General features: G+C 43.8%; 1 protein-coding gene and 1 long non-coding RNA gene across 2 annotated transcripts; one reads left to right on the top strand and one right to left on the bottom strand.

Annotated features, from left to right (window-relative positions):
• Positions 1-27,040: 27,040 nt before the first annotated feature.
• LOC134171616 (uncharacterized) lies at positions 27,041-82,418 on the bottom strand. The gene is made up of 3 exons (XR_009967689.1): positions 82,378-82,418; positions 30,193-30,255; positions 27,041-27,498 (listed from the first exon to the last, which is right to left on the bottom strand). It is a non-coding gene; the product is annotated as an uncharacterized LOC134171616 (long non-coding RNA).
• Positions 82,419-83,271: 853 nt separating this feature from the next.
• GPR139 (G protein-coupled receptor 139) lies at positions 83,272-98,819 on the top strand. The gene is made up of 2 exons (XM_062634626.1): positions 83,272-83,463; positions 96,835-98,819. The coding sequence occupies exons 1-2, from the start codon at positions 83,343-83,345 to the stop codon at positions 97,767-97,769; spliced, it is 1,056 nt and encodes a 351-aa protein (XP_062490610.1). The 5' UTR covers positions 83,272-83,342; the 3' UTR covers positions 97,770-98,819.
• Positions 98,820-144,179: the final 45,360 nt, after the last annotated feature.

The raw sequence follows: 144,179 nt of genomic DNA on the forward strand, positions 1-144,179 counted from the left end.
CTTTCAATCTTATGGGATCTCAGCAGAAACCTTTTAGAGGACAACATGAAAGACTTGTGTTCTGGGCATGTTACTCCTCCAGCAGATACCAGTTTTCTACATATACTACACCATACTTGAGCAGAAAATGACACAATCTCTCATCTACATCGTGTTGTACCAATCTTTCCCTCCCCTGTTCTTCTAGTGTCACAAAAAATACAAAGGGAAGAGTAGAGTGGAAGGTGAAGATGATCTGTGAAATGAAGGCATACCATGGGACTAGTGGGAGAGCAAGCCACCGCCTAAATGAGAGACTCCCAAAGAAGAAAACCTAAAAATACTAAGTAGGACAGGTCAAGACTTCATGAAAAGAGAAGCATATAAGCATAAAGAACAGAAGAAGAAAGAACTGATTTTGTAAGAGGGGAGAAACTTTACTGCTGATTACTCCTGCCTCCAGTCCTAAATACACAGCCACATCATCCTTAATACACCTCACACAGAGAAGATCAACTATCAGTGCAAGTCTCCCCAGCCCATTTCCAATAAAAGCCTTTAGATTCCACTATGAAATCATTTGGGTTTGATTTACAAAGCCTCTACTTTGGAGAAGCAGTTTTATTGAATCTCAGAAAAGTGCCAGGCAGTGGAGAACATTCCAGTTAAACCTAAAGTGAAAACCAATATGATATAAAACCAGTTTCCTCGAATTCTTCTGATTATGAAGTTTCCAGTAAGACTCTGCAGTATGCACTGTGGATATGTTACACCAGGCTGTGCCGGGTTATTTTTCCAAGTACATCAGTTACCATGTTGCCAGGAAAAAGACCAAGTAACAGATGAGAGATTAGGACATCCCATGATGTCACTCACCTCGTCTCAGGCTGTGACAGGTAAAATGTACACTTCAGGAGCTGGAGAACAGCCCTCATTCACATTCTAGGAGACACCAACAAGTGAGTTTTAGTTAGAAGTAGTGTAATTATCCACTTTTGAACAGATAAGTATCAGTGTTTCTAATTAAAGATAGGTAACTGTACAGAACTGTGTAATTACATGTGATTACCTCTGCATCAAAATAAGACATTGCACACACTTCCTTGTTTGTGTTGCACAGCCATGTAGGTTCAGAGAACACAAAAAATTTTTCATCTTTAGCCAGCTAGACCAAAAGCAGAGGTACAGACCTACTGACAAACCTGCAAAACTGGCTGCACTCAGGGAACTAGCACACATACGTTCATTTGGGTGATATAAATATTATCTACAAGGAGAATTTGCCAGGCTGGTTGCCATCAAGCATTTTCTAGTAGAAAGAACTACAGCCTCTACAAAGATCACCAGCTACGTAACTGAAGCTTGGGCCAAGCCTATTTCAATGAATTTACTGGGCATCACTTTGAGGAATAGAGCCTATGGGAACTGGCAGTGCAGGCATTTCATCTTAACCCCCTTCACAATATTTTCTACAGTCTCAAGCCAGTCTGCTTTCTGAGACAAACCCTTCACCTGACACCCTTTAGCTTGGCCAGGTGGCCCACCATGACCCGAGAGAAACTGCAAGCAATAACCTTCTTAAACAACCCCAAATTTCAGAGGCATAAATGAAAGCAGCTATGCCAGGGAATGATCTGTGTAACCTTAGGCAGGGAATTACTTATGAGAACCAGAGCTGCCCTTTCCAATCCACAATTTGTTCTTCATTCACTTGACTATCCTGTCCTCAGGGCTAATCACTTTGGTGGTTTTATACCCAGAATGAACCCTTGTGTGCTTATGGCTGTTCCTTCAGTTTCTACGTAATTCTTCTCCTTGCTTCAGCATAGAGACAGAAAAAGACAACAACTGCTTCAAGACAGTCATGCAGCAAGATAATAGTGAGCAGTGATGAAGGAATGTGGATGGGAGGTGTTACTATGGCAACAGGGGAACAGAGAGCTTTCCAGGTTTGGGAGACCAAGAGAATTTTATCATCACATTTTGGTTCTCCTCTGAGCTCTGAGCAGCCCTTGTGACTTTGGGATGGGGTATAAGAGCTAAAACAGCACTTGGCCCCAGTGAGCTGTTACATTATGGCAAAGTGTAAATGAGAAAGAATAGCTGAGCAAATAACAAAGAAATTCAAACTGGTGTTCAGGTCAGTGTCTTCAGCCTGAATTGCTGCTACCAAATTTTACAGTGGATCCATAAATCTGTTATGTTTCAGAATAACTTACAAAAATCTCATTCCTGTCTTTTTCTGAATCAAAATATTTAATAGCACATTCCCAAGCACCAGCTATGTTTGCCAAATGTATGTCATGTAGGCACTGTACAGTCAGTATTTCCTGAATACTGAACTGACTCCAAGAAGTAAAAGTAATACATGAGTTATTACAAGAGTAATACATGACAACAGCCATGGAAGAATCACCTTAAAAGCAAAGAATAGAACAGATCTGTGACTAATTAAGTGCATCTATTGATGGTCCTATAACAGTATTAACTTTGCCCCTTTGGTTGGCATAGGTTTTTCAGATGAACAGTATAGCATGGGGAATGTGCAGACACACAATTATGGCACACAGCATAGCTGGAGTACAATATACCCACTATCTTTAACAGACCTAACAGTGATTACATCTATTACTCACATCAGCTATCATTTACATTGTGTTGTCCCTAAGTGCCCAGCATAAGCACAGAGAAAGCCAAACTCAAACCCCCTTTTCTCCTCTAAAGTTACCAGAAGATCAAACATAGTAACTGGCCAGCTGATGTGGCTACACTATTAAAAGGGAGCACCAATTTTCATTTAAATGTACAATAAAATAGCAAAAAGGCTTCAATGCTTTTCTGAGTTAAGATGAAAAACTAACTGTGAGGGCAAGTGTATGTGTGTGCTTAAATATAAAGAAGCAGTTAGCCTAAAGGGTGAACCACATGAACTCTGCAAGTTGGCAGAAGATTTAGAGAGAGGCAAAACTCCCAATTTACAGAGCTCACCTCCTGCGGCATACAGTCTATGGCAGTTATAATTTCTGAAAGAGACTGTGGGAGTGCTATTAGACCAAAGTGTTATTTGGAGAAAAGAAACAAAAAGCAAGAAAATATATTTGAATATGTAGGTCTGCTGATGGTAGATGTCTCTGCTGATCAATACAAATACATTTTGGAGGAAATCATGTTAATTTTAATGCCAAAGTAAAGGCTGATAGTAGCAGCAAGAAGATGCAACTTTTTCGCTTTCTGAGTGGCATGATACTGTTGACAGTGTTACATGGGATAATCTCTCCCCCTGCATCTTTGGGAGCTTGACACAATCTCACACTGGTTTTGGAGTAGATAAATTCACCTGGTGAGCCATGAAGACTTTCATTGAGGTCACAGCTGGTTATGTAGAACGTCGTGGTGCAGCTGCAGTCACTTGCACTTTCCAGTTTGTTTCTGACTCCCTCTGCAACCAGACCTCAGTAGCACACATCACTTTGAAAATAAAAGACAACCTAGAAGCAGGAGGCTCATGGTATCAACCCACCACCAGTAGTGCTCAGTGAGGCATGCAGGCTGCTGGTTGCATCAGATATCCACAGATACAGCTATGCTATTCCATCCCTAACATGGCCTGCCACAACTCACCTAGTGCAGGAAAAAAAACAATCCCTCCAAACTTGTAGCCAAAGAATACTCCTTCCAAGCCATTCATACTCCATCCCCTGTGATGTCACACTCAGTATAACAGAGCTCAGGGAAGAAGGAAGAGGGAACATACGTTTGGAGCAATGGTGTTTTGTTTTTCCAAGTCACTGCTATGCATGATGGAGCTCTGCTTTCCTGGAAATGCTAAACTGCCCAACTATGGGAAGTGGTGAATGGATTCCTTGTTTAGTTTTGCTTGTGTGCATGGTTTGTGCTTTACCTATTAAACTGTCTGTATCTCAATCCACAAGTTTTCTCACTTTTCTGATTTCTCACCCGACCCACTGGGGGATAGTAAGCATGTGGCTGAGTGGGGTTTAGTTGCTGCCTGAGTTTAAACCACAACAGCTGCTCTCAACTGTGCAAAGCCTGTGATGGAGTCTCTGCAGGTCTTTGGAGTAAAGTCGATAGATACAAGTGTCCTATTAACATGACATACTCAGACAAGTTCTGTTATCAGAGGCACACATTACATTCTCAGGCACTTTATACATCTCATTTCCCGTATCTGGCCTTCGATATATTCTACTTGCTGGTAAACATGTAATAACAGCCAGGGGAATGGCCACTGTCAAATATCCAGGAAAAGAATATGATGTTTCCTGAGAGGACAGAGCATCCACTGAGATGGGGGGAATCTGGAACAACAGGTTTGTCTCAGATGATACGGAGAAACTCCTATGTGAGCATAGATGTGCCTCTGGGAAAATGAGAAGGTACAAGTGGAGTAGCTTTAGGCTGTACAGATGTGATCATCAGCTTTGTATCTCCCACTTAAACCCCAGAGAGCTGTTTTCTGGCTGTGTATTAACTCCCAGGGAGACTGAAATTATGTGGTTGGAACTGTTACAAGTAACCTTATCAGAAATAACTCTCATACCCAAAATGATTACTTTCTTAAACAAGCTAAGGACTCTTCTTACCTCCCTGTAACACCTCAAACGGTAATCCTGCAATTTAACAGATTACAGTGCTTGCTGAAGAGTCTGTTTTCACTTCGAAAATGGTCCCTGACAGTTTCTGAACTCTCATTAAGAGCATGTGTATATTCACAGTTGGGTGGGTACCTCCTAAACTGGCAGGTTAATACACCATCAGACTTTTCTACACCAAGATTTCACTTTTCCTTATTCAAACCTCAATCCCAAAAGGGATTTTCTATTACCAGCCTTGTAACAGTGGTCTGGACCAAAATAACTTGGTGACTGCAGCCAGATGGTCTGGTGGGAGGACTGCAATCACATACTCAGCAGTTCCTGTGGAGCGAGGCCTTCACTTACACATGGCAATCACAGGAGGGAAAGTTACTTTGCTGTCTAAATGTATGCACTTGAGGTAGGATACAGATGAGGTAACACTGGCTGAGATCAATAACAAAACAAAACACTATGGATTAGTGTTGGTCAGTGGCAGTATTAGCATTGGTTTATCTATACCTCTATTACACACATAGGGCACAGCTACACCCCAAACCAAGTGCAGTGCAGAGAGCTCTGAACAAGTAGCTGTTACCAGAAGGCCAAAACCAGAAGCCAAGTAGCAGCATTAGCAAGGTGCTGGGCCTGGAATCATTAAGCCCTGCTGACTGCAGCTGATTTTAACCAAACCAGTGCAAGGGGACATGGCACCAAATTCTACCCTGACTCCATGTTTCAAGCCACTGTAAGTTAGTCTGGTTTGCAAGGTGGATGGCACTGATGGATCACCTCCTAACTTCTCCAAGCCAGACTACCTGGCAGCACTGCAGTGGTTACCATGCTTCCCCGGATGTGAGAACTGTTCCTGCCAAAGGCTTCCCTGCACCAAGACCATGCTGAGAATTAATGTTTGCTAGACTTTATTATTACAACAGCTCATGTCTTCAGGGCACAGCACTGGATTATTACTGCTGGTATGGTCTTCCTCCCATTTAGGATCACTGGACCAAAGATGCCCTTGTAATATCTGCCACAGAATCTGCCCTGCAACAGTCCTCAGCACAGCAAAATGGGGAAGCAGTCCCTTTGCAGTTTGGAAAATGTCCAAGAGGCAAACATGTAGGGAGCCCTGGGGACTATGAGGTGTTGCGGTGGCAAAATGCAAGCAGAATGAAGTTTTAGCTGAGAGATACTGCTAAAGGCAAGGAAGCAGCAAAGAGGTTCAGAAAGCACTTTCTGGAGACCGGTTAGCAGGACAAAGAGGATGGACAAATGGATCAAAGTGGTGAAAAGTTCACCAGCTCTAGTTTTGAATCTGAACTCTGTTCCTAAATTCTATCCGTGTGGCAATCATGCACACTGACCACAAGGCATCAGGAGACTCTATAATCCAGGTGGCAACCTGATCAAGCCATTGCCTAAAGGGGAGGTAGTCCCTGGATGCTTCAATACCTCTTCATCTGGGATGAAAAAGAAAGCAGAACTGTTTCTTTTACAGCCAGGCTACCACTGAGCCACATTTCCAAGCAAAAGTAGTGATGTTGAATAGATTCCTTGAACACCTCACTAGCTGTTCCATATGCTACCATGACAGCAAATCAAAGTGAAAATATAAACTATAGTTGCCTTTCGTGCAACTATCACCCTCTGTCTTGCTACAGAAAAAGAAACAAGCACTAGCATTTCTATTTGGGGGAAAAATACAACAAAGTGAAAGGAACCAAACGAACAGCTACAGGCAAACTTTGCCGTACATTCTTCAAGTCTTTTGGGTCTTAGAAAATACCTTACACAAAGCAGAACAACAATTTGTGAATTCCTGCATTTTCTTTCAATTTGTCCTAAAATACTATCAATCACACCTCGGCAGACACACACACTGCTACAGCTCCACCTTACCACAGTGATCAACTCCATGCTGAGGCAACAGAGGTGATCAAATGTTTTGCTTTTGCAGTGCTTTGGAAAATCCTGTAGGTCTACCAGGAAAAGAAAATTCCAAGCTCGAGGTCCCTCAAACCATAAGCAAGCAGTAGAAACGGCTCACTCTAAGCTGTTCACAGCAAATGCTGCAGCAACATTTTCAGGGCTGCAGAACAGAAGTTTGGGCTGAGCAACTGAACCGCACTATGGTCCAGAGTCCAGCTTGTTTGGTTAACACACAGGTCAGGCCAGCTGAGAGATGTGCTTTCTGTCTCATGCCCTTTAACTCAATGATATTCTGGGAACACTAAGCCTCAGGAAAAAAAGCAGAAATTATTCAGTTTAAGAGTGTGATGGCCAGTCTTTGCTGGCCCATTGGCAGTCGTACTGAGCCAGTAACTGATACAAACTGCTGCTGCTTATAACATGCTTTCTCTACTTTCTAACCTAGGCAGTATCATCACAGCAACCTCCAAGAGTCAACAAGGCTGTGGCTGACAATAGGGGGCTGGGACAACAGTTGAGTGGGAGCGGAAAGGAGGACGGGCTACATTTGGTGCAAGCCTATTGACATGTCTTCTCCTTGTGGGCTGATCACACAACAAAAATACACATATAAATTGGTTTGATTCATATCCAGGACTCAAGAGCAGAAAGGTTAAAGTTAATATTTGCTCTGGACCACAGCTGCACCCTGTTACTGATACAGAACACATTTACAGGGTAAATTTAAGTAGTTCTTTTTTACAACACTAAGTTCAGGAGAAGGATCATCTGTAAAGGGGTCAGCCAGGGACAGAGTATTTTTCATGAAGCAGTTATGGAAAATAACTGCAGCTTGGGAGGAAGAAAGCCTCCAGAAGCGTGAAACTATATTCCAGTTCCTACTGCCTTTCCTGCTTCGGTCCCAAGGCACACCATGCAGGCTGGCAGTCCTTCCCCTTTCCACCATTAAATAAGCCTCCAGGTAAGCAGACACAACAGTGCAACAGAGCAGCACACTGTCAGAATTGATTCCTCCCAGCCTTCAAGCTGACTTCTTGACTTTGCTTTATTCAGTTAATGCCTATGACTATTACAGCACAGTTACTACATGTATTCTCTTTTGATCTAAACTTCTCTACATAATGGTGAATTTAGGCTACGTAATGGGAGAAGAAAAAAAGAACAACAGTAAATAATTTTTTTCTTACAGAAGACTGTTTGCAGGAGAAAATAGCTGGTAAATTGCTGCTATTTTGCTGTTTTGTTTGAATAATTTTCTGTAGGAGAATTTTAAATGCCTTGTGCATCAGGAAGGGGCAGCTGCTCCTTCTTCCAGATGGGTATTATGGTACGAGGCATTGATGTAATTTGGAAGATGGACTATTGACTGTTGTGAAATGATGCTGAAAATGATGCAATCAATTTAATTCTCTAATGGCCTAAGGAAAGGAGGGGAAACTTTCTGGGCATTGTTTGACCTGCCTTATGAGAGGCTGAAAATCCTGTTCTGAGTAATCAGAAGATGGATCTCATTTTATACAACTTTTTTCATTCAGTAGCTGAATGAGGAAGAACTGAATCTCAATTTATAATTCTAGTTCCTTCCACTATTACTCAAAATGAATGAAGATGACAATTTCCATTCTAAAACTCAAAAAGCTTCAAGCCTTTAGATGACCTTCAAGAGAACTGCAGGATAGTCTAACTACAGTCATCAAAACTTTGTTGGTTCAGCTGGATCTTGCAGAATTGTGCTGGTTTAGCAAATAATTTGTGGCAATTAATTAGTTTGAACTTTTTAAAAAATAAAAAAATAAAACCAGAGATGACTATATCATAGAATGAAGGGAGACTCTGGTTCAGTTCCCTGTTCTGGCCAAGTCAGGATTATCTGGGATAAGAAATTACCTAAGCACATGAACTCCTATGTGCCAGTCAGAGCACATGGATCTTGGCGTCCCACACAAAACTGGACTTTCATCCTGGAAATTAAGTGACAGCAATTCCACATTCATATAAAAATAGAGTTCACATTGCTCCACAGCAGAATTAATGTGTTCCAAATCCTGAAAAACTGCTGAAATTGGAGTTGCTGCCCTTTCAGCAATAAAATACTGACATCAAAAGAGAGGGAAATTGTCACTTCCTCTTGATCAATACACAATACAGGGTGCTTCAGAGAGTGTGTGTACTAGAGAAACAATCACTTCTGTTGCATCATTCTGTTCAGCAGAAGCTGAAGATCATGTTCCTCCTTTTTTTTTTAAAAAAAAAAGTAATTTTTTAAACAGGGAAGCTATGAAAAGAGTTTTCTAACACCTGGTGAATTGAGGTTCCAGGGACACATTCAATATAGGTATCAAAATAGCTATCATCTAAACAAACCAGCACTAAGTTCAGAGTGTTGTCTGATGCTCTACATCTGAAGAGCTCCTGTGCAGCTGCAACAGGAGCTCCTGAACGAAACCCTGGGCACTATGACTGGATGGCCATTTACTGTATCATGAATTATCCCTTTGTGACAGTCTTTGGACCTTAGACACATTAACATGAGCTGCTCTCAATCACAGCCATGTTCAGGGAGCAATTCTAATCCAGATTTGTTTGCCTGCATTAGCTTGGTGCTGTCTACAAAGGACAGGTTGGCTATAAAGTTTTGGGACTAGGATTCATGAATTCTGTTTTTAACTCTCAGCTCCACTACATGTTTCCTGAGCAGGTCAATTAATTTCAATAGCACTTGCACCTACTCCAAACATACACTAACTGCTTAAACTGTAAGTTACCCAAGAGCAGGACCACCTAAATACTGAGTAACCTGTAACAGCTGGTAGAGAGTAGAGAACAACTCACAGCTGGACTCCAGTGCAATTCTGCATTACAAACATGAAGATACCAAGCAAGCTGCTCCCAGTCTGCACACTCTGGGCATTTCTCCCACTGTTTCACTAGCAGTCACAGGCTGAACATGCAATGAGATGCTCTGAACTAAAAGTCAAGCTTGAAGCTTCAGAAACCTGATTTTTGCATGAGGACATGCAGGGGAAGCATCCTGGACCTGATGCAACCTTGCTAGTTTAGCCTGCCTCCCCTGTATCCATCACATTCTCCCTCTATAATGAGCCTTCAGGATAAACAGTGCCTCAACATTTTTGATTAAATGCTTTTCAAGCTCTTAAAAGTCCCTAGCAAGCAAGTTAGTTTGGTCTGTGATACTGCATTATACAACAAGTATGATTGATTCAAACAAACCTTTTCCCCTTCCATTCCACAGCTATTTCCACTAGTATTTTGATTCTGGCAAGAAGTATGACATTATTGATTTACTCTGCAAAGCCTGGTCTGGAGCCTCATCTGCAAAGGCATTATTCTTTATTGCTTCAATAATTTCACTGAGTGCAGAGAACTCCATTGTATTTATTTTACTTAGCATTTAGTGATTCTTTAAATTTTTTATGTGCTCTGAAGCTGAGCATCAGCCATTAGCAGAAATGCACTGGAAGGTAACCAGAAATTCAGATTTCTCCATAGACATGGGACTACTACTCTTGCTGATTCAAAGTACCCCACAGACGTTTTGCTTGGTCTGGGACACTGACAGCAGACTGCATTTATGCAAGATTTGAAGTGATTATGAGGAACAGGCAAGGAAGGGAAATTTATTCTGAACTCAGGACAACATCAACTTCCATGCTCACATAGCTCCTGGTCAGCAGAAGCAAAAGCAGCATTTGATGCCTGTGGCAGGCCCACAGCAGATCCTAGCAATGGGCTTCAAAGCACCTCTATTTTACCTCTTTTCCTTCCAAAGTCCTCTGTTTATGGTGTTGGATGTACAGTAAATTCCAGGCCGCTGAAAGATCCAGGGGTGCCTTGAGTGTATGTTTCTGGCAGATTTCCTACTGTGGATCTGCCCATGAAGCCTGTGAACATGTGGGGACTCTGAGTACAGACTCTGCATTTTGACACAATATGGAATTTGGTTGTCTGCTGTCCCCTTTGATCTCCACATCAAGGCAGAAGTCAAGACTGCAGCTAATGCAGTGATAATGAAGGGTGCCAAAAGGGTGCCACTTGTTTCCTCACACAGAGCTTAGGGTAACCCTTTATAAACCCTACATGACTGGAGTATCTTCTGCTTTTTGAGAGGTGAACTGTAAACCCAATGGGACTGGAAAATGGGTGCTGGGAAAAGGGGCATCTATAAAGCCAGGCTAAGAGGTATTCATCCTAAGAGCCACTTCCACATGGAGGAGATAACGGACTGACATTGGGCTCAGACACATGCTGGAGGCTTGAAGTAAAGACAGTACTGTATCCTACTCAAATAAAGGGAAGCCCAAGAACACATAAGTACGGCATGGTGTGACTTGAAGGAGCTTTGGTCCAGCGGTTTTGTAACAGGCCAAGATTTACCAGGAGAACCACTGATCACTCCATATTTTCATTATTGCTATTTCTTTGTGTATCTGCTACATGATTTAACCCAGCTTGCAGGCTCAGGACCAAAACTATTACACTAACACAGAACACCTCCCACTCTGATTAGAGATTTGAATGAGCTGTGATCTTCACATTAAGTAACATTTTAAAGTTTCCAGGATACTGCAACAGATGGAGTTATTTAGCAGCCTGAAAAGGTCACATCTATTCTGCCTCACACCAGTGTTTACAGAGCACAGTTGGCATCAAAAGCAATAGGTCATGTATTTTCATGCTATAAATTTTGGGGGCACAGACATTAGAAAAAGGAATGTGTTTGCAAAATAACAAAACTGTGAATGGAGCAAGCGGACAGCAAATGCACCCTCTGTCATGTAACAGTGCCCATTCACTGGCCCTAAGAGGAATACTGAACATTTTCCACAGCTGAGGAATCAGACTCAAGACTTGAATACTGAGCGGAGAGCGAATCCCTAAACTAAGATTTAATTATACACAACATGTGCCCAGAAGCCATTCTGCATCTCAACCTTTGCTTTACAGCCAAAGAAATTAGCAGGTTTGTGTGAGGTGCCAGGCAAGTTCATAAAACTGAAACCCCAAAGCTTCTCTTTGTCAAGCTGCCAACTTGTCTGGTTTGGGTAGCAAAGGGTGTTTAAAAACACACACACACAAAAAAAAAGAGGACAAGAAGACAGTGTTATACCCCAAGATATTGCACTGTGATGCTTTAAAGATCTATGGTCTTACAGCAGATTGTGTGGTAATTTTCCCATGCAGAAGATAAATATCTTTAGAGGTTATGTTTAGAGGAAGGAGAACACTATAGAATGTGCAATGCTGCATGCATATACTGAAACTCAATATATAAAACCTTTTCACATACTTTCTCTCCCTCTGAGCATCTGGATGATCTGATGCAAAACAGCTGACTCATTCCCACCACCACTACCCTGCACTGTATTTCCACACAGGGTAGAGGTAGAACATCATCCCAGCGACAAACCTGACTCACTTCAAGAAGTGCTTCACGATCCACCTCCTTCCCTACTTCAAAAGCAGGAGATCTGTTTTTAGAGCAATGGAAATTCCATCCCAAATCATCAAATAAGCAACTCTCCCATGAAGGCACACAGACCTGATCCTGCCTGAACGCACAGAGCCTGGATTGCCAGTGTAACTATGGTCCTACAGCACAGCTCCGGCGCATCACTCACAGCAAGCACATACACAGGCTGTTGAAAGGTTCAGAGTAAAGCCAGATTAAAACACTAAGTTCTGGTTTTGTGTAAGTGAAAACTGGGTTAGCTCCACTGAAATCAGCAGAACACTAGTGAAGAATTAGGCTCAAAATTAAGTTTGTCATGTTTTTAAAGACTGTCCCAATGGTTTTAAACCTATTTCTTTGACTCTGCATGTATTGACCTTATTTAAGAGACTTTTCAGTAGTTCTATTCTGCACATCTGTTCAATGCAACAACAGGGCAATTACAAGAGCAATCTCCAAAGATACTTGTAGTATTTAGGACTGACAGATTCTCGCAGGTGACAGCTGTTCTGCCACACTGCCGAGTCCACAGCAATCTTTGTTTCCCACGCAGAACAGCTCCAGGAAAACAGTACACAAGCTACAAGTCACTGTAGTGAAGTGGAGACTTTGTCAATGGGTAAAACATCCCACAGTCCTGCCAGGGCACAGAGGAGGCTCACCTCACTTCCAGCACTGCAAGCTCTGTGGCACTGTCCTGATCACATGCCAGCAGCCCATGCTTTCTGGACATAGAAAGCATGCCCTTTCTTCCAGACACATTTACCACATACAGCATCTTTCCAGACACCACTGGGAGAAATAGAGAGCAGAGGGGTAAAGCGAGAGGACATTATTTTTGTCTTGTTTCTAATGTTATGGATTTAGCCTAAGCCTTTACTTAAAGGGGCACACTCCTGCTGATTTGAGGAAAATTGGAGACAGTTTAAATACTGTTTTTATTTTTTCTTTAAATTAACACCCACATTTCTTTTCCATTATTTAATGCAAACCTTGCTGATAACAGCTGGATGCTAACTGCCATCCTGCAGGTCATCAGCCAGCACTGAAATAAGTGAAAAACATTGCTTGCACAACTGCAGTAGCTGGCACTGATAAGACCACACCAACAAATTGGGATGTGCTCTGGATCACAGCTGCTCTTCAATGTTCCATTAATGTCTGCACTGCTTTAAACCCTCTCTCTTCTGATTTTAATCCTTAGGACAGTCAATGTCATTATGATAAGTGATTTCCCTGTCTCCAACCCTGCTTGTACTGTACTGAATTATGAACTTTAAGAAACATCTTTCCAACTGACTCATCAAACCCTTCTTTGCTGAGGGAGCTCAGGCTTTTAATTTTGTATCAGAAACAGGTGAAGTCCTGAGCCTGTTGTGAATAAACTAAGTTTACTGAAATTTTCTAAGTGGCTCTTCTCTAAGAAGTCACTAAAGCAAATAAATTTCTCTGTTACGTAAAGAGGTATACTTCCTATGAAATACTAATCATTTCCTGCTTTCATTATTCCAGTATCAAAAGTATGCTGTAAGTAAGCTTTCTGATCTAACAGACCAGTCTGAAGGTCTACATGAAGCTCAGATATAATGCTCCCATATCCAATGTAATATTTACCACTACTTGCAAGTGTTATTCACAGGTTATTTGACTTTGGATTTGTGAGTCAAAGGGATGTATCTGCTTGTTGCTTGCAATGTCCAACCCCTGTGAAAAGACTGGAATATACAGAGTGAAGTTAGGTGGTTACTTTGCTCCCTCTTTGCTGTTATTTTCCTAATGGCATTTCCCCCCATCCTAAACAGTACCAGCTGTAGGCAGCAACCTGTCAAACTCATTTCTAGAGGCCTCAGAACTGCTGGTTACAGACAGTCAACTTCATTTGTTGACTGCTAAGTCCTGTAAAAAAAGAACAGATCCACAGCTACAGCAGCATCTCTTCAAAATATGACTGCCAATACAGTGGCTTTAAAAGCTCTTGCCTCACTATTTTAAAAGGTCCAGAATATATACTTTAAATGCCCCAGAATATATATTTTTCTTGCTATATCAAACTGCTTTTAAAAAGGAAAAGAAAGTGAAATTAATTATTAGTGAGGAATTAGATAGGGGACCTATTCTACAAGGACACAGAAAATCACTGCACAACACTGGAGAACAGCCACTCTCCTCTCTCACACCAGCAAGTCAGTTGACTGAAACCATCATTTATTATTGCATTTGCATCATCTGAACTGAAGCAGTGTATTAATGTGCTTTTTCAAATAAGAAATGGTGGAGATCTGTTTAGCACTTTAATAAAAAGATGAGGCATGTGTTGACTTCTGAATTCAGTACGCAGGTAGCATTGAGTATTTCCCCTGCTCTGCAGCAGGAGGGCCTCCTCTCTGTCCCCTGCCAAATGTCTTCTCTGGAAGTTGCTCATTTCTCATAGAAGCTCATTACCTTTAATAAGACAGGAACAATGTTATTAGACTACAGTGAGCAGATTCATCACCCTCTTTGCTAGCCTGTGTTCCCCACAGCCTGTCCTCATTTGGCTGTTTTTCCCCCAGCAAAGGACAGCAAATCAAGTCCAGAAAGACAGCAGCCCTTGGATATTTGAGTTATTTTTTTGATGCTTAAATGACTATTTTCAAGGGGGCCAGCTTTCACAAGCTCAGTTCATTCCCACTACACTTGTGCTTTTATTCACAAGCATAGCACAAGCTCCTTTTGCATTTTATCTGACTTCATGTGTCATTTAGTTGGAAAGAGGTGCCAAGTGTTACATTTTCCATGGCTAAATATTTTATAAACTCTGTATTTCACCTAGCCAGGACACACTGACCAATCCAAAACAGAACCTCATTCTTCTGAAAGTCTCTGTTAAGAAAACGGGAAGAAAACAGGAGACCTCAAAACTACACTAATGTAGCACCAGTCACCGTGAGTGCAAAGTGCTTTGGAGGCTCTGACAGCCCTTTCGTTCTGACTTCAAAATTAAGGGCATCTGAGCCCTCAGTCAAAACTCTTCACAGTCACCTATTATAAACTGATCTTGGAGGAGTAGCAGCTAGGACACAGCTATGCTGGATGAAGAATCTGGCCCCAGGAATACAGTGAGATACCCCAGGATGTTTCCTGTATTAATCTCCTTCAGTAAATTTGCCTCATGGTTTGAGGCAATTGAGACATTTTTTTAATCTGATGTCAAAACAGAAGAGATTAACATGTTTTCTGTCAACAGTTTCTGTGTTTACTGCATATCCAATTCCTTGCTAGATGTGGGTAGTGTTATACCCAAACTACCAATGTCTGACTCTGTCTGGATTTAGAAGGAACATAAATCTGGTGACCAATAGCAGATCCATTCTGCTTGAAAAATCTGATTTTATTTTCAGAGATTAGTGCTGATTCACAAAGTAACTGAATTTTAAAGAGCACATTTTCAGATGTTTCAATCTTACGAGTGTTTTTAAATTCAAGAGCTTCATCCGCACTGCAAAAACATTCAGAGAATAAATACAAAAAAGGGAATATGAATTAATCAGGGCTTGGTTCCTGACAGAAGCTGAGCATCTGCTGAGCACACAGATCAAGTTTCCACTGGGAAATAAATAAAAATCAAATTCTAAATTAAATAATTCTGTGTTACAAGCACTCAGAACCATTCAGGACTCAGCATTTGTGAACTAACATAAAGATAATACTAAAGATGTTCAGAGCTAACTGCTGTAAGCAGCTTTTTCACAGGAGTCTTAACATCAGTAAAGCATAAGCATTAAGGAGCCTGGGACTACACCACAGAAAGCAGGAGCTGCCTATTTGCAGTAACCTGCATCATGCCCAGTTTTGACAAAGGACTGGGGCTATTTTACAGTATTCCCTTCCATAAATAGGTCAAAGTATGATAATTACTATTAAATGCAGCTGGCTTTGTTACAGAATTCTTCCTGGTCAACACACAAATTAAATTTTTGAGATCAAGTTATCCCAAGTAACAATTCTCAGTGATTTAGCTCTGTGATTCATTAGACTCCTTCTATGTTGAGTATGAAATTTTTGCTGCTGCTTGAGACTTTCCTGTCATCTCTCCTCTTCACAGTTTATAACAACAAATCCCTTGCAAAGTCATCTCTGTGCTTTATGCTGTGTGTTAAGGACACCCTCCCACCTGGGCCACTCAAGTCATTAAGGGGAATCTGACAGTGCACATATTCTCTTCCCCTCTCTTGCCTCTACAGAAGTATCTTAACATGCCTTATAGAAGATGGTACTACAAACCCATGTATGAATGGGGCTGAGAAGATCATTTAAGAAAGCAGTCTCTCACTACAGGTGATTCATTGCTAATTAGACCTTTAGGGCAATATATTATTTTATACCTACATACTGCTTTAGGATGCCACTGTTGCCAACTGATCCTTTCACCTTCCCTGTTTTCTTTCAAGAGAAAATCTCTCAACTAAGCAGCAGCCTGTTGATAACCTTTTAGCATATTCCAAGATATGATCAGAAAATAAAACCAACAGGGAAATAAGCACCATTACTAATTCATAATTGAAAAGAATGACCAGCCTAAAACTAAATCTCTCACATGGCTCAGACAGTACAGGAGCATAATTAGTAGCAAAATGCAACATTATTACAGCATTAATGCAGAGCATTGTATGGGAATACCAAAATCCCTGGAATGATTTAAAAGCCAGCTGACTTGACTGTAAATCACCACTCAGTTACTGGGTCTGCATATATGAACTGTGCTGAAAACTGGAGAGTGGTAAAACTCCAACATCCCTTTCATCATCGCCTCTCCCCTTCCATCTCTCCCTCTTCCAAATATGAATTTTCATTAAGTTTCTGGCAAAATTCATGCCCTTTTCCATCTAAACGAACTATTCTCTTCTAGCCTGCACTAACTCTGGTATGAGAATTGCCTTCTTGCTTTTTCACTGCCTTTAATACTATACAAGACTGATCAATTATTTTAAAACAGACTAATTTACAACTAGAATACAACAAAGATGGTGCACACCATCTTGCCAAAAAGAGAGGCTAACAGTAAAGGTGATCAGTTAACACAGGCAGGGACAGACCCATGATTTAGAGTAATTTTTATTACCCTTCCTTCCTTAATCAACCATTACTATTGATTAAGATGTAAAATGGATCCAAGGGCGCCAATCTGGTCAGAAGTTGGATCAAGTCACTGTTTTGTGAAGGTTAGAAAAATCTCACCTGAGCCACAAATGAAGATAAAGTACCAAAATGTCAGCCAGGCTGGGATAGCCTGTTCTTTTCAGAATTAAGTAACTGCAGGCTTCAATGAATTTTTAAGTGACTAAATTGGGCCCACTTCGATACAGTTCTGCCTTTCTAGTCTGCACTGCTGTACTTAGCTGTTCCTCCTCCTACTTTGGAGGAGTTTTATGACCTTCTGGAAATAGCTATCTGCAAAGTTGGTGCTTGCAAAAAAGCACCTAAAATTCTCGAAGGTCATCTCTGAAAAAGTATGTAAAAGAGAAAAAGTCTTACACAACAAACCTCTTCCTACTCTATACCAAATTATTTCCATATCCTCTTTATCCTGCCTAAAGGAAAACTTCATTTCAGAGGGTCATTAGTTCTCAAGAGCAGGAAGGATGCTCTTGGACTTACACAGGAGTTGCAGACTTAACAAGCTAGTGATGGCATGTTAGACCTGGTGTCCATGATCATCTGTTAAAAGGAATCTGAGGCTGGCAGCAATGGAACAGTAATGACTGGAGCACTGCAGCCAGGTTTTGATTTCCATTGCTACCTGACATCTCCCCACTTGTCAAGATCAGCTTCTTTAGGTAAAAGAAAAAACTACTTTGTCCCACTAATTGACAAGCTCTGTGCTAGTCTTTTGCTCTCTGTACAGGATATTCCCTGCCTATCACAGCTAAAATTGTTTTATCATTTGTCTGTTTCAGGAGCATAATTAGCATGGGGCAGGGATCAAATTTTCTTTTATTGTGCAGATGAAGTATTTTCTCAACATGAGATAACTGGCTGTATTAGTTACCAAGATACAACACCCCGAGAGGTTACTAACTACAAGCCAAAGCAAAACATCACTTCTCAGAAGCCAGGTTTGCCAGAAGTGACATCTATTGCAACGGTTTGCACAGGCACTTGCAATCAGTGAATGATGTTCTGCACACATACAAGCTTATATGAAATCAGGACCTAAATAACTTCAGAAACACAGGCTGTAGCATCCCCTATACTACTGAGGTATCACACAATGCCGAACACATTTTAAGATGCTCTTATTTTCTACCAGCATTCTATGAAAATACATGCACTCTTCATAAAATGAGAGCACAGCAGAACCTTGGGTTTACTCAGAAGTTTAGTGGCATTGCAGTATATTCCCAAATCCATGATCCCACCACATCAAACATACCACACTTCAGATTGGCATTTAATATTTGTAGCCTCCAGGAATAACAAATGAAACTAATGAAGTTTAATAATTCAAGAGGCCCTGGCATGCCTGACTGCTACAGAAAGGCTCATTATCTTTCTCCTCTTCCAAAGCTCTTCCTCCCCCCAATTTTTTTTCCTGAAAACTTCATAAAATGTAAATACATCAAAGAAACATTTGGTTCATGTGTGTTGGCACAGAGTAACTTTCAATGACGATCTACTTCAGTCTTCAGTGGACTGTTTAAAAGCATGAGTATTTTTAGAAAATTATTGTTCTCTTCTTTCCCCACATTTCCCAGTCAGGGCTATTATCAAAACACAAGTATAAATTAATTATTTAAACCTGTACTAGTATCTTAAACTGACAGAAAAACAATTCAGCAGTTAAGAGAACATAAACTTGAAAAAGTTTTATCAGAAGCACTAGACTCAAGAGGGTAAGTACACATGTGTAGTTTGCCCTGGATGCAAGCTATTTAGTGTGAAGTGCTCCAGACTGGCAGGTACCAGGCAGGAAGCAACATGCAGCTGTTTCTACCTATGAAAGAATGTACATCCAAATTAAAAAATGTAATATTTCCAGCTTCACCTATTCATTTTCTTCCAAAATCTATTTTGAATCAACACTCTTGCCAAGGTGAAGAGTTAAAGAAAATACTCTTTAAGAGATGATTAATTTCCTTTACAGTACAGTGAAAAAATCGTTAGAGCTAGAGGTTGACTTAAATTACTTTGCTAACCAATAAAGAGAGCAGGTTTTTAATTAGGTCTCCCAAAGCTCATTCTTCCTTCATTATTTATAATTCTTCTTTTGCACAGTGTAATTACTACCACTAACGTAAGTATATCATAAAGAAACACCTACACACACACACACACATAGGTATACAGGTGAGAACATCATGTCATGTTTCCTCCTCCTGCACAGGCATTTTTACCTAACAGTAACTATGCAAAGAGACTTTGCACATGGAAACATCAGCTTTGCTCTTCTTCAGATCTCTCTTTTCCTGCGACATCTACAAGATACATTTAACAGACAGGCTGCTAGGGCACCCAGCGTAACCATTACCACAGCATTTCTTTCCATTGCCTATTGCCATTTGGCATTTATGCTTTGACTGGAAGCTCTTACAGGCAAGGCTGTTTTCTCTTGTACAGGGCCTTGCTCACTGGGCCCTGACCAGCAGTGACAGATTCTCAGCAGCATCATTAAAACCACAATTTTTTGTTTGTAAAATATGTATGTTTGCTTGATAAAATAACACTGAACGAGGCTGGCTCCCATTTTCATGTTTGAAATTACTAGAGATGGTAGGTTTCACATACATATAGTGTGGGATGTGCAAAGAGCTAGATAAAGGCTGTGAATTATTTACATATTTACTATTATTCATTTCAAATGAGTCGCCTTTGCTCACCAAGTCCCATGTCTGCTTATTTACTATGAGCATCAGGGAGACTGTATTAAGCCAACAAACATCAACCCAAGGAACATGTCAGACTTGCGTCTCACAGAGGACCAGATGTATGGCAGCACTGAGGAGCAAGCTGGGGGAAACAGTGCTGCGACATGCAAGAGAGGTACCTAAGCCAAGCAGCTCTTCTTGAATTTCAAGCTATCATTCTTTGCAGGTGGAGATGGCTACTGAATACAGGAAAGTAGAATATAAGCCTACACACCACTAAAACAAATTTACTTCCCATGCTAAAAGGCCTGTTTGCCAAGTATTCAAGTGTTGAACCACTGCTTATCAAAAACCTGCAAAGGCTCTGCACTTTCCACAGTATTTGTTTTTGTTAAGAGTTTTTTGGACAGACTTTGTTGTTTTATGCATTTCACCTCCCTGTAGTTCTGTTGTGCAGGTTTATTCCTTCTTCCTGTGCCCAGAGAGAGAGCATTTAAGGGCAGTAATTACATAGGCACAGCACATCCTCCTTCTATTGTATACTGTGCTTTTTCAAAGTTTAATAAGCCTCTTAAAAAAAAATGAGCATTCCTGTTCAGTTGCATCTGAGTGTAATGAAGTTGGGTTTATTTTTCTCTTTTTTTCCCCAAGAGTTGAATTAATTCACACTAGTACCCTGCCTATGCAGATATACTGCTGCCTCTATCTATGCACAGGGAATAAAAAACAACAGTTCACAGCATCATTCATTCATGCTGTAGCAGTCCTAAAAGCCTGACACTGAGCAAGCATTGCCTTTGTATCTAAACAGATCAAGCCTTTGTATCCAAACAGATCAAGCAGAGCATCTCCAGCTAGTGAGCTCACATTCTCACAAGAAAGTTTTTAGTTTGGGTTTTTAATCTTTGGTTTGGGGAAAAAGTTTACTAGGCTCAGGAATGACTTCCCTCCATGTACTCTGCATGCACAAATCAAAAAAAACTGATACCAGGCCATGGAAAAAAATAAATCGTGGGGGAAGAAGAAACAAAACCACATTTGCTTTTTGCCTTAAAGTACGTATAAAGAGGGAGTAGAAGGCAGGCAGGCTATCTGAGCAGCTTATAAACATATGGTACAACAGCTTCCCAGTGGGAACACATAGGTTCAGTTTTCTGCTCAGATACGCTGGCATGCAAGGTCCCTCCTGCAGGAAGGACACTGACAAGGGCCATTTCTTTGCAGCGTGGATGCAGAGGAGCAATTCAGGATTATCAGCCCCACAAAACAGGCATCTTCATAGCTACAGTGAAAAATATACCTAGAGGCTTTTCTGACACATACCCACCACAGATCCAGGGACCCACACAACATTCTTATGGCTCTGGCTATCTACACCTGAAGTAAAGGCCTCTGGGACCACAGGTACAGGCATCAATTAGTACGGACCGGTGCCTACATTGATGCAGAGGCCTCCCTTTTGTTCAGATCAGCATATTTAGATTAACTGGGGGTAAAACTGGACAACAGAGAGGTCAGACTGTGAGGTGGCCAGCAGCAGGACAGACACACTGTTTCCAGGAAATGCAGGGAATTGCTAGAGATCTTGACTCACTCAAGAGAGCTTTCTCCCCATGGGGTTTGTAAGATTTATCCTAATTCCCAAATGATTCTTGTTAACAATCTGGTTACTTGCCTTCTGTCAAAGTCTGATATAAGGTTTCACTGCCTGAAGTGGGTCAGATCTTTATGCAGAAGGTTTTATGTTTCTACAGGGAATTACTCAGCAGAAGTTTGGATTCTCAACAGAATTACAGTACACTCAGATTTTCCCCTCACTAATTCTGTAGCAGGAGCCCTGATCCTTATTTTGGCAGCCTGCCTCATCTGACTAGTAGCTCCTCACACATTTGAATTTTGCATTCCTAGAAATCTCATGTTTAAGTCTTCAAAATATGCCATCTCTTCAGAACGTATCTATTTATAAGACAGCAACAAGAGCCTTCTCTACTTAACCCTGATATGTTAGAGCATAAACTGCTACAGATACTTAACAATCAGACCTTGTAGGCACACTTCAAAAGAACAGTCAAAGAAACAGTTAATACAATTGTATGATGCACTGAGATACTTCCTAGCTTACTTTGCTCATGAAGAGCCCTGATACAGAGCTTGTGATGACCAGCAAATCTTTTCTTCCTGACTGAGCAGAGGTAACTAATACAGAAACCTGCACATGTACACACACAGCTTAAAGGAGGAAAGACCTACTTGCACTATTGAGATCCACAGACATCCAATGCACGGTATGTTCCTGCCTACGAGCGTTCAGTCATGTGCTTGCAGCTCCTGGCAATGCTTGTAATCACCCTTAGTTGATTTGCATGTCACATTTTAAGCACTAGAGATGAGCGCAGAAGTGGCCTCCAGGATGGAATCCTTTTGAAAACACTGTATATCATGGCAGTGGGGATAGATGAAGCAGTTCTCTGACAATACAACAGCAAGAAGAAAGTTCCCTCCAGTAGTTCTACTGCTTCTATTCCATAGATCAAGTACCAATTTGAACAATAACTTCACTTAATCCAATACAGTTGCACTGGGAGGAAGAATTATGCTACCGTGTCTATAAAAAGGCCTGTTACCTGCTTGTTGCAAAACCAGGTGCCTTTTAAAAATATATATTGCTGAATTCAGATTTGGCAAGAGTAAAATTGATATTCTCATCCAGCCACCATCAATGGGACAGATTCCAGTAGTGTTACTGATATGTTTTTGATAGTCTATTACTTCAGCAGGGCTATTGTTTGGAGCATGTACTGCTCAGTATAAGTAAGGTTATCCAAAACCTAAACCCTGTATTAGTTATTCACCTACTAAATTTTGTAAATGGCCATCCTTAAAACTGCCAAAAGTATACGCAAAAGTAAATATCTATGAAGAGTTATAAGTGTAATGCTGCCAAGCACTGGCATACAGGCTTCATTTCCTATTCAGGATTTAACATTTGTAATATCTGCTTAACTTTAAACACATGCTTAAGTCTCAACAAAATCAGTAAGCATCAAATGCCATACCTTGAATAGATGCTTCTGTCCAGCAAGTCCCTTGGATCAGAGCTCTAACATTTACCAAAACAAGTTAATTCTTATCGACTCACCAGAAAAAAAAAATAAAAATTAATCCCTTCAATACTTTTTCATGCAAATTTTAATTACTTTTTCAATGTCAAACCTTTAATTAGGCCATTGCTAGGAAGCAGGGTGCACAGGCCATTAGCAATGCAGTCACAGAACAAAACCCTATTAAGAAAATAACACTTTCACTTCAGTAGACTCAGAAATATTCCAATGCAGTTAATCTGACCCTCAATATTCTAAATAAAAACAAGCAGATACAGTAACAGCACTGAGTTCTGGATGCCCTCGATGACTGTTCATCAGAGCTGTAATTTCTACATTTATGCTACAGTAAAATTGTACAGAAATGCCAAAGAGAGAGTCTAAGATTACTGCAAAGAAGATAGAATATTATTTCATTTTTGCTATTGTTATGAAATTTCTGTCAGAAGAAGCACTTTCTTCATTTGCCTCCACTGCAAGGAAACAAACTTTTCTCCATTTTGACACTAGCAGAACCATGAACCTGCAGTACTGAAACACTGAACAAGCAGATGAACCACTTCAACAATCGCTTACTTGAATTACCAAGTTGATAGGCAATGAACTGGACTTTTCCAATGCACACAGTAGTTTGTAGTACCCAGAAATAACTCTAATCAGTATTATAAGCAGTGCTGTACTCTTGGGTATTGGGAAATGCTATCCTCTTACCTGTTTCTTCAGACACACTTGTGCTGTCTGCAGGGTTCAAGTTGACTGAAGAGAATTCAAGCAATAAACACCATCATAAGGGTATAGCAAAGCAAAAAAGATGGAAAGGAGAACAATGATTAAAAGAGGAAAAATATCATTACATTCAAGTTATAAAAGGCTGAACAGAAAACAGATTTTACAATAAGTGGAAAAGCAAGAAAGTTATAGCTAGAGATTAAAAAAGTGCAGTGCCTAGACCTTGACGATTCAGAGAGTTTACTTGAAAAGCCTGAATTGCAACAGAAGCTCCTCCATTTGTATCAGTAATGGAACAATAACCAAGCCTCTGGGCAAAATATGAGAGCAAGGCACATCAGAGCTGAAGTGCAAGACATGAAAATTTTGTGCTCAAATGTTTTTATTTGAGAAGGTTATTGTAAACAGTTTTATTTTAGGAACTGTCCTCTGAGAAGCTACTACACAGAAATGCACACAAAAGAAAGCAAGATGCTCCTCTCTATTTGAACTTCGCTTTAAGAGAAAAAATGATGTGTGCTATTTATAAAGAGTCAGAGAGCCAACAGCTCTTACAGCGTACTTTAAAAAATCCAAAATAAACAACTGATGCTCCTACAAAACTTATGAAGAGCTGCAGAGTCTCTCACTGTAAAGTTTTCAGTACAAGCCATGAGAGTTCATTTTGGCTTTACACTTTCAAAAATACAGATTAGTTCAATTCCAGTTTTAATACCCATGGTCAAACAAGTCTGTGAATCTCATGCACAAGAATTAACAGTCTCCATGCATCTTCTATCTCTTCAATCAGCAATAAAATGCACCTTAATTGTTTTGGATATTAATAATACTATTTAAAATGGCAGTGTCAAAATTATCAAGTGGCAGAAGTGCAGACGCTAGACAACAGGGTGCAGTGAATTTTCTGGGCAACGAGTATTGACAATTTTAGGAATATTAAATTCCACAAGCATCAGTGCTCTGCTGTGACTTTGAGGCTAGCTGGAGCAATGAACCAGCTCATGCTAAAGATGACAATACAGAACGTTAATCCAAGTTCATCTTAGCTGTTTATGCAACTCCAGTGCAGAAGTTGCTCATGCTCAGCTCTGATATCTGGGAATCATCCTGAACCTACAGCACTAACAGAAGATAAACTCTATTTATTTAACAACCATTTTAACTTCACAAAACGCATTTCTAGAGTCCCACTCCCCTCTGATTTCCACCTGAGAGCAACTCACCTAATGAGGTACTGGAATGGACAGTGTGAGCTAAGGCATAGGCCCAGGGACATGCTTGCTCTAACGTAGCAGCTGTATGTTTCTCCTCTTGCCTTCAACAGGTTATTTGACCATGCTGAAACGCACCACAGTAAAAACAGTGTTTGTAGATTTATCTTTCCCACCACAGTATTTAATAATTCTTTTTTCCTACCATAAAGGCCTGTAAAAATTTTCCACCAGCCACTTCCCCCTTCCCCTCAGATGCTTTAACTCAGCTTCTTGGTTTAGTCCAGGGAAGTCCAGAAAATAAATAAGGAGCTGAACAACATCACCCCCAAACATTAACATGCTGAAAAATCACATTAGACTAAGGAAAAGCTTCAGACTCCTTCCTTCTGAATGGGCACTGGAAGCAGTGGGCACAGGCCAGTGGGCACAATCCAGTTCACCCCACCAGCACTGCAGCTGCCACCACAGCCGCCATGCAGGGCTATGTGGTGGGGGAGAGCCACGATGGCAGGGCTGCCCCCCCCTCAAATATCCCATGGGCATCATGGTGAAAATCTCACTGCTGGCAGGAACCCTCTGCGGAGCACGTGCCAGAGGAAGCTTGCTAATGTGTTGCACAAACAGCACTCAAGCTTTTCCTCTCATGTGAGATAAACAGCCACAGGAAAACAACCTGCGCAGAATGCAACCTGAGGGGCAGCTCACGCTCACAGCACATGCCTTTTGTAAAGTACACAGCGGCACTGCTGATGCTCACAGGTGCGAGCACGGCTGCCCTACCTCCACCCCGCCAAGCCCTCAGCACAGCAGCTGGAGCAGGCTGCCCCCTCCACACGAGGCCTCAGCAGAAGCCCAGCTGCCCTCAAGTACCACAACCCCGCCGTGGCCACCACAAATCGCACTCCTCAGCCCGCGCCTTTCTGGCCACGTTCTCCCCGGCATGCCCCATGCCCAGAGGGGCCCCATCAGCCCACCCCACCCCTCTTCGCCGGCAGGGTCGGGTGCAGCAGCTGAGGTGATGTCGGCTGGGGTGATGGCCTTTGGCCGGGCGAGCCGCCATTCGGTGCCCGGCTGAGGCAGGTGGCAGGGAAGGGTCGCCTTTAGCCATTACCATCGATTGCAGGTCCTGTCTTCGCTCTGCGTTTTCTTCACATCCCCCTTTCAGTCCTTAATAGGCTCTGTTGTCCTCTTAAGACATTTCCCTTAGCCTGTTGGCACCCTTCTGGTTCTAAGAAACCCAGGAAAAGTAGCAAGCTGAAGGGAGTTAAAAGCAAGCAAAGAGCCCAGTCGTGCTGTCCTAAAGGCTAAATAAAGAAAAACAGCCTGACACATAGCAAAATATACTGATGCATAGCAATTTCCTCCTAACTCCAGAGTTCCGGCTACCTTCCTGTGTTCCTGACTTTAAACGAGTCCTCAAGCACCACTAGTGACGGCCCTGACCCTTACCTGTTATTGAACAAACAGCCCTCATCCCCAGACCAGACCAAAAAGTAAGCATAAACAGGTATATGTTGATCTAAACTGCAGGCCCCAATGTACTCATTATTTTCTCAACAAGGATAAGAAGATTCCAGTAGCTACAGCTTCCCTTGGAGAGGTCTCCTCTGTCTACTTACCTGCTGCTTACGGAATAGCACTCTGCAGAGGGTTTGCTGACCCCAAATATTAACCGAGATTTAATGACACCATCAAGCTAACCTTGCTGGTGTCCTGGGGGGATGATGGTGTTCTGCCCTTGACAGTTCTCCTCACAGAAACGTCTCAGTTGCTCTATAAGAGACAGCAATAAATTCAGTGACATACTCAGAATGTACAGATCCTGAACCAAGTGTAATTTCACTGACATGCATGAAGTTACACCAGAACTGATTCACCCCAGTAAGTTAAGACTTCTGCTGTCTGCATCCTCATTGCCCATGAAAAGCATGCGCACCGTCAGCCCACAAGGACAGAGTCATTGCTTGCTCAAACTCAAGCCCCAGAATGGGCTCCCATGGTCCCAAGCTCACCTGGTCCCTCGGGAGGTTGTAAATGCTGTGTTGAGGGGCTCACTGCACCACAATGGTATGTCCAGATAGGCTAGGCAAAGCCTCCATCCTGCCACAGGAAGGCAGCGAACACATTTCCACTGTTCCTGAATACAAGCTGTGAAAAAGTAGCCTCTGGATTGGATCTGGGGGCTCTCATGTCACATAAAGTAGGAATTAGTGACCCAAAGGACCCAAGTTGTTTTGGTGGGAACACTTCTGAAAATGACCGATTTTTTTATTTTTTTTTTTTTTAGGAGGAAGGAGACTGACTTTCCAAAAGCTCTTTTCTCGTTGGTGCTAAGGCAGTGTGCCCTTGGCTTCTTGTGATCATGGGACATTCAGCAGTAAGCACTCTCTGAGTTTCATTGATATTTTCAAGGGTAGGAGAGAACTTCACTCTGTTCGAGTACCACTCTGCCAAAGATTAAAAGCTTATGAGGGTGCCAATTATATAACCTGACTGAGATGCCTTGTCAGTGAAGAGCTTTGCAGGATGCATTCTGGCTTCACAGGATGGAAATTCAGCTTTTATTCAAGTAGTCTGATTTGGTGATTTTACTGTTTAATCCATGTAGCTGCTGTGATCAGTCAGAAGCAGTAACTGAAAGGGAAGCTGCTCAAATTAATTCTACCACGATTTTACTGTGTTGATGCTCCTGTATCTCTTGGGTAGCATGCCAGAAAGACCATTTCAAGACAAGACTTGATGCATGCTGCACTGGAGACAACATATGCTTACACTGTGTGACAGAGCCCAAAGCTGAGATGTTGGACAGGACCCAAGTAGGTTCCCACAGTGCAGTGGGCACTTCAGATCTGGCCTGGAAGTTGCATAGCCACATTCATGCTGAATTATATGCAGATCAGTAAAACCTGTCTCCTAGCTTATTACTGTAGGCCCTGTACCGAGTCATATACAACCATACTGTAAGCTGACTGTGTCAGTTTAAGAGACCATTTCTTCTCTTGCTGACCCGTGGATACATGGACTGTATTAGACTGCCTTAGGTTGCCAGGCCTTTGGGACAGGGACAGTCCTTTGCTTACAGGTCTGGGTGATACCTTCCATCTTGTGGTCTCACTCTTGAACAGTGAGTTGCAAAGTGCTCCTGCAGTAACAACAGCTCCTCCTTCTGTAGCAGGAGGACAGAGCAATAAAACTGCTGCTTTTATAGGAACAGAGAAAAACTATCAGCAAAATGTATCTGAAGGAAAACCAATGCTGAGCTTATTAGCCAAGTTGCATACAAGCTTAAAAATATATCACTCTAAACCTGGAAATTTATGTTCAAAGCCACAAATTCAGAGTTAATTTATTATACAGCAGATTTCCAGCTCCACTGAGCTTAATGGGATTTGTTATTCTGTTAAATGGGCTTTTCCCTCAGAGCACCTTGTTTCATTAGACCATTTAACAGAGCTTTTCGTGAATAAGGTGTGTAAACACAACACAGCCACACCAGCTGGCCCTTTGTTTTGCACACTGAAGTGCTAATTCCTCTTACTGGCTGTGAGTGCACATGTACTGCACTCCATGCATGAGCGTATGCATGTACTATGGTCATGGAGGCAAGGGAAGGTGGTGGGATTTCTCTTACCTGAAAGCCAAAGAGGAACTGCAGGGAATTTCACAGATCCCTGAGAGAAGGCTTTGACTTGCTAACGGTCTCCAGTATGTTTAGAGCTCAAATTTGGAACTACCTTCCTTGCACTAACAGAGTCAACAACAGGTTCTACAAGAGCCAGTTAGCACTTTGGGACTTGACAATGTATACAGAACTGTCTGTAATTAATAACACTTAGATCTGTAGCAGGACTATGTGGACCTGACAAAATCAAGGCCTCAAGACTCCCTCTGTTTCCTGTAAAGTGTCTAAAACGTAAGCGTCAACACAGAAAAAGAAAACACAACGAAGGCAAAAGATCAAGCTCCCATTTCCTGCGAGTGAAACCACAGCATGGAAGCAGCACATGACCCTGGCAACAAACCCAGGAGTGAACCCAAGCCCTGCTTTTTCATTCAGCACCTGAATAAAACTCCTGTTCTGATGGTCCCACCCCAGTGTGCCCAAATTACATGCTGGCCTTCTCAATGTCTGTCTCTCTGATGAGAAAAGAGATCCTTCTATTCCAGGGCTAATCAGAATGTTAATTTTCTATCTACTTCAATTTTTCAAAATGAGAGTTCTTTGCCATTCTGACCAGCAAGTTGACAGTAAATGCTATAACCCTTAGTCAAGCAATACATCCATTAAGGAAACATTTTGCACCTTTTTTGCTACAGTCTTATACTGCACAACTGACTGACCTCCACATCATTACAATCATTTAATTTTCAGATACAATATTATGATGTTTACCAAGGAAAACTTCAAAGCAATTTCAGCAGCTATTAGGCATTGTCAGTGAAACTCCATTTATGGTGAAGAACAGAATAAACCCCACAAAAATGTCAAGGAAAACAAGAAAGTCAATGTCTCAATTCCTGACAATAACAACAAATCTAGTGTGAAATGGCATGAGTTTTCCCCGGATATCCATTTTGTAACTTGTACAGAATAGACATCTTGTTGAAAATAAAATTAATGTACAGAGCAAGGACTGCACAAATTAATAAAAGCTGTGGCACTTGAAATGGTTTCTTTCTCTGTCGCTTTCATTTGTGTATGTATTCATGACTGTGTGTAAATCTAAATATATTCCCAAGCCTGAGGGCAATGTTGATTCAGAAAGGCAGAACACAAATTAAAGAGTCAATGAGCTGTTGAAATAAATGACAAAACTCTCTTGACTTCAGCAGAGACAGAATTTTGCCCCAGATGTTTGGGCCAAACTTAACAGCCAGAAGGCAGTAAATTTGATCTCTGAAATCCAGTGAATAGAAGGAGGAAAATGGTCTCCAGATTGTTCATCTGGTCTGTAAAAGTTTCCTGAAAATGTATCAGACAATGCTCAAACTTGCTTTCCTACCCCCACCTTGTCGTACATCTGGTGACACCTCTTTCTCCACTACCTCAGGGATGGTGCAAGCTCCTTAAGTAGATGTGTCAATCTAGAGTTAGGTGGAGTAATTGCAAAGCTTCATGTGACATAGGCCAGATCAGAATTTACCTTCAAGATGTGACAAATGACCCCATGCTTACTTTGTGTTAAGAGCATGCAGTGGGAGGACTAGTGCAGACGAGCTCATGTGGTATATACATCCATCCATGGCACCATGTATTGTGCTATATACACAAGGCTATACTGGTTACGACTACTCCATCCTTGAATTTTCTCATCTTCTCACACTTACCCTTACAGCTGCCATCCTGAGATACAGAGAGGAAGCATGGTCTCACATTTCCAGATGGAGGCACTGAAAAAAACGGAGACCATAATTCAACCTTTTTAATGTATTAAAACTGGTTTCAGAGCCTGTGTTAGAGAGAACATAAATGTCATGAAGTGTGCAATGAAGCCTGCCAAGATATCTGTTGATCTCCCTTGGTGGCCCACCAACGCCTGCATGACAATGGTGTCCTTGCAGTTTATTTCACTCTAGCTGCTCTGGACCATGCACTGAAGAGCAATCTGGACGTCACTGTCAGCTCCCTCAGAGACCAAGAACCCTGGACAATTTCACTGACGTTGCCTGCGCATGTTGTTAAAGGACTGTGGAAGATGTCCTCGGAGGTCTCAGGCACTGCCCTGACTCTCAGGTTTTGACCACCCCAAGCAACCTAACCACAGACTGACCAGGGAGGGAGGCTGTGAGGCTGCGCAGGAACAGCCATTCTCTTGAACCTGGCTATGGGTTCCTGAAGCAACCTGGAGGATGGGGACAGCATGGCATCAGCTCCTCAGAAACCCTAAATGCCCTTGCATTTCTGGATTTGCACCCACTGCCGGTGATCCAGTGGTCCCTGGGCAAGCTTGTCTACTGCACCCAGACCAAGGGGCTGGCTGACTGCATTGGGAAAATGAGGTGCAGCAGGACAGGCACTGGTTCCAGCAGGTTGCCTGATCCTACAAATGAACCTTCTTTTTATTGGCATGAGCACAGATCTTCTCTCTTCTTGTTATGGTGATACAAAGCAGCACTAATACCCAACAACTACCAGACAGGTAGAATTTAACACCATCATTATAATAACAACAGTCTTCAAGCAGAGTGGAAGTCACAGCAGAAGAAAGCACCAGCTTAAGGTGGAATGATGCATGCCTGGGACAACCCCTACTGCTCTCATTTTTGTGGTATTTATGTTTCATTACCTAGTAGTTCAGAGTGCCTCTGGGAGTAAATCCCTCCTGGATGAATCCCAAGGTCACTTCCACAGCTGCAGGTTGGAGAAATGCACTGAAGCCTGGCCAGCTGATAATCTTTTGCCTTGCTTATGCCAACTGAATCCTTTCTTTTCTTGGACAAACTTATCTGGGAGCTAGCTAGACTGCAGGCCTCTGTTAAATAATGATGATTATGTTCTTTTTGCTCAATGCTGACAAAGAATTATAGCTCCTCATTTAGAGCTCATTTCAAAACCATGAGATTCTGTAATTGAAAGTGGCTGAAGCTAATTTGATAACCCAGTTCTGAAGACAGCCGACTAACTACTTTCCCTTTGTCCTTTCAGCAGTAATGGCCTTGTCAGGAAAGTCTTCTGTGCTACTTTTAAGAGGGCAGTTATGATGGAGGTTGAAAACTATTGTTCCGTGACAGGCTGCAATTTCAACATTGCCTTCAAGTTCCCAGCAAGGCCAGGGGCATGGCAGGAGGTTCAAATGCCTTCCAGCCGCAACTGCTGTCTAAAATACCCAAGTGCTCACTCTCTTGAGGCTCTGGCTATTGCACTCACCAAGGTGCAGAGCTCTGACCAGGAGAGCATCTGACACTTCCCCAATTGATGAGGATATTTGTTGGATTCCCCCAGGACGGGACAGAGAAAGGTGTTTCTGTGCCCATATAATGCCTGGCAGCTGCCACACTCTATGTCACACTGGACAGAGTGGTCACACTGGACCACTGACTAAATCCCACATCAGGACACCCTGAAGGCTCCTCCTCACTTAGTGCTGCGATTAGCTGCTGTAGTGGGAGGCTACTGGTTAGATACAGCAAATCCCCTTCTTGTGCTTAAGCCGTGCATTAAATTTCTACAGCACAGACAGGAAGGAGAGGAGCTCTGTTTACCCCAGTGGACAGCCTAGAGCAGGGACACATGCCCACACACTGCTGACTTCACTGGCAAAATACCTTCAGTAAGGAACACATGCCAGCAGGATTCCCTGGCAATGCTTGCTGCCCTGAGAAAGGTCAAAGCAGCCTAAACAGGCAATACAACAAAAGATGGAAGAGAAAGCCTAAATGCAATGTCTGCCTAGTGCTCTTATCTGCCAAACTGCTGTCTCTGCTTTGCTCTTGTGATTAACAGCCCTGATCCCTGAACACATTTACCCCGCTACAAGCAGCAGTGCAAGAAGCCCCTTTTACTCTGATTCTTGTCTGTAGCCTGTTCGCATCTCGCATCTGCATCTCCGAGTGCAGTGGGCTCAGGAGATGAGTCTCCTTATGCCTCCTTTGCAGTGATCACCGAGGGAAACCTGCCCATTGCAGGATGTGCATCTTTGGTATCTAAGTAAATATTTCCAGGTGTACTGTGGATTCTGGGCCTTCCCCCTGGTAAACGGAGGAAATGTAAATTACACAGCAAACATTTCTCTTGCCATAGCCTAGAGCTGTGCTCAGAACTGCTCTAGCTGTTGTAGTAATTAGCATAAGCAAATTGCTAAATTGTGTGCTGTGATAAAATGATGGATTACAGCATGGAAGAAATCATTAACACATTGATTAGCAGCACATGCCTTCAAAATCACTATCTAAGCAAATTCTGAGGATTGTAGGGGCTTTGTAAATGTTACAAGCACTGCCTTCCATAAGCAAGAATCAGGAAATGCTAATGTATAAATTGCCAAAGTACCACCATCAAATTCTAACTATTAAAGTTGGTTCTCAAATGGTTTCTAATATTTACTGCAGGCTGTTCACATGGGGCTCCTGTTCTGTGTCTCCCAGTACTCAGAGGGAAATGGCTGTAACAGTGTCTGTCCAAGGCAGCATCTGACACTGGGAGCTTCTCCAGGTTTCCTGGTGCATGTCCCCCTGTATCTCTGCCTCTGCTGCATGTATTTTAAGCATTGCACAGCAGTGGATGGTGCAATGGTGTGGTCATACCACACAATGTATACCTCCTAGCAGAGCAAAAAGATATTTATGTACAGCATGATAATACCATTGTAATTTTTTTGCAGAATAGTTTTGTTTTGAATGTAGTGGGAATCTCATTTTCTTCTGTTTTATTAAAGGAAATGTTTCCCTACACTTGCATATTGAAAGAAAAAAGTCTGTGTGGTTCACTGGCAGCATCTGCTGCTAGGTATTCCCTTATGGTGGCTTTAATAATCAAAATCAGCCTGTTATTGCCAGAGCTAATAGAAGTAGCTCTGGCAATAACTTCTTATTCAGCACAAGTACTCTGCAGTTTATAAAATTACTCATTTGAATGGGTTTCCTTTTATTAGGATTAGCAGGCCCCTCTACGCCTCCCCCACCTCTTATTTCAAATGAAACACACATATTGAATTTTAATACATCACTGTTACAAAAACGTGTGTGTCAATAATGGCTAGCTGCTGTGCAACAGGAATACAGGACCCGCCCCCCCCATAGCTCTGTGTCAGCACATATACCTAATCCCAGAGGATTCCCAAATTCATTCTCAGCAGAACATAAAATCAATACAAGGCTGTGATTTCACTTATTGACTTGGGTACTGCCACGGTAGGGAAGATTATACCTGTAGGTGCTTACTGCCAGAAAGTATGAACACTCACAGCCACCGATGGTGGAGAGGATAAATCCATGTGCAGGGACACCAGAGGCTCTGTCTGGGTTGCAGAAATGCTCAGCTCAGTCCCTCCCTGCCTTTAACCATACTCAGAACTCAACTGGTGCAGCTCAGAGAACAACCCCACCTGAAAGAGATCTGGTTATCACAGCTTGGACCTCCAGAGGTCCCCATTTGCTCCAGTGCATCCCCCTGCCTGTGTCTTCTGGCATTTCCAGCACTTCTCTCTCTATGTATGCAGAACGCTCCTGCACCTTCTTGCGTTTTTCCTTTATTTCTGACACCATTCTGCCTTCTAAAATGTGTTGATCTCTCCTATCAGCCATTTGCCCAGTAGGACCAGAGGTTTAGCTATTCTGATTTTACAGATCCCACAGCACACAGGTCATTAAACCTGTTTTGGGTCCTACAGTGGACTGGATGGGAAAAGATAGTATCTGAGAAATGTTTGCATTTGTTTTGCCAGAGGTAAATATCAGGGATTCCCTCTGTTTCACTGTGAGATTAAATTATGGACATGGAAATTAGTGACCAGTGATTTCATGGCCTGCATCCGTAAACGAAAGAGAGTTTCACTAAGAAGGTAATTTATTTCACTTAATTAAACCCACTGATTTGCAGTCTGGATCCATTCAATAAAATGCCTTTTAAATAAATAAAAGAATACCTTTTGAAATGGAAAGATTTGCAGATATGATCTTCAGTTCCTGCTGCAAGGCAGTTCTTGGAAATCAGAGGCAAAGCACTCTTCTCCAAGGAGAGTCCATTTTATGAGTGCTTCGTGGCTTACTGAACTGCTTACTGCTTCTCTCCCAAGATCTACCATCTAATCGGAATGCCTTTTTTAATTTTTTTTACTAATTAGGCAATTTTATACATAGTTCTAAAAGCACCTCTCAGGACAGCATTAATTTTAATAGCATCTTAAAATGACGAATTCAAGATATGCCACTAAGTGAATATATGTAGTTAATAGATTTTCTTCTTGCTGCACTTGCTTGGCACTGCATTTGTCACAGCAGTGTCCTGTTTTGGCACCATTCTCATCCATTCCTCGTCCACTGATTTTTATAATCACAACATATCATTCACTAGCAGGATAATTTCTGCATTACCATACAGGCAATGTCACATACTTAACAAACTCTTCATAAACATTTACATCAGGAGCTGTCTGTGTTAGACATCAAATGTTCTCTTCTGGAGGAGTCTGCAGTTTCACCTACTGCTATGGTAAATCATCTCCCAGAAACAGCCTCAGAAATATCCTGCACAAATTTAAGTGTCATAACTTCCACAAACAGCCTTCACATAACCAGACATAGAAAACTGTCCGGATTCTTCATCAGCCATAAGGAATCTGCAGGCTGCAGACAATGCTGATGAATACAGCAGCCAGCCCCTCCACTAGATTGCACCTCTCAGACCAGCCAGACTAATGGTCTAATAGCATGAGTCCCTGTTTTCCTATTTTTAGTAGGATATTCCCATTTTCGTCCTTCTTCAGGGAGTCTGAAGACACTTGACATTGTTTGTGGCTGTTTGAAGAATACACGCTGTTTCACAGTAACACAAAGCAGCACAGTACTTCCTAAATTTGTCTTCCATCCCCTTTGAATTTGGAAAGCTGGTTTGTTAAGCCTAGACTTTTGAGTACTTATTCAAATGAAGCTTGCACGTAAAAGCTATGCAAGAGCAGAAATGAAGCTTGCTGCCATTAGTCCCAGAAGAACACAGACACTGAAAATCTGAACCCAGGGAGGATAGCTATATTTTCCCAGTTAAATTTGAGTGATTTCACTTGAGTACTTACACACTTTTTTTGTACTTCATGATAGCAGTAGCCACAAAGAGCACAACACTGCAGAGTTAAAACTACTTGCTGTGCTCTTCAGCACACTGAAACTATTTGATTGTCAGCTAAACCACAACACTTGTGTTCCTTCTAGAACCATCTAAAATTTGATTAATTGAAGAAGAGGAAACAAAACCACTGGTAAGTCCTTTACAGCACACAAAGCAATTGCTTCAGTGTTTTATTTCAACTTGTCTCCCTGGAGCCTAGTAATAAAGACTACAACTGAAGACCTGCTATCCAGCTGGGGCCAGGAGTAGATACGAACAAGGATGGAGGCTTCAAAAGGGCTTGTATTTTCTGGCCTATCTTCTCACTGTTGATAGAACATAGGGCAGTGGCACGGAACAAAGAGGAAGAGCAAAGCTGATTTGGCAGGTCTGGGAATAAGCCCTCAGGAGGGCCAGCTGAGAGAAGCTGTCCTAGGGACCCTTGGAGAAACCAGAATGGAGGACCTCATGTACGGAAAGACAACATCTCTGTAGCTTTCAGGAGAGGAGGAAGACAACAGCTGGCATGGATGCAGGAAATGGGAGGCATGCAAAGCTGTAAGGCTCGCACTGCACACAGGTTTCCCCTTCCCTGGCTGTTTGCATCACTTCCCAGCCAGCCCCTGACAGCAGCTACCTACCAGGTAGCTTACGCCTACAGCAGAGAGAAGGATTTCAGGACACGGCATCCTCCTTACTCAAAATGCCATAAAATTGTGGTGCATTAAACGTTATAGCTGATGAAACCCTTGTTCCACTGAAAGCAATTCCAAAACTACCTCTGACTTCAATGGAGCAAGTATTTTTCCCATCCCACTCTCCCTCTGAGCAGTTCTGTTTCCTGTTATCACTCATTCTATTTTTATGAAGCTCTTCCAAACATTTGCAGAGGAAGTTAACTGATTTCATATCTTCTGGTTTTAACACTTCTGTAAAAGAATTGTATTCTTTGACCTAAAAGGAATCTCTGTCAATATACATTTCAGGTTTTCCATCTCGGACAGTTCATTTTTGAAAGAATCAATAAAGGTCATACTATGTAAAAATGCACAGCCTGAGCAGAATGCAGAAAAGACCACAGAACTGCTCAGTGTTTCCACAGTGATGCATCTATTTCTTTTTTATCAGCAGATGGTACGGCTGACATCTGCAAAAGCAAAGGGCACAGCTGGGTTACAGCTCAGGTTGTGGAAAGCAACAACATCTACTATGTGTCACCTGTCTGGACTACATAATTCATCCTTCTCTGAGAACAAAGTGCTTCCCCTATGAATAGAAAATGACCGTGTTTCCTATTTATGACAAAAGTGATGCCTCGACCCTTGTGGGGACAGAAGAGCAAGGAAGGACCTGTAGCATTAACAAACAGGTATGATATTTATAACAAAAAGCAAAGCTACCAACTTTCAAGGTGCTTTATACGTTCTGGAATTGAAACCCATTTTATGGAAAAAGTTAACTTAAAAGCAATAATAAGCATTTTGACAAAAAAAGCCAAGACTTTTTGCTGTGGGAATGCATTTGTTTCAGTACTGCATCATTTGTTAATGCAATGGCAATGTTTGCATTGAGGATGCTGAATGATGTGGCCTTGGAGTGGCTGGAGCACCATAGTGGCAGTGAGGGCTGGGGGAAAGGGATGCCCACATGCCACATGTCCAGGTGGCACCAACAACGTGCTCCCCCTGCTCTCTGTCCCCAGCTGGCTGCAGGTACTGATAGTCATTTCAAACAGAGAGGGAAACAGCTTTCAGTCCTGGGAAAAGAGTTAGTAAGCAAACCCAAAGAAGGTTTCAGGAAGTTTCCAGCCACTCTGCAGAAACTGGTGAATTTTAGATAGCACTAATTGTGTTTTTTTTCTGGCTTTACTGTCCAGCACTGCTAAAATGAGCTTTTTAAAGTTCTGTTGTGATTCAGTCCGTGCCAAGTGCTTCCCAGTCTGGATTCCACCTCAGGTATTCTACTTCTGTGCATTACTTGAATATACTGACCCAATATACAATATTACAGATAAGGGATGTCTGTGGAGAAGGATGTTACTGAATGCAGAACAAACAGTTGCTGCTGTCAGATGCCCCAGTTCTGTGCATTCAGAGCAGCTGATAATTCAATTTGATGTTTCCCTGGAAGCAGGCAGAGGGCATGCACTTTCAGAGGAATAGATGGCATGACTGCAAAAGCACCCCAAAGTTCAGTCCCACCCTCTTATTTGTACTGTATTAAAGATACTCTGAATGTGTGCTTTCTGTCAGGGACTTTTCTGCATGCTGGTGATAATGTTGCCTTGTTCAGAGGGGTCAGCAAGAACAGTACAGAGTATTTTCCAATTAAATGGTCAGAATTACTTAGCTGAGTCCTTTTATTTAAAAAATAAAAGGGTTGTTTAATATCTCAGCAAAACAAGATCTCTTTGGCTTGATTCAGTCTTGCATCTAAAAGCAAAAAGGGCAAAAGTGCGAATGGCATCCTGTCCTTGGAGTGGGGAAAAACCCCAAAAGTGCTGTCACACCTTCCTTCACTCCTCTTAACTCAGATTTTAACTCCTGATGTTATAGTTCAGCACTGAGGTGCTCATGCCTTGAGCATGCTTGAGTTTCCATCTGATGTATGGCATTCTCTCAGCACTATAGCACTTCACAGCTTGATGTAAAACTGTAGGAGTGTTCACAGTCTTCCAGAGGGCCCAGAAATTTGTACAAAGTAGCACTGAGATTAGATATAAGCAATAAGCTATAAATAACTCACACTAAGGCACTCCAATCACTGCCTTGTTATCATTTTATATATAGCTAATATTAGTAACTATCAAAAGGGTAATACTATACTATTAGACAATTTATCTCTATCCCCTAAATCAGAGAGGCAGTTGATACCCAGCTCATGGATGCGACTGATTAGCAGAAATGACAAGGAACCATAAAACAGGACTTTCATGCATAACTCATGCCTGGGGCTGTCCTTGGCCTCTAGAAATTGGGAAGGCTCTCCCCATTCTTACTTGTCAAAGCAAGACCCCTGCGATTACTGCAGTGAAACCTGGGCTGGGGACACCCTGGGCACCTTTCTCAGGCAATCAAGCCATTGGTCTATAATCTCAAAAGAATATAGGATCTTTGTTAGAATGACACTGTAATTACCACAGGGAGTATCTCAGAACTGAAAAGGAAATACATGTATTTTAGCAGCCCAGTGACTTTGGAGCCAGTGCTGTCTCCAGGAGGAAGGGCTCCAGGACTGTGTCCTCTGGAGTTACAGAGTAAGACCCTGAATTCCCCAGGCACAGATCAGTGTGTGACTGACACTGCAAGGCATTTGAGGAACTGCAGAGTAGTCTCTAGCTGTTCTTCCTGTTTTCTCTGTTGGACAGAGAAACTTTTCCAAAGCAACTGAGACTGTACAGTAGATGGATGATGGCTTACAGGGTTGGGTAAGAGCAGGAAGCAATAAACTGGCTGGCTGGATTAATACTATCATTAAATAATAGCAATATGTATTTCAGAGCCTCATTTTGCAGGGCTTCCAGACCTCTCATTTTTTGCTCTTGATTCACTCTCTCCTTTTAACAAGCCTGTATCTTACCTTGTGCTACCCTGTCTGACATTCTTGAACACTCCTCTTCCTGCTGGTTAGGGATGAAGAATAATGGACAACTAAGTGTAACTATCCAGTGTGATGCTATCAGATGCAGCATGGATTTAGCAATAAGCATTATGTGCTATCAGCATTCATTGTGTTTGAAAGGCAGGTCCTGCCTTTGAGCACTCCTTGTGTGCACTTCAAGAAGCTTGTGAGCAGAGCTACAGGAAGAAGACATGGGAGACTTCACCTTACATTGACACTTCAGTAGGAGAACAGTTACCTGCTAGGATAAGATGGCTGCTTCATTGAGAGGGACCCCCTCTCCCTTGTTCTGAAGGCATGAAGGCACTCCTGCTTGGCTGGGACATAGCGGCTCCTGGGCTTCAGCCACTGCATATTGCAGTGTGGAGGGGAGCAGGGCCAGTCAAAAGCACCTTCGGGGACTGCAGCAGGAGCTTCCCTCAACCTCCACCTCACCTGGGCGGGATGCAGGATTGGGCTCCTGTGTTTGGGGAATGCTGTGAATTAAAGGCCATTTTTCAGCTGAAATCAGTGGGAGCTGTGATAGTGGCTCCTGGCCTCTGTCTTTCCCTAAAGCAGACCCATCCTGAGGAGAAAAATGTGCAGCAGCACACTCAGGTATTTGCCTTCTGGACAGATTTAACTGGACTTTGCAGTGCCCATCATCCTCCCTCCTCAGCTCCTGGTGAAAGGCAGGGCAGTGCTCCTGACTCTGACAGCCACATAATCATAATAAATGCATTTGCTGGTAGAAATCAAACCACAACAGGTGTCCTTCAGAGCCCTCAATGACTGTTAAAGGAATTTACATTTGTGAATAAACAGCAGTCGAAATTATTTGTCTGACAGCTTCTCATTATTAAAATTCAGGCCCCGCTTAATCCTGCCCACGTCAGTGGGACCCAAGATGACCTGCTAAGTGCAGTCACAACAGTTAATGTTACTTAAGGGAAGTTTTAATGGAAGCAGCCTATTTAAAAAAAAATAAGAGTATAAAAATAATTTGGAGCTGTCTTTGTGGCTGTGGAAGTCAATGACAAAGTCCCCTGGCTTTCAGTGAAGCAACGAAGCAGAACTTTTAGACACTGTCTACAAATGCCCTATGCAACATCAGAGTTTTGGGGACTTACACCAGGAGGAAGTTTGGTCCTATGCAGTGAGATGTGCTCCACCAAACAGTGCCCAAACAGAAGCTGCACTTCCACTAGGAGGAAATTCCTAATCTGCTAGACAGCCTTCCTGTCACCTTGACAGTCCTTTTTTCCCCTCTGCCAGTGGCCATATGTACCTCTAATGTGCTTTTAAAGCTTAATACTCTTGGAAACTTTCTCCCTAGTGCTGTAGTTAAATTACCAGATTTGTGGTGTAAGATAGCCCACAATGCCAAAATTTCAAGCGAGACCTTAAATGCAAATCCTGGTCACTTAGAAGAGAGCCTGTACCACATATGCTCAATGAGGCTTACTATGAGGAATATTAAGTAAGATGAGGAAGGTTTTATGATGACCAGCTTTCCTTTTCTTCCCATTTCATAGGTAAAACAATGCATTTGCAACAGATTTGTCAAACGTAAAAGTATTGATTTTTGAAGAAGCTTGCCCACAGGTGGAAAGTAAGTCAAAGTTAAAATCAACAGGGATAACTCAGGACTTCTCCAGCTATATAAATATTACAATAACAGAACCTTTAACACACAAAAATCCTGTACATCAGATGACAAAAGCAGTTTAAACTTACTTTTCACTTAAATTTTAAAAGGCAAGGTAAAACATCAATCATCTGCCACTCTAGATTTTGAACAGTATGATATTTCACCAGAGTACCAAGAGTCCTACCAATGCCCAGTAGCCTCACAGGGTGGCACTCAGCCACTGATGTAGCAACACAGGACACACAGCTACTTGGGGGAGATACTCTTGTCCCAGTAGCACAGAGAAACACCAGACTGAGAAACATCATAACCTGTCTGTGGCCACCTCCAAACACTTTCCACCTGCCTGTAAGCCACTTGCCCAAACTCCAGAGTCACATCCCGCACAGACAGACACATCTGAAGAGCTTGGAAAGTGTTAGTGCCCAAGACTAAGCCTTCCTGATGGTTTCTCACCTAGTGTTGTTCACTACTGTGGTTTGGTGACAGGATAACTCTGTTCTGGGCCTTCAATCACATCTTTGGTACTCCTGGACCCATATTACACCTTTTCCCATCTTGCTTTCCTTTTCTTGTTTGTCAGTGATTCCAGCAAGGGTCTAGCATACCTCCTTATTTGATTAAGTTGCTCTGCGCTTCTGATTATTTTATCTCTGTGATGTCTGGCTGAGTTAGGCTGGAGGTAATAAAGAGCATGATTTTCCAGGGAAGAGCAGACATGGCTGCTGCTCTGACCTAACCCCATGTTTCCTGGAGATTGAAATGTCTCCTTGTCTCAGATCACTAAACAAAGATAGCTCTACCTCTCAGGCACCTTACTGTACCTGTATGAATTAAGTGATTATTTTGTTATTTATGAAATTCTGCTAGTGACCTAAAGAAACACTCTGGGTTGTTGCGAATATCCCATGACTGACCACAGAAAGGGAATGGGCAGGTGATCAGCCTTGTAGCTGGTGTGAGAGTTCTGGTGTGGCACATATTCCTGGGAAGAAAAAGGACAAAAGTTAATCTTCCAAGTTTCTGCCTGTCTTACCAGCAACCTTACATTCAGCCAGAACTTGCTTGTGAGAGAAGGTTGGCAGCTCTTCTGTTCCCGCTGGGTCTGAGAAAAGATTGTTTTAAATACTTATGATGCGCTTTCAGACCATACATTTTTTGCAGCAGTTACACTATTCCTGAGAAGTTGCTCAAATGAGACTTTTCAATTGCTTATGTGGGAGGAAGTATTTGGCAACCGGACAAAGAAAAACAGATTCTTTTAGGACATGCTTTATCCCCAAAGTGCAATTGTTTTGTCACACATTTCTTTCACTTTCTCAAGGTTGAAAAGTTTTGGCAGCAATAACTGTAGAGCTTGCAAAAGACATGGTTTCAGCACAGCGTGTCAGATGAACCTAATGAGACAGATCCTTGGCGGCTGTAAGTGGGTACAGCTCCACTGACAACAGTACAGCAAAACTCATTTACACCTGCAGAAGATAAGCCCCAATATGTTTTAAACTTGGAGGTTACAATTACTCTGAATACAGCTTAATGGCTCATGCCTTTACTCTCTTTCAATACTGTGTACAATGCCATTCCATGAACTGTGGTAATGGGATATTACACCATTATAACAGTTTTGGTTGGCTTCTTCTTTCTCCTCATCTTTTTATTGGAAATATCCATGCAATTGCCTGTAAACTGATTTCTTTTTACAGCTCTTGATGTAAAATGACTTTTTAATGGTATTTTTGTTCCATCTGCTCCTGATGATGATCAGGCCTGAGAACAGTAAACTTTCTCCAGTACACTTTCTTGACTCGAGGCTGATAATGGTCCTGATGCTCAAAGGACTGGACATATGCAAAAGTTGGGACCGTCAGCCTGATCTGTATAAGTGTGAGCATATTATTATGAATGCAAAAAATCGTATGTTCTCACCTGCATGCAAACTGTCCTTTCTTAAGGGGCACAGGATATTTCCCTCTGTAGTAAATGAGGCTTTACAGCCTGTGTCACACTGCGTGTGAGATCATGTGACTATTAGTTCATATTGACCTGACAGGTAAGAGTCTAAATATTTTGCTTAATGTACTCAGCATTCACGCCCAGGAGCAATCACACATGTTTAGGAATTTCCCACGCAGGCAAATACCGAATCTGCCAGCGCAGCTTTGTGCTCACTTCTACTTCTAAAGATGTACACAAACAGTTGCAAACAATCCTAAAGTGACAGGCACCAACAGCATATGCAGAGGCTTTACACCCACAACAAGATCTGGAGACGTGCTGTTAAGGGTTCAGTCAGACTGTATAACTCCCTGGTAATATACACCTTTGAAAAGTGGACTCCGTGGCCTATTCTGTTTACCTGGAAAGTCAGGTCTCCCATTTCCTTAGTAGAAGGTAATAATCAGGTCCTGAGTGTTAAGCAGAATTCAGAATTCCTATTTTTCATATTTATTAAGATTTCCCAGTGTGTGGGCTCTCTAAAGAGTCATTAACGGATGTGTTCTTTACACAAAATTCAATTTAACTAATTTCTTTATAAGCTTCTCCATACAGAGCTTCCCAAAATGTTTACCAGTGCAATAAACCATTACAGGGACTGTTTCAAGTCATTTGCCTCCAGCCAAAATAGACATTTTGGGACATTTTGATTTCTGCTGTCTAATAAATGAAGTGCTACAATTCTAAACTTAATATCTGGCACCACCATTATTTTTCCTTGCTTTACATCCTTCCTAAAGGATGACATCCAAAGATAAATTGTTGTAATATTTTCTGCACATGGGGAAACATCTATTTTTTCCTCCAGGTTTGTCTTTCAAGACGACTTACTCTAGGTTGCCTTTTCCTGTTTTCCCATGTTTAGTTTATAAAAGCTTGACCCCAATTAGAGGCTAATTCACTGAAGCTGAGAAATGTTCTGCAGTAAATGAGAAGTGTGGATTTTTGGACAGAATCCCACTGACTGTGAATGGACCTTGTCCTTGAAGAGCTTTAATAGGCTTGACATTTCTTATTTTATTTAAAACACTGATGCTTTTAAATACAATTCATAGTTTTTCTTGTATTTGTAATTCTAAATGCAATCGTGAAAATGTCTTATACTATAAACACTCCCCACCATCACCAAGAATATTTTCATTGATGCAATCGAGGACCATACCAGCTCATTTCAGACTGGACACTTCGGCAGCTCATCATTTTATTACAATTGACTTAAGTTTACGGTCTCCAACTGCTAAGCCTGCAGGATGTAGCAAAAGTCCCCGTAGTCTCTGACACTGAGTCCATCCTGTGGGACACAGATGCTAACACCTGTCACACATTCTCATGCCTCCTTCAGAAAGGATTCCAGTGTTTATCATTCATCCCTCACCTCGCTCCAGCCTTTAGTTGCCATTACCAGCACCAACACTGCCACTGTTAAAAGACATTTCAGCTGGAATCACCAGCCACTGCCAGTGCCAAGACACGTAAAAGCTCTTTGACCTTAAACCCTTAAACAAGGGTCAGAGAAATAGACTGTAAAAAAGTAGGGTTTATTTTTTCCTCCACTTTTTTTTTAATGAAGGCCACTATGACGCGCTGGGGCTGGAGCAGCTCTGCTATGGAGACAGGCTGAGACAGCTGGACTTGTTCAACCTGGAGAAGAGAAGGCTCTGGGGAGACCTTAGACCTTCCAGTGCCTAAAGGGACTGACAAGAAATCTGGAGAGAGTCAGGACAAGGGGGAATGACTTTAACCTGACAGAGGGGATATTTAGATTAGCTACTAGGAAAAAGTTCTTCACTATGGAACAGGTTGCTCAGATGAGCTGTGGCTGCCTCATCCCTGGAAGGGTTCAAGGCCAGGCTGGATGGGGTCTTGAGCAACCTGGTCTAGTGAAGGTGTCCCTGCCCATGGCAGGGGGGCTGGAACTGGGTGGTCTTTAAGGTGCCTTCCAACTCAGACCAATCTATGATTCTGTGATTCATTTAATGATACTATCATCTCAGTCTTGCCATCTTAAACACCAACAAAAATGAACGCCTCATCTCAGACATGGTTCCCGTGTCTCTCTATGAAGACCTATTGTTATGGAGCTGTTTAACCATTCTAGCTGCATTCATTCATTCATCACGTATTATGTCACTTATCTCTTGGGTTCTTGAAGCATTACACTTTTAAGACTCATATTGCACAAGTTGTAAATACATTTGATAGCAGTTTCCCTGCTACTGAAAGTAAAAGTAAGAATTTGGAAATGGAAAAACACTAAGCCCAAGCACACTTATAAATATCATACTATACCAGTGATACCCTGGATAACAAATAAATGCAAAAGTTAACCAAGTTTCAATGTGTGCTCACTCAGTACATACAATTTAAGAGTCTCCCTTCACAGGGAATGCCATATTTCAAAGCATTAGTTAAATAAAGTTAGAATATTTTATATCTTTAAAACCTAATTTATATCTAGTGCAGTCCATTTCCATCATCCTTCACTGAATGTTCCCATGCAAAGATTCAAGATTGCTATGCTCAGAACAGCAAAAGCATCCTGGTTACCCAGGATCCCAGCCTGAGGGGAGGTTATGTCAGGCCTTCTGCAGTCCCAATAGTTTGCAAAATAGTTCGCAAGAGTATGCAAATCCAGCTTCCTGATCCATTGCCTCCAGCAGTGCCATCTTCAGGTTTAAACACATTTTTATAATTTGACAAGGGCTGCATTAACCTAAGAAACCTTTCTGAATCTGCTGTGATTCTTGCTCCAGAATTCTCTTGGATATCCAATACTTCTATCAGACATTATATAGACATTCTAAAGGAGGGAGGGGATGTCTAGCTATACCTTAGTCCTTTCCTAGAATCTATAAGATGCCTTCACTGCCATTTAGCTCAAGCCTAAGCCTGCTCTCAAACCTAGAGTCACTTACCAGCCACACTTCATATACCAGCATGCACTGAGACGCAAACTCAGCCTGAGCTCTCTGGAGGGATCAGTCTCACCAGCTTTGGCATCTCTGCATAGGCTCAAGCACTCTTGTAACCTAGGAGCAGGCACAGAGTTGTGTATGCTTCATCTCAGTCTCAGTTCTTCCTATGCCTAGACATAAAGGCAAAGTGAGAACGGAAAGCACATAAGCTGTTGGGCTTGGCACACCTGAGTCTGCCTGAACACCCGCTGCCCACTTAAGGTTTTCAAGAGGTCACAACAGAATCCCAAGTGCTATCTCATTCTTGGCACCGCTCCCCTCACAGCCTCTCACCTATGTACATTCCATGTTTTCCAAGCACTGAAATTCTTATGGTCATCCAAACTCTCACACCTCTGACCAGCTCACCTGAGCCAGGACTTCTTGCGTTTTAACATTTCAATAACCACCTAGTCATGGGATGTGTCTGCTACCTGAAGATAATTTTAACACCTCTTTTTGTGACAATCCCTCCACAGAGGCAGTGATCATCACTTCAGCCACTGTTCCCAAGACAGACCCAAATTGCCCGAAGAGGTAATTTCAGGTCATTTACCTGAAATTCCCTAGTGAGTCAGGAGCAGATCTGGCACCTGAAACTAGAGCTGCCAAGTCCTCCTGCCCTGCTGTGACACCCCCCGAATGTTGCTTGCTCTTTCATTGCTGTTACTGTGATACAAAGACTCTCAAATCTGGTTTGCTCTCCAAAATGAAATACTGGTGCAACTCTGACCCCCTAGAAGTATCAAACTGCCTGCTGAGCTCAGGCAGATAATCTGTTTCCAGGGCTGCAGGACTTCAGCAGAAGAATCAGAAAAATCAATGGTTTCTCTTGTCCAGCCCTCCTCTTTAGAATTACAAGGAATTTCCAGCCTCCTGGTTAACAGAGACAGTATACATCAACCCAAACACCCATAGGGCAATAAAAAACAGCTCAAAAAAAGATAAAGCCTATTTATCTACAAGGAAGATGTGTCTGGAAGAATAATAAATGATACATACTGAAACCATGAAAACTTGCTTATCTACGTCAAAGCTTCCCAAAGAAACTTTAATCTTCATTTTGCACAGAATTAATATGATAACCCTGGCTATACCAGGCTCTGAGCAGAGGTTCCTCCCTGCCCACAGCACCAGCCAAGCTCCTCAGTAACACTGCCAAGAAATACCAGGAACACTGAGGCTCTCACAGCTCTCCTCCTGACACCTGTATATTCACCAGGCCCAGCAAACACTACAGCAGCAAGGAGCAGAGATGAGGAGAAAGCCCTCCCTAAGGCATCCACTATGGTACAGAGGAAGGACCTGGACAGTGAAGCAAGACCTAAACTAAACTTTTACTGCGGTAAAAGGGCTGGGTGTGCCACTTGTGCCTGGAAATGTGATTGTGGAGAGTATCTAAAGGGAAGGGATCTTGCCAAGTCACACGGACACTGCATTGCTGCATGACAGAAATGTACCATGACCAACAATAAACTTTAAGAAATGTTTAAGCATGGCAATTAGTTACCAAATTAGAGCCATTCTTGATCTTTCTCTTTAGCTATTTGCCTGTACAGAAAGTCTCAACTCTTAAATTCTGCCAGAGTACATGCAAAAAAAACTTCTCTCTCCCTAACACCGTGCAGACCTGAAACTGACACTAGAAATCATTCCTTACTACCAGTTTCACAACAGCTACATCAGCATTTTATAACTTCAACAAAATCTACCCCTTCCTAATGAAATGTCCCAGTGTTTCCCCACGACAATAGTGCCTCTTTCAGCAATGTTTTAATTCAAAATGGATCGCCTGTCTCTGTATTTTGGGATTAGTTTGACTACACACATCAACACTATCAATGCATAATCACGGTTTATGAAGCCAATTTGCCAAAAAGTGACTTTATACAAAGTCAATGTTTGCATGCCTCAGTAGCTAGTATGTGCTCAGCTGCACTGACAGTGGGTTCTGAATAAACGTGGGAAGGAGATCGCAAGAGCAGCAGTGACTGAGTTATGCAAAGCCCTAATAGTGTTTGCATAAAATCTACCTGATTGGCTCCCTAATGACATGCTCCTCCAGTTTCCACTGATTGTATCTGCTCCTGCATTTGAATCAGAATATGCAACCTTAACACACATATTTATAAATGCTTTGATGGGACCTCTAAGATAGAATCATAGAATAGTTAGGGTTGGAAAGGACCTTAAGATCATCTAGTTCCAACCCCCCTGCCATGGGCAGGGACACCTCACACTAAACCATGTTACCCAAGGCTCTGTCCAACCTGGCCTTGAACACTGCCAGGGATGGAGCATTCACAACTTCCCTGGGCAACCCATTCCAGTGCCTCACCACCATCACAGGAAAGAACTTCTTCCTTATATCCAATCTAAACTTCCCCTGTTTAAGTTTGAACCCATTACCCCTTGTCCTGTCACTACAGTCCCTAATGAAGAGTCCCTCCCCAGCATCCCTATAGGTCCCCTTCAGATACTGGAAGGCTGCTATGAGGTCTCCATGCAGCCTTCTCTTCTCCAGGCTGAACAGCCCCAACTTTCTCAGCCTGTCTTCATACAGGAGGTGCTCCAGTCCCCTGATCATCCTCATGGCCCTTCTCTGGACTTGTTCCAACAGTTCCATGTCCTTTTTATGTTGAGGACACCAGAAATGCACACAATGCTCCAAGTTGGGTCTCACAAGAGCAGAGTAGAGGGGCAGGATCACCTCCTTCAACCTGCTGGTCACGCTCCTTTTGATGCAGCTCAGGATACCGTTGGCTTTCTGGCCTGTGAGCGCACACTTAGGCTAGCTGATGTTCATTTTCTCATCAACCAACACCCCCAAGTCTTTCTCCACAGGGCTGCTCTGAATCTCTTCTTTGCCCAGCCTGTAGCTGTGCCTGGGATTGCTCCGACCCAGGTGTAGGACCTTGCACTTGGCATGGTTAAACTTCATCAGGTTGGCATCAGCCCACGTCACAGGCATGTCGAGGTCCTTCTGGATGGCATTCCTTCCCTCCAGCATATCAACCGAACCACACAGCTTGGTGTCATTGCTATAGGATACATACAAGTTGTTAAAAATGAGAGGCTCTGTGGGACTGTCTGAGACAAAAGAGGGATGTTCCTGTTCCTTCATCCTGGGAAGGTTTCCAATCCCACTATGCCCTTTTCTGCTTTAAAAGCTCAGTCAGAGCACCATTGGTTATGATGGTTTGTGTAGGCTTGTCTTAACCAAAGGTCCCTGTGAATGCTGCAGACATAGCACCCTCCATAAACCAAAGCACATCCTGAAAAGTTTTGCATTTTGACTTCACTGTTTATGCCCATACCTTGTAGTAGCTGAAAGAGCTGCTCTTCCTGTTGCATCTGTGTCAGTATCTTCAAGCAAACTAAATAAAAATAAGATTAAAAAAATTAAAATTCTTCAAAGCTCCATTTGGAGGATCTCATCTGAGGTGTTTGGCTCTTGGAGGTTGAGCTACTGCAGAAAGAATTATATCAGGGTCAAAGTCTATCTTATCTGGTCTTTGCATTGCAGCCATATAATGAATAGAAGCAAATACATACAGAAGAAATTAAATTGAGCCTGTGGAGTTTCCTTTATTTTATTCAGGACTTGATTTAACGCACTCGTTTCTAAATAGATTATGGTACTGTACTTGTATCTATTTGTTTTTTAAATGCCCTTCCACTGTCAGTAACTATAAAGTAACCCTGGATTACATAGGAAATGTGTTTTAGCAGAACACTAATGAAGTGATGAAGTATTTGAAGACAAGAGTGAACCTTTATATGAATAGCTGGAATTAGCTTCATGTTACATGATAGGAAACGCGGCAAGTAACAAACTCATTGTCATTTGCTTTTTTCCCTTTAGTCATATTGCTAAAAATTCATTAGTACAGGGATCTCTGAGAAAGTCAACACCCTGCCCAACTAAGGAACAGTGATGGTGCCAGAATTAGCCAGTTTCTATTATTTCTGCTTGATTAAATGGATTAAGGGCTGAAGATCATGCGGTGCATCACAACAATGCTCTGTTTTTTTTTACATCTGCTAGTAAGAGCTGACATTTACAGTCTACTGAAGTACAGGACGCAGCTCTCATCTACTGTAAACTGGTACAACTCCACTGACTGCAGTGGAAAGTACTGGTTTATACCACTGGAGCACTGGCTGTAGAAGGTGGGATAGGTGCTCACTGGAATCAAATGTTTTTTGCTTCTCAGTTTTCCTAGCTTTGAAAGTCTTCCTTACAGCTAGCAATATATCATCAAGGCTATAAAATCCCTTTGAAGAGTAGCACTACTCTTGCTCAGGATTTAGGATTCCACCAGGTCAGTCAGACTTTAGTTTAAGAAACTTAATAGAACAAATATTAGTTATTAGTGACTTTTACCCTTAAGAACACCACTGCAAATCTGATACAAGTACCTGGATGGATCATTAATCAGGTATCTTTGTTTTAACACTACTTTAAAACTCCTGCTAGAGTGAAAACAGAAAAAAAAAGGTATGCACAGCATCATTCCTCACTTTCAGTAATGTTATTTACCACCCCATTATGGCACCAAAACACCATCCAGATGTTATTGCAGCCCTTTCAGATCTTTATACATATGTCTCAATACAGAAAAACTCAAGCTGAATACCTAACAGCAATTTCAAGAGACATCTGCAGCCCTCCTTATTCCATTTGAAATCTCTTCAGCTATTCTGTCTGAGGCTTTTTCACGTTCTTTAAACATGATTTGGCAAAATAATTACAATCAGAGATCAGATCAGCAGTCTTGGTCAAAATGAACTGCTTTTTATTTGTTTGAAGGTATGTATTGCTCCCTGCTTCATTGGATTTCATTTCCGTGTTAGTGAGCATTTGTGATATTCATTCTAATCTTGTACTTCACATCTTAGTATTAATCTTTATTTCTTCTGTCCTTGATCAGGAATCCCAAAGTTAAAAGATTCTCTAATCTCAGCAGCACAGCCTCCTCATGCTTGTTGTATGTATTAGACTGATATCTGGGAAGTACAAAGTGTTCCTCCCCAGGAGAAGGCTGATGGCAAAGTTACTTCTCCCTACTGCTCATCACTAGGGCTTTTCTCAGGAGAGAGGGACTCTTTCAGTAATCTACTTTGTAGATTTAAATATCATTCCTACTCCCAGAACACATAGCAAAGCAATCATTTGTGCCAAAGATGCAGAGCAGGACACAGTCCCCTCCTGTGGAGCCAGGAGATAGCTGTGATATCCCACAGCCTCCCAGAGGTCAGCTTTCAGTGCTGAGGTGATGCTCCCCTTGTGCTGGAGTTTCACAGCCATCTGAAACCCAGCAAGAGCAACAGCATAAACGGAGCCCACTCATCCGTCCCACACCAACCCAGCATGGTCAGCTACCACTGTGGCTGTGCACGCTGTTACTCAGTACTGTTGACACTTTGCTGGGGTAAAAGCAAGTGATACGGCAACAGGCTAGAAAGAAGGCAGCTGAGTTCAAGAGAGAGAAAACAACATTGGATATGGCTTCAGACATCAAGTAGTGGAGGTAACACTCCAGAAGTGAAGTTAATGAAAGACATAAATTCCTCTTCCTCCAATAGACTACTGCACAGTCTATTCACTGTACTCCAAAACAGGATACAAAATTTTCACCAAACCAAGAGCTTAACTGAGAACATAAAATATTCCTGAACAAGGTAAACTGAGACCTGTCTGCCTTAGAGGAATGCTGGGGAGAATCTAATAGCAAATAGTCATAATATAAGCAATTAGAAGATGTAGACTTCTGCACCTACATTTAATCTGACCAAGGATTTCAAAGCTACCAGATAGCATTGTGAAGGAGCCTTATCAGAATTTAACTTTAAATGCTCCATCAAGAGAGGTGAACAGGTTAGGTTGCTTTCCACTCATTTTACTGGGATAAGAAATCTACTGCAGCGCAAACCTTGGTGTTGGCAAAGGGACTGTTGAGCATACAGCTCTACAAAGAGATGGTTATATAAAGAGATGGTAATATACAGAGATATCAAAGTACAGAGCCCTCAGCTATAATGAAAAAGATACTCATAGTCTACATTTTGAGGATAGCAATACCCTTCCCCTTTCCAATCTCTCCATTAGCCTTCACCTCTGACTCTTGTTACACTGGTCTCAGCTACACAGATATGTCAGGTTGGGCTTGTCCTCCCTAGCATTTTTCCATTTGGAACCATGACATTTGACATTTTAGAGTACTCAAAACAGAATTAAAGAGAACAACTTGGTTTAAACACAACAGTAGAAACAACATTGAATAAACAATGATGACTGCTGTAGACAGCCTAAGCAAATGCCTGTCTTACCAGGGTCCACCCAATCACCTACGCACCAGAAACTAGGTTTGAGTCTTCTTCCTAGTAGGTTCTGGAAAACTGTCTGGAAACTACTATAGCAGTTTCTTAGATACCCATTGTTCCCTTTTTCTCCTCACCTGAACTGTCTCATCTGCAGTTATGAATTCAACAATAAAATGTAGCTTAATCAGAACTAACCCTTGCAGAGGAACAAACCCCTTCCACTGCTGAACAGAGGACTGTCTTCAGCATAACATGCAAACAGCAAGGCTGTCAGTATAAAAAGAGCCTGGTAACATATCTACAGGTAGAACATGCAGTATTGCAGGCAGCTCTACAAACTTCATTAAGTCTCTAAAAGCTTATAGTCTAACACAAATATATACCTGACCCATCATTCTCCATGTCCAGTGTTCAAAATACCATCTCTGGAAAAGTGCATGGAGGATAATAAGAGGTGGAAGGAAATCACAACCCATCCAAACATTTCTGAAAGCAGTTTGTCCATGTTGAAAGCAGCTCTGGGTACTTTCAGGTATTTTTGGTGTGTCTTTGGTGCTATAGCCCATGTGCTGTAAATCACGGAATAAGACTAACTAATTAGAATGAGATTAGCTAACATATATTTTCTCTACACCACAGCACCATGGAACTATGAAGTGCCTCTATGGTCCCAAGTCCTGCAAAAAATCGTAGCCGGGTGGGAGTTACTTTTCTGTAAGCATACAAAATAATTGCTTTGTAGCCAGACACTCTGATTTGAAAATTAGTTTTTCTTCTCATTTCATCATTCCTTTTATTAGGACACACACTACTCCTTGTCCCAGCAGGCAAAGTCATGCATTCACCAGAGGTGACCTGGGAGTAACTGCATTTACTTATCTATCTGTTGTGCAGGATATAAGAACTGGGGAGCCTGCCTGCTGTTTCACAGAAAATAGGATTCATCATTCAAGAGAGTCATACTATACTTACATTAAACTATGCCAGCAGCACCTAATGTGGAGAACAGAGATAGCAGATAATGCGCTCAGCTGAAAGCTGGGGAGCTGAAGCCACTGCAACTTGACCACTTACAGGATGAAGCTTTACCATTGAAACACAGAACTTGGGTGACTTGGCTCTCAGGACAAGGAGCAACATATCTTTATGCTGTCTAGTCATTTTGACCATAATGACAAGTGAATGACATTATCTGGTGATGATCACACTTTCTTCTAGACAAATCTGAGCACTCGGATGAACATTAAGCTAATTTGATACACATTGATTGAGGATGAGGCTACAGACAGTCATCTTGTTTCGCTGCGCTTCAGCTTCCCATTTGTAAAATGGATATAATATTACTTCAGAGGTGATGCAAGGACAAGTAATTTCAAATTTGCAAAGGTCTTCATAACTGCTACTGATGGGAATAGGAATAACTCTTATACAGCTGTGATCCCGATCAGGACAGCACACAGTGCAGCCTTCCCCATAACACCACATGCAGTATGCTTCAAAGTGCACTGTGCCCAGGGGTTGGGCTACAATCCCATAAGCCCCACCAAAACGTATGAATCTAAAAGTTTTCCTTTATATATGATTTTCATTTTTTCTTAATGCTGCATATACAACTATACCTGAGAACTATAGATACAGGTAACTCCAAAAAAACCAGCCATCTTTGTTGTATAGCACAAAGTGATCTTGAAATTCAAGATCCATCAAATCATCACAGTTCAAATCATTGCACATTGGGGTTCTTCCATCTAGATAAATTTTCTGATTAAAATTATACTCCATTGCTAGCTAGTAGTAGAAGAATAGGTCCATATTTACAGGTTGATTTGCTCATAAAGATTTGATAATACAGTTTATCTCTTGATGTCATGAAATAATATTTAGCATCCAACTAACACAACCCATCTAACTGAAAAGTTAACTGTATCAACATATAGACATATAAGCATGCCTAGAAAAGTTCTCGTATTAGGTCAGTGCTAACCTAACAACTACAGAGTACTTTCATGGTACACGAAGAATCTTAACTTACACTTAGATCTGCACAGAATGAATCAAGAATTGATTCCTACAAATAATCAGGCAACTTTAATACAGGACTTATTTCAGTGATTTCAGTGGAGCTGTCCTGAGCTGCACCAGCTGATGCATCAACTCACTGCAGTTACTTATGGTTGTAAAACTTCTGAATAAAAGGCTCCAGAGAAAAATGTCCCAGCACATTACTCGATTACTTCAAAAGTAGCACTGTAAATCAGCAAGACTATCTACATGGGGGCTTAGACTGAGCGGGTTCTTAGCTTTGTGTTAGTTCATTAATGCCAGGGAACAGTTGGGGTGTCGCTACTCTGTGTATTTACTACAGAGTAGTTTGGAAAAGCATTTTATATGCTGCAGATAACTTTGCTCAGTATCTAGGCTTTCTAATAACCAGTTTTGCTTTGCAAGGATATATGAGAGCTATAAACAATGATGATACCTGCAGGTTCATCTTTTATTATTTTTCCTTCATAGCAAAGCAAACTCCAGCATAGGAGTACATACAACAGGCAATAAAAATGGGGAGCAGAATACAGGAGGCTCTTATGAATAAAATCAATAAATTCATGTGAATCTATGTCTACATTGTTATGCTGATGTATGCAGTTTCCTTCTGTTCATTTATGATGCCACCAGGTTACTTATTGGTACCCACACAAGGGTATCACCCCCCACCAGGCATTACCGATTTGCTTGGGTGTTTTGCAATCTAAACACAGGCAGCTGCAGTGATGCTTGCAACCAGTTACTCCAGAGCAGAGACCTCATTCTGAACTCCTGTTCCAACAATCTCTCATCACCACAGCACTCACTCATTGGATGTTGTAAGTGATGCCACCTCCAAATGTCCCAGCAAAGGAGGCAAAATACCACTTTGTGCTGGTTGCAGGAAGAGAAGGGCAGGGGGTGAGTGGACAAGACATCTTTCTGGGAGATCCATGATTTTCAGAGTCTGGCTGGAAACAAGTCAGGATGTGACAGAGAGGATGTGCAAGGGAAGAGAGTGTTGGCGGCAAGTGGGAAGGGAGATGCCAGGGAGTATTAGGAAGCTGTCAAGAGAGGAGGGCTGGGAGGGGTGAGTAGGATTTTTGAGGGGGGCTGCTCAAGGGTTTGGGAATGAGTAAGGCATAGCCCGTCCCTGTTTCCAGATCTTCTGTTCCTTCCCCAGTGTCCCAGGCACAGGATGCTTCTTGCTGTCGTAGTCCTACCCCTGGCCAGCCATTATCTGCCAGCACCCTCTGCAGTGAGGCTTTGGTAAAGGACCAAGGAGGGACAAAACTCCAGAGATTCCTGTTCCTGCTGCCAGGGAGATGGGGAAAAGGATGAAGCCAGTGCTGGCAGCACAGGTAAGAGTCTTCCAATCCCTCCTCCCCTGGCAGAGGATCTGGGAGCAGGGCTGAGCTCTTCCTATCCCTCCTTACGCCTACTCCTGGGCAAGGAAAGATGTCCCCTGCAGCCTGCCACGCCAGGCTCCTGCCTCCTTTGCCCGAGGTTTGGACCAGCTCTGTTCTCAGTTCAATCTCAAAATATTATATTCAGAATTACATAACTGAATTCATGTCTAGTTCAGCCTAACCTCATCAATGATTAAACAATTAAACTTATTATTGCTACTTATTATTGCTTTTCTATCTAATCCAGGAGGCATCATAATGAAATAGCATGTCTGGAAGAAATGGAAACAATTGAGCAGTTGCAGACAGAGGTCCAGAGGAAGGATGAAAACCCAACAGGGGCATTTAATGAGCACCTGGGCTACCACTTCAAAGAGCTTCCTTCTTTCAGGCTCTTCAACTCCCTCTGCATCTTGCAGAAAAAGATCCTCATTATCAGTTACCAAATGCTGGTTCTAAGCATGATGTACACATTAGTGCAAACATAACATCAGAGAAGCTGAGGTGCTGGATCCTTCCCATGTGCAAGTAATGGCTACCCCAATGCTCTGAACTGATGATAGTTTGGGATCTGGGTAGCAAAGAGATGGCCCTTCCTCCAAAGCAGCTCAGCTGTGACCCAGGGAAGTCCATAGAAGGGTTCAGGTTTTGGGAGCCACCAGAACATACCTACATTGTTGCAGCCAAGATCCATATGGGAGTTGCTTTTATGTAAATGATGATATTAGGTGAGAAGGAATTACCAGTGAAAGTACTTCATCTATGGAGAATGCTTTCCTCCTTCTTCTGCCAGATTTTCTTGTCATGCTGTGCCTATCTTTTTTTCTCAGGCATTTTGTAGACTTGGTCATTTAAGGACAAGGAGAAAAAAAAATCGGTAATGTGCTACTTTGGCAAGGCTCTGAAGCTCACCTTCATTTAAAACCTGCCAGTTGTCCAACCAAATACAAGAAAGTTTTCATTAAAATATTGTCAAAACACAATTCATTCTTCCAAAAGATCATACCCTTGTTAAAACAAATCAATGCAGAACTGTTAGTGAAATCTCTTAATGTAAAGCTAAGATGCCTTTTCCAAATTTTCTAGAAATCTGGAGGAGGTTGAATTAAAATTCCTGGACCAAAATCCCTCTTTAAATCAGTTGTTCTACACAGCATTCAAAACACAGGCTCTCATCACCAGCTATGATTATATGCAGCCCAGGCAACAAATATTATTTGCATAGTTGGCATCAACAAAGCCTGAACCTTTTCCTTTAGCTCAGTTAATGCCATCTAAAGCTAGTGCAGAGCATAAGGCTACTTCCTCTACACATCTGCTTTGTTTTGGTTAAGTTTCATCCTATCATTTCCAGCAATCACATGGTATAATTATCTGATGTATAATTTACACTGTTATTCAGACAGCATAAATAGTTTACTTTATTGCTGCAGGAGCACAGCATGTCCAGATAACATCAATATTTTATTTATCTCTGTTTATGTATATATTTGGTTATCTAGGCGTTTAGTAATTATTACAATAGCTGAGAATAAATAGGAACTGGAAAGGAGCAAAAATAAAGCTGGAAACAAAATGTGTCTGAAATGGAGTCTGCTCTTCCTCTCCTGCCTGCCAAGTGACTCAAAAAGAAACTGTTTTCAGTGAATTTCCAAAGAGTTAAACCCACCTCCATGGTATCAGAGAGCAGATGCATAGTTCTCATTAGTGGTGTTTCTCACATTTCCAGAAACTCTAACGACTTGTCTTAACTGCCAGGTCTGAATTGAGCCACTTGTATTTTCAGGGTTCTTAAAAGCAAATGAGATCCTTAAGGGTATTGTTTTTAATCACCAATTTAAATTCCATCATCTAGACAGTGATAAAAAGCAACACCCAAAATTCAAGCAAGAATGACGGTTTGACAGCTTTCCTGGAGTTTCATGCAAATAGACGTGTTTACAAGGAGTGAAACAACTTCCTCATTTATTAAAAAGTGACTTGGGTAATTAAACAAAAATTGGAAAATTCTGTGTTGCCTCAATTTTATCTGTATACAGCAATACAAGCATTAACTGACACATTACGTAGTGATGGCAGCTGCTGAAGCATTTAGCTTTTAATGTAGATTCCAAGTGAAGTGGGCTAAATAAATGCAGAAAGCAGCAGAAATTTTCAGAAAGTTTATGAGCTTGATCCTGCATTGCTCATGCATCAGGAGCTTGAGCAGATTCAATTTCATGTGCAACTATATTATATGAACTGGTCAATCATATTTACTTTGGACTATATAGAAAGAAAAAGAAAGATTATTATGGTGTCCTCAACATAAGAAGGACATGGAACTGTTGGAGCAAGTCCAGAGGAGGACCACGAGGATGACACAGGAGCGCAAGCACCTCCCATATGAAGACAGGCTGAGAAAGTTGGGGCTGTTCAGCCTGGAGAAGAGAAGGCTGCGTGGAGACCTCATAGCAGCCTTCCAGTATCTGAAGGGGGGCTACAAGGATGCCAGAGAGGGACTCTTCATTAGGGACTGTAGCGATAGGACAAGGAGTAATGGATTCAAATTTAAACAGGGGATATTCAGGTTAGATATAAGGAAGACGTTCTTTACTGTTAGAGTGGGGAGGCACTGGAATGGGTTCCCCAAAGAAGTGATAAATGCTCCGTCCCTGGCAGTGTTCAAGGCCAGGTTGGACGGAGTCTTGAGTGACATGGTTTAGTGTGAGGTGTCCTTGCCCATGGCAGGAGGGTTGGAACCTGATGATCTTAAGGTGCTTTCCAACCCTAACTATTCTGTGATTCTCTGATAGATGGGAGAAGGAAAACACAATCAGCTCTGGTAACTCACTGTTCAGTTGTCCAGCTCTCATCAACACACAAAATTAAAATATGTTAATAATAATGCAGGTACAGAGCATAAACATATGATTATGCTACAATCATATATATTCACTCAAAAATTACTTAGTTTTTCCCTTTTACATATAGAAATTATTTCTGAAACCTAATAATACTCATATAGAAATAGCAATGGCTGATTGCAACAAAACTTCTTCCCTGCAGCTGCTCAAATTTTGTCAAGTTTTAAAAGAGAATCTAGGGTTTTTTTTCACTTTGTTAGCTAATGGAGAAGTAAGGGAGGTTAAAGATGCAGATCCAACATCATAATGACAAATCGTGCTGAACATTTTGGAGTTGCTCAGTTGTGGAGTTGGTTGAAATTTTAAGCAATCAACTTATTAAAAAAAAAAAAGGAAAATCTAAATAGTAAATAAATTTTAAAAATCCACTTTAAAAATCATTTTTTGCTATGTCTTTTTCCTTCCACACCATTTTCACAACAGGTACTGTAATACATCGACACAGCTCTCCTGTAGCAGTACCTCATCTTTCTTGCCACTATACAACCACCATAAAGACAGCACCCCTTAGTGGGACTGCTGTCATGATGTGGTATAAATTATTATAAGGATTGCTCAGAAAGGGAATTTCAACTCCCACAGCCCCTCACCTTCTCTTCAAGAAATAAAGTGGTTCTGAAAAATGGAGTAATATGATTTATGTGCAACTTTAAGGATTTCTTTTTTCATTTCACCTAATTTTTCTAATATTAAATTGTGGTATTATTATAGCCTATGTAATATAAGGGTGCTTAAAGAACAAATAAGTACCAAAGGAAGCAGTTTTCTGGGACATATATATAGGCTTGTGCAGGTAGCCCATCATTACTACAGTTAGCATTACACAGTTCCCATTCCACTAGAATATTCAAGTACAAAGTACTGTAGGCAGCAAAAGAGCTGCCCTGCCAGCAGGCCATTAGATAGTTCATGCCAGACACTACATACATTATTTGTGGCAGGCTTCTACTTTAAGAATATTCATAAAAAAGCTTATAATGAGAATAAGCCCCAAATGGTCCATCACTAGGAACTGCATGGCTTTTGCAAATACCTCAGCCAGCCAGCCTGATGTACTGTACTAAACAAGACAACAGCTGGGAAAAATACTGAGGTCTCCAGCAAAATAATGTGATTTATTTAAAGAAAGATAATGTTCAACTTCTTTAATGTCACAAAGCTTCAGAGCAGAGAACTTCTTTAAAACCAAGGCTGGGAGACTTTACCACCAGGTGCTACATCTTGGTCTGGGAATGGATTAATTAAAATTGTTCTCACCTTAGCATTCACATACTCAGGAGCCCCAGCCATGAACAAATCCTTTGTGCAGTAAGTCCTACAGAAATACACAGAGAGCAGAGAGACCTGAGTCCATTCTGCCTGGATCCACTCCAAACCCAGGACACCCAGAAATGCTGGTGCAAAACCATCCCAGTAGAAATTAATCATTTAGGTTAGAAAGTTGTCTGATTGCAACTTTAAAGCCCCTCCACATGCATGCACTGTGCACACAGATACACAAGCACTTGTTGAAAACTGAAATCTAAAACTGTCAATAGTGAAGATGTGGGAGGGAAGTGAACTACAGGCTTTTAAAATGATTATTGAACATGATCTATTATAGAAAAGGGAGAAGCAAAACCTAAGCTTCACACTTACAGATTTTTTCAATTTCCCAACCAGAGCTCAGCCTCTGCACAAAACAATGGTGCTCAGACTGCAGCAACAACTGCCGCACAATTGATGAGCTCAAGAATAACAAGCTGACGGGTGGACTTGGTATCCCCACAGCCAGAGCCTAAAGATTTATTGCACTGGAGTGGTGCATGTCAGTTTTCTTTATCACTGGAGTCCCACAGCAGATTTACACATGATGACGTTAATTGAAAAGGAATAAAGCCACACATTCTGCTAACAACTGGGGATCTCTCAGCATCTCGCCATCCAGCCTGACTGGCAGCCCAGCACTCACTGCTCTCTCGGGGGCAGGCACCTGGCAGAGAGAATAGCCCTACAGAGAAACAAGATCACAGCTGGGCTCTTTGTTGAAGGATGCTCTAACCCAAATGCCAGCTATTTCCAAGGAATCTATTAATCTTCTACAGCTCTAACACAGAGTCATTAAATGCATCCCTTTCCTTGCTTCTCCTGACCAAAATAGTTAATGATGTCTTCTGTATATGCCTAAGAGAAGATGGGCTTCCTCCTTGTAATTCAGTTTACTCTGCAGAAAAATAAGACAGCCCTTCCCCTGCTTTACAGCAGTCCTTGTCTCTGTAATATAACCTGGTTCTGGTCTGACTTGAGCCTTCCCACTGCTCTTTCCATTACTAGCAGAGAGCCAGTCCATGTGCTCTGTTTTCTGGGTCGTTTGCCAAGTTTGTGGAGACACTGACTGCTAAAAAGAAAACCCTCAAACCAAGCAGAATAGAGTAAATAACTTGTTCTCTCTCCTGTGTGTTCAAAAATAAATGGGAGTTGTGCTTGATAATCTTTCCCAAAGGCCAGTGCTTCAGCAGGATCATAGAGTCTGCTTCCACAAAATACAGTTTCAATCCTGGAAACGAGTAAAACTTTGTCTGCACGGTCACTGAATTAATCCTGTCCTTAGATAGGGATTCTACTGAAGCTGACAGTAGGAAGCATCTCTGCAGAGGTGACCCCAAAGGACAGGTCAGGGTTTCTGCTCCCTACACCACCGCCTGGCCAGAGAAGCAGGTCATCAGGGTGGGACATGCCGGCCTCACTCTCTTCTCTTCAGGCTGCAGATACTCATCTGGGAGCTCCATCACTGCTGGAAAGCCCCAGTACAAGGCCCTGTCCGGTCCACGGTTAGACTCAGAGGCTCTCATTAAGAGGCTGCTTTCCCAAGCTCCACGTGTATTCCTGATTTCAAGGGCGAGTTCACGGTGTCTGAGAGGTTTTTCGGGGTTATTCTGTTCTGATGGTTACCTGTGAGCCTTGCCACTGACTCAGCCTTCCTCCCCCAGTGCCAGGACTGCCCAGCTCCCTGCAGAGAGGGACAGAAAATGCCATCCCAGGCAAAAGTAGTTTTATTAAGGAGAAAAACCTTGTTATCTCTGCTGGGATCTTATTGGCTTTTTGTTGTTTCCATTAACTTTTATGAGTCTAATAAACATGCCTGACTTTAAAAAATAAAGTATTTCCCAGTCTTGGAAATTGGATTTTCCACCAAGTCCAAATGTAACAGCCATTTTAAACTGCTCACCAAGAGAAATCACTGGAACAACACCCTGGAGTATTTTGTATTATTTCACTGTGAATAACATGTAGATGATTTGGAATACAGCCACTAAATTAATTGTGTTTACTGTTGAATAAACCCCGTGAAAGAGCAAAAAGAGCAGAGTAAAAACATCTTTACTTCTGTGATAACTTTACTTAAAGTCTTTTCTATCCTGCTGCCCATTGGCCAAATCTTTTAACTTGCTGACTCCATTCGTTAGTGCATTAAACCTATTTTGCGATGGTAAAAATCAGACTGCGAAATAGCAAGACTAATGCAACGACTTGATGAGTCTTTACATAAAATCAGCTGGATGTGTTAGTGGTGCCCCTGCCGCAGAAACTTGTAAGTGATGTCAAAGAAAATATATCATGCCTTGATGTAATCTCGTTTCCCTTCCAGTTCTCCTTCAGAGCTCACCAATCTCACAATTACTGGAGCACAGTGGTAGTTCAAAGTCACCCTTGTTAAACCAGCCAAGCTTCAATATATGCATGTCCCTGCAGCCCCATTCTGCACCAGCATATGGCTGAATTAAAATAGGTGTGAACCCTCCCAAAAACTTGAAAGGTCTTTGCAAGGACTAAAAGTGTTGCTACACAGAAGATGGCAGCTGAGAAGCTAATTGAAGGATTGCAGGACCTGAAAGGCAGTCCAGTTCTCCAGAGGGCTCTAGAAAATGAGGTCACTTGGACCACATTGCATAATTACTCACACTGGGCTAAATACAGATGAGGACATTGGGTCACTATCCAAAGGCAACTCCACTGACTTTTAATAGGTCCAGGAAAGAAATAGAAAATTACTAAAAACCTGCATTCCTTTCTGAAAATGCAGGACTTATTTAAATGCCTTTCCAGTAATCCCAGAATTATCATTTAGAAATAACCCAGGTTTTTATTTAACCCCTGTGGAATCCTACTTTATCCAGCCTATTCCAAAACAAACCTAATCAGTTTGCAGCTACTGCAAAAGCCCCAAGAAAAATGACACCGAGTCTTTGATGAAAACTGAGCTGCCTTTCCTGATGATTCCCATATTACTGCACTGGGGTAAGTTGTAATGAGATACTGGAAGTGAGATGAAGGCCTTCCCCTCTCTTCAGCTCATGTTCAAATTATTCTTATAAAACCATTTTGCAGCAAAACCATATTTGTTTGGCCCAGGCCCCAGGGCAGAAATTCTCTATCTGATGTTTAAATAACGACAACCAATTCGCAGGACACGGGTAATCTTGGATCAGATGCCCACAAACTGTTTTAAAAAATATTAAAAACTCTTCTCTGCACACTACTCAGCAGAATGCAAGTGGGCTGCAGAACAGCGGGAAAACTGCAGAGCTGGGAGAAAATGGAGAATCAGACCAAGAGGCTTCGTGACACTGTGCAATCAGCAACTGCAACCCCAAAGGAAAAGCTATTTAGAAGTCTACTGCCAATGAAAACCTTTGTCTTTACACCTGTAAGCTGTGCACAGTAACCAGCTTGCTCCCACCATATATTTCATTTTTTTCTCTTCTGGCTGAACTGTTCAGGTTTCAGCTCAGCAGGAACACATCTCCCTTCAGTCTACCTCTTCCCAAGTAGAACAGGACATCATGTGAGAAAAGTGTCTCTGAAGACCCTGAATGGTGTGGCTCAGCCTTCCTTTGAGGCAGTGGGAACGCAATAACCATACCTCCAGTGATTAGGTCAAGACTGCACCAGTACGTCTCTAAGGTCAGACTCTATTGACTGCATAGGAGACAACCCTTGGAACAACACAGAAACCCCCTGTAGGTCAGGAGACACTGGTCTCAACTACACCCACCCCGTGCAGCCTCCACCTACCCCCTAGGTGCTGCGTCCTGCAGGCAGGGCTGTGACTGTGCCCTGCGCAGCCGAACAGCAGCAGCACCAGCACGACCCATGCATTGAGGTGAAGCTCTTCAAGAAACAGCAATAATCTTTCCTCAGAACTGTAAAACCACCCAACAGAGTTCCACTGCGGAGACAAAACTCCCCATAAAAATCTACATGGCACCCAAGTCATCTCTGCAGAGCACTCTTCCCTTCAGGCTCATTCCAGTTTACAGGCTGAGTACTTTTAGATGAAAAACAAAAAGCACAGTAATTTGGTTTTGCCTCATAAGCAAAAGTTAGTTACAAAAACTATTTTCATACAATCTGGGATATTGTAACTGGGCTACACAAAATACCTCGTTTTCTAACTTCCATTTCTCAGTGTTAAGATTAATTCTGTCCTTCGCTCTTGCTGTACGTTTCTGTAGCCAGTGGGCATTGCTGAATCATAGAATCAGTTAGGAACTGGACACTTGGGTGGTTTTCTTTCTGGTCACACCTGATCAACTTCTGAATTTCAAAATATTCCAGTAACTGCATATTCTCAATAGGTGAAGGTAAAGGGGCATTATACAACTACTGTTGCTGCCACCCACCTACAGACTGGCTAACAAGAGCCTTCTATCATAAAACTACATTTAAAGGATTTGGTCAGACCTCAGCTGCAAGGAAGAAAATTCCAAACAAACCTGGTGATTTCTGTGACATTTCAGCGACTGAGTGTAAACAAGATGCGAGCGTGGAGCCATCTCCTTTTGATTGCCAACAGCTTTCTTTCATCACTAGTGAGTAAGACATGTCAGGCAAGGTGGCCTCTGCAAAGGCACATCCCAGTCAAAGTTAGACCTTTCACTTGGGGAATATAAAAGCCCCAAGCACAAAGCTGTAGGATCCCCTCCAGCAATAATTCAGGCTTGCTGGAGACAACCAACTTAATGCAATCTTAATGTGATAAACTGCTAACTTGATTGGATTCAATGAGATGTAAATTATTAGATTCAATAAGTACACAGAGACCATTTCACCTTTCATTCTGCTCAAGAGATTTCTGCCTCCAGTCTCTTCATCATTCCTGTTAATTATGTGCAATGCATCACAGAGATGGGAACAGTTTGAGACTTCAGTTGTCCTCTGGCTCCTCACAAGCCACCACAGTGTTTCCTTCTGTAGTAAAGTGTTCTATTGATAAAGACCTTTTTCCAGGATAGCAGCAATCGCTTGTGAAGGCAGCATGATATGTGATCACTTATGATCTTCAGCATGGTCAAATCTGAACTAAAAACTATATTCATCCAGATTTCTTCAAAGTTCCTATATGCTTAAGCCAGAGAGTGTCTTCTCATGTGGATTCATTTTCAGTAACGAAAAACTTTGTGGCCACAAGCAGACATTTATAACTTCTCATTCCCTGAAAGATTCTTTAAAATCTGTTCTGTTGCACACAGAAACCAGTGCTACCATTCCAAGAAAAGGAAAAAAACATAGTGCATTTTGAAAACATGTAGATATTCACAAAAAATATGAGTTCAAACCAGTGCCTCTGAGCTTGTAAAACTCAAGTGGGATGTACACCCCCCTGTGGCTTGTAAACACTTTGAAAAGATTTCTTCTTCTAACCTTTTCCAGGTTCTGACTCAGACAAGTGATGTTTCTTAATTTTATTTAGCTGGTGTATTTCTAATCAGAAAAAAGGGCAGGTTTACACTTTGTGCACTCTGCAATGCTTGCCTTCTCTTCACCCTAAGTTTTCCCTGTCTGCCATTGACAGGTTTTGAACCTTGCACGGTATTTTCAGACATTTTCAATTTACCATGATGTTATCATAACTACCACCCTTTCTGACAATTAATCTTTGCTTTGATGAATGCACACTTCCACTTTACAGATGTTGCTTTTTTCCCCATCAAACATGTTCTTCTTAAAAATATAGTCTTTCATCTTAAAGGCCTTTGAGAAAATAACTTGAAATATATAACACATAATCTCTTAGTCCTATCAGGAACATCACAGTGTACCACTTAGCAGAGGTTGTAGGTATTCCTCTACTTCAGGTATCTCTGAAATGAATTCTTTAAACAAAACATTCCTACTTGAATTGAATTTGTTCAGCCATTTTATACTGAATAACACTCTGTCAAAATCAAAACTCTGATTGATGCTTTCAAAGGATTTAAGAGTTCAAAACCCAAATCAGAACAGTTAAATTCAGACTCCGTATTTCATGTTAACTTTTTCTTTTTGCCTTAAAGGAGTGCTTGAGAAATCCGAAGTGATGTTATGAATGTTCTCCCCTAATTCCCAAACACAGCCACCCAGCACAACATTCTTCCTGTCCTCTGTGATATTATTATGTTTTTGTGACAAAAGGTAACCAAAGCATTACCTAAGCAGAACAGATCTCTTGGGAGAACATCTAGTAAACAGAGCAAGGGATTTCGAGTTCCTCTCTAACTCAATAGCCCTCAGATGAGCAGTGCAAAGCCTAAGCAACCACCACCCCCCCCCCCCCCTCCCCCCCAAGCCTGCAGCAGGCAGCCCCCTTGCACCCACATTACAGCTCCTCCTTTTCCTAGGTTCATTTTCTCCCGGTTTGGCACAGATCAGAGCTGGGCAGGCTCTGCCACCACTGAAGCCAGTTTTTCAGAGTCCCAGCTGATACCACACGAGGGACAACAGCAGCACCATGGCTGCCATGGACTAGCCCTGCAAATGTTTTACAGCCTCATGAGAAGGTGGACTGGCTCTACCATCTGCTAAGAATCCAGCTTAGGTGTGGAGATGGCTTCTTGGTTTGATCATCTGGCCCCAGATGACTACAGGATCGCATATGGTCCCCCTTGTGGGGTTTTCAAACTGATGCCTAAAGCACTGATGCCTTCAACTTTGAAGTTATTATCTCTGTTTCTCCTCTTCCAAGTTAACACAGAGCTTTTGGACATTTTAATGCGCAGTTGCTAAGCAGTGGCATGGCTAAGGAGCCAGTAATATCAGTGGTACCTTTAAAATGACACTTCTGGGCATGTAAGAGCTGCTTATGCTGCTCTTTCTGCTCAGACTAGAACTGAGTTTCACACTCCCTCAAAAACACAACCTGCTAGCTGGCTTCACTGGCATTCCTCATTGCATTTCTTTTCCTATACTTGCAGACAGGTGAGTTATTTCTAGTTTATTACCAGTAAATAACTAGCAATTGCATTCGAGATTGGAAAATCCCTTTGTGATCCAAAGCCACAAATGCTGCAGCATGGCCATACAGATAGAGACTGGTTCAAGGCAAAATCCACTTAAGTCAAGAGACAAGAGAGGAGGACGCATCATGAGCAACTGCTACCCAAGAATACAGGTGCAACTTCCACAGGGAACTTGTGGAAGCACCTCTAAAATATTAGTGGTGTTGGATTTGGGAAAAGAAGGCAGAAAACAAAGGAAGATATAAGGAAATCTCTTCAGTTCTCAACCAGGATTGCTCCAGTCATCATCTCATGGGTGAAGGAAAATGTGAACCTCTTAAGGTCAACCTGGTTTGAGGGAGCAGTGCAGAGCATTTTGAGGCATGAGGTAGCTCCAGAGAGAGGTAAAGCCTGAGCAGGCCTTTAGCAGACAATATCTTTACAGGCTTTGCCTCCAGAAAATTAAATTCTTATCCAGAACTGTGTATTTCCTTCCTGTTAATAGTCCCTCTTAGAAACCCAAAAGGATGGTTAAAGCTCATTCTGCTATATTAATACAAATAGGGACTTTTATTTCCCATTGACTTATGTGCTAATACTTGGCCGTATTATCACCAGGTGTCAATGCATAGCCCAAAGGGTAGGATTTGAGTCCAGCTTTAATTAGTTTACTCTAATGAGGTAAACTACGTGCCACCTTTCCAAGGAAGTAATTATTTGCACTCTTCCTGCTTTTCAGTACTTGCACCACCTTCTTCATTTGCAATGGGGGTGGAAGCTGGCTTATTCAGAAATGCAGCAAAACCTGCATATACAGAAACAAGGGGGAAATGCTCCTGAAAATGACACAACAGACCAGACGTAAACAGTCAAATCAGAGACAGCTTTTCAGACATGTCACCTCATTAGCGTCCAGCTTTGGCAGTGAAGAGGGCAGCCGGTCATCCTCTGATCCTTCAGCCTCTGTCCCTGAGGCACTCTGCATATTGAACATGACATGGCCATTCCCAGCATGCGAAACACAAGCGGGGCACAGCAAACTCTGCACCATGCAGAGAGGCTGGTGGGGGATGTTCATGGGGCAGAGCACATCTAGCAAGGCAGCAGGACTCCAGGGACAGCTTGGGTAGATGGGACCTGCTGAATGCCAGTGCTCTACTGGCCTGGCAGGGACGCAGCTGGGATGGATGGAAGACAGAAATGGGTCTACAACAGAGCAGGTGAAATCTAAAGCAACAAAAATGTGGACTTTGAAGCTCTTTCCACTTCTCAGAATGAAGGAATGAAACAGGGCAGTTTCCCATACTTGGGGATTCTTCAGCAAGCTATTTTTATACTAGGATCCAGAGGACAGGGATACAGGGCAATATGAGGGCAATAACATAATAACATGAAGGACCCCCAGGCTGGGCCTTCTCCCCATCACTTCCCCTTAACTTCAAAAGCTTACAAGAGTTTAAAACTAAAATAAATAAGAAACCCAGACCTTCAAAAAATATTTGAGCATCAATTAATACAGTGCATTCAAGAGAGTTGGGGATGAAGTCTGCTAAAGCAGAAGTTTTCAGTTTTTGCAAAAGAACAGGCAAATAAAATAGGGGTCATTTTTCTTTGAAGTGGTTTAGCTCCTGCTTTCATGCAATGGTAGTCCCTGCAGGTGCCAAGATGGAGCAGCTCCTGCCTTCAGGGGACCAAAGAGACCATGGCTGCTTTATTAGTAGGGATTTTTGTCTCCATATGAAGTAAAGGCACATTTTCAAAAAGCATTCATGGGGGGCTTTGGCAAAGTGATTCTGAAAAGCCCAGTTGTTCATATCCCATACAGACACCTAAATATCTTGTGAAATCTTGCTCTAAATAAAAGTCCAGCAGGACCTCCTCTGGCTCAGTATACTCTAAATAAGCCATTCCTGGAGATTTGCATTTTCTTCAGGAAAATGTATTGCTGCTGCAAAAATTTCTCACATGTTTTAAAACCACCTCAGCTATAAAAAAGGATTATATTAAGCAAGGGAGAGTCATGAAATAAGAATGATGAAATACTTCCAAGCCTTATCATCAATAAAACTGTAAAGTTAGCCACACCAGTTCACTTCAGGGCATCTGCTCACATGTAATTGAATGATTGTTTTAATTTTTCATTGTTTAAAACCACTCAACCGCTTATCAAAAGCCAGCGGTGCTCTTAGAACTGAGCATAAAAACTTCTCGCTCAGCTCCACTGAAAAGTTCATAATTTTTTAGGGATCCTGGACACTGTGAGAGCTGCAGAAATGCAACAGTCAAACCAGACCCTGAGGTTTCCCAGGCAGAATTCCCTAAGTGGGATCAGATCCTGAGATGTCTCCTTGGGACCATCGCTTGCTTTTATCAGAAGAAAGCAAGGTGCTATTTCGTCCCCCAGTCTTTTAATAGGGAGTTTTCCTCTCTGGAATTTTGTTCCTTTAAGGAACCTCAGAGGCTGAACTTTGCCTGACATAATGCAGATAAAGAAAACGTGTCCTTCTCCAAATAGATTGAGTATAGGGATCATTTTCTCTAGGGTCAGAGGTTTCTGAAAAGCCTGGGGTGACATCTACCAGTATTGGCACTGGAAACATACCAGTTACCTTGTTAATACAAATGATACCACCAGTTGACACCTATGAGGTTTGAAGTCCTCAGCTCAGTGCTGTACAAAAAAAAAACCGACCATCACTGCCCCGAAGACCTTCTACTCTATAAAATCATGGCAAAAAAAGAGAAGAAAAGCTTTTCTCACACACACAACCACTAACATGAATGTCCCCATTTCCACTAGCTGGCCAGATGTGACAAGGTGGATGCCACGAGGGTGGTGCCAGCAGAGCCGCAAAGTGCCATGGTCTCTTCCCTTCATACCAAGAAGTATTGGCTGTGCTGCAGAAAGAGGGGTGTAGTCCATCTCCCCACTCCAGTCCCCCCACTCTAAATACAACCCTAGCTAAAGCAGGGGTTGAGGCAAGCTGCAGGGGCTGACAGCCCATGGGCAAGCACGTAAGAAGCAGCAAGAAGCATCAGTCAGAAGAGCCAGATTCCAAGTCAGTGGTACCAGGTGATTCAATATAACCTCAAAACTTTTTTCAAACCAAAGCCTAGATGTGTGTTTTAATGCCCTGCTGATTACAGCCAGGAGGGTGAGGTGTTCGGGTGAGCTCGCTTTGTCGCAAAACAAGACAGCCAAAGGAAAGGAAGCCCATATTACCTGCATACATAGAATCATAGAATAGTTAAGATTGGAAAGGGACCTTGAGATTATGTAGTTCCAACCCCCCTGCCATGGGCAGGGACACCTCACACTAAACCACGTTGCCCAAGGCTCTGTCCAACCTGGCCTTGAACACCGCCAGGGATGGAGCATTTACCACTTCTTTGGAGAAGTGGGCCAGATTCTGAGAAGCACTTGTTTTTTTCTCCATTGGTACTAAGGCACAAACCACTGCAGCATGTTTAAGGTCTAGGCTCTATTTTCCAGGGCAGTTTTCCCTGCAGCACTCTTCCCCAAAAGAACAAAAGCTTGCCAGCCACATCTCCAAACTAAGAGTGTGCATATAATGGGTGTATATTATGTCAAATCAAAATGTCTGCACCTTCCATATTTTTTAAATTTTATATTGTTTTGTTTATCTTCTTTGTTTAATTTCCTTTGTTAAGAACAACTCAATTCTCTAATGTAAACACTGGGTCAGAGCAAAAACTAGAATGTTTGAGAAAAGTAATTCAGCTTCTCCAAAGCAAATGTCTCCTGTTTCCCTCCCAGAGTATTTGCTGAATATCATCTGAATTCACAGAAAGCTTCAGAACTGCTGAAACTGCCACTGTTGGGTTTGGGGCTTTTTTAAAATAATAAAACTTAGCATTCACTGAAAGGAACTTCCCATTATGAGGCTGGCTGTACTGTGAGATGGGTTCTAAAATGATGAGATGTCAAACAACAAACATCAGACTCTTCACTCCATGGACTGTGAACCTTTACTAGTCCCTCAGCTCATCTCTGCAAGCTAATCTTTGGTACTTTGCAGTACAGAAACTTATTTTTTCTTGTAAGTGAAACTGAGAATCTTATGCAATTGAATGACTCCAGCACCAAATACTGTGATACAATATCAATTTGGAAAAGACTGTAGATGTCTTACAGCTAAACCCCACCGTTTCCCTGAGTCTGGATTCAATGTGTAGAATTACTGTGAGCTTTCTCAGCACAGCAGATGGTGGAGTCTCTAGGGAACCAGCTCCAGTTCCCCAATTCTCCTTCCTATCCATACCCTGTATTACATTTAATAGTCCACTATTTTGTCACTGGCAAGGAAACTACCAAGGATATATGGGGAGGAAATGGATTCTCTCACACCACCTTCCCATGCATGAAATCCAACTTATACTCAACAAAGACATAAGCAGAATTGTAAGGGCCACATTCTCATGCAGATGCTCACCACAGCCTTCCTTATACTGGGGACACTTGTTGGGGTCACCCACAACCAAAAATTAGATGCCTGCTCTTCCCCATCCCTGTGTGGTACAGACATGCTGGAATCACAGACAATAACCCACCTGAGATGATAGCAGGGGCTGAGAGGCCCCAAAGTTACACCAGCTGGATGGCAAAATCGAGGCAAGCTGCAAATTCATAAAATTATTGAATCCCTAGGGCCCAGTGCAAGTCTAATTGTCTACATTAAGTCTTTGAGTGCAATTACCAGCTCTAATGGTTGCAGGGACAGATTCCAAAACACTGCTATTTAAAACTTTCAGAACTGGAGGGTCTGGGGTAATGCTAAAGCCAAGAAGGTCATCTCTATTAAAGAAGAAATCAAAATTGTGATTACATCTGGGCCATACTTACTTGATACTAGAAATTAAGTGAATGTTATACCAGGACACACAACCTTGAAAAGGAGCAATCTGGATTTTTTTTTTTGCAAATACTGTTTGTGTTTGATATCCAGACACTGGTCATTAGATCTAGTTTTATTACAGCCATAAAAGGAGTGAGTCAACAGCTTAGTCACATCAGGCAGGATATGCTTCAAGCACTGCCTGAATGAAAGAATGGAGTTAAACACTGAGAAATACAAGGTAATTAAGAAAAGAACCCTAATATTTTCTTCCCTAAAAAGCAAGAGGTAACATACAGGAAAGTCTTCGAGTAAGACTGCACAGCATACTGGAAGGGAGCTGGGTATGGATTTAAAGGAAATAAACTGGACATATCAGCACGCATTGGGATGGCAATTTGGTGGCTTTCAAAAGTATCAGGTGTCTTTGTCTTGTAAAAGAAATGTAAAGAAAGAGTCTGGTTTTTTTCCTACATCAGCATAAAACCTGGCACCTGTTGACTCCATTTGTGCAGATTATCCAATTACTAAAGGCAGACACTGCCAGTGTGAAGTCTGGAGGATAAATAAGAGAAACAGGTCAGCAGCCTCTGGGAACTTCAACATGCCATGTGAGTACGGAGTGACCTTTCAAGAGTGATCCTGAAAAGAGTCTGATGGATACCTTAGAGCATTATTTATTTATTTTGAATTAAGCCAGTAGCTAAACACTGTGCCCGCAGGAAGAGAAAAGAGACAGTGAGTAGGACGGGAAGAGAGAAAGGAAGGAAATCTTTGCAGATAAGTCAAAAAGATTGTGTCACTGCAGGACTAGAAATAAGTCTCTCACAGACAGCACGGCAGATTTATGCCACTCTACGCTTGACTCCAGCAGGCTGGAAAGTTGAAGTGAGCTTTTTAGAATGTCATTTTATTTCAGTGTGGGTACATGGCTAAGACTCAACACTGAAGGAGTTTAATGAAGCTACATTCTCAAGGGAAACATAAAATATATAGACAGTCACATATGCCCTCCTCTCTGATGGCAAGAACTAGTATTTTCTATTGCAATGGAAAATGTGAATGGGATTAGTGGTTTGTGAGTAACAGATTGAAGAGCACCTCTCACAGGAGGTGGGGTGGGAGCCAAGGGACTGCAGATCCAAAACCCATGGGGTTCTCATAGAACAGTTAGGGTTGGAAAGGACCTTAAGATCATCAAGTTCCAACCCCTCTGCCATGGGCAGGGACATCTCACACTATGACAACCATGGACTTGAACACCGCCAGGGATGTCAACCTGGACTTGAACACCCCCAGGGATGGAGCATTCACAACTTCCCACATTCCAGTGCCTCACCACCATCACAGGAAAGAACTTCCTCCTTATATCCAATCTAAACTTCCCCTGTTTAAGTTTGAACCCGTTACCCGTTGTCCTATCACTACAGTCCCTAATGAAGAGTCCGTCCCCTTCAGATACTGGAAGGCTGCTATGAGGTCTCCATGCAGCCTTCTCTTCTCCAGGCTGAACAGCCCCAACTTTCTCAGCCTGTCTTCATATAGGAGGTGCTCCAGTTCCCTGATCATTCTCGTGGCCCTCCTCTGGACTTGTTCCAACAGTTCCATGTCCTTTTTATGTTGAGAACACCAGAACTGCACACAATACTCCAAGTTGGGTCTCACGAGAGCAGAGTAGAAGGGCAGGATCACCTCCTTCGACCTGCTGGTCACGCTCCTTTTGATGCAGCCCAGGATATGGTTGGCTTTCTGGGCTGTGAGTGCACACTGCTGGCTCGTGTTCATTTTCTAATCGACCAACATTCCCAAGTCCTTCTCCACAGGGCTGCTCTGAATCTCTTCTCTAAAGAGACATGAGATATGAGGATACGAAGAGATATGAGGAAAAGGGAATATGCCACCAGAGGGCAGTGAATGAAATGGGTTGGGTTTTGTTTGTAAGAGACAAGTTACAAGGATAAAACAACTAAGCCATCTAAATTCTACATGTATGCTTACAGACACAGCTCACAGCCTGGTTCTCTTGTTGTTTATATCAGTTTGGTGCTGGAATGGCTTGGTGAGAGTCAGAAGAGATGTGCTGATATAAAATCACTTTAAGGAAGTGACCTGTCAGTGCCATAATGTTTGGGACTGAACACATGTGAGGTAGTGAAATAATGACGCAAGGAAGAAACATTCACCTAAATACATCTAAATACCTAAAAAGCCAAAAGCTTCCAGCAGAGGTAAAGCCTCCTCAGATACCTTACATGTTATCTCAGTCATGTAGCCAGGGACCTACATGAAATAGTCTTAATTCTCACAGACCCTTGGCCAAACTCAGAGGACAACAGTCTCCCCCTAGGGCCAGAGGCATTCTCTTGCCCTGCCCTGCTGGGACAGACCATCATGAAGCTTGCCCTTGCAAGGGAGGTGTGGGCAAGACTGGAGGACACATTGCCATCAACTCCAAGGGCTGTTCTGCATCTGGATTCTGTCTCAGTGGGACATAATGACTACAAACAATGCTCCACCTCTTCAGTCTTCCCTTGCTTTCAAAGCATCCTCCACCCAAGGGAATATCCTTCCTTTGAACTGGAAGATGATGGGGGCTGCTGCTGTAGCTCTGCTGTGTTACTCTGCTTTGTCCTCAGAGTGCAATTATCCGAAACACAGAGTCATAAGACACTATTTACAATCCCTGCAGCTTTTTGGCATCCCAGTGTATTGGCTTACAGACAGATTTTGTAGTAGGATGCAGCAGATAGAGCACTCTAATTACAGATTTACATTAAGAGGAAGGTTTAAAAGCTAATAGGACATTATTAGAATAATGATCCCTAGGTGTTCTTCCAGCTGAACATCTGCCATTACTAATTAAAAACAAGTTAAAGTCAACCTTTTTAAAGAGAAATCAGTTATTTACAGAAACTAGATACTACCCTAATGTTCAAAGTGGTGCTGATCTACAAGAACCTTCCCACATGCTAGACAAAATTTAAAGCAGATTGGTTATAAACTGGTACCTGCGCAAAAAACGCCTTTGTAAAAGAGAATCAGAAATTTGACTCATGCACAGCTTGTTTGTCTCTCTCATTAGTCAGCTGCCCAGCACTTCCAAATGACTGCCACATACAATGATACGTTACCCACTTTCTGAGATTGGGGTGTCATTTTTTCCAGATGCAGGTCAGAAATTACATTTTGAGTGACAGATGAAAATAATCTTCTTGGAGCTTCTGTCTCCCCTGTCTGCAACCTTGATTGCTATTGAAGAGTCACTTTGTGGAAGCACACAGAATCTGCATCAAACTAACTACATGGGAATGTAAGAGTAAATCCTGGAAGTGAAGGGATACGGTTACAGAGAAAAAACAATTAGGCAAAAAATTACAATAGAAAATTGCCTTGAAATCCATTAGCTACCTCAAACTGAAAACCAAATGCTTATTTCATTGGTCATTGTACAACCATCACAAAACAGAACAAACCCCTGAAAATGAGGAAACACTTGAGTGTCTGAGCTGAGGAGTATTTTAAGATCTACCACCAGTATCGTGCAAAAGAAGTGAAGTTCAGAAATATGTAGGTTCATTCAAAGACTAAAAAGAGAGTATTCAACCCACAGCTGCAGGCAACTTACTGCTAGCACAGTACTCCATCAATGCTTATACACATCCACAGAAGCTTACACCTGCATTATCTAGGCCAGAGGCACTGGCCTGTACAAAGAGAGAAAAAGGGATGAAGACCTCCTGATAGCTTTCCTTCCCCTCTCACGCAAACCCAATTCCACTGACAAAAAAAAGGCCAAGTCTGATTCAGGAATGCAATACTGCCATTGATCCGACAAAGCCTGTGCATATCAACCAGCAGGAGCAGCAACACAACTAGGAACTTCAGGCCTCATACTGGAAATGTTGACCACTGAGAGCTTCTACTGTCTCCAGGTGAAAAGTCAGTGGCCTCTTTGGAAAATAATGTTCTGTTCATGACATACCTGGAAGAAGAGCCCTGTAGTCTGGTAAGTACTCTAGTGTTCCCAGGCCAACAGCAGTGCAAGAGAAGAGTCAATGGCAGAAGAGTCTCTGCTTTTATAGCAGTGCCCAAGTTGGACTTCAGGGGCTAATAGCAAGCACTTGTGTGACCCTGCATTTGTGATTTCCATAGACTGTATTATTAGAGGCTTCAGTTTGGTGTATGTTTTTGCAGTGTGGGAGCAATAAAGAGCAAAGGCAAGAAACAAAGAGCCTCCGGGTGCTGACATAAAATGAAATCCTGACTTCTAAGTTCAAGGTAGGAAAATCACAGCCATATGTCTTTGTCAAAAGTGTGCCCAAGCACTAATATCATCAAGGACAGAAACTTTTGCCATTCAGTCTTACCACACTCTCTATATCATGCAGAGCCTATGTGGTCTTAGGTGTAAAATAATCTACTAACCCTCTTTAAAACATGCTGGCAAGCAGGATTAGGCCCCCTGTAAGTAACTTTAGATTACTGCTGCCAGATCCATAGGGAGACCAAAGCTTTCTTCAGGGCAATATCTGATTAGAGCAGAAACAGTTGTCAGCCTCTAGGAAACTGCAAATCATTTTTTGTTCAAACCCACAGGGATTTTTGCAAGGCCTGCTGAGCCAATTTAAACAGGGGAAAAAAATCTGAGAACCTTGCAATAATATTCTCTGCAATTTTCTAAAAGCCAGATCCTGCCCACCCCACTCAGTGAAGCAATCTTACTAAAGTTAATGAAACTGGTCCCCACCTAGAAAGTAGCCTTATTGCAGCTCGGCCTCTGCTGCTTGCTTGTCTCAGCTGAGTTGAACCACATCAGTTAGTTTGCAGTTACATCCCTCTCCCTGTGAATACTGACAAGTTCAATTTTCGGTTTCTTTTTTTCTTCCTTTCTTCAATGATGTGTTTCAACATCTTTTCCTCCTGCCACAGACAAAGCTAGGTGAGCTGTGGAATAAACATAAGGATATCAGAGCGCTGCACCTGTCTATAAAATGACATGAATTTAATCAAAACCATTTCTAGTCTCAGGGCTCAGATACACCACTGGTCCTGCTCCTCTTCCTCCAGGTGACTGCTTGTTGTGCCTTTAGTGTAGGCTTGGACATATGCTCAACATCACCAGCAAGTAACTAAGCAGAGATGTAGAGGGACTACATTATTTGATTTCCGATTATGTACAGCTGTCTTCTTTTTTGTGCTCTCACTGGCCTTATGGATTACAGTAAAACTGTGGCTAACCTGAGCCAGATCCTGCTTATGCCTCACTTATGCCAAGGTAAATTAGGAGAAACTGTGGCCCAGTCAGTGAAACTACATGACAGTAAGACTGGGTACAAAGCTCATTAATGTTTTTAATGGCACTGCTGTTTGAATAAATGCTAGTTCTCTTTATCTAGAGCAAAAACAATAACAAAAAAGACAATCCCAAGGCGGTAAAATACATGTCCACTGACAGACAAATTACTCTTATTGAAGATTCAAAATAGATTTTTTTACATCAAGGAAATAAAAGCCAGATAAACAGCAGCTTTTATGGTCACTTAAAACATCCACCTGCAGGAAGGTATTTTTGCTGTATCTGCCAAATGTGGTACCTAAAAATACCCACAATACCCAGAAAGTTAGAAAAAATTAGTCTTCTGCTTCTGGTATGTTTTATAATGGTTACCTATGTTTTATAATGGTTACATCTAATTCAGAGCGTATCAGACAAGAAAAGGAGGAGTTCAAGGAAGACAAAATCTTTAATCTAGTTAATTAATAGGAGGGATAGCATGTGAAAACCATATGTAAAATGAGAACATAATCGTATTCTGCTCAGGCTGCTGCTCATTTGGTAGACAGGCAGAAGTTAACAAGGGGCCTTGCAATCTATTTAATTGGCCACAGGATCAGAGTCTGCATCAGCCTTTTGTCCACGGAGCCACGCTCTTTTGTGCCTCCTGCCCCTCCTCATAGAAAACAAAGGTGATGCTGCAAGACCCTCCTTCAGCTCTATCAGGCTGTCAGTAATAAGCCACATACAAGTCAGTGGAGAAGCTGCCTCCAGCACTCAGCTCCTGCAGCTGCAGGGATTGCCGCTGGGCACACCCGTGACAAGCACACCAATGCCAAAACCACCACTCCTGACAAGACACTCTCTGTAGGAGCCTCGTTACCAACCAGTGACGACTGCTCCATACAGAAGCCATTCCCAGCTCTCATGAAGAGGTGCATTGATTTTGCTGGTGCTTGTTATGTTCCAGTAATGCGAAGGCATCAACAAGTACATATGGGGAAGGAGTGTATTTTTTTCTTGAAGAAAAGCTCCAAATCTAAATGAAAATCACATAGCTTTATCTTGAAATGTGCAAGGAGCATTTAACCAAACCAGTAAACATGGCATTTACATAGAAAACTACAGAACAAAGTATGCAACTTTGTGACTTAATCTTGAAATGAGGTCTAATGAGGTTTAGCATGATGAATACGAATGCATTGTTGTAACAATAACATTTTTTGCAATAATTAGTACAGATAATTGTTATAATGATTTTAAAATAAAAGATAATCTAATCTGTTTTCGCTCTTTTTCTTGGCATTCAAAGGCTGGGCTTGATTTCTGCACAGTAATGGAACAAGAACGTTTCACCTCCATTTGTTAGACCTTTGCACACTCTATCTTTTCTACAGTTAAACCACGTGGAATTTCCAGCCCAAGCAAAAACTTCAATATTCAAGTACTTCATTATTCAACTTTTAAAAATCCCAGCAGAAGAGATGCAAAGTGTCTGTGACATGAATCTCATGTGCTTTCTTTTCACCTTGGGGAGAGGATAAATTAGCCTCAGTCTTTACAAGTATTTATCAAGTAGTTACATTTTAAACCTAATTTATTTATGCCTGAATCCAGCAAAGCATTTAAGCATATCCTTATGCTAAATATATGAATTAGCCCATTAACACTACAGTTAAGCATCATGCAAACTCTGATGGATACTTTTCACTTCCTTATCCTGCAGAAAGCATTTTATTTATATTATAATGAATTAATTTTACCTGAAACACCACCTATATGTTGATGGTTGTGAAAATAGTATTAATTTGTCATAACCACTGCAAACTGGACAGGTGAAGTGAGTTTATCTCAGGGCACATTTCTGCCCCATGTTTTCAATGTAACCTGAAAAGACTACTATGGAAAATCAGGTGTTATCACCTACTGGTTAAATGCAAACAAAACAGAGTTACCTTCCTTTGTTTTGCAATGCTTCTTTAAAACAACAGATGCTCTGTTAAATCTCATGTTCAGGCATTTATCACATCTGTTTTCTGTTCCCTTGCAAAGTATACTCACAATAGTGCTCAAATGAATTACAATAAGATTCGTCAGTTGAAACCTAAAAGGGAGTTCTGGGAATAAACATTTAATTTTAGGAGGAAAAACATAGGTGTTTAATGGCTTTAAACACGTTTTCAGATGGTTCAAATAGGCAAATGGTTCAAATAGGCAAAGCTCCATTACAGCCACAGTTTGAGACCTGATGTAACCTTCGTGAGGTCTCCAGAGAGATGTAAGGCCACAGGAAGAGGAAGTGGAGTCTACAGGGGTGGGGAGCCTGAGGGTACAGGCCGTGAACCCACAGCACAAGCAGGAGAAGCCTTGATGCACCAGTATTCTGGCCCTGCACCCTTCTCCAGTAATCACCACCAGCACAAGAAAAAATTTTCACCTTAAAAATGAATAAATCTTCGGTGTTCTCTTGTAAAACTGGAGCCTGCCTATTCAAAGGCACTGAGGAGGCTCCAGTAAAGAACTTTCATAATCACATTTTCTTCTTAACAGCTTTTGTGAGAACACAGGAAGGTCTTTCTCCCCTTCCAAGCCTGAAGAGACCTGGAGAATGGTATTGACAAAGACAGTCCTTCAACTCAGGAGTAGAATTTGACTCAATTATTCTGCAGGCAGCAGAATATTCTCTGTAGCAGCTCTGAAACGAATTCCTGCAGCACTGCCACACAAGTAAGACAACCTGGATCAGGTAAACCAGTTCTATTGCCAACGTCCCTTCCTCTTGTAACTGTTACCCCCTTTTTTTGTCCAAATTATACTTCTTCCTTTGAAAGACCCCTCTATCCTCACAATGCCTCTCCTAATCCCTTGTACAGACTCCATGCATTTGTCTTCCAGTTTTACCCTTGCTACCTTCCAGGCATGTTACTCATGCCAGCGTCTTGCAACAACACAACATTTAGTTCTTCCAGACTCTTTGAGTCAATGCCTCATTTCTCTTGAAGTAACTCCTGCTTTCCTCCACAGCATGAGTGGAGGGGGGTGTATGTGACTAACATACTGTTCGATCTTCCTTCCCCAAGGACCACTGCCTCACAATTTACAGGGAGGCTCAGTTCCTCTGAAAAACAGAAAGCTAACCAAGTTCAAATAGCTTTAGAATTTTAAAAGCAAAGTACGCTTATCTCTTATGTAGCATGTCATACAAAAAATAAAGAGCTCTTTGGAAAAAAAAAAAAAAAGTTACTCGTTGTCTGAGCACACGGCTGTTTATGAGATGAGATTCAGAAACCACCCTCCTTAAAGCTCCAGAGGAATTCTGCCTTCACTGCTAATTCACCAGCAGAACACAGTGCTCTTCTCACTGAGGGCCTGATGTTACATGTAAATGTCATCCCTTCAGAAAGTAGCTAGAAAACAACAAGAAGTTTAAAGATAAACAACTTCAAGTAGAAGCAAACACTGAGGTTAAGTTTGGATTGGATTTATTGAAATTTCTTTTATGTCCAAGGTACTGTTACTGCACAATTCAGAGAGCAGAATAACCAAATTCATTTCATTGAAGCCAAAAACTCATCTGAAGTTACCTGAAGGACAGAATGCTCTCAAATAGCCTTTTACACACTGAACAGAAGAGCAATCTTTGAGCCTTTAATTCTTATATATTACAATGTATTTTGTTAACTTGTCTTCAGTGAAACAAAAGCAAATCAGACCTCGGAACCTGGTCCATCCTGTTCTTAGAATCTCTTGGTGCAGCAAAGCAGAAAAGTTCCTCAAACTTGAATCAAGCTAACTGAGGTACCAGGAGCAGATTCATTTTCTCTGGCCTCTCCATTTGCAGGGCAGGCCAGAGGAAGTGTCAGAGAACATACCCAAGTTTTCCAGTTTTTCCCCTCGTACAATGGGAACACATCAGATTGCAGCTGCAAAGCTCTAGTGAGAGCTCAAGGTGGGAAGATGGCAAAAGATTCTTTCTCTTATGACCAAAATCTCCTCTCAGCACACGAGCAGCTACCTGAACAGCGCCCTGGAGACAAGTCTAACACCAAAGAAATGAATGCTACTATTACAGAAACCTCTCCAGGGAAGTCCTATTGCTCAGGATGTTTAAAACTAGGCCAGACAGAACCGTGGCAGCAGCACGACAAAAAATGGATGGCAGAGGCACTTCCTTAGTCTCCAGCCTCTGCGGGATTTCACGGCTGTTAATTGGGAAGTTGGAGAGACCCAGGGCACTGCAAACGGGATGCGAGGCTTTTTAACCAGAGCTTGCTGACTACTGCTTCACTGCCCTCTGCTTTTGTGTGCTGCTTTACTGGTAAACTTCACATAACTTTTAAACAGGGGGTCACGCTTTCAACCCTGCTGATGCACTTACTTCACCCAAGAAAAAGTTTTAGCAATCACCACTTCCCTTTTGGGAGGCAATAACAATTCTCTTTCCTCACCAGGTCTGTTGGAGGAACATAAGAAGAAATTACACTTTTTAAAATAATAAGAAAACCCTGTGAGTTAACTGTCTATAAAAAAAAACAAGCCACCCAGGCAGAGCTGAATTCACAAGGCCTTGTGCTGTATAATCACAGCCCTCCACACACCACTTTATACAATGTGTTGATCATTTGAATGAATAGATTCAAAAGACTTCATTTTAAGAACACATGAACTTAAAGGCCATACTAGCAGATTGTAACCATGTTTAAAGCTAAGTTCACAAAGACTCCAACTGAATAAGAGGAAAAATATACTTTTTCCAGCATGCTTAACCTGGGAAGCTTAACTGGTTTCCGTACAGTTCAAAAAGACCTCTTCTGTTAAAAACCACGTGAATAATCTTGATGAGACTCCCAGCAAAGTAACTTGCCCAAGCCCTTGTAGGACCAGAACCTTGCTTGTTCCTTGCTATGTTTCTAAACAGAAGCTAAACTACATTTCAACAACTTCAAACAAGCTCATGGAAACCCAAAGATATACGTGTCATTGCTTAGTCACCTGACGGACTGTTATAGCACTTGCCCTACTAGTGCCTTCCACCTGTAGCACACATTTCACGCTGTATTATTGTTATGTTGGGTGTTTTCAGACAGCAAGAGACCACATCTTTATTTAGCTTTATAACTCACCCACTGTACATTGTGAGCATCCCAACAGACCTGTCTCAGCGACTAACTTCAAAGGTATTGTGCACATAAACCCCCTTGCCCTGCTCTGGCAGCAATCCAGGGGATGCTTTCCATGGGCAGTGCCAGGCTGTGGGACTCAACCCTACACACTGGGTGTCAAAAAGTCAGTAAAAGTGTAATCAAACATCTATTTTATCACTAAACTGTAACCTCCTCAACACATCAGTGTCCAGCCCACTGGTAGGTAGCATAAAACATAGGGCTCTAACACCTTAATGTAATGAGTGTAACTCTATCTTTGCTAGTTACACAAAGGACTATGTACTGAAATACACAAGTGCTAAGGAAAGGGTGGAAACGATTTTAGACATCCTGATTCCCCTTCTGCTTTACCTCACAGGAATTGTACACACACCTGGGGTTCCTGGGTGGGGAGGAGCACGGTGTATGTCACTGCTGACCGTGTCTCTCTGTGGGGAGAAGAGGGACAGTGTAATTAACCCCAGGTCTGTGTTTCCGTTTTGCGGCTATAAATACACATTTCTGGATTTACTACTTTCCTTCACAGCCCATTTTGAAGCGCAACCGGGGCTGTCAGACAGCTCCACACCGCTGATAAACCCTGCCCGCCTCTCTCCCCCCTACTGACTTGTGTGCCAGCTTGGGGGATTCCCTCGCTGCTCTTCTCCGTGGGGCCGGCCGCACCGGGGGAGGTTCAATCCCACCACCGGACGGCCCGGCTCAGAGCCGGCCACCCCCGTGCTGCCCCGGGCAGAGGGAAGAACGTCCCGGGGAAGCCAAAGTGCAGCCCCGAGGCAAGGTGCCCGCAGGATGCTCCTCAGGCCCTGCTCCGCGGGGCTACCCCTCCTCCTCGGCCCCAGACCTGCCTCTGCCGAGCGGGGGGTCCCAGACTCCATCACTCGAGCGGCGGCGGCGGCGGCAGCCGGGGCTGCCCTCAGGCGAGGGCTACCCAGAGGCGGAAACGGCCTGAGGCAGCGCACTGAGCCGGGAACAGCGCCCGCGGAAGGCTGCGCTGAGGCGGGGGCTGCCCTGAGGCGGGGGCTGCGCTGAGGCGGGGGCTGCCCTGAGGCGGGGGCTGCCCTGAGGCGGGGGCTGCCTGAAGCGGGAGCAGCCCTGAGGCGGGAGCTGCCCTGAGGCGGGGGCTGCCTGAAGCGGGAGCAGCCCTGAGGCGGGGGCTGCCTGCCCCGCCCCGCCTCCGGGAGCCGGCTGGTCCCGCCCCCCCCCGCGCCGCCGCGTGCCGCGCGGAGGCTCGCCGCCGCTGAGCGCGCGAGGGGCGGGCGGGCCGGCCCGTGCGGCGGAGCGGGCGCCGGCAGCGCGGCCGCGGGGAGAGCGGGTCCATGGAGCACAACCACGTCCACCTGCACAACGGCTCCCTCCTGGCGCACCACCGCTATGGCTGCGGCCTGGGGTACGCACCTGTCGTCTACTACAGCCTGCTGCTGTGCCTCGGGCTGCCGGGTGAGTGCCGGGCGGGGACGCGCCGCCGTGCCCGGGCTGCCCCGGGAGCTGCCGCTGCCGGGAGAGGCTCCCGCAGAGCTGCCGGTAGCGCCCGCAGAAGCGTCCTCTGCCCGGCTGCCTGCGGCGCGGTGTGGTGCGGGATGGGCGCGCTGCGGCGTCCCCGGGAGCGGGTTCTCGGCGGGGCTGAGCGCGGGTGTTCCGTAGACGGCGCCTTCGCCGCCCGACACGCCGCTGTCCCTGCGTTTTGGTCGCTCGCCGGGGTTTGTCCCCGCGTGCCCTCGCACCGCTGCAGCCGCTTTCTCACCCGGGCTCGGGCGCTCTGACTTTGAACTTGACATACAAAGTCTCAGCCTGTCGTGAAGTTCCGGCCGTTATCAGTTTGGCGATGTGAAGACAGAGCGGTACGAGGACAGCAGGGTCTGTCCCCTGTCGATCGCGGGCCGGGCTGGCTGTAATGGGAAATGTAGCTGAGGAGGTCTTGTAGTGCAAATCTGGGGCAAGGTTGGCTTTAGGAGCAGCGTGCCACCAGTGAGGAACTAGGCTGGGGAAGGAGCATGCTGTCAAGAGGTTAGCAGAGTTTTGTCTTGCTCAGGGGGCTGTGTCTACAGCTGATGGAGCAGGACAGTACCTAGAAAGTCTGGTGTTGGGGTCAGTGCCCTGCAAGGGCAATGGCAGTACTGACACTGAGATCCCCGAGTGCACATACAGGGCTCAGAAGAAAGTCCCAGCTCACAGGCACCAGCCTACAGCCTGCATAACCCTCAGTGAAATCCCCTACTTAGAAAGGGGACAAAGACGATATAGAGATGCTAGAGATGAGAAAAGCAAGAGAGACCCCAAATGGGGAAGGAAAGGCTCTTTCAGGCTTGGGTGTGAATACCTGTGAAGCACCATTGCCAGCATGCACGTATCCACAGCCACATGAGCATCACATCAGCATCAGTGTGTCAGCTGAGACAAGGGAATGAGCAGGTTTCACCTCCCAGAGGGGACTGAGGCTGTCCGTGAGACACCTTGGCACATAGGACCACAGGGTCCACAGCACCACTTCTGCAGGTAAAGACTGGGCTTCAGTAGGCAGAGCTGCCAGCCCAGCACAGCTTGAGTGGGCAAACATCATGGCTTGCTCCCTTGTTTAACATCTCCAGCCTCAGAGTGACCTACAGCGATCCCAAGGACAGGCAGAATGAGTTGGGGAAAAGTTAGAGCAATGTGATGCACCAGGGTGAATCGGTATTTTAAGGGTGCAGTACAAGAGTTTGGTTGTGTCTATGTACAGCTACACGTTTAAATCGCTGTGTGAAATGACAAGCAGCAGTGACATTCGGGAGTCTACAATCTCTAAATGTTTTGTTCACCTAAATTCCTTCTTCAAGCAATTAATTCATGGAAAAAAATCTAATCAGACATGAAGAGCAGCCTACTACAGCAGGTACCTGCATGAAATGATGTTCTTTGTGGTGGGGTTTTGTTTGATTTGGGGTTTTTTATGCCTCCCTGGCTTATAATTAAAATTTGAAGATACTTCACAAAACTGGGAAGTTAAGTCCTGTATTTCCCCACAGAGGATGTAGGGCATAAGCAAACGTCTCTGCTCCACAGTATTGATGAGTATCAGCTCTGACCTGAAGGGACCCAGCCAGCAGGGGTAAGGAGGTAGTTTCCTCTTCATTAGTGCCTTAGATGTCCATAGTAATGACAAGCTGTGTTTCAACACCTGTCCCCTAGGAACTGACCAAGACCCTCTCAAGATTATCAGGTGAAGAAGTTGTTATGAAGCAGTCTGTAGCTAAACTTGCCTTTGTATGTCTTCGAAAGGGGGAAATTCTTATGTGCACAGACAAGAAAGATCACTTAATGAGCATTCAGCACATACTTGCACCAGCTCCCTAGGGATACTGCATTGTAATTACAGACCTAACGCTGTTACTTTAAGAACATGGTTAAAATTGGTGTACAATCCACGTTAGCAATGGTGACATGCATTTCTTGGGGAATCAGACATCAGTTGATTAGAGCAGTGGCACCAGTGGTAGTACTTAACAGAACTGACCAAAGCATTTGTTGGTGAAACAGTGCTGGGTTCAGTGGACTCACATCAGGTATGAATGTGTCAGCTCGTTCAGTGCACATTATCTGAGGATAACGTTGGCACTAACACCTGAAAACACTGCACATGTACAGTGTACTGAGTGCATGAGAAATTTATGATTCTCATGTGAAGACTGCACAGAGATGAGAACAAGCTGGATACGTTTAGGGGAAGACTCAAATAGGCAAGCTTCATTGAAGATATGTTACAGGGTGAGAGCAGTGCTAAAAAGAGCTTTTCATGTTTTAATTTGAAGCTGCTTTTCCATTTTCTGACATTAGAAAATTGGAAAGGTAGCACGCTTAACTACCTGTAGAAAAAGAACCCTAAAGTCTGTGGGATCAGAGCAATTAGCTTTGTGTGGTGCCAAGAATTTAAGAGAAAGTGTCTAGGATCTGTTCTCAAATACAGCACTAGTGCAGTGTTTTGCTGAAATGCAAACAGTTTACTCCTTGCCACAAATCTTGATGACAGACTGATGAGAAGAGAAACCAGTTAACTGTTTCTGCCTTTCCTGCTCTAGTGTCTGAAGGAAATTTCACTAACTCAACAACTCCACTTTGAGGCCAAGTGATGCCAGGCCTGATTGTGCAGGCAGAGAAAGCATCCTTTCCCCTCCCTTGCGTAACCCAGGCATCTCAGCAGATCCTGTTCTCAGCAGTGACTTTTTCTCCCTCCCTGTTCAATCAGGCACCAGAAAGTCTGAGAAAGGCAGAGACAAGAGAGCACAAAGTGAACTCCTTCACCCCTGCTCTGGCTGCGGCACACAGAGGCAAGTTGCAAGCTGTGCCCTGCAAAGAGGGGCAACCACAGAGGCACGAGTGCAAGCAGACCCTGCTGCAGCAGGTACTGTGTCCCCATGTGGTCTGGTACTGTACTTCAGGTACAGTCTGCCAGAGGTGATCCTGCCTCCTGATCAGCAGGGATGAGAGATCTCTTTTCCCTCTAAGCAGATACTGGTGAGACAGAAACTGTTTTCTCAGACTTGTTCTGAGTGCAGATGTGCAAAGGTGTCCCACAAGTGTGCAGTCGTGCTGCCAGAAGCAGGCTGTGTGAGACAGGGGGAAGCTGCTGGTGCAAGGGTGGGGAGCAAAGAGAGGCAGTAGCACTGGAACTGGGGTCATACTCCCATTTGTGGGGGGAATGGTATAGTTTACAGAGCTGTTCTGCAGCCCCTGTTCTACCATCCCTGCACTCCCTTTGACTGTCACTCAGAGAGAACTTCTCAAGCACCTCCAGTTAGCCAGGAGGCAAGAGCAGGGCTCCAGGAAGGCTTAATGGAAATGTTTCTTGCTTTAGTGAGAGAAAATGACAGAGAAGAGATGTGGGATGTGAGGAAGAGAAGAAATTGCTTTGATTCAATCTAGAAGGGGGCTGGTAAGGCGAGAAAGGAAAGAGCAACAGGTACCAACTCTTAGTCCATCCCTTTGTCAGTGAGAGCTGCACAAAGCAGTTTCACCAAAGAGCTCCTGCTATGGCTGTGCTTCTGAACATGGCCATGAAGGTCAAGAAGAGAAGCAGCAGCGCTTTCTGTAGGCAGCTGGCTTTGACCCTGATTCCTGCTTCGTTGGAAGGTGCAGCAGTGACAGAGTTGCCTTCCATGCACTCACCTTCCCTGTCAGGGGTGTAGTGTACTGCTGCAGAAAGGACAAAGTGGCAGCATTTCACACACCAGGGCCTGGCATGATCCCTTCTTTCCAGGAGTCTCCTCCTCCTGGAGAGAGAGAGTAAAATCTGGCTTTCTTACTGTGTGATCGCTGGTTCCACTTTGCTCCCTGGTCAGTTGCCTACCTGGGGAGCAACTCTGCTTCAGGGGTCATCACATGCCAGTGACACAAAGTACGGACATACCCAGTGTCTCCAGGAGGTTACAAACCAATGTCCCAGGGAAGTACCACTTCAGACTTTGAAAGTCCACAAAGATCAGTTTTCTTTGTGCTTAAAACTGATCTCATCTAAACGCAAATTCAGGATTGCAAGCTTGGGAAAGCAGGCTGCACACACTTGGTTGTAAGCAGATAGCTCTCATGTCAGACCTGCTGCTGAACAAGGTGTTGTGGAGGTGGGGACAACCTGTATCATTCAAAGCTCAGCCATGCACAGACCGTACTCAGTGGCCTCCACACAGAGGAAGAGAAGCTGTAGTCCTGACCTAGAGGAAGTAAGCTCAGCAGGGTGCCTGACCTTTATAACACAATGTCAAAAGATAGGTACAACGTTATGGACCTTCCTCCAACAGACTGGGTGTCCTCGCACAGCAAGCCAGATGCTCCCTAGGGTGTTGGATTGACACTCAGGAGCGTAACATTTGCACTGTGCCATGCAAACCACATTACAGTCACAGGCAAACTGAAACAGTGGAGAGCTGGTCCTTCTGCAGCCTTCTCCCCAGATGCAGTGTGGAATAAGGAGGCTACTCGGAATGCAAGCCAGGGTCATCATCCTGGCAAGGCAGGTAGTGCTGGTGGGCTGTGCATGCCACCATGCAACAGCCCAGCTGCGCTACCTCCACTCCCCCAGTGTAGGGGGAATGAAACCTGAAGAACACTGCCATCTCTGTACTTATAGCCATGACCTGGTTAGTACCACGAGTAGGAAGGAGGACAGGTAGCAATGTTTGTTGATGACTCACGTGGCATGTAATACCCAGTAAATACCAAAGCAGGCAGAAGGTAGGTGTACATACAGCTCACAGCAGTGCAGAAGTGTGTCTGACCTGTTTTGGATTCCTGCCATCTACTGCCTCGTATATTCTGCAATCACAGTAGAGGCTTCTGATAAAAGAGAGCATTTCCAAAAACCTGAATAAATAGCCTTTTTCATAAAAGAACACCTGAACAATAGAAGTGCTAGAGGAAGATCTGAAAATACAAGTGGGAGAATTGTTACAAGCAAAGTTACGACCTTGAAAAAACAGCAGTCTTTAGCTGTTGCTCATTAGATATAGTTCATACAATGAATAAGAACTGAACACTCCTGAGGCCTAATTCAACCCCCCTTTTAAAGGCCACACTTTCTCTGACTTAAAATCTGAATTGGACACAAAGCCAGTACATTGCATCCTGCTTAAAGGAGGGCAAATAAACTGGCAGAACTTTAGCTCAGCTGTCAGAGCAACTGAAGGGCACTACAGTACATTGCAGTAGCACTACTGGACAGAGGGAAACAAATCTGCTGCTAATGTGCTTTAAATGAGTCATTTCCTATTGTAAAATGAATGCTTTTTCTTTAAGGAAAGAAGAATCATTAGGAAAAAGAATAGTTTCATTACAGTGTCTCTGCATAGAACTGGCGACAGATGGGAGTGATTTAGTTTGGTCACTATGTCTGTAGACTGTGGCCACTAAAACCTTGCATCCTGAATGGCAGCGTATGGCTGAGTCCATGCTAATGCAGAAGAGGACTTGATTGCGCATCTCTGAATGCCACTACAGAGTACAACTGCTAACTTTGGTTTTCTTCTGCCACATCAGTAGGAAACATCACTGTCAGGGCTGTAACGATAACGAGGTGCAATATCTGGGAGGCTCAGTAGACTATGAAATGCACAACCTTGCATGGCAGGCTGCTAAAATGGATTGGGAAGGAAAAACTCCAAAGGAGATTTTTCCTTGAAATGACGACACAAAAGAGAGAGCACAGCCAGTTTTCACGGTAGGTGGGTAATGCAGAGCCCCTAGTCGTTAAGAAGTCAAGCATTCAGAAGCACTAGGCAGTCTAATACCCTGCTGTTCTTCATCCCTTAGTTCTATCCTCCTCCTCCTCTTTGTGCTCCCTTCTGTAAAATGGGGGTGAATCAGTAGAAACAAGCCAGCAGGAGAAGGCCTTCATTCGCATACATCAAAACGATTTGCTATAGGCAACAAACAACATGGAGATATCTGTCCTGACGTGATGCACTCTCTGCTTTCTCATGCTAAGGGCAAAACACTCTCTGGCCTATAACCTTCTTTTTCAGGTGGTCTTTTTGAGCCTTTAATCTCTTTCTCCATTAACTTTGAGACACCAGAAAAGGAAGTAAAGCCAAAATTAACCTCTTGAGCATAGGAGGCCTTGCACACAATTCCATTTTTATTCTGCAGTGTAAAGATACATATGTATGTAAGCATCCTAAACCCTAGTGTCTGGAGTGCTGTTGGTGCTGTTCTAGGGGTGACCTAATGGGAGAAGATGGTATTGGGTTCCCACCCAGGACACCAGAATGATTGTGCAGAGGAAATGGAGTAGAGGCAACCAAGTAGGACCAGAATTAGCAGTACAGAAGATGACTACAAGGAGTTTTATCCCTTTATATATGGAAGAGGAGAGAAGCCTGCCTATGAAACACTGAACACATGGTTTTCACTGAAATTGTTATTTTCTACCATCTGAAACTGAGAGTCCCTGGAATGGAGAGTCATTTAACTTCTCCATCTTTTCAATCGTATGGTGCATTGACTCTATGGACAGATGCACTAGAGGTTGCCTTTGGTTTCAAGACAAATTACCTGTCAGTTACATCAGACTAGGACATTTCACAGACATTTGTTCATTCCAAGTGTGCGTTTTCCTCAGTGTCCAGACTAGCACACCAAAGAGCGATCTATCTAGTATGGATGCGGTGTATTCTGTGTGGGGGAAATAAAGCCAAACTGTGATGATTTTACACAGCTTGTAATTTCCTGCATATTGTGTAAAATTGGCAGAGTCTCTGAGAAAGCTTGGCCATGGGGTTTGCAAGCATGAGCTCCTACTGCATTAGCTAATGCTTTAGGAAGACATAAAGACTAGGTTTTTTTTTAGTAAAACCTCAATCAGAAGTAAAATCCTCTTAATTATTCATGTTCAGTAAAGAGTTCATGCTGGTGGCCTTATGAAATCACGTCCTCCCTCCGTCCGAGTCATCCCATCAAATACCTTTGGCACCTGCCTTAATGCTTTGGTGTTTGGTATCAGAAGGGTATAATGCCATCTTTGAGCTCAAGTTACTCAGCTTGAGACCTCTTAAACTTTACTGACAGGCTACATTTAGAAGCCACAGACACCTGCCAAATGAGTTACCCGAATTGCCTTGAAAATTTCCTTCTGTCCAGATATGTTACATGAATAACCATCATTTTGCAGATCACTTTTTCCTCCTCCCAGCATGAATTTCATGAGAAAGCTTTACTGCTGTGGTGACAAGATGCAACACTAGATTGTGAGATGGGTGTATTAAACATTTTTGTCCTGGTGTGAGTGCCTTTTAAGAAAGGCTTCAAGGCGGGGGAGAAAGTCCAAGTGTCATTAGAGGCTTTCTGCAATGCTCAGGACAGGTGGATGAAGAGGGTGAAGATGGCAAGAACCAGATCCCTGTCACATTTACCTGTGTCATCAGTGAGCGTGTACTGGTCCTCCCCACATCCTAGCCTAGGGATCCTCTGGGCCATTCTAATATTGCAGAAATAGCCCTATTTTATAACAATTAGGGAAAAAACCCTACTCCAATGGTCTAGGAAAGCCAAAAGCAACACAGTGTAGTTACACCTGTCCGCCAGACAAGTTACTGCACTTAAGCCTGAGTGGTTGGCAAGGCTCAAAGTGCATACCCACCATTGGCATCTCCACACCATTACCACGTGTGCCCTCCAACCGAGAGGAAGTGCTTTTGGCTGGATTAAAATCTTTCTCTGGCCTCCATGACGCACTGATGGCTAGTGCCAGCTATGGAGCAGAGTACCCCATTCACTGCATTCTTCCCCAGAGCCACCTCAGCTAATAACAGTCAGTGAGAAAAACAGCCCCGGAGGCCAGACTTCCTCATCAGAATCTGGCCTCTGACACTAACTCTTTAATTCACTAAGTGCAAGGCCATGCTGTGTTTCCTCTAGCATCTGGGCAGGAGTTTGATCATTCTCTACCTTCAGGTTCACTCCAACCATCAAAACTGGCGCAGTCTGTCCCTGTACATGTGATTTCTAAGCACAAACCGCATGAGAGCCTTCCAGAAAGGTTCAACACCTCCTCCAGTGGCAGTCCTGCATCCGTGCCCCTACAGTAGCTTTTGTGATGATCATTTTCCATCTTAGAGCCCTCTCCATCCCCTGGGAGGTGATGCAGGCACCAGCAGAAGGGGCTGAGGGCTCTCCCCTCCCCCGAGGGCGAGCAGGTCTGTGCCATTCAGCGCGTTCAGACAATTGAACAACAAATAAATCAATTTATTTTAAAAGTCAATCCTCACAGGAACTCTCAGGGAAGGAAAAAATTGTGTTGCACTAATTATACTCTATAAAGTATCTCTTTACACTTCACAATGGTTTAAGGAAGGATCTCAGAATACAATAATAAAAGAGAGAAACAAATTACATTAGCCATGAGCAGGCACCATTCAGAGGGTCTGTCCCTGTATGCTGTAGTGTTGAGTTTGGCCAATACCAGTTGTAAGAGGAAAACATGTAACTACCCTATCTTCTTCAGGGGCAGACAGCATCCAGGGGTCATTTTAAAAGACCACATAACCAGCTATAGCCAACATCAGTAATAAACACGTTTCTGTTACCACAGCATTTTATTTTCTTAACAGTTCTGTTGTGTAGCTTCCGTCGGAAATCTCTCATTGTCATCATCTTCTCCAGAGAGCCCACACACAGAGTGAGTGCTGAATACCATCCTCATCTCCAATCTGGTAGCTATTGGCAAGTGACTGTGTTCGTAACCATGGTCAGATTTGGCTGCTGGACCCTGTACCTGTTTACATCTTAATAACATTACTTCCTAGTTTAGAGGAAATAATCTATTTCCATCTAGCCAAGACATTACCTTTTTTCACCATATACTTTCAGCATATTGTTTCTAAATCTAAGGAGGAGGTGTTACATACATGTTTTCTATAGCAATTTAAGTTTTCCATCTCTCTGTGCCAGTCAGGTGACTAACACAAGGCCTGCAGAGTAGTTTCATGCCCTGCACAATAATTTGTAGGGATCCTAGCAACAGCTGCATTCGGTAAAAGGTGTCCATTATAGTCAGTGACCTAATGTTTATCACACTCAGTAAGCGACACTCACGGCTACTTCATTTAGGTGGTTTATGATGCTGAACTACTGAACCACACAGCAGGCCTTATTCCCAACTCAGCAGTGCTACCACTTGCGTTGTAAAGGCTATTTCACTGCACAGGCTGCTGTGTACATGCAAAATGCTCTCAATAAAAAAAAAACAACACCACCAAAGCCCAGAAACCTGCCTGTTTCTTCTTTAGAAAAACACAATTGCTCCTGCTTAAGCTCACACACTGTGATAATAGTCAGTGGAAGGAGCTCTGCGAATCCCCTGCATTTGAGCTATGACTATAATCCATAAAACAAGAAGGTGGAGAAAAAAACTGTGCCTTTAGGTCACAGGCACCGCTTTGAAGAGACACAGAAGGCTGAATGGGGTCTGCAGGCAAGGCAGCATGGCATTGGTATGGGAAACAGACCTAAATCCACATGAGAGTAAGGGTTCCTCCTAAAGGATGACCCCTCTCAGATACATAGGATCCCCATGGCATGAATTTCAGTGCTGCAGTTTGTTCTCAGAAGATGAGTCAGAGAAGTCAAAGCAGAGATTCAAGTATCCCATGATGAAGCCTGCCTAGGTTAGAAGGTTGCTGTATTTTGAGCAGCATGGACCAATTGTGTTTGTGTGTCAAGAGGCATTCTGAGCTTGTGTCTCAATGTCTGAAGGGAAAGACTTGAGACTGGCATTCTTACAGTTACTTATCATCTGCTAGTGGCATCTCAAGGCTTCAGCTGTCTAGTCCCTAATCAAGTCGTAGGTCTCAACCACGTACTTATAAATTCAGAATGCTGCACTGCAGCAAGCGACAGTGGCAGAAATTCCCATCTATTGTCCCCTAATCAACTCCCAGCACAGTGATCAATGTCTTTTAAATTCAGATGATCTTAACTACTTCGTATCTAGAAAAAACACTACAAGAAATGTGCAGTACACCATGCAGGACAATTTAGGGGCACTGACCTATCCAGTAGCTGCAGCTCCCCAGTTACAGTAGGGATAGACACTTTTATAGCGCCATCACCATCTCTACCATAGTCTTTATCACTGACTACAATATCAGTGCAAGAATTAGCGTAAATTAAGTTAAGATCTGGTTGCAAATACTCTTTCATCACCTTTCACCTGGAGTAAATAATTTTTGCCTACAGGAGAGCTTGTGGGGCACTGAGTATGCACCCAGGAGTCAGCAAGGTGCTGGCACAAGGACACAGTTATTCATACAGTGTTGTTCCCACCCATTTCCCATTTTACTGAGCTTTAGACAGCATTTGAGGACACACCAGTGAGGACACTGGCTAGGAAATGGGTGAAGGACTGAGACTTGTCCATAGCTCATCTTCCCTTTCCCTACACATCATGCAGCAGGAAAAACAGTCCCAAGCCCTGTGCTAAGGCACTGTGATATTGGCAACTTTCTGCTGCACCGCAGTGTATGTCTGCTTTCATAAAGTAAATGATATTATAATATTTCTTATCATCCAGCCAGAAAAAGCCCTAATGTGATCCCAGAGAAAGCATTTCCAATGCAAGATACTGTAACCCCTTGCAGAAAAATGGCATGTACTTTGTCAGATCATTTTTTTAATCTGGCTCACCAAGCAAAGCTCGCTGGCAGTAAGTGAATAACTTGCATTTCAGTACATGCTATTACTGCTATTGCTGGGAACCCTGAGAAAGACAGGGAGAGGGGGTACACAGGAAAGGACTGCTCATAAATCTACTCCTGTAGGAAAGTGAGAGTGGGGTTAGAACCAAACAGCAGGATCCCCACAATGGGCAGAAGGGGTGGGGAGCAAAGCTGCTGTGCCTGGACATGGTATGACTTCAGCATCCCTGCAGGATACCCTCTGACAGGCAGGCCAGTGTTACCAGCAGTGACCAGTGTCCTCAAGCATTCCCCTTGCTGCACACTGGCTTCAGCTGCTGCCACTGGAGTGAGTCAAATCCAGAGGATTTAAAGAGAAGATGAACCCTGTGGGTCACATCCAGTAATTGTGAAGCCAAGTCACTCAGCCTGGCTGGCCAAAACCAACATTTGCTGCAGAGTCAAGATAAACATTCCAGCTTGAGGATTTCCTTGACAGTACATCACTCACTGTACCTCTACAGCACAGCAGCAGGCATAACAGAGGCATTTCATAAGCAAGTAAGTGAAAAATGACACAGCAGTTCTAGCTGTATTGCCCCCCATCTCCTACGCCTGCTCTGGGTGGAAATCAATGCAGTTGCATTCATGTTAATAGAGGGCAGAACTGGCAAAACCACCCTGCTGAAGGCGATTTGAGACAATGTTGTTGGAAAGTTCATGCTTATTTCTTTATTTAGGGAAGGAATCAGTTGATTGTCATGTTTCATTTAGTTTTGTTCCAAGTTACAAAATTAATATGAAGTTAATACAAAAGCAGGTGACACGAGGGCTATTATTCAATATCATTCACTCTGCTGCAGTTCATTTCCCTGGTGGCAGAAACCTGCACCCAGACAACAGGTTTTGAAGGCATTTATGAAGGCACAAGTTTTCTCCAGTGCCAACACTTCAAAAAGAATGAGCATTTTCAGTTGTAGGACATACGTTCTAGGTCATCGTTACCTTAACGTCAGCAACTTCCTTTCTCTCTGATTTAAAAGAATCTTTACAGTTATTGTTGATTTGTTTGGGAAATCCATCAAAGCTGACAGAAACGTTTGAAGCACTGAATTCACAGAAGGGGTGATTTATAGAACACTTATGAAAATGTCAAAAACAAACATTTGGCAGTCTCTAGTACAGTAAACCAGATCCCTGATTTTTAAGCACTACTTCAGGTATTGTAGGCAAATGATACAAACTTCTGATGGGAACAGTTTCACATGTCTCACTCCAGCCATACTGCTAGTAATAATAGGATTTTTTTTTCCCTATTCAAGACTACACAGTAAGTTCTATTAAATGTGAGCAAGTGGTTAAAGTTCAGCTGCACCTTAGTGTTCCAGGAAAGCTCTCAAGGACTGCAAGGGCTGTTTGCAGCCATGGTGAGCAGCTCTGCCTGGCCATGGGCTGTAGGACTGAGTCCTTCCTAGAACATCACTTATAGTACCGGTTCAAGCAGGCACCAAAACATATCACAGCTTTAGAAAACTGAATCAAACCAGACAGTGAAACAGCAGAGATAGGACACTCACTTCACTGCAATATTTAGTGTCATGCAATACATCTAGGCATGGTTTAGGTGATGGGTCTGTACTGTGGCCAGAAAGTTGCAAGCAGGTGCCTTTTCAGGAAACTCAAGGATGTTTATACTTAGCCTGAATCAGAACATGCATCATGTCTGAAGCGACCAGCAGCTGTTCCTTAAAGACTCAGCTGTATCACACCAGAGGAAAAATGCCTTCCAGTTGACGGACTTCTAAAGAACAGCTCGGGATAAGCAAGCAGGTCTGTGGAACAGACTGTTTCAGTGGTGGGAAGGGAGATGCTTTTTCAGAGCCTGTCTGTAAGAGATGACAATTACAGGAGGCTCATCCTGGGCAGAGCTGAAAACTTTTATGCTGTAACACAGCTTCAGCTCTCAGGAGACCCAAGGATGTGCTTCCCAGATAGCCCCTCTCTAGATTAGGTTCCCACTCAGTCAAGGGGGAATCACCTAATCCAGGTAGCTTTTCAGCTCTTTCTAGACAGAGTTCTAAACTAGAACAGGGAAGCACCATGAGCTAGGATAAGGAACAAAATGTCTCTCTCCACAGCCCACCCCACCCTACCGATCTGTCAGTTGTTTAAAAAGTAAAAAAGTGGGAAAATAAGAGTGTGTGTGAGAGATACCAGTTTCTTTCTCCTGCTGCCCTTCCTCGCAGTGCACAGGCAGGGGCCTCAGCACCCCCTGCTCACAGTGCTGCTGCCATGCCAACAGCAGCAGCAGGGCTCACCAGTGAGCAGCAACAGAGCTAGGGCTATGACTCTACATCTGCTCCATGGAGATAGCCAAGGGATGTTGGATACCACCTAACCCCATGCCTGGAGTCCCACATTCCTGTGTCTCTCATCCCAGGCTGCCAGGACACTGAGTGTCAGTGTGTCCCACAGCTGGGAGCAGGGCCACATGCCCCTCATTGCAACAGCTTCTCTGAGGGACCCAACCGTAGTGCTTTCCTTTTGGTTTCTTGAATTTCATTAAAGGTGGCCATGGTGATTGGTGATTGAACAGAGCTACTGCTCCAAGCAAGTGCTCAAGAAAGGTAACGTTATGTCTTAACTGCCTAACTCTGTGTTTCTGTTTCCATAGCAAACATCTTGACGGTTATCATCCTTTCCCAGCTCGTGGCTCGCAGGCAGAAGTCCTCCTATAACTACCTTCTAGCTCTAGCTGCTGCTGACATCCTGGTTCTGTTCTTCATCGTCTTTGTTGACTTCCTCATGGAAGACTTCATCTTAAACAAACAGATGCCTCAGGTACTGGACAAAATAATTGAGGTCTTGGAGTTCTCTTCTATCCACACCTCCATTTGGATTACGGTTCCACTAACAATCGATAGGTATATTGCTGTGTGCCATCCGCTGAAATATCACACAGTATCCTACCCTGCTCGTACTCGAAAAGTCATTGTAAGTGTCTACATCACCTGCTTTTTGACCAGCATCCCCTACTACTGGTGGCCTAACATTTGGATTGAAGACTACATAAGCACATCAATGCATCATGTCCTCATCTGGATCCACTGCTTTACCGTTTACTTGGTGCCCTGCTCCATCTTCTTCATCCTGAATTCCATCATCGTGTACAAGCTGCGTCGAAAGAGCCATTTCCGACTGCGAGGGTACTCCACAGGGAAAACAACAGCCATTTTGTTTACTATAACTTCTATTTTTGCCATACTTTGGGCACCAAGAGTAATCATGATATTGTATCACCTCTACGTATCACCTATAAACAACAGCTGGGTGGTACATATTGTGTCAGACATCGCCAATATGCTCGCGCTGCTGAACACTGCAATTAATTTCTTCCTCTACTGTTTTATTAGCAAAAGATTTCGCACAATGGCAGCTGCCACGCTGAAAGCCTTCTTTAAGTGTCAGAAGCAACCTGTGCAATTCTATACAAACCATAACTTTTCCATAACAAGCAGCCCTTGGATTTCCCCAGCCAACTCGCACTGCATCAAAATGCTTGTTTACCAGTATGATAAGAATGGAAAGCCTATAAAAATATCACCATGAAAAGGGCAACAGTTTGAGTTTCTGGATGCAAGTTTTCAAGTGGTTACATCTTCAGGGTGTAATTTGCTGAAATGGCTGTTTTGACAAGTGGTCATTTGATTTCATTTCCCTGGGAGACCGATGGCAGATCAGACTGTTAAGAAGGGATCAGGAGCACTTGATTTTAGGAGCAAAAGTGAGAAGGCAAATGCCTCCATCTCTTACATAGCATTTTGAATATGCTTCAGAGTTCAAGTCTTAGTGTTCAGTTGCACTCAGATGCTTTGCATCCCAGCACCAGTGCAGTCTGAAGTCATTGGAGGGGGGAAGCCACAACAGTGTTTAATTACAACTTTTAAAACACAACAACCAAACCTGACTTGACCTTGCAGTTCACTATTGACAGAGCAAATGGATGCTTTAATGTACTGTGGAAGGTGCCATTTCTGGTGTGTGCACTTGCCAAAAAGTGATGCGTTGTTGCTGACACAAAATACTACCACAGTCTTGCTATCAAGACCTTGCTGCAGGAGGCAGCCTGCAAGACACAAACTGGGATATGCCCTTTTTGGCTCACCTGAACAAGGCTTGAGGACTGTTATAGTACCTGTTATAGCCTTGGCATGGAAAGCAATCCTGCAAGCTGCCAATAGTGATATGTTTTAATTTGTTATTTAAGAATGAGACCAAGATAGGAGAGCTCAAGGGAGGGAGGGAGGTTTCTAGAGCCAAGAACAAAAGCAACATCTTTTCCCAGCTATTTCAGTTATGGTGTGTACAGACTTTCAGGTGTGAGGCCAAGTCCTGCCTAATGCAGAGATCCCACTGAAGCTGTTCCTGCGAGGTTTGGAGTGATCACAGCCTTCAGGTTCCCTCTTAACCAATAAAGACTCTCTGTTATCCCTGTGTTCAGGCCTTTAGGCATTAACATATAAAAACCTGAGTCTAAGATTTTTCTCTTGACGGTTTATGTCCTCCTGTTGCAGATTTGCCATTTAATTGTTAAAAAAACAATTTATGAAATAAGTCTATTAAATATCCAACAGCAGTAAAAACATAGATCAGCTTGGACTAAGGAGTATTTACCTTATCTAAATTAGCTTAACTTCTCCCTTACACTCAATCCCAGTAATGCTGAGTGTAGAAATTGAGAAGAGTTTTACAGGAAGGCGGAAAATGCATTTCTTGTAATTTCTCTCCTTCTCAGACCACATACCACCTTTTTACTTCTATATTAGACACTTAATGCAGCCTTACTGAATGTGAGAGCAGACTTCCTTGCGTGGTGAACACAAGCACAATGTGGTCAGTGGACACAGCAGCTTCCCAGCAAATGAGAAGTAGCCTGGTGCTAGCTCTGCATTTGTGCCTGTGCCCATCTCCATTTCCATTTCCAGTGGGGCATCAGGGGCTAACATCAAGGTCCTCTGTGAAGGGATCCAGTCAATCCCACTTTGGTGGGATACGAGGGCTGAAAGCATCTCTCTAAACCCCATGGCTGGCTCAGTTTTGGTGCATTTCCCCTAAGAAACACCAAGTTGCAAGAGTCCTACTGAGGACAGCAGCTTGGTTCCCTTCTGCCACAAAGGTTGCATTTGCACACCTACTTATACTAGCATCCTGCAAGAGCAAAACCCACACCAGACCTGAGCATGCCTTCCCTAGAAGGGAACAGCAGCACAAGCCATGACGAGCAGGACCCTAGGCAAAGGCTGGCTTGTGAGTGGAGGGGCTTTCTCAGGACAGATCGAGGCTACTCAGGTCAGTCAGGAGCACAGAGACAGAATGCCCAGTGCCTTGGGGGGCACTACCCAACCCTCTCCTACCAGCAGGGCAGTCGGGGTGGCTGCTCAGCACTCCTCTGCGAGGTGCCGGAGCACCACAGGGACCTGCTCTGGTTAGAGCAAGGAGAAGGGGAGCTGAGAGCAAGAGGTGACCCTTTGCACCCTCACCCACCAAAGGGATGCTACCCACCTAAATCTCCCCAGATTGAAAGGAAAACGAGGAGCTTCCTCATCCTGTGTAGGCTGCTTGTCCCTGTGATCTCAGCAAAGCTTCACACTTACTTGCAATAATAAAGCATAAGAGGGATGCTCAGCCTTGCTGTGTTTGCCACGGCAAGGTTGAAATGATTGCTCCCTTTACCAGAGTTTTACAGAAATTCAGTTTTGGGGCCATGCCTTTTACCCTCCTCTCAGAAACCTCCCTCTGGTCTTTGTCATTTGATAGTAACCAAAGTTACCTTATGAAAAAGGTACTGTATGTTTCATTTTGGGAAAACACTGTATTTTTAACATTTTTATTCTAAATCTGTTATGAGGAATGCTTGTCTGAGTTACATGTGAATGAGTCTGAAGTGCAATATCTGTATAGATAAGTGGTTCATTTTGGAGAATGTATCTATTGAAAAAAAAATATTTATACAAGAAATTCACTATTTACTTAATATAATAGTAACCTTACAGAAAATAGTGAATGTTTAGGGCTTTTATTTATTGAAAAGATTCAATTAGGTGCATGGCATATGCTGCCAGTGATCTGTTAGTTTCTGTAACATAACGTTTATCCTGCAAACAAGCAGTGTCATCTGATTTTTCCTGTTCTGATGATGTATTTTTGTAAATTACCGTATCTGAAAACAAAACCTTGTGTGAATATTTTATTTCCCACTAAAAATAACCCATTAAATTCTAACTTCATTTGAAAAACCTCGCCATCCTTTCCCATATCGTTTTAGAAATGACAAGGTGCAATTTTCATGTGTGGTGTATTGGTCATTTCATTTCTGATAATTTAGGGTTTTAAGAGCTTACTTCCAAAGCCCCTTGTAGTCAATGGGAAGGTTGCTTGTGGGTTTTGTGGTTGGTTTTTCCAATCCCCATCAATTTATGAGGGCTTTGGATCAAGCTGTATCTTGCTAATGGACATTTGAAGCCTTCTTAGAGTCCAGTTTGGATAACAAAGCCTTGACTTTTTAGTCTGCCATATGGAAGCTGCTGTTGATAATACTTGCCTTATTTTTGGTTGTGTGAAGCGTCTTGCAATGACTGTTGCTAACTAGCCAATGTCTTGCTGTATTATTCATACCTCCTGATTTTCCAATAGTAAAAACCAAGCATATAGTGCCATTATTTATGGGAAAAGTATCCTGGAGACAAAACCATCTCTGTTGTAGAGATGGTCTTTTGTACTCTATTTAATTTATATTTCAAATATCTACAATTAGAAAAAATAAGCTGTGAATGGACAGTTTTACAATTACTTACAGGTATATGTCCTTGAAGACCACAGATAGGAACAAAATACTTTTTAGACAAGTTGCTGGTATATAAAATTATGGGACCTATCACCTATTCAAATTGTGAATATTGATATTTTCATAAGTAGACAATATATTGTGTTTGACAAACTTGTTTGTATTATAATAAATTATGAGATGGTGCATAACTTACCACTGTATTTGGAGCTATTGTTTGATTTATAGATTCTTATGACGTACTTTTGATTTATAGGTACTTATACTATAAGTAAGACCAGTCCTTGGCAACCATTACTCAGTAAAACATTACAGATTTGCATATTGTTACATATGTGAACATGATAAACGTATTATACCTGTTGCCAGAAATAGAAAGTGCAAGAAAGGAACTATGATCAGAAAATACAAAATTCTAGAGTGGATTCAGGACCTCATGGGACTGCCTGTGGAAGAAGCCCAATATTTATTCAGATGAGAAATACCGACACTATGCAGAATTCGGATCTCCATCAAATGTAGAACTTTGCGTGCGCAAGCTCCTGCTTCTCTGGAGACGTGACAGAAGAATATTTTAATTATTAAAACTAAGCAGAAAGTGGACTAGAGAAGGAACTGATTAGAAAAGTCCAGTGTCTTAGAGATCAAGAAATGTAAGGTTAAACATATGAGAGGAGAGGGTGATCCCGGTAATGCCCAACCCACTTGTCAAGTCTTGGCAACAGGTTTTAAAGGACAGCATCAAAGAGAGGCAAGTGGGGAAGGCACACTGCTGAAAGGGGCTCAAAGTGTCAGATTTGATGGAGCTTATCAGAGCTGTTCCTTATGGAGGGAGCCTGAGATCTGCCCGTCTCCATACTTTCATTAACAGCCGTGGCATGCAGAGTACTGATGAAGCTCCCGGGTTATTAAAAAAGGCACTGTATTTCCTTCAGTCCCCCGCTGGCAAGGTATTTCATGTAAGAGCCGGATGACCTTGCAGATTCGAGTGATAAAATGGGATGAATTCAATACTAATAAACAAGGCTCTCCAGTTGTCTGCCTGTAACAATACATTTGCTATAAACCCTCAGTAGTCAAAAACAACCAAGAACCCAGTTGTGCCAGCTGGGTTTGAATGGCCATGAGTCAAGCAGCTGAGAAAAATCCTAGAGTTTAATCACAGACATTTCTAAAGCTACAGCATAGAATTAATTACATTTTACAAGACTTCACAGGCCATATGCATTCATATGTATAAAGGGATAAACAGCAATAGAGAAGAGCTTGATATACAGAGCTAGAACAAGAATAAATTGTTGTGAACTTTCCTGAGGTAAATCTGCCCTGAGAGTTAGAAGACAGTCTCTAACTACCAAAGCAGGGAGTCTCAGCAAAAGCCTTTCCAGCAGCCAAGCTCTCCCCACTGGTTTTAAATGGAGTTTAGCGTGTTCATAGGCAGGATTGAGACAAAGCAGGCAGCAGGATAGACCTGGATTTAGTGTGAGGTGTCCCTGCCCACGGCAGGGGGGTTGGAACTAGATGATCTTAAGGTCCTTTCCGACCATAATTATTCTATAATTCTATGACTCTCGGAGCTGGTAGTCCCACACCCCTAACCTGCACGAGCCAGGCAGCTCAGCAGGTCCCCAACTCAGCTTGAAGGTCATCAGGGGTGTCCCCCAAGCCTGTTCACCCCACTGGGGCTGCTTCAAGGGAGATGGCCAGCATGAGAGCCATCAGCTATTCAAAGTGATTCCTGTGTGCAGGCACAATTAGCTCGGTAGCGGTCATGGAGGATGCTATGAGTGGGACAACTTGCAACTGACTTCTGCCTCAGCTGTTCAGTTCTCTAAAAACCTCTTTATAGCCACCAAGCAGAGCAGAATAAAAAGCAGCCTCACAGAGTCTTGAACTGTTAAATAGTAACTCTGCTATTAGCAGGCTGGGGCTGGATTAGGGAGACCTGCCTTTCTGACAGCATGCAATTAATTCCCAGGAGTTGCCAGACACAACAAGGGGGTTGAAAGGCTGCAGCCTTTTGTAATAAATAGGCTTCACAACTGAATTTACTATTACCTTGTTACAAGGGACCAAAGACACTAATATTTATTACAATTACAAAATCGTGTAAATAGAAATATTAAAAGCTCATGTGTTCCTGCCTTACTGACAGGCTAGAAACCTCGCTCCATCCATTTCTCTCCCTCAGCACCTGCTTTTAGCAGACTAAATGGACAAGATGAACTGCAGGCAAAAGTATGATATTGAATAGTACAGTCAGAAGATTAATTTGGTGTAACAGAGTGTACCAGAGATCTTCAGCTGCACCTTGCATTGGCTGGTGGTGTACAGCAGCACAACAAAACAGCTCCTGGCCTGAAGACTCTGCAGGGACATTTGGTATCCAGGCAGACAGCCTAGTGCTCCAGGAGGTCCGTCAGGTGCAGGTTAGGCTTGGAAACAGGTCATGAGGAAAGGCAATAAAATAACATGGAACAGATAGGCACCCTATGATGCTGTCCTCACCATGGAAAGGAAAGTGGTCTCAGGACAGGTCCTGCTACCAGAGCACAGCTCCTAATGGGGCAGTGACCGCAGGGTGCAGACACAGCACTGCAGGTGAACAATGGCCTTCATATCCCCAAACAAAAAGCAGCAAAGGGTTACTGTCACAGAATGGATCAGCTTTTGGTGCCTTAAAACATCTGTGACTCCTGCCCTTGCAGTGTCACAGCACAGCAAAGCATCCCAGCCATGGGAGAAGTGCCCTGTGTCCCCTTGCCATCCTTGCAGATTCAACTTGCAGGTGGGATTCTCTTCACACAATGGAGATGCCCATCATGTAGACAGCTCCCCATCAGCGGCTCACCCAGACCAGCAAAGAAAAAGTCATCTCAGCTGCTGGAATTGCCCAAAGCACAGCAGAGGAGCCCTACGTGCCATGCCCTCAAGTCACTGTCTTCATTGTAAAAGTGAGGGCAAGCACACCCTGCCTCCACCAGCCATGCTGCCCACCTAGAAAAGGGCTTAGAAAACAGGTACAGAATTTACATGAGCTAAGACTTTACCCTGCTGCATTCTACAATGGATTTTTCAGCCCAGCCTCAGGACAGCCAGGCTCTCCAACAACAGTTAGAGACATTCAACCTTGTGAATTAAATATCGCTGTAAAGCGAGTGACAGGCACTGGTTTCCAACAGTACCTTACTAGTCATTTCTCACAGTCATCTTTGTCAATGGAACTGATTCTGCTGGACTGAGCTCTCTCAGGTTTCTGTCCTGCAGGTACAGACCGTCACAGCACTGCTGTGTTTCTGGGGTAAAAGAGGTAAAATAAGAGTCCAAGTCTGAGATGCTGTGTTCATGAGGAAATCGATCAGAGCCTCTGACTAGCACACATCTCAGGTATATGGTACTTGGGACCACATGACAGTCAAATCACACAGCGATGCAGCCAAACCAAATTGTGCATTTAGCAAACATTGCTTAAAACAGCCTTTAGCAGAGATGTGTTTCCCTGATTTACTTTTATATGAAGAAAATGAAGAAAAAAAGCACACGCTGTGGTGTTTTTCCTCTTTTTTCTTCCTTTCATCTACTTAGGAGTTCCACAGAAAGCTATCTAATTGAACCACAGGCGGTCTCAAGGAAGGAATAATTATGCCCAATAACAAAGGAGCAGTATCAGAGGGATCATCAGTATTACCTCATCTTTCAGCTCTATCACTAGGGGGCTCAATTTAAACAGAAACCACCCAACCCCCCATGTCATGCTATGAATCCCTAACAGGTCCTACTGAACAGGGGTCAAACGATGCCTTAAACACAAGCAAAGCATTCGTCCAACAACAAGTCCATGTTGGTTGAACATGGATGTTCAGACTGCCCTGGCTCCCACAGCAGCTCCTGCTCTCTCTGCCTTACCAGCTCCACTCCTGCCCCAGATTGGCTCTTGGACCCATCCATGGCTGCCTGCTCTTCAGTCCTGTTCTTCCTCAGCCTGCACAGCCCCGGCACCCCCCATTTGCACTCCTTTCCCTTCTCAAATGATTCACACTGTCTACATCTTTCTGATCTGATCAAATAGTGTCTTTAAAATAGCATCCATTGTTATTTTTCACAAATATAACTAGAGGTTATGTGCAGAAAACATGAGCTGAAAGCTGCTTTATAGATTACAGCTGACTCAGGTTGGAAAAGTACAGCCTAAGTAAAGAAAACCAATTTACTTCTCATATGTTTTGCTTCTGATACATCCCAATACAGAAGAGTGTTTGAAATGAATCCTCCTCAGTGCCCAGCACAGCCCGCGCACTCCAAGTGAACCAGAGGTGGTTCTCCCCCTTCTGATGCTCCATGTACCAGCGGTGCGAGTGACAAGCAGCCCTGCGCGTGCTGGTGAGAAGCGCTGTGCCCAATTGCCATGAAAAGTACCACCAGCCCAACTGAGCCAAGACAGGCCCCACTACAAGTCATCCAAACCATCTTTTAAAACTGCGTGCATCCCAGAGGATCTCCAGCAGACATCTGGCTACAGCTGGCTGCCTAATCAGCTGCCCAAGGGAAGAGGCACATGCATAATAAACCAATTTTCATTTAAGCCAATATTGCACTGGTGTGACATTTTCCAGGAGTGTCTATGTGTAAACTCCAGCAATCAACAGCACTAACACTCAGCAGCTGCATGTGGGAAGGCTCATGCCTGACAATTCACCACTCGCAGCCAAACCCAGCATACACCAGAGAGAAGAGCACTTTGTGTTTGTGTCTGTGAGCACGGAGAGGGTAGCAGGGCTCGTGGGGTGAAGATAAGGATACACATCTGCAGCCTCGCAGGAGAGACCTGTTTAACATGCAAAACCACCACGCTCCGTGTGAGCAACTGCACCAGTGATTCAGAGATGAGAATGAGTAAGGATGAAATCTGAAGTTTAATTAAACTACTAGGAATTATCAAAGTGGGGAAAACTGAGAAAAGGCACAGGGGAATCCACGGGCAGAAGGCAATGGCCATTTTGCTAAGCTGTCATCTAGTACAGGAGTATATTAGTATAAATAAAGGAAATCTAAATCTCAAAAGCATCAGTGGGTCTCTGCAGGGAGGATCCAGAAGACAATCCAGGAGGCACAAAGATAAGAATTAGGACAGCACAGAATCATTTAGGTTGGAAAAGATCCTTAATACTGAGTACAACCATAGTCTAAAGTATCAGAAGGGCCAGCGTTCCTCTGGATCACCGTCTCAGAGGGGTCCTACCAGATCCCCACAGAGGCTGAGGGCAATGCAGACTGTGCAGAATGAGCTGTCCTTCAGGGGCCACCTGTTACAGCCACAGACCATGAGAGTCCCTTAAGTGGCAGCCAGCAGATGTGCCACAAGAGGCTCGGCTCTTCTCCAGGCCAGGAGAAACCTCGGGAAAGGAAAGCAGTTTTGGAGACTAATGTAGCAAAACGGCACATGTGAGTGTGCCTTGATTCCTGGCGCTGCACATTGCTGCTTAAGGGGGACTCCATGCAGCAATGCCCACAACACTGGCCCTGAGCAAAGGCAGGCCAAGCCTGCACAGCAGCAGCAGCACTACCTGCATTTGTGGGGAGTGAGAATGGAGCTGCAAGCACATCTCCTCCCTCTGCACTCACTGAGGCTCACAACCATCCCTCAGCGCAACCTCCCATGGTTACAGCCAGCCTCCCCTTCTCCTCTAACAGGACACAGGGAGCTTCCCACGTGGCACAACCACTTTCCAAGAGAAAGGCACATCGGCACACTGGTTTTAAGCATCTATGTATAATCACACACATTAACCACATCATTTCATGAAGAGACAGGAGCTATTGCTTGTTCGGTAACCACTCCATGTCTGCCAAATGGAACAATTACTGCATCGCATCAAGCTGACATGCTGCAAGGTACCCCCTGAGCACAGAGTCAGCTATAATCAAGCAGAAAAAGGCAATGGCAGAGATGACAACTAATCAGTGCTGCTGATGTAGGTTAAACAAAACCAAACCATTCTCCATTGAGGCCTCTCTGTGTCAGTTATCCTCTTGAACTCCATGAAACAGAAAAGGATAAATATCGAGTAGACTCCCCCCCCCTTCTTCCTTACAGCTAAGTCTGTCATCATCTTTTCCCTGTCTGTACAAGTCTTGGGGACTTTATGAGGACTTGTCCTTTTTTATGAGGACAAGTTATTTGCCCTGCAGGCAGTGATCCCTGGCCTTGCCCACTTAGAAAGTTATTTGATTTATACCAGGGAGAGAAAGCCCCAGATGGAAGATGCTGCCCACAAGCATCCCATGGTGCCCCCTTCAGCAACACAGGACCCCAAGGGTCACTTTATGAACACCAAGAAACTGCCAGGCTCTGCTCCCATCAGAGCTGTGGCTACACTCCAGGAGAGCTGAATGGGGCTGTAGTTGGAACCATATAGCTCTACATGGTTTTGAAAGCAGCTGCTCTTTTCCCAGGTCTTCTCTGAGCTCCCTCCCTAGGTGAGCGCAGTTGTGCAGAACGGTTTGTTGCCCCATGCAGGTGAGTACCATTGGCACTTGAATTTACCACAGTGGGTAAAACTGGGCAAGATTCCACCTTCTCAGGTGCAAACACCTGAAATGCTGCTGACCCAAACATTTGCTTCAGGCTGGGTATGAAGGTGCTCCACTTTACCAAAATCATTCATAAACCTAACCTCCAGGGGAAATTGCTTCTCCAGCCCCAGTCTGCTTGGGTGCCTCTAAGAAATGGATCACACATAATGGCTAGACTGAGGGGCAGCTGGAGAATTTTAATACTTTTCATGCTAAAAAGCATATAAAAACTTCATATAATGGATCGTCTCCTCTATCTGCCCTTTACAGATTGCTTATCTCAGGTTTGTAAGCTTCCAAAATCCATGCCCCAACGCACCAGTGCTCTGTTTGTGCACCAGGCTGCCAAATCCCCTATTCTCTGAATTAGCACATGCACCCACACGTCCTACAAACTGGTATGGATCCAGACCTGAGTCACTGGGTGCCCATTTGATAGACCCTCAAGCACAAAGGTGCAGGGCGCAGCCAAGCGCTCCCACAAAGCAGGAGTTGGTGGTAAGGAGATGACCAGAGCCCTGATGTCGGTAACAACCACTGAACAACAACAGCGATACAAGATCTTGCAGGATTTAGACACGGTATCCCTTAGCCTTCATGTTCCATGTGAAAGGGCACAGTGTTCACATCAGCTATTTTAGTGTCTGCTAGCATCTGGGTTCCCATGCTTGCAAGGCAACCAGCAAGAGACTGCACTGAATTGCCACTAAAAAACATCATCTCTTTCCACACTGAATTCATTCAGGTGAACAGCTCCTTTCCAAAGACAAACTTGCAAGCTGGACTTGAAAAAATAAAGCATTTTTCCTTCTTCTGTTCTAGCATTTACTACATCTGATACCAGGTTCTAAAACCTTGAAGTGTTCAGGAGATGAAAGTATTAACTATTCAGCAAACCTCATCTCCACATGCTCACAGGAGACTGAGCATTTAAAATCCACGTTGCACACTCTTTTAGTATTTTCCGGAAAACAAACTAATACATTCTGAGTTACGATGTTTACTGCACTTTCCTTTGTCTATTTGTCTAACAGGCAAACCTCAGTGTGCACTTAGATTACAACATTCATTCTGCCTGCACCTGCAGCCATCATTCTTCCTCCTCAGGCCATTGGACATCCTTCTCAGTTCACAAGCCACACACCTACCCACAGCCAGACTGGGACGACACCGTGGTCCTTCCCCATCTATTTCTTTAATGCATCAGTGGTTCACAGAGGAACACAGACCCCTCTCATTAATCAATAGCTTCCGGCAGTGGGTATCAGGGAAAACCCAGCTTTTGCATTCTTACAGAAGACATTCTGAGTTTGGACATCTCCCACGAGCAACCACCACCCTCAGCTGGGGTCACATCAGCCTTCTGTAGCAAACACTTCAACTGACTCAACCCAAATCCCATGGGCCAGCAGAGTCTGGCAGTCTCAAACAGCTCTCGTATTATGGAGGAAGCAGGTGGAGAAATGAATGTTGCTGTGGGTTCTCAAACCAGCGAACCAGCCTCTTGCTGGTTATAAGTGCCACCATGCCAACATTACCTCCCACCAAAGCCGCTTCCTGCACCTGCAAAGCCCCATCTCCTCAGTACATTCCCAACGGCCATGTGATGCTCACTGATGAAGTTTGTGACACAGTTCAGACAGTCAGGGGCTCAGAAATGGGAGCTGCTCATGTCCGGTGAGCTCCCAGCTAAGCAATGGATGATCAGAATACCTATCCATCAAAACAATGTTTCAGAAGCAGCTCATCTGGATCAGTCTTTTGAATCACATCCTTCTTGCCAAGACAGCTCAGTTTTACAGTTCCTAAAGCAACCTTTCTTTCACATAAATAAACAACCAGGGGCTGAATGCTGCGTTAGTACAGTCAGACAAAAGACACCTGCATGCACACTAACGTTTTGTGAATACAGTTTATACTGAGCTGTGCACACTATTAAGGTTTCTCTGGCCAGGCTGGCCTCTCAGCAGGTATGGAGATCTGCTTCAAGACCTGGGGCTAGGATAGACAGCTGCTTTCCAGGACTATGGGGGTACTCTCCAGGTGCACTGCCTTCTTATAAGTACTTTGCTTAGAGAACTGCAGTGCTGCAGAAACTGCTGTAAGGATGACTGCAAATACACAATCCAACATTAAACAGCCACTTTAAAAGCCTATGTATGATCCAAACCACCTCTGCCCTCTGTCAGGAAAACCTGCATGAAGGGACAGCTGTGCTAAAACCAGTGTTATCTGACAAAGCTGAACCAAGTTGAACATGACTCCATCAATACCAAATGCTGCTAGCACCACGTCTGGTCACCTGGGACAAGTTCCTGTGGCAAACACAATTGACTTCATAGCAAAACTGTAGAGAAAAAGCTGGGTTCCCTTTATGGACTAAAGATTCAGGACTAAGAAATCGGTACATGTTCCCTGGAAATATACAAACATCCAGGTCAGCAATTTAGGTCACGCTGGCCTTGCTACATTGCCATCTTCTGCTCTGTAACAAGCAGCCAGATCCAGAGGACACTACCTTAATATGCAAGCGAGGTCATTAACAGGGAGAAGCCAAGAACTTGATTCTATGCTTTCTGCAGTGAATGCAAAAAAGATGACTATGAAACACTAAGAGAAGTTATAAATGGACAGAAAGCTCCAGAATGTGCGAACAGAGCTGCAAAATCCAGACCAGAACACTGTACTTTTCCAGGATGGCTATTAACATTCGAGCAGCTTCTAACCTCTTCTAATCCCTGGAGGAATACTGGGAGAGAACAAACCTGTGAGTCCTGAATAAACATGACATTCAAGACAAAAATAAGGTCTACAGTGGCTTGCCATAGAATCATAGAATGGTTAAGGCTGGAAAGGACCTTAAGATCATTTAGTCCCAACCCTCCTGCCATGGGCAAGGACACCTCACACTAAACCATGTCACCCGAGGCTCTGTCCAACTGGGCCTTGAACGTTGCCAGGGAAGGAGCATTCACCACTGCTTTGGGCAACCCATCATTATGCTTATCAGGAAGCAAAGAAAACCAACTGCAATTACAAATTCTTACACATTAAAATGAGCAGTTGAGCTTTATTTCATATAAAATAAGAGCTGTAGCCCCAACTCCACTGCTGTGCCCCACCAGGGGTGACAATGGTAAAAATGGCAGGTGAACAAGGAAGAGCGGTTGCCCTTATGAGACCATCTACCATCAGAAAACCAGGTGATCAAGTATTGAATTCCCACGTTTGGAAAAGCAAAAAATATTTAAAGAAACAACCCCAAAACAAATAAACAAAAAACCAAAACAAACCCCAAGAAAACATCCCAAAACAAAACCCATAACAACCCTTCTGCACCCTTCTGCTTCTGGGCACAGCATAAGCTTGTTCAGTTCCAAGAACCAATAGTGTAATTATACCATGTGAACAACTCATATGGAGAAAAGCTGCTTTCTGCATCCAGCTTGGCAAGTGTCAGTAACAGGAACAATTGAACCTGATCATTCCCCAAAAATAAATAGCTTGAGAACAAAAGGATGGACTTGCAGTGTAAGTACTCAGGAGTTACAGCACTAGCAGAAGCAGAAAGAAGATCAGAACAGCACAGAAACAGAGCACAGCATGCTGGCTCCCAGCAGCATCTGGGACCAGCACTGGATGGTCTTGTTCTGCTATCTGTAACTTGTCATTGGGATTTCTAAGCCTCCAGTAAGACTCCCGCATGTCCCTTCACCACATTTCACATGTATTTTATCAACCATCAGGTTTCACTCCCAAGAAGAGGCTGTGCTGGCATGTTTTGCAGCCCAGCACAAGGTGGGAGATCCGCAAGCAAGAATGGGACATCTCAGCCACCCAGCAACAGGGCCATGACAGTGACTGCAGCTCTCAGCCTGACCATGTCCCAGACCTGGCACCTCACACCCAGCTCTCAGGACACAGGCAGTCAGGTAATCTTGTAATCACACACCCATAACCAGATGTTGTGATAACTCCACTGTCCTGGGAATAGCCACAGCTAGAGCAGATATTCCCCCACATCTGCATTTGCTAGCTACCTGCCTGCAGTGCATTGCAAATTCAGAGGCTTACTGCTACGCTCTATGTATATGTAAATGCATAGACCTGTATATGCTTGTGTATGCACATACACATTTGGGAAAAAGTGTTGCCAAGGGCACTGTCAGTAACTGCTTCAGTAACAAAGTCCAATACGAGACAGTCACATTGCAGACTTGATCCTCCACATGGCTGTTGGAACAGAGTGCTCCAGAGAGCCTCCAGATGGTACTTCTGGCACTGCTTTATTTTATTTGCCAGGGCCACCCTAGAAAACAGTATGCAGGCATTGAGCTAATAAAACTAGCTGCTAGGCATGAAGGGTTAACAGTTCATCTAGAAAGATTAATTTATGCTCAAACCCCATTCTGTTATCACTTACCAAGAGAAAAAAGTTAAGCACTGTAAAATGGGTAGCAATAATTGCATTTCCTTAAGGACGTGTCTGGCAGGAGGTTGCTATCTGTTCCATGAGGTACGTGACCATGATACTGTCATTTTGACAGCATCAATGTATGTAGCCATTAATCTTGCAAGTTAAAAACCCATAAATCTGTTAAACCCACTGTCATTGATTAAGAATTACATTACCACAATACACAGAAGCCTTTTAATTTTGTTTTTCCTCCAAAATGAATAAACAGGTCTGTTTGGTTTATCTCCTCCTATGCTGGAGCGATAAAGGGCAAAGCCATTTCATGGCTATGCATCATTGTTTTGGAACAAAATCATACCTAAGAAGCTTGGGAGAGGGGAAGATGAAGAAAAATAGGTTTCCAGGGAAATTCCAGGGTAATTTAGCCCAACTACTTACTATGTTTTTTCAAAAGTATCAAACACTGAGGCAAAACATGTCAAACCTTGAATCTTGTAAATTTGGTTAACATAAAACCAGTGATCAGTCCAGGAGGTCTCCTTGTAGGAAAGAGAAGCACGTTTGTTGCATTGGATCTTTATCTGTTGCCTTTTTTAATGCTCCTAGCTATTGGAAATATTCCAGATTGATCAGTTATCAATGTGGTGAATCAACCTTCCAAGGCAATGTAGATAATAACACCTCATTACAGTAATGATGCAATAATCCACGTATATTATCAGGAAATCTACTTCCTGCTGAATTTTGACGTCTGGGTGCTGCTTTAAAATGTAAAAGCAGCTGTGAACTTCAGCATACAGACAATTCCATTAGGGTCAGGATTGATGTGGTGGGAGTTCAACACAAGTGCTTTACTAGACCAGTGAACTGACTTCATTTTTCCTACAAAACCCCTATGGTTTTGGTGTGATCAGGTCACCACTTCATCTTGTTCAAGTATTTAATGAGTGTGGGGGAAGGGAGTGAAGCAAAGCAAGGTCTTTCTGATAATTAACTATAAAACTGAGAGCTACCGTTCAGATTTAACCATCTGCCACGTTTATTGTTGGTGGGTACATAGAAAACTTCTGAGAAGAAGGACACATTGACAAGAGCTTTCTGGATGATGTTTTTGTGAACAGCCAGTGGATACACAAGTGGGAGACTGAGCGCCCATGGGTACAGTCCCAAAGCTAAACCAACATCCCAGCTGCATTCCAGTAGTTCCAGTGGGAAATAAAAAGGGCTAAAAGACTGAAACTTGTTCAGCTCTCCTGCCTCTTCACTCACCTTTTCTTGCACTGCCCATCTCCTTTACCTATGGCTTCAAACAAGGAGAAAAACTCAACCAGCTTGTCGTAGTTTGTATACAAGCACCTCAACAAAGGGTAATTAAATATAGCGTATGTTCTCTTTTAGTAGTTGTTTACAGCTGAAAGATCAAATGGTTTTCTCAGACTTTGATCTCGATGCTTCTCCTTGAAAAAACACACAGACAAGTTCAATGGACCCCAGTGGCAACTTCTTAGGGATGATGTTGATTGGATGCAGCTCCCTGTGACAGAGCTGCACGCCTTCAGGATGGGGAAACAAACTCAGTTTTCTGCAGTCTGTAAGGGACATATACAATCAGTTAAATTAAAAGGGAGTGGAAGCTCAGGGTGCAAACCCCAACAAGGCAGCTTAGGAGCAGAAGTTGAAGCAACAGCCATTCAGCGTCTCGTTCAGGCTGTTCTCACTGGTGTGCCAGGAGCTGCTTCATCCCATTCCTGCTCTGAAGAGCTGGCTGACTTCATCACTAAGTGCAGTACCACTGTTTCTTTAAGGGGAAAGGACAGATATTTTGTGTATCTCTTATTGGCACAAATGGGCCTTATGTAAGAATGTCATAATGGTTTTCTACAGTTATCATCAGGAAGTTTTTCCTGATTTTCTGGCTAAGCTCTTGCTCTAAGAACACAAGGGAGGTTGTGTAACTTAAATAGTCCCCAGGACCCAGCCCAGCCTAAGGAAACTATGGGAGACTGACAGAAGTCAACAATTTAATTTGCCTGAGGGCTAGAAAGTCAGAAAGTAGAACAAGATCCTCTGAACACCAAGTGGCCTTAATAAATATCCCCCTTCAGAATCATTACAGCTGAATCTTGCTTTTCACAGTATTACACAGACACTAGGAGTCACTTAGGAGCTTGCCAGCTCTCAAATTGGCCAGGAAACCAAAGTCAATCCAATTGGAATTGGAATAGAAACATTTGCCAGAGTGAAGTGGACCACCCAAGATCAATAATATAGATCCTGGGACAAGGGAAAATTACTGTGTCTGAAGAAGGAAACAAATGAGAAAAGAAAGGTCCCAAATCAATTATTACCAGGATCTGGGGGAAAAAGAAATAGAACATGGAAAAGCAAAATGGTAGCTGTGTGTCTAAAATGTGTAGACATGGGGAAAAACATGCAAACTATTTCCATGAAGACTAATTCCCACTCCACATTCACACAGCTCCTTCCACAAACATACATGTGGGTCGAGAGGACACATGGACTGGATTCAAAGGAAAAACAGTGAAAAACATGATATAAACCAGGAAGGTTCATTCCGGCAAATGCACCTTTCCAAACAGCACAGAAGGAGTAGAGCCTGAGCAATCACTAAAAGGCTTTGAAAAGGAAACACTACTTCTATTTGCTTTCAGACCACTTTAAATACTAAATACAGGCATTGATAACCCATTACACTGCAAAAATATACAGATAACAGGTAATAAAAATAGCAGCTAAGGACTTTTAACCACCTACTAACCAGTGACAGAAGCCAGTTGCCAAGATACATACTTTCAGTATGGTTCAGTACAGTAACCCCTACAAAAATGGGGTATGGATAAAAATTGCAACTCCAACCCCCCTGCCACGGGCAGGGACACCTCACACTAAACCATGTCACCCAAGGCTCTGTCCAACCTGGCCTTGAACACCGCCAGGGATGGAGCATTCACAGCTTCCCTGGGCAACCCATTCCAGTGCCTCACCACCATCACAACAGAGAACTTCTTCCTTATATCCAACCTAAACTTCCCCTGTTTAAGTTTTAACCCATTGCCCCTTGTCCTATCACTACAGTCCCTAATGAAGAGCCCCTCCCCAGCATCCCTATAGGCCCCCTTCAGATACTGGAGGCTGCTATGAGGTCTCCACGCAGCCTTCTCTTCTCCAGGCTGAACAGCCCCAACTTTCTCATCCTGTCTTCATACGGGAGGTGCTCCAGTCCCTTGATCATCCTCATGGCCCTCCTCTGGACTTGTTCCAACAGCTCCATGTCCTTTTTATGCTGAGGACACGAGAACTGCACACAATACTCCAGGTGAGGTCTCACAAGAGCAGAGTACAACATCTCAGATGCCAGAGAAGAGAGAAGTGAAATTCCATTTTGAACACTGTTCAGTTTACATCACAAGAATTGCGTTTTATGGCTGATTGCAACGAGTTCAGCAATTTTCCTATGGGTATCTCAGTGACACCTGCCCTTCCAGGCAAACAAACAAGCAAAAGGTTTCATTTGCTCCCTCCACATGCTTGAATTGAGCTATAGCAAATGAGGTATCTTACCAAAGATCACAATATGGTTTGGAAGGGACCCTGGCAAACAAATGTTTTTCCAGTGACTAAAATCAGAGTTTCTTTTTGTTTGTGGATTGGTCAGCTGATAAAGATAATTTCTTTATTATGAAGTTCATAAAGATAATTTCTTTATTTATGAAGTTTCACTTGCCAAGGACCCAACCATTTGTCAGTCACCACACTAATCTTGCTGTCTTTCTGCAGCCAGATTCCTAATTATTGCAACTTCAAGAAGTCCTGTGAACAATCTCCTCTTATTCAGATAATTCCCAGTCACCCATGTGCTAAACCTAAGTCTTTACAATCTTGGTCACAGCAGAGTACAGATTACAAGCCAACAGCTTTCAGCTGGCATAGCCTGCTCTGCATACAGTGCACTCCTTGTATTTCTTGTACATGTTCACTGAGCCAACAGGATTAATGGATGCTTTCCCCACACCAAATATGATTTCCATGCATACGGCACACATTTAGCAAGCATTCTGGTAATGCCTATTCATCACAGGTAGCATCAGTGCAGAGATGAGTGTCCTTCTTCAAACACACTCAACTGAAACCATACCAGCGTCAGGAGGACTGCATGGCTTTGTCCACATCCATTTGCTGAGTTCCTAATTTCATTTATAGAAAGTTCAAAAATTTCAGCACATTTTTATGTAACAGGATTTCTTAGAACATAAAGTGGGTGCTAAAAAAAACAGTGTAGTTAAAGTTGGAACTAATGGGCGCCTCTGAAATAAGAGTACCAACTACTAAGTTAGCCTGTGTACAGTCAGCTAACAATAAAGATAGGTCTGTGACATGAGACACCAGATCATTTGCTGACACAAATCAGAGCAGCCCTATGGAAGAAGATCTAATGCAGCCGATTAAAGGCAACTGAACATATGAACCAAAACATGTCTAGCAGCAGCTTTCAAATATGGATAAAGACTCCTGGTGGAATTAAGAGCTTTTGCTATTTTAGAATGACAAAATAAAATTGTTTTGGAGCAGTGACCATTGTAAAAAGTTGTACTACATTGCATTTCTGTGTGTTTGTCAGTTCTGATGTGATGTTAATATCACTTGGATGAATAAGGACTAATTCAAGCCCATGAAAACTGAAAGGAATAAGTGAAGCCTTAAATAACGCAGGCATGAAACTAGTACTGAAGCCGCCTGAAATGGAGATCCTTCCCTCAAGAAGGTGCAGTGCACCCAAGCCATCATTTAGTACCTCTCAGGCAGTGTCCTGTGCTCTCAGGAGAGCAAGCAGGCTGCCTCCAGAGCTGATCCCTGCCAGGGAGAGCAGCATCAGCCTCCCCCCTGTCCTGGGATGGGGTTTCTCTGCCAGGACAGTGCAAGGAAATAAACAAGACAAGCATAGTCTGGGGTCACATCAATACCCCCTCAACCTTACCATCACCCCATGCACTCCCCGGAGGTGCAGCCAGCCAGGCACACTGCTGCTCCAGGGCTCCTCTGACAGCAGGAACAGCACTGGACACTGAGGGTTTAGAGCATTCACCTACTGCTGTCTCTGAAATAAGGTGAAAAGGGTACAGGGAGCCAGCCAGCCTGGTTGAGGAAGGGGTGGTATGGGGCAGTGCTAGGGAAGGTGGGAAGCAAGTGCCCAAATCAAGAGTTCTGAACCAGAATCAAAGCTCTGCCTTCAACCCACCCCCTATCAAGAGGAGAGAAATGCAGTGACAAACTTGCAAGTTCACTGCATCATCTTTGGTGATGTGGATTTAATTTAAAACAAAACTTTCCTGGGATTGATTGTTAGGACAAACCGCTTACTGGTGTCCCTCCAAATCGATATCTCACTGCTTTCAAACCACTCGGTTGTCCTTCCCCACAGCAAAAGTACATGTGAAGTGCCTGTTAACTTTAGCAGTATTTCAGTAAAGGCCAGCAGTGCAGTTCCTCCAACATGGTCAATCGATCTTTATGGATTTCAGTGGAGTTACACTGATTTGCACTAGCTGAGTACCTGGACCAGCATTTTTCCCATTAGGAGTCTGAGGAAGCTTTCATATGTTTTTCATGTCACCTGTAAATCAAGATCTGGTGGCACCTGCAGCAAGCAGGTCTGCAGCCATTCATTTTGAGTAGTTAGCCCAGAGAGCCATAAACCACCACTGATGTCTGGTTCTCACCCCACATAGGGCTATAAAACAAAACCCCCTCTTGATTAAGAGAGTTGTATTCAGAAATGCTGCAGCTGGCATTTCACACAGAGATCAACTTGGTATTGCCTCCAAATCCTTCCCTGCCTCCTCTTCCAGGCTCTCCTTTGAAGCAGAAGCAGGTGCCCATTCTTAGCACTGCAACTGGTGGTGGTACTCACGCAGGCAAGACAAGGCGAAGGTTTCCCATCTCCAAGTGTGAGGAGGAAAGCCTGTGGCTTTGTTCGGATTCCCACTCACACCAGTGCCGGGGATGTGCAAGTGGTACCGAGAAGCTCCAGGTCTTCTGCATCCCTATGCCATCACATGGAGCAGAGAAACATAACTCTGCCTTTACCATCTTGCTTAAAGCACGTGTAGAAAAGTCTCTCACCTACTCAGGACACTTGTGAGCTTGGCTGAAAAGGGTGATCAGTGACCTACAGGTAATTTTACCAGAAAATAAGAGAGGCAGAAGGACATTATTTTCTTTTGCTCCGGCAAGTCTTGTCTCCCGGTGGTTACCCAGCAGACAGCACGCAATACATCTGCCATGGCAGATCATTTCCAGCAAATTGGACCGTGGCATTTTAAGCTGGGAATATGTATATCATTTCTCCACTGCAGCTCTCCATGGATTTTACAGCTCTGTGGAGAGTAGTTGAGAAAACCTAAGGATATGTGAGCTTCTGCTAGCAGCATCGATGCTTTTAATTCCCTTTTCTCAGGCTGTCAAACTGACTGGAATGAGAAGTTCCACTTCTTATCCAGAAGGAAACCGCTATGGGAAAGCCAGGCACCCATGTCAGAGCTAGCAATGAGCGGCCAAGAGAGTCAGCCTGCACAAGTCCTGGGCTGCAGGCACTGCTGTCACCCTGTCTGTGCACCACTCACTTCCACCTATAACTACACCAGACACTCAGCCCACAGGACACCTTCCCTGCACACTGTCACCTCACTACTGGTCTCCAGCAGCTCTGACAGGTCTGTCTTCAAAGATCATCCATCCTGTTGCCCATGCAGGGGCTAAAGACAGCCTAAAGCACATCATAAAAGAGGAAAACTATCGAAGTCTCTCTGACCACCATCAAACAGCCATTGTACTTTTCTGCATCACCAAGCTTTTTGCAGCCACTTCAACCCTCTGCAAAAGGGCTCTTGCCCTGAGAGACAATAATTTCACAGGCTTTTTCACAGACAAAACAAAAGAAAATCAACAGGCAGTCCTTCCTGGCCAACGCCTCCACCCAAAGGAGCAGGAACAGCCAGCCCTGCTAGGCTACCTTCCTGTACAGAAGTCACATTCAGTCACTGTAAGTCAAAACTCCCACAGTCCATCACACCCCTGTCCGCCTGAAGTCTACAGTCTGAGCGTTCATCATGGCAAAACACCCCAACCAACCCTGTCCCCACACACAAGTGGGGAAGGAGCCCTGTTCTGCAGCACGGGTTTGCACCAGACAGATTTTCAATTAAGGGGAAAAGGCAGAATCCACAAAATGATTAAACACCTGCCAGGTACTCACCCACTTGCCTGTGATTTCTTGCAAACGGCCAGCTTCCAACCATGACTCACTTCTGGAGGTAAGGGACCAGCTTTGTCTCTTCAGCTGACACTTTAAAGGTATTACTGAAACATATACAAGCCTGTTTTCTCTCCCACTATATCATGAGACAGCCTTATGAGCACTCAGCTTCTCAATGAGTTAATTGCAAAATGGACAAACACGCTGGGAGATGTCTGCAGTGCCCAGCTGCAGCACCAGCCCTGCTGGGCTTTGCCGGGGTGCCCATGGATGCGGGTCCCTTCTCACACCCTTGGATCTGCAGTGGCATCTGGCTGTGCCCAAATACCAAAGTTACCCCTTGCATCATTAGGTAACCGCTAATTTTAGGCCATTAAACCTGTCCCTGTGCTGAGCACCAGCGTATTGCAGGCCAGAGCCCCATCTTAGCTTGGTCACAGCCATGGAGGGAGCAGCAGGAAGTCTCCTGCACGGCAGGTCTGGCCGTGGCGCAGCCAGAAACACAACACAACGTATTGCTGCACCTGGGACGAGCCACTCACCCCAACAAGGGATCAGCAGAGCAAACTAAGGGCTCAGGCTGCATTCCCTTCATAGTTATGCAGTGCCCCAGACAAATACACACAATGCTGGGCAGCAGGGCTGGATTCAGGTGCCTCCGAGGACTACAGCATGCTTTTGAACATAACAGTTACTCAGAACATACCCACCTCTGGGCAGCAAACCAACGGGTTTGTTCTCCTATATTTATCCAGGTCACTTGTCTGCCCCGTCTCCAAAGGAGCATGAGGCACGGCAGGCCCCCATGCAAGTCTGTTTGCTCCTCAGCACAGACTGTACCCGAGCACTCCCTGTACTGCATTAGCACTCATCACAATATTTGCCTTTAGCACCCTAGCCTGTCTTAAACCAGCCTGGCTGTGCCTCCGTCTCGCTGTCTCGTTACACATGATTCTGTTTACACACAAGCTGTTAGTTCTTTGTGCTGCTCAGCACTGTCTTTGCAGAGCCTCCTCCCTGGGAATTGAGGCGTGCCCTACAAACTGCTTTTGGTTTATATCACCTCTCTTCTTTGCATTCAGTATCATGCACTGCCCTACCATCTGCCAAGGAAGGGCTTGATCAAGCCAAGATGCTCTTATCACACCAACTATACACCGACACAGCATTTACCACTCTTAGTTTGTACCAGACCCAAGGTTTTAACTTCAGGCAAAAGCACCACAGCAGCAGCTCGTAAACAGGGTCCAGCCCACTCTATGGACAGATGATGGCTGATGATGGAGGCATGGGGACAGCCTGGCTCCCCATCTTTGTCAATGCTGGCACCGGCTTCACAGCTAGCTAAGCTGCAATTTGGATGACTGCCACATCTCCCCCCAGAGATGGGCATCGCCAGTGGAGAGCTGGCTCTACACCAAAGCCCCATTTCCTCCCAGTACTATATTCCTCATATCAGAGCTTTTCAAGGAGTTCAGAATTTGGCACGAAATACTCATTTATACATAAAGCCTTTGGAACATCCAAGGGCTCCTCTGTCCTCAGTTTTTAATCCCAATTTCTCACATTCCGCAGTTGACAAAAGCATTGCGATGTGCTGCCCCAGCACAAGGGCACATCACCGCTTACCCAAAGGGTCTGGATGAAGGGGTGGGAAAGACAAAAGCAGCATTTATGGGTGTAGCTGTGTTACTTCTCCCCTCCACTGCTCCCAAGACAGAATAAAGCCCTGGCCACCGTCTCCCTGCAGGGAGGCCAGCCTGGGCAGAGGACAGCAGCTTCTCCCCAGTTTTTGTGCTCCCAGCCTGAACATTTATGGGATTGATTCGTTCATTCTTCCTCTTCACCAAGCAATGAGATAAGAGCACTGGTCAGTGTTAACTGCTCCTGAATAACAAATGCAGTTGGCATTGGGATTGCTAAGGCTGGTAAAGAATTCGCTTGCTCAGCAAATGCATTATCAATCAGCACAGGTCAAGCACTGGAAAACACATTCCCAAAAGGGGAATGCTTTTACTCTTCAAGCCTTACTATTTCTTCACACAGAGACAGACAGAGGAGCCCATCAAAAGCCTTCAAAAGCACAGAAGAGGCTCTTAAGCAGTGTTCCTTGTTACTTGCTGTAGAAGGGAAAGCCATATTTAAAGCTCCTCCCAGAGATGTTCTGAGCCTCAGAAGGTGAGCAGTAATAAATACCCTGTCAGAGATGGTGGGTCTGCTGAGCACCATTCCCCTCCCTGCAGCCCTGAGCAGGGCCATGCACCAGGAGCTCACCTTCACACCAGGACAGGAACCAGCACAGGGTCACACACCCAGCACTTGCATCCCTTCCAAGACGTAGGTGCTGTCTTGTCTGGGTCAGTCTGTCCCAAAGGTTTGGAAGAGATGGGAAGCAGGAAAGCATTAAGTGAGAAAGAATCAAGTGCTGAGCAGTGCCAGGGATCCTTTTGCCAGGCTCAAACCCATACACAGAGCTAAAGCCTTTGAAGGAAGATGGTTAGGCAACTGAGCAGCTCTGGAAACAATCACCATATTTTACCTATTTTTCTCAGCCAGGAAAATATTCTAGAGAGAACAAATATTGTTGTGAGACCATGCGACATCCACAGTGACCAGGAGGTTTTAAGGGATACACGTATTTTCCCAGTCAGCGTAAGATGTGGTCCTCTCCTTTGTGCGAGATTTTGGTTGGAAGCTGCACTCTAAAACTGTTGCTGAAGAGAGAGGACAGAGCCTGTATATGCTTCTTTTATTATTTATTTTAATTATTTATTATATGCTGCTTCTTTTATTGGCTTTAACTCGGCAAGGTCAGCTCTATTCCCTGAAGTACACCAACATGCACATAAACACTTTTCCAGTTTAGGTCATAATTGTCCTGGGTTTAGCAGTAGCAGTCAATTTTTCTCCTTCTTGGTAGCTGGTGCAGCATTGTGTTTTGACTTTCAGCCTGGGAACAGTGCTGATAACAGCGATGTTTTTAGTTGCTGCTCGGTAATGTTTACCCTGACCAAGGACTTTGTGAGGCTCATGCTCTGCCAGGGAGGAGGGGAAGTCAGGAGGAAGCAGAGACAGGACACCTGACCCAAGCTAACCAAAGAGGTATTCCATACCACAGCACGTCATGCCTGAGGGAATAACTGGGAGTTACCCAGAAGGACAGAGGGTCTTCTGGGTCAGGCTCGTTTCAGTGGGTGGTACTGTATTCTCTTCCCTTGTTATTCCCCTTCTCATTATTATTATTGGTGGTAGCAGCAGTGGTTTGTGTTATACCTTAGTTACTGGGCTGCTCTTAGCTCAGCCCGTGGGAGTTACATTCTTTCAACTCTCCTCCCCATCCCTCTAGGAGCAGGGAAGGGGGGGGGGAGGAAAGAAAGAGGGAGGAAAGGGGGGGAGTGAGTGAACGAGCCCTCTGGCTGGGTTTAAACCATGACAATTATGAAGAATGGGATTCACAGAATGTGATGAACATGAGTGAATTGTGTTAAAGGATCTGTCCTTACCGATATATGTAAAAGGTACTAAGGTTAGAGTCCTATAGCAAGCTTATTTATGCCCCACATAATGTGCCTGGACCTGAAGCCAACTACTTCAGCGTATATATCATGCTAATATTTAGGTCAGAAGCATTTAAATTAAACAAATTCAAACTCCATTTGAATGTTTAGTCTTTATTGTGGTTATATATTTGCCTTAAAAGAAGTCTGGTTCTCAGAAAGTCCCAGGCACCTATTTAATAAATTGGGGCACTTACAGTCTCAAGCTGGGCACCCAGAAAGAGTGGGAAGGAAGCCATGAGACTTGCTGCTGAGCAGAGATTTGGTAAAAGAAGAAATGCTTCCCAGCATCCAGACTGTAGAGAATTCGGGTTGAGTTCCCTATTTTGTGAAAGTGAATTTATTTTAATTAAAAAAAAAAATTGGCATTATTTCTGTTACACACAGCACTGATGTTCTATACCCTGCTTACATTATTTTGGCCAAACTAGTAAATCTGATAATGCAGGACTGGATATAAGCAATTAGATTTACTGTATGACACACCATAATCTGATCAAGCAGTCTCAAAGGATTTAACTTGTTAGCATTTCAAAAGCATAGGAGGTTTTTGAATAATTTATTACATTTCTTTCAAAGCTCATCTTTGTTAATTCATTACGTAAAGATAAGGCAGACGTTTTACAGAGACTTGTGCCATATCTGTTTTAGCTTGTATTAATCTGTTTCCAAAGACCCAGCTTAATCAGACAGCTCAGCTGAAAGTAGCAGGTACTGAAAAGCTTCAGAAGGAGCAGAGGGTTGTGGCTTTCAAAGCTCAGGTCCACAGATAAGGGATTTCCCCCACCCTTCAACTTTCTAAGAAGCTGTTGGCCTTTACTTCTCCGTTTTTCTGCCTGTAGCCTCTCTATCTCACCCAAGTTTGGGTTTAACACATCCACTCATGGTTCTGCTAGAAGCTGCGCTATTTCTTGCATTGAAATCTCCAGAAATAGAAACATTAGCTGGATTAGACAAATCCACACAACCACATTCCATCTGATAGAGGCATTATTTCACCCTGCCCACTAATGTGACTCATGAGCTGGCATTTGCTGAACCTGTTAACTACTAGACAGCACAAGCTCCTTCCCTGCAACACCAGTTGTTTCAAGGGAGGTGGCTTGCTCCCTCACCTGCATCCCAGGAGGATACCTTCATGCTTTGTTCTTGTCCTGCCCAGGAACAAGTTATTCACCAGAGGTTTGAATTCCTGTGAACAAACTTCACTGGGTTCATTTGGAAAAGGGCACACATTCATTACTTGATCCCTTTTCTGGGAGCTCGAGGCAGAATGATAACCCCCAAGGGCTGCAAAACCACATCTTTCAGCACAGATCCCTCTCATCCCACTCTTAACTGCGTGATGGCACCAGAGTGGCTCTGTGCCCAAAGACACCGTCTCATAGTGATGCAAAACTGAAGCATAACCTTCTCTCCCTTTACTGAGTCAGGATGCTAACTTTCCCAACCCACACTGACCTGACCACTCACTGTAAATCATTTTAACCTAGATTCCTTTTGCAGCTTAAGCCAGATACAAAGGGTATTTCTGTCTCACTGAACTCTTTTTAAGCACTCTTATCCCAAGTGTTAACTGCAGTTTTGGTGATAACTCATTCTTTTTTTGTAATGACCCTTACATGCCAGAGAATGTACCCATAGTATCCACCTCCACATACATCTGCATTATAACTATTATTACATATATATGCTGCTATTCCGATTTCACTCCAAAGAATCAGCATACATCTGCATTATAACTATTATTACATATATATGCTGCTATTCCAATTTTACTCCAAAGAATCAGCTATACCTTGCCTTAGTACAGTTGGGTGCTGCATGCACTGAGACTGACCATAAAGCAGGTCTAGGCAGAGAAAAGGAGGTCAGCACCAGAAACCAGCCCAGTGCAAGTCACAGCATGCTGCTTGGCGAGAGGCACTGTGCCCCACATGGACAATTGAAATTACTTGGTGCATAAAAGGATGATTAAGCATCAAACGTACTCATATCAGGAAACAGATATAAGCATCCTTCTGAAATACCTGTTCTACTGGAAGAAAAGCTTCTAATAGCAAATTCAGAAGTGTTTCTCGTGCCCGGAGCCCACTTTAGTCATAGGAATTTCCTGACGAGCTAAGCTGACAATCACTGAAGTAAGTGTGCAGAGTCACTCTGAAAATACAGAGCTCCCATTGTCACAGACTGTAACAAGCAGTCTGCTTTCAAGGACAATGTCTGAAGAGACCTATCTATCTAGAGTGCTTCTTGGTTTCTTTACTACCAGTGTTAGAAGAGGCATGATATTCCTCAGCTGCACCAAGAAACAATTTGTCTCCCAGTAACCAGCACTCATGACAAACACTCAAACCTCCTAACAGCAGTTTTCCTCACCTTTGTTGGTTGGCACAAAGAACACCAGATAATACAGGATTTCTGTTTCCATCCCTTCACGTCTCCCTCCTATCCCCACCTCCAAAGAAAATCATCATTATGTTCAGATATGAACTCAGAGTTTACCACTGCAGTATATTAATCAGAACAGAGCCAGAGTATTGAATGTCTGTATTTAGATACCAAGTAGTCACCAACTGTGGTCAGCTGGAAACCCAGGGTGAAATTCATCTCGCCTAAGTAGCAAATAGTTATCGCAGTCTAAGCAAGCTGCTGCAATTCAGAAGCTTCTCTTGGGATAGAATGGATCTGGAGCTATTTCTCTCTACTGGCTGTAGAAGGAGTGTAGAGAACTATCTTAAACTTAGCAGATGTCTAAACTTAGGGTGACAGGAAACCCACTGTTCTTCTTTGGAACAGTAGCTGAATTCTGCGAAGTGATGCATGTTCACCTGCAGTTGTCCACAGGTAGCACTACTGATGTGTGTAACAAAGGTTATGGTCTTGCCCAGGGGGTCAGAAAGGGAAAGAAGAAATTACTTGGAGATTTCCTAGAACACTTCTGCAAAAGACGTCCAAGTACACCAGGTCAAGAGATTTAGACACAACTTGAGGAGGTGTTTGCTGGAGCTGAAGGCTACTTGGAAGCAAACTTATATTAGCAAAAGCTACAGACATGTAGGTGAGAATTCTGTGACCCAGACAGTGTATGTCATGAATGAGCAGTACTTCTTTAAGGGAGGATTAGGCCCATTTGAGGAAGCTCCTGCTGTTTCCAGTTTGAAGATCAGCAGCTGAAGTTTGGCAAGGCTACATGACGACCATCTGCACCAAGCAGAAACATTTCTGTAGGCAGGCACATAACACGATGGCATTATAACACATACATGCAGGAATGTTCATGTGCCATATTCATCTAAAATAGAAATCCAATGATAAAGCTGGAATGATCCCAACATTTAATACTATTCCTTAGTAATCCAGAATAATTATTTTTTTAAAACAAAAATGAGCTTTGAATTAACTCAATAACCAGAAGCAAATTCTGATTCAGGAAGCTGTATTTTATCTTCATTCCATTTCCAAAGCCATCTGGACACACATCACAGATAAACCAGTATCAAAAATACATGACTATTCCTAATTATGATATGCTGTGCCATTTCTCCCACCACCTGCTAGTGATGACACAACATTACTCAAGAATAAAGCTTGATAGGCTAGATGAATAATTTTTAGACTATTTTCTTCAGCTTGCAAGTGATCTCTGAGCACATTTTCCTTCCCCCCCCCCATACCTGTTATTTAAAATTAGTCACAATGGTTTTGGTGACTGATTCCTGACCTGTAGCTTGTTTATGAGCTCCGCACTGCAAGTGTTTGAGATTTGAAATGCAAATCTTTGGTGCACAGTTTAGATTTGACCTCTGACTTGAGAGTGGTTTACTCCTGACTGGATAACACCACAGTCACCATCCCAGGATGAATTGTTGCATTTGTAGCCTCAAAGCTCACTTTCTACCACCTTGTAACAGTTCCTTACAGTTTGCTGCACCTTCAGACCATTCAGGGAGCACAGAAGCAATGCAAACTTTAAGGAAGCTTGCAGGACAAAGGAAAAGGTGGGCGAGGTAAGGAATTGCCTGAGTTACTGCTATGTTTGAATTCCTGTAAAGCCAGAAACCAAGTCAGCTATTCCTAGCAATGCTTCCAAACAGTGTGTTCACCACTGGATCAACATAATATGGGACTCTGCAAGCACCTGCAAACCAAGGCAGAGACCTTCTGCAAACAACTGCCCTCAGCACTGTTCATCTCACAGCCATCTTCCTGCATAGCTAAGATTGGCCTCTTTAAGAGGCCATAAGAAGTCACACAAGTGCACTGGTCAGTGGATTCAACTTCCTCACATCTCCCATCTTTTAACCTCCATGACATTCACCAGTTACATTTTGAAGGTGGACATATTTGAAAGCACAACATCCACGAGCAAGGTGTGTTTCACGTGGAGACGGCTCACCGAAGTAAGCAGGAGTATTTCTACAATCCCACAGCTGTTCAGGCCCTGCATTTTGGGAGAGGTGTTATCACCCTGTGGGTCAAAAGAGACAACATACCTCCCTTCCTCTGTAAGTCTCTTCCAGTGCAGCACAGGAAGTCTCCCAGTTTCCATACCACAGTTCCATCCAGCCCTGTGCAACCAGGACTACAGCCCTGAGTTTTAAGGCATCCCAAGATTGATCTTTTTCCTCCTGGTTTATCTTCTTTAAAAGACATTTGATTCCTCCCAGTCAGGCTCCTGTGGAAGAGCTTCAAGTCAGCATGGCCAGGAGAGCAAAGACCCCAGCAACTTCTGCACTTTCAGAATCGTCCTTCGCTAGCTGGCCAAGTCCCTTCTCCATGCTTTTGAAACAGCACGCTCCATGCCAGGGAACAGTCAGCACAAGGCTGATCCCTAAGGGAAGGATGAGCTCTGAGGGAACCCATAGCATGAACGTCCTCACCCACCATCACACAGTCCCAAAGGCCACAGGCACAGTGCACAGAACCACGTGCTGGTTCAGCATCCATCAGCAGCCCCAGACAGATAGCAGCCACCAAACACACTTCATTGTCACTGATATCAGTCAGCCCAACTATGCACCATCAGAGCTTCAGAACAGGTGCCTTAGAAATAAAAGTTGCCATCTTCTATGTGCTTTTCCCTCACGAGCCATCAGCTTTGCCCATGGACTTCCCAACCATCTTCAGACTGTATTGTAGAACTTGGTTGTTACAGTACCCAGTGCTACAGACCTGCTTGTAACTTCTGAGCACCCATCAGCTTTAGGTACATGTTCACATACTCCTCTTGTTTCCCAGGTGCATTCTGAAGGAGGATTCAGCACAAAACAGGTACCCACAGAGAGAAATGCTTTCAACTGATCCACGTGGAGCAGAAAGGTGGGAGAAGTAAGTGCTCTGCCTGGGACTGTGGAGCTGAGCACTGAGGAAAAGCACAGCCACTGCAAACCACTGGGGATCACACCTGCTGCCCATAGCCCCCACCACAGGCAATCACATTTCTGGAAACCAGCCTGTAGCTCAAGGTGGGTTAGAAAAAAAAACCTAAATCACCAGATAGCATCTCCTGGCCTATCCTTCTCACAGGGTCTGCAGCACTCTAAAGGGATGCTAAATGAAACTTATGAGGAAGAGCTTGCACTTTCAATGCAAAACAGACTGGCTAAACTGTAAAAGATATAGCTTGTGAAGCAGCTATAGCATCTGCTCCAGATAGAGGATGTATCAGATAGTTACACAAGGTGTAGTTAACACCACCCTGCACCTGAGTGCTCTGTGCCATGTTACATCAATCCACTGATCTTGTAGGACTGATTACTTTTACACAATGGCACAAGTTGCTCATAAGGGTCCCTCCAGCCTTAGCTTATGAATATATCATCATAGAAGTTTCTAGAACTATGCTCTCCTGACTGCGCTGCCACAGGTACCTCAAAGCATGCAAAGATGTGCCATAACCAATATTAAACTTCACTACTAATTAAAACACCAGGGAAGAGTTAAAGTTCAGTTTTAATTTGGTCCTGTTAATTATGATTAAAGTATTTTTCACAACTTGCTGGTAGCATTTTGCTCATTCATGCAGTGATATCACTCCATTGTTTTCATCTGCAGTCAGACTCACACCAGCACTTGCGCTTGCCTTGTAAAAATAAATGAATAAAAAAAGAGTAAAGTCACTCTTCCCAGTGAAAAATCATCCTGTGATCCTACCTGGGAGGTTAATTCAGCCATTCCCTCCCCAGCTGCAGCTCTGTGCTAGGGAGATAAAATGCATGGTCAAATTTCTTACAAGTTTAACTGAGTAAGACAGGACCACTTTGATGGAAGATGTAGCTGATAAAGGGGGAAAAAAACCCTAAAAGAAAGCTCAGCACTCCAGTGGTTGGCTCAGATTCACTCACATGTTCTGCCTGTTTCTCAGCTATGTAAAACAGCTGTGTGCAAGGTGGTTGGAAAAAAAGAAAACCGGAACGTTTTTTGTCCTGGTGTTCCTGGGGTGAAGTGCTCAGGTTTCCACCTTCATGGTGATGCTTCCCAGCAGCGCGCTGCTATCTGTCAAGGTGGTTCACACATTTAGAATAGAATCAAATCCTAGAATAGGTTTGGGTTGCAAGGGACCTTTCAAAGGTGACGGAGTTCCAATGCCCCTGCAGTGAGCAGGGACTTCTGGAGCCCACCTCGCAGCGCAGGAAAGCTTTCAGGTTGGAAGGTCACGGCAGCATTGTCCATCTCATCTAACTCACACATAGGATCTGGCAGAGAAAGCTGAGCACATCAGGGAAAACACAGCTCTCAAAGAGTGCAGGCTAGGAGTCTTACAGGGTCACCTCTTTAAACCCAAAGTTTTGAGTAAAGGAGATACCCTAGATCAATGAAAACTAGCTCAAGAGAAGACGTGTTGGCCTGATGTCTAGGCAAGAGAACAAGGTAACATGGGGCTTACTGAGACTGACTGCTAGTCCTGTGACAACACAGCAGGAATACAGAGATCATTGGGCTAGCTACTGTTTGGTGTTCCTCACCGGGAAACTCAAAGCTTCTGCCTTCCTTTGTATGATCTCTTTATCCTCAGATGAAGATTTACTTCCCAAGGAAAATTTTCTTTAATGGACAATAAATCAAACAAGGTTTTAAAATCATTTTGGAGATAAAAATACTACATCTGGCACAGTTAGGCTCTGACAACACATTTTACTGGCAGCAACAAGTGGCTAAAGCAAGGATAACAAATGGGAGAGGATAAAACTCAAAATGTGGAGTAAGGACCTTGGCACTAGGACCATGGGCTGTAAATTTGTTTCCTGCTGCTGTGCTTAACACCAAGGGAAAGGTGAAAGTAAAGAAGTGAGGTTTGGGTGTCTGTGGGACTGGGAATAGGACACAGACTTGCCTCCAGATACAGGCTTGCCCTGCAATGCCAGCGCAGCAGTCACAGTGTTACTGCCCACAGTGCAGAAAGAAATCAGAGGGCATTTCTGGTCCTAGCCCAGTTTCTTGCTTACACACTTATCACCAACAGTGCTGCTGATATGGGATACTGGGACCTGCTCTATGCCTTCCCAGACAGCCCTCACCACCCACTGCCTGTCCCCAGGGGCATGAGGACTCAGACATCAGGCCATTAGCTACTTTAAATAAACACTGCATTAGTTTAAATAATGAGGGAGGGGCTGGGTTTCAATCCCTTTTTGATTTCCTAATTGTCCCTGCCACCCCATTTAATTTCCTTCTTTTTCCCCTCCATTTTGCTCTCCTTATGCTGGTATGAAACATGTTTTATTGTCTCATTTGCTAGCTTCCATTTCTCAGGGAAAGCAGAACACTATGCTGGAATATCTCCCTGTTCTCATGGCCTGTTTCATACAGTAAAATCAGCAGACAAAGTACACAGGGTACCATACATCTTGGGCAAAGATGTCCTCACGAGGCACAAGGTGAAAGGCTCCGGTCTTCCCTATAAATTGCAAACTACTGTAAAAGGGCCTAAGGGTGGAAAGAAAGAGGAGAGACTCATCTAATTTGTTAGACCTCTGTTACAGCTGCCTAACTGTTACTGGCTGGGGAAATTACTGTCAGCATGCCCAGCTCTTCAGCCAACTCATTCAGTGACATTACTCCTACTTGCAGTGTGTCTCACAGAGCTCAGGAAGAAAGCCTGTGCTCAAATCAAAGCCAGATACCTGCCACCAGCATCTGGCCTGAGAGAAAGACTGGTGGCTGCAGTGAGCTAAGGGCAGAGCAGAGCATCACTGACTGTCTGCGAACAAAATATTACCTGGCTTAAGAAGAAATCCTTCACCATCCAGAGCCAGTAGCTTGACATTAACAGCCTAAAGGAGGTGCTGCAGTTCCATCATGGGCTACACAAGAGCAGCACAAGTGCTGGAGGTCAGACTAGGCGCCCTTTTCGTTCTCAGCAGAGCAAGGATCCATCAGGAGACAGAACTGGACCCAATCTTTGTGTGACACCATCTTCGGCTCCATAAATTCCTGCTTCCTGGCCATGTGAAGGGCACAAGCCCCTTGCAGCTCACCCACTGCCCACAGACCCTACCACCAGTTAGTCTTAAGCTGCAGAGCCTCTAACTGATAAGAATGTCCTAAAAGAGCAAACCTGGGATAAAAAATAGAAGTCAGTTCTTAAAGTACTTTGACTCCAGTTGCCAGAGCAAAAGAAGCCCATCTCTTCACAGAGGAGCTTAGGAAATTGAACTGAAAGCCAGGAGAGAAGGGAAGGTAAAAAGCTGCAGAAAACAGCAGCTGACATGGGAGAAGTTAGATGGGAAAGTAGGTATTTGCCAAAGGATGTCTCAGCTTCTCTCTGAATCAGCTAGTTCCACTGATGGCCTAAAACACACGTGCATTGGAGAAAGGAGGGAATGGGAGGAGTAGGAGCCGCAGATCATGAAACAAAGCCTTAGTGAAGCCAGAAGCCTTGTTGACGCCACCAGCTTCAAGGGCAACTAACCCACAAGACAGAAAACACATTGCAAAGACATACCTGCAGATCCATCCACCAACATCCTCCTCTGGTTCTCCCCTCCGATTACCTGTCTCTCCAAGATGAAAAAAGCCACTTCTAACAAGCTGACACACACCAGCACACTAGACTGAACACATACGATGTTTTCCATGTAATGGTGAACAAGTACTCACACACAAGATGCTCTTAGGTTGCACAGGGAACACATACAATACACCACAAAGCTACATGTCTGTATTTTACCTGCATGTGGTGTCTTAAGATTGTCCTGTACCAGACACCAACTGAGATCACTTGCATGTCAAGGCTGTAGAAACAGGGTCTTTCCCTCAAAAGCACATGCTCAGAAACATCCTAAGGAGTCTCATTTTCAAAGTAGTTGGGTCCCCACACACCCCTTTACAATATGAGCCAGGACTTCACACCCAGAGGGCTTCTGAAGAGCCAGAGCCATCAGAACTATTTGTTCTTAAGAACAGCTCTGATGCTGTAGGAGCTTCCAGATTTCATTAGCACAACTCCCATTCAGTTGAGAGCACCACTGACCACCAATCTATAAACCACACATCCATGCTCTAAAGGCAGTAACAAAGCCTGCAGTACTTACAAGCCACAAACATTAAACTGTATGTATTGTGTATTTAAAAGCATCACAAGGTTCTCATTTGTGCGATTAATTACCTGCTCAGTGCTATAATCAAATGAAAAGCACAGAACTCTGCTGACCCCAAAACACTCAAAACAATCAGTAACAGCTAAATAAGAACCCTCCTCCATTTTACTTTCCTATTTTACCTTTCCATAAAGCTTTATCCCCCACACAGCCCTCAGCGCCCCAGCAAGATGACATAAGTCTTTCCAGATCCTTAAAAGCATTTTCATAGACCTATTTTTAAGTCTACTAAAGTCACCTTGTTAAGTGTGTCTTCTCAACTCCCTCAGATGACCACTGCAGAGGGTGACTTCACTTTAGGGAGGGATTTGACTGCTTATGTGGATATTCACACAGCACAAAAAAGATTAGCAGAACAGACACTCTGAACCAAGTCCTGGTGCTTTATTACACATGGCGTTAACATCAGCAAGGTTATACTTTGGGGTTCAGGACTCAGTGAGCACCTGGGTTGATAAGGAAGGCTAAATAAACAGCACATGCTTGAAGTGAGTTTGCAAACATGCTTGCCATCTTCCCTAACAGCCAGAGAAACGCTGTGCATGACTTGGGTGTAAGAGTCAAGTACTGTACCTGAGCTATCTTTAAACTACCTCTAGCTGGACTTAATACAAGCCAACCGGAGCAGGAGGGAGCCTGGTACCTGGGGAGCAGGACCTGTACCTGACAAGCTACTTTATGCCGGTCTGCTGCTGGCAATAAATCAGTTGTCTCACTCAGGGAAGACAGCACAAGCCACACTCACTCCTTTGACACAGCCTCAGCAGGTCCCACAATGGCATCATTTCTTACTTGCCTGCAGGCCCACCATCCTGGTTCATCATGTCAGCTCTCCATTCATCAGAGCAGCAAGACAGGAGGGTGTTAGCTCTCTTTGCTTGCTCTCATCTTACTTATTCCTCTGAGAAAGTTTTGAGCCTCCTAACTCTTGCTGTCAGCTGTCAAGACAGAGTTACTGTTTATTGCAGAGCACTTTGATTGACATCTTTGTAAGAGCGCAGAGCTGCTGTCCTGCGGCAGAGCTGGAGAAAAGCATATAGCGCCAATAGTTTTGAGGCAGGCAGAGAAGAGCTGGTGCTGGGAATAACAAAGGATGTTATTCCTTTGGCTTCCTTTTTACAGCACTTATTTAACAGATGACGATGCAATTTCTTGCATTTAACTTTATCTCAAGTGGGTCAGACAGTCTCTGACTGCTCTTTCTCAATGCAATGGTACATCTGGAGAGGGAAGAACAAAGCCAAGCAAGGCTTGCTAGGAAAACGCATTTAGCACTCCTTTATAAAGGGTCCCAGCACCAGTTTTGGGAAGTGTCACCAAAGCTTTTCTGACTCCAGCTTCAGGAGCTTTGCTAGCTCATTGCTTCTCAGTCATACACATTACAAAACAAGAACAGATACGAACAGCTTAAAAGTATCTTTCCACAGGTCAGCATTGCTCCTTCCACTGGGTTGCATCTGAGCTTTCCTGCTCTTTATCTGTAGGGATCTACTCCCCAGCTAATGTTTTGGTATGGCACAAACCCCCCAAGAACCTGCTTATATAAGGAAATGCAAGAGAACAAAACTTGCCTTTTAAGGTAAGAAAATAACATCCTGAAAGCCTTTGGTTTGGAACCAAAGTTGTACTACTGCTATAGTTCATAGTTCAATACTTAAGGTGACGTGAGTTACCATCAGATGGTTGTGTTCACGCAGGACAGGCACGGGTTTACTTCAATCTCAATTCTTTCTCCTCCATGCAAAAAATACCTTTCCCAAAATGCAAAGGTGGCATGGAAAGTCTCACCTGAAATGGCTCAGCTGTTGTAAAATTACAGCAAACCCAAACCTTATGCAATAAAGCAGCAAGTGTTTCTCAACAGATGTCCTGGCACACAATGTCTGACTCCTGAGCTCAGGATCAGGCTCTGACAAAGCCACCCACCCTGTCACTGCTCTGCTCCATGCCTCCAGTATTTATTAACAGGAAAACAATGCACAGCATCTGACTTCTCCAAACAAATGATTCTCATTTGAATGCATGATGAATCTCCAGATTGGATGCATTCAGCAAAAACCCCTGTCTTAAACAGCTGATCTTTTACCACCTTTTCTCCCACTCATTTGCTAGAAGGCATCTCCCAAGTGTTTTTCTCCCTAGCAAGATATGGAGGAAGGAAATGGATCTCATATTAAAAGGCATCCTCATCAGCAACAAAGAGATCTATGATCAATGGATATTTACTGTTTATGAAAGAAAAAAAATAGACTGCTCTGTGCTGTGCAGATTAGAGATTTTTTCAAAGGTTTAAAACTGGAGCTCGCACAAGCCCAAAGACACCGTAGTTAGTTAAAAGGCAAGAAGTAGGATGAATTTTAATAATGGAGGCGGATTAGACCATTCCTAATTAACAACACGATGGAGTTCACGCTGCACCAGGGTGACTTTGGGTAGGGAAAACACAGTATTAATAGTAAATGGGTATTTATATTTATTTTGTATTTACCCTTGGGCTCAGCATAGCAAAGCACAGTCAGAACACATACAGGAAAAAACAGAGTTTATTCATGCTCCAGCATTTTTTATGCTCCCCGTTTTCTCCTATTCCTCTGCAGAGTAACCCAGACCTCTGAGAGTTGGCATCATCAGCCCTAAGCTCCACACCTCCCCAGGGCTTCAGAAAGACACATGGAGCTGAACCTCTGCCTGGCAGCTCTGTGAGTGCCCTACTTCCCAAAAGCAGCACCAAAAGCGTCCAAGCCCTCTCAATGCTTGCACTCAACTCTTCCTATAATAAAAAGATAAAGTAAGCCACATTACAGCCAGCAACAGTCAGAGCTCCTCCAGCACTTTTCGCTAAGCAAGGAGCATAGGGATGCGGAAGCCTTCTCAACTGCATCTCCATGCTGTAGTGACCTGCCATGCCATGCCTGCACTGAAGGCAGTGGTGTGGTATAATCCCTCAAAAGACATTGGCTTTCATATGTGCAGATGCAGCACTTAAGGACATGATTTAGTAGAGGGCTTGGCAGTCCTGGGTTAATGGTTGGACTCAGTATTAACGGTCTTTTCCAACCTAAATGATTCTGTGATTCTATGAGCATCTGCAATTAGCAGCACTTCTCTGTTTCATCCATCTCCAGTGCTCGAGAAGCCGACTGTCAGAATAGCTCCAGCTGTTTTAATAAAGCTCAAGCCTGCTGTCTAAACGTTAGTCACTTTCTAAACTACACTTCAGGTGGCCTGGCTTTGGGGGGTCACTTGCACAAAGGACTCTGCTTCCCTTATCCCTTTGTAATTTGAAGGCACAAAGCGAATAGAGAAAGAGGCAGAGCTGGCAGGAGTAGTGCTGCAGCCCTTGGAGGGGAGGGCAAGAAGCACCACTGTTAAAAGCCTTCCAGCAGCCCGGGAACATGTGGTAAGTGCTCTGATCCAGCACACAGAGAGCAGGATTGATAACACACTAAAGGGTAGCTTACAGGCTGCAGAAGGAGGTGGAGACATGAAGGAGGTGATCTGCATGTGATAAGCAAGGGCTGCTGAACACGTCTGTGCCTCCACAGCAGAGCGGAGATCAGCTCTACAGGCTACCTTCCCTCCGCCATCCTCCTGAGCAGGCCAACCCAAGCCCCCACATCCTGCTCAGTCCTCCAGCTCCATGGTACAATGCCCAAGACATAGATTTGTCTCAGGACCAGCAGCTGCATTGCCACATATCTGCCCACCCCACTCACAGCCAGCTCCCATTTGGCTTTTCCATTTGTGATGAGCAGAGAAGCAAACATCAGTAGGGTTACATGGCTCATAGCTATGCTAGATGTGAAGACCTGACAGTGAGGGACTCCAACTCGATTCCTAAAGCTAAGTCACCTACTGTCTCCAGTATGCCTGTCTCAGGAGGTCAGTTCAGGGCAGCACAGGCAGAAGCAGTGTCCCCTCTTTCCAGAAGGCAGCAGTCTCTTGTTCTATCAAGAAACTCAGCATAACATTGCGCCATTTCATTAATAATATGATTCTATGCCACTAAAATCAGCCTTTAATGACTTTTGCCAGCAACTGCCCTCCAGCACACAATCTCTGCCATCTCCCTTTAGACATTGTCACCCTTAGGCCAGTTTATTGTTACTGGTCCCTAATACCCACCCAAATGAAGCTTGAACACCCTTGCTAGGTGCCACAAGGAAAAGCCCATCAAGCTGCAGCAGCCCCTTTCATTCTCTGGAAGCATTTCATGGCAGCGCAGGGTAACCCTTGAAGCACCACAGCTGACCCCAGGTCTGTAGAAATGGGGCAGTTAGCACAGCTACAGGGAAGGCTGAGCTGGGAAGTCTGTTTGCACTTCCTAGTGATTGACCCAGCATCACAGCAGCAAAAGAATACAGATGCCTGAGGCTGGCACTCTGTACTGAGGCCAAACCCAGCAGCACCTAAAACTGCTCTCAGCATGAATATTTCTTGCATATATACATTGGCTTGGGGCAACAAAGCTTCCCCTGACTTCTAATAGAGGGTCAGGGATGAATTTCAAAAGGCACAAATCAAATCACTTGCACTGTAGCATCCTATAAAAAATATCTGTAGGATATTCTTTATAGATGGTGGATTAAAAAAAAGGCAGAAGACAATACTGTAGTTAATACTAATCTAATGATGGACTGTACAGCAGAACAATGCTTAGCAAATTGGTGCACACTGACAATGGCAAGTCTAACCAAATCAGATTAGGAAAGGGGGAGGGTGGTGCCAATCATAAGACAGCAACAGAACTGGGTGCAGCCTCTCAATGTAGTACCATCCTGCCAAAAACAGGCAGCCCATCTCACACATCAAGCACGGAGCATTCATCCCAATTCAGACCAGGCTGACGGGCCCTTAGTGCAGAATTTACACTTCTCAAGGTCTTTTTAGTCATTTCCTGTCTTTCTGGTCTGAAAAGAGGCACTATTCAAAAGGAAGAGGTAAAAATGGGACAGCATCTTAATGCAGAGAATGGGGAACATTTGCATAAAATGAGATTGGAGAGGCTTTCAGCACAGACTGTTTCTGGGCAGAGCAGGGTGGCTTCTGAAGTATCAATTTCACTGTGCCAGAGACTAAGGGGAGAAAGACTGGGTGGTTTTTAAGACAGTGGCCTTGACAAGACCATTATTCTTTTCCCTAAACTGGGACATACATGCTTTGCAATGTCCTGCTGAGGCTAATGCAGCTGCAAGACACCAACACCAGCACTCCACAGAGAACCTGTGCTTTCCTTGGAGCCTTCATTACCACACTGGGACAAGCGTCTGGTGCTTTGCATGGTTTCAGTAAAGTGCCATCCACTGTCAAGCCTGCCCTCCTCAAGCAAGTCACGAGGACCTCAGGATCAGCCCATTTAACTCAAAGTTCTTTCATACCAACCACTCCAGCAACACAGGGTCCATTGCCATATACTGACTTCATTAGAGTGGCAGTATCTTTCATATGCTCCATGCCTCACCAGCTAAAAGATCACCTTCCACTCCCTGCTGGAAGCTGAGAGAGGGGGAGAAGTTTTCTTGGTCTGTAGAGCTGGCAGAAAGTTTTTGATTCAAGGGGATCCGAGGAGTCAGGGGTTTTTATCTCTGCTAACAAGAGATGATACATTAAGAGCCACCAGCTATTACCACTGCAAAATGCTCACGGCCCATTCTTGTCCTGAGGACCAGATAAAGGGAAACTGGACCATGACTGATGTTAGCCACATTAATGCCTGGAGGGCTCAGAAACTAAAGATACAGATGCACGCAGTACAGGAACCTGTGTGGAGGAGGACAGGTTACAGGGCCATCCTCTGGTAAATTCACTCTGCTTGTCAAAACACAGGAACAAGGAAGTATTCCCACGGTTTTCCTCTGAGTTCTCATTTGAACACTCATTTCCCTAAGGTAAGGCTCATACCCAGCAGTACATTTGAAAAGAGAGGAGCTACACAGCAGGCAGGAGAGTTTAGGAAGCTTGAATGAGGTGCAGTACCCAACAAGCTGAAATTCCCTTGGAAAGCAGCAGCCACAGACTCAGCAGCCAGTGTCACTGACACCAGGCAGCTCTAAACACTGCCATCAGCACGCACAAATGCACAGAGTTCTGATTTCAGTGTCTTGGCTGCGCTTTTTAAATGAAATAACCTTTTGGTCTAGGATGGGTCACTGTCCAATCCACCAGGGGTTAGGCAAAGAGCAAAATGGGAAGAAAGGATAAACAGAGTGCCAGTTATTTTTTCAGCTCATTTCAGATTCTCTCCATCCCCACCTTAGCCTCCAGCTCCATCCTTTGCAGCTTCTAGCATTTTTCCCCACCATCATGCATCACTTATCACTCCTGCCATTTGGTTCCTAATCAGTGAAAACTTTATCTGCCTCTCCCAAAGTCTCAGCAAACTGTTTTAGAAGAGATGCCAAGAGCGTATCTTTCTGCTGACAGGTAAGTGTGGGAAACTGCCTAATCATGGTCGATACCCTGTATGACAGTCTATTCAATGCGTTATCTGATACTTTATGGTATTAAAAAGAGAACATAAGTTTTTTAAAAAGCTCCTGATGCCAAATCTTGGGCAGCATCTTCAGCTCCAACTGCCCAAACTTGAGCTTACTCATCCATTGTTATTCCTTGTCACACATTTTCTGAGCAGGAAGTCAAAAAGCTGAACACATTTTAACTTAAATAATCATGCACTGACACCAACAGCAGCAACTGCTCTAAATCACTGACATGTCTCATTTTAGGGTGAAATAAGTTTTTTTGCACTGTATTTCAGCTGGTGCCTTTCCCAGGGAGAGGAATCAGGACAGAAGACAGGCAAGGCTGGGATCAGTGCTGGGCAGGCAGGAGCAGGCAGACCAGGAGTGAAGAACTCAGAGTGATTTTTCCATAGAGGAAAAAACTTGAATAAGAGGTAGCAAAATTTACCCAAGCATATAATGACATATTATTAGTATATACTTCCCATATTATAATGGGTAATAGGATAATGTATTTATATTATATAATAACCACCTAAGCTTTGAGTAATACATTAGCTGTAACCATAGAGCTTTCACTCTACATTCTGTGAGCCAGCCGAGGCCCCCCCCAGGCAACTCGAGCTGATCCAGCTCAGGCTGCATGCAGCAGCACAGAAGGGGAAGATGTACAGAGTCTCCCCTCAGGTCACCTGGGGTTTCCCAGCTTGATGACTGCTCAGCAAGTATCTATGGCAGCAGCTACACACAAGCACAGATTTCTAGATCCATCAGGGGAATACCTAATCCTGCCACCACCGCACTTCTGCTGCCACATGGCTTCAGTGGGTCCCCTTTGCCAGAGCCCCTCCTGCCACCAGGACACTGGGGGAACTAGAAGGCTCCCTAGGGTTTAGAAACCACAAATATCCACCATAAGGAAACTATTCCCAGCTTAGACAGCCTAGCAGGTCCTGTGGCACTGGACACCAGCACTTCATACCAGACATCACGCTGTGCTAGGTGGAGCACACTATACAGACCAACAGCAGTACTTGTTCAAACAGTCCCATGCTTGAAGATTTGGTTCTCATCCAAACCAGAACTCAACCTGGGCAAACCCAGGCACTGGGAAAAGCTCAGCCCTGAACTTTGCAGCTCGTTTCCACCTGGGTTGTCAATGCAGAGCTCCTCTGTACTTCAGGTGCACTTACGCACTCACCAGCTTAGAGGCCACCACTTACCTTTTGAGTCAGTCCTCGAGTACTCCCAAGCCTGAGTACAAACAGCTCAAGAGCACATGGACTCCCTGGCTTTTAGTGCCCACACAAGCTTCCTGCCCTCCCACCCTCCTTAGGCTGGGGTTATATCCAGGTCTAGAAAGTGGTTCTTAGTTTCCACTAGTACAAATCAGAGCACATCGAGCCCCACCACATGACAGGACCCTCATCAGCACAATCTTTAATGAGGCAGCACTGGAGAGCAGCACTTTTAATGTACACAGCAACAAAAGCTGCAGCTGCCTCCCAGATAAGGATGCTCATCAGCGCACAGAGCTGCCTCCATGCTGCTGCAGCCACCAGCCCAGGACTCACTGCAGCCTCTGTGCACTTCCCAAAGAGCTGCAACTACTCCTACCCCCTGCACGAGCATCCTCCAGACACACAGGGCTATTCCCTCCAGCAGCAGGCCAACACAGCCCTGCTCCACTCGGTTTGCTCCTGATCATCATAGTGTTAGCAAAGAGGAACAAGTGGGCAACAATCACTTTTCCTGCAACAAAAGAATTGTGCATAGACTGGTTTGGGTTGGAAAGGACTGGAACATACCTTGAAGCTCATCTAGTTCCAACCCCCTGCCACGGGCAGGGACACCTTCCACTAGAATACACTGCTTAAAGCTCCATCCGACCTGGCCTCTTTTTAATGTGTTTCACCTGCTTGTTCTCACAACACAGTACAAGTTTTAATCAATCACTATTCAGTTATAGCAATTTTTTATTTCAGCTAACTCTGATAATTAGTCTCAAATTTCCTGCACACTGCCTACTACCCCTTCCTACTCCCAGCACTATTTTTCCATTACTTTACACTTGGGTTCTGCAGCAGAAGTGTCACATTAAACATTTACAACCAAAATACCCCCAGAAAGTATTGGTTTCCAAATAAAAAAAAAAAAAAAAAAGATGTTCCAGTAAATGCTTTGATTATCTTAAAATAAGAAACTTGTAAGGAAAAATCTTTTTGGAGCATCTTTTCCTGCAGTTACTGCTTGTATCACTGGCAGGATGCCCACGGCAAGCTTTCTTGGTACAGGCTGGCTTTGAGCAAAGCACTAGTTTATAGCAAAGACCCTGTAATGCTGGACAAGAACAAGACAAAAGGCCAGGAACAGAAAGATGATGAAGTGAAACAGTAAAAGGAAAATCCTCTCCTTCCCACTGTGACAAGTTGCTGCCAGACGAGCTAATTACCCTCCAAGACCACGGGATACTGGTGAGGGACAAAGAACAGCAGCAATATTGAGCATTCATTTTACTGCTGCGCAGATGAACCCACAGCCCCTCCAGCTGTGCTGGGACCTGTACCCACGCTGCTCAGCAGGGAAGAGGAGAGAGGCTCCATAGGCCCACGGCACAGGGAGGCCAGGATGAAAGGCAGCTCTGGTGTTCGATTATTCTGAGTATGAGGGGTGCACATACCCTCAGTGCTAGGAAGATACACAGACTGGAGCTGTGCAGAAGATACCCCGAGCATCTCCCTCTTGGTCCTTTGGGAGGCAACTGCCGGCCGAGTTCTGCGTGTCCCATCTCCTCGCTCCTAATTCAATGGTGCCACCTAGTGTCACCAGCCCTAGCACCGGACAGGGCAGCTCTCGCTGCAAAGAGATGCTTCACTGGCGCATCCTTTGGGATGCAAACTGGCTTCGGACAGCCTGTTGTTCGCGCGGTTCTTCCACAGACAGCCCGCGGTGGGATGGGGTTTAGCATCCCCTGTCACGCTGGTGAGGGTGGTGCTCCGGCAAGGAAGGCATCAGGGGCAGAATTCCTCTTGAGCTTTGGGGTCCAGGGTCTCAGGGACATGCTCTGGAGAGGGCAGCTATGGAGGTGCTCCTGCTTGCTGCGAGGGCTGACTGTACCCTGACTTCCCATCGCCTGCCTTCACCTTGCTTCTCCCAGGGAAGGAGAAGGGGATCATGTGCCATCACTACAGCTCAGCCAAGCTTCCTCACCACAGACCCCTGCACTCCCAGGAGGGCCGGTCACCACTCACAGCCCTCCAGGAGGATTGCAGCTCAGGAGCAGCCAGAGGTCAGATCAGCACAAGAACAGGCTAAAATCCTACCCTTCAGGCTTGAACACCTGCAGGGTGTGATAGAGCTGTCAGACATCCCTGAAGCAGATGCTTATTATATCCAAGAGGGGCTGAGGGTCTGGAATCCTGGGGCCAGTGCAGATATGCTGGGCAAAAAGAAGACAAGTTCTTGGTGATGCCAGCGAAGATGAGAACCTCCAAAGGGCCCATCTATGGGAAGTCCACATGTGACAGAGTCATACGCTCAGATAACTGCAGCAGCAGAGCCATGTGAATAATGACACAGCTGAACCAGGGTTGTAGATGGCATCAGTCCCGGCTACATTAGCCAAAATCCCAACCAAAGACTGCACAGACACAAGGTGTGCGAGCAAGCCCCAAAGCTTTGGTGCTTTGCATGAGCAAGACCCTGTGCAGAGACCCACCATAGTTCAGTGTTTCCGTGTTCAGGCACAGGACAAACGCAGAAAACCAGGAGGCAGAGTGAAACCTCAGCCCCCCAGGACCAGAGCCATGGCCCACCAATGCTGCTGTAATGTCAGGATGCACAAAACAAGTTAAGATGAAGCAGCCTGTTTCTGAAAGCTGTGCTATGTGACAAAGGCTGGCTTAGGCACAGCTTACTGCTCTATACCCTGCTGCATATGAGCAGATATTTCCCTCTGGTCTCCCTGTGCTGTGAGCTGGAGCTCAAAGGCCAAAGGCAAAACAGAAGAAAGGAGACTGGCTGCCTTGCTGAGCTTTTCACCTGCCACACAAAAGTACAATAAAAGCATCACTGTTACCAAGGCTCTCCCTTCAGGATGGTACTTCAGCCCAAGAAATTACTGATAGTTGCAAAAGGCATTCATTTAAAGGGATACAGTACTCAAAAGTCATTTTTTTATGAATTCATCCATTATTAAGTGCATGATTATTAAGACTGCATCCACTGGGAAAACACTCCTGCAGGAATACAGCCAAAATGTTCTTACTATTCCAAAGTGCAACCATGCATACACCCAGGTAATTCCAACTAAATTAAGTTGAATTGATCTTGGAATCATCATTTCTTCTACGTGGAGGTAGAGATCAATTTTACTATCAGCATTAATTAGCGGCACTGGTCATTTGATTGTCTATTTATTCAAGAGTTCCCATTGGGTTTCTGGAAAATCAGCCCAGCCTCTTTTCCAGGGGTGCACATGACCTGAAAAGGAATCACTTGATTTCACAGCCTTCAGAGACAAAAAGGCAATTTCAGGTTTTGGCAAGAGGATGAAGTTGGATCTGAAAGATGGGGTGCTCATTTAGATCAGAGTCCTGGCCAACCAGCACAGTGTTGTCAGCTCACAGATCAATGCCCAAGCTGCTTTTTGGATCTCTTAATTGGATCTGATGTATGCTCTGAGACGCTGTTCATGGCTCCTGCACCCCTCACCTCAGCAACGTCTCCTGGTGACAGAAGCCACGCAGGCTTTGCAAGGGGCTGGGTAGCGACATAATGAACTACTGTAAAGTGAACTTGAATGTTACGTTCTTTATTTGGATGTATTTTCATGGCTTCCCTATAGTCTTTAAGCACTATTACTAGTCAACAGCAGCAAATTCATCACGCAGTGCAGGCAGGCTGCAGGGACACAGTGCCCAGATGAAGTGGCACGCAGGGAGCACGAGGAGGCCGTGTGAGCCAGCCAGTGTTTGTGCAGGTCTGCGCTCAGGCAAACAGCAGCCTCAGCAAGGCAGAGAACATCTACCCACAGCTGCTCCCGGCAGCACCCCTTTACCACTGCCTCTGCACTACCACCTCCCTGGGACTAATGTCACCGTGACACAACACCACCAGGATGCTCCTGACCCATGTCTGGGGCTAAAGAGCAGATAGCAGACATGTCAGTCCCACCCACAGAAGGACCAGGAGTACCCTGAGGGACAAGCGGATGTCACAGAACGGTGCGCCACAGCAGCTCCTGACCCTGCTAGACACGGGCTTCACTCAAATCATACACAGCATGTCTCA

This window comes from Pezoporus occidentalis, unplaced genomic scaffold (assembly GCF_034315485.1).
Source record: "Pezoporus occidentalis ecotype Australia unplaced genomic scaffold, CSIRO_AGI_Poc_V1 ctg113, whole genome shotgun sequence".
NCBI classification, from domain to species: Eukaryota; Metazoa; Chordata; class Aves; order Psittaciformes; family Psittacidae; genus Pezoporus; species Pezoporus occidentalis.

Excerpts from the sequence above, each read along its gene's own strand:
- GPR139 (XM_062634626.1), top strand. The coding sequence starts at position 83,343 with ATGGAGCACAACCACGTCCACCTGCACAACGGCTCCCTCCTGGCGCAC. Across the intron at positions 83,464-96,834 it reads GCTGTGCCTCGGGCTGCCGG|CAAACATCTTGACGGTTATC; the intron begins GTGAGTGCCGGG and ends CTGTTTCCATAG.